At 41.8% G+C, this 144,179-nt stretch overlaps 1 protein-coding gene and 1 long non-coding RNA gene across 4 annotated transcripts; both read left to right on the forward strand.

Moving 5' to 3' along the window:
• Window positions 1–12,963: 12,963 nt before the first annotated feature.
• CDH11 (cadherin 11) lies at window positions 12,964–94,614 on the forward strand. 3 transcript variants are annotated; one of them, XM_066194989.1, is made up of 14 exons: window positions 12,964–13,014; window positions 13,338–13,489; window positions 52,855–52,976; window positions 75,036–75,431; window positions 77,266–77,560; window positions 78,320–78,439; window positions 78,857–79,024; window positions 81,304–81,491; window positions 82,967–83,220; window positions 84,334–84,470; window positions 84,665–84,786; window positions 85,221–85,338; window positions 91,780–92,031; window positions 93,323–94,614. In XM_066194989.1, the coding sequence occupies exons 4-14, from the start codon at window positions 75,204–75,206 to the stop codon at window positions 93,817–93,819; spliced, it is 2,379 nt and encodes a 792-aa protein (XP_066051086.1). In that variant the 5' UTR covers window positions 12,964–13,014; window positions 13,338–13,489; window positions 52,855–52,976; window positions 75,036–75,203; the 3' UTR covers window positions 93,820–94,614. The 3 variants fall into 3 exon arrangements, with proteins under 3 accessions (XP_066051086.1, XP_066051087.1, XP_066051088.1); XM_066194990.1 differs by lacking the exons at window positions 12,964–13,014; window positions 13,338–13,489 and adding an exon at window positions 25,396–25,696; XM_066194991.1 differs by lacking the exons at window positions 12,964–13,014; window positions 13,338–13,489; window positions 52,855–52,976 and having other exon boundaries at window positions 75,048–75,066.
• Window positions 94,615–136,395: 41,781 nt separating this feature from the next.
• Window positions 136,396–140,210, forward strand: LOC136295864 (uncharacterized). Its single transcript, XR_010722818.1, has 4 exons — window positions 136,396–136,467; window positions 137,502–137,589; window positions 137,864–137,981; window positions 138,555–140,210. It is a non-coding gene; the product is annotated as an uncharacterized lncRNA (long non-coding RNA).
• Window positions 140,211–144,179: the final 3,969 nt, after the last annotated feature.

Genomic DNA, 144,179 nt, shown 5'->3' on the forward strand with positions numbered 1-144,179 from the left:
AAGGACTTTAATTGCAATACAGCATTTTGACCCTCAATGAGTTTTTCTGTTAATTCCATCCCAAAAATGCACAATGGAGTGATGACCTTGTTATCCTGAATAAGGCACTGCTTTTGACAGACCCTCACTTCGCTGTCTCTATCAATCCTCAGGTGCCTTGTAATCCACAATATGAATAGGGTGACATTTGTACTCAGTCTTGATCATATCTTTATAAATGTTTGGTTTTACACATTTTAGCTGGTGCCTTTTCACATTTCATTGCCTTCTAGTTGTTTAATATGTATGGAAATAGGTAAAAATAGGCTGTTCTTTTTTTTTCTGGGAGTACGTAAATTACAAAAATATATTTATACTGGGTGTATTAACATCAGAATCTATTCATAAGATCCTGGAGAACAAAGGTCATGGAAATACCTTTTTATCAAACCAGTGAACTTCATAATTTACAAGTTCAGTGGAATATTTCTGTGCATGTCATTATCATTTTACTTGTTACCAACATTTATAGGTGTACCCATAAACCTTATTTGAACTGAGAACTGTGTTTTTCCACTTTGGTAACTCAATGAAACAATTTAAACTTTTTTTTTCTCTTTGAAATGAAACTCCCAAAAGGTATTTACTGTTGTACTAAATGTTCTAATCTGCTCAAAGACAGTTTTAAAGATTCAGGTTTGAGAAATTTAGTTACATTTAATTTTGATTTTTATTTATATATTATAAATAACATTTTCACACATTTTGTTTAAAAGATATGAAAACAATGTTTTGACTTGTCTAAAATATTTCCCTTCTCCATTTGTCTCAATCCCATTTGCCCATTTGCACACTGGATTTAATGTCAATTTACCAATAATCTGTTGCTAAAATTTCAATTTAATATTTTGACAAGCAACAACAACAACAACAACAAAAAATCAAGTATAAATATTATGGAAATGAACAATTTAAACAGAGGCTGAAAAAAGGACATGCAAATTCAGACCCAAATTGTACAAGGCACTGAATATTTTCTGTTGAAAAGAAACATCCCTGTTGTTAATTGGGGTTTTAATTGGAAAAGCTGAAGTGCCAAATGCTTTGAGAGGTGAGACACTGGGTGCCACAAGGGCTCTTTGATTTAGGACAGGAAGGTGAAATGCATGGAGGCCATGGACATAATTGCAAATAATGCAGAAATAGTGACATTTAATGGATTACTCAGGATTGTCATGTAGGACATGCTTCAGTACCTGCCATGCTCTTGTTGGGATTTTTATGATAATGAATGTAAAATTCCATTTTCTATTTCCTAGCGGCAGATTTGTTTCTAAAGAATGAAGTTAGACTGACATCTGAATACTTTCTTTGACCTTTTACAGCAGGCTCTGCCCCCTTTTTGTCTGATTTCATGCTGTAATTGCTCTGGGCAATTAAACTATTTTACTTGTATGTGTATTTCAGTTCCATTTTTTTCCTGAAAAAGTACTACATAATCGTTTAAAATTTGATCTAGGTCACTGTTGCTTCATAAAACACAAACAATAAGAAATTACTTGTGAATTAGAGAAGATGCTTTCTTGAAGGATTTTCCTCAGCCAAATTTAAGGCCAGTAGAATTCAGGGACTTCTTCAAATTAGCCCATTATATAATGTTTCATGTTAAATGTATCATTTCTGTATGTAGTTTAGGATATTCAAAATTATTCTCTTGGTATCATTAAAATCTGCATACTTTAGTTACTACATCACATCCCTGAAGAGGATGATTTGCAGTGCTTGATTTTCAGGATTAAAGGTACAAAAAAGTTTGTATGTCAGCTTTATGTGCATTTTATTCAATTCTTTGGTGTACAAAACTATTACAGTTACTATTACAGTTGGACTCAAAAAGCATCTGTAGATCTGCTCAACTTGATTTCTGGTCAACTTGTGCATGGGTGCATAAGGAAATTTAAAGGACACACAATGCTCAGAACTGCACACATAATTTGAGAGTGGAGGATTAATTTCTTCTTATATCTCTTACCCATAGACCAGCACCAAAACAGGATTTACTCTTTGTTTATTAGTTCTTTGGGGTTCTCATTTATCCAAAAAAATTTATCAACTGAGCCTATGACTTTAAAAGTATCAGAAGATGGATATGACATCCTGTTATGGCAGATGAGAAATTAATTTGAGTGAAATGAAACTCATCCTCTATTCAAAAATTACAGATTGGATTGTTGCGCTCCTCTCACTGATACTCTGAGAGCTCCTTGCAAGTTGCACCTGCAGACACCCAAGAGCACAGGCTTACAGACAAAAATTAGTTTTTCTCCATTAAATTCTGTAGAAATCCTGTTTAATGAATGAAGGAAAAGCTAGGTGAGGCATCAAGGTTGAAATCAACATTCAGACATGGAAATGATGAATTTTGCCTGGAAAAAAGCAAAACAACTCAGACCCAAGAATTTAAAAGTTTTCTCACTTCTTTCATCACAAGTCTGTCTTGAACAGGAGTCAGCTGAATGATATCAAAATGTGATATCTGTGCATTAAACCTAGGCTCAAAGTTTTACTGAAAAAGTGACCAGAGCATAAACCTATCCAATATCTGAGTAGAATTAATCCAGGATCACCTCTGTGCTCCCAGAAATGCTCTCAGATCTCCCTTTCCTCATGGCCTCCCTTGTTCTGTTACTCTCAGGATGTTCAGCTCCTCTGCCAACTTCCAGGTCCTTAAAACAGATTCTTCTGGCAGCTGCAAATGCTCTTATCAGCAACTGCATTTGAAATTTATCCAACTCTCAGACAGTTGTAAAATCTTGCAAATTGAAAATCCTTGGATCTCCTGGGAAATCGCTGTTTAAGATCATGTTTAATCTCCTTTTAATATCCTCTCAGCATTTTGATCCTGATCCTACAGTGATGTAAATTCAAAGTAACTATCCTGAAGTCAATGTAAAATCTAAGTAAGCCAATGGTGTTATTTTGGATTTATACAATGATAACAAAATCTGGCATGGCTTCCTTATGTTTTAGCTCGTGTAGGGAGCAAGTGGGGAAGTTTCTGAATCCTGTGCTCTTTTTTTTTCATCTTTACCTGCCAAAAGGTTTGTTTTCCTTTTTTTGAGCTTGACCTGAAGACTTCTGACATTAATAATTAATCGATCATGTTCTCTAACTTCTTTGTCTCATTTTTTTCCCTCTTTATTTTGCAATTCTCCTATACAGTCTTTTTCAGTTACCTTTTCAACAGAACACATGCTGAAATGGTATGGGGACAGTATGAATTTAATTGCATGAATCACTGCAATGGAAGAAAATTAATCCCTCTTTTCACTCCATGATTAGGAGCTTCAAACATTCAGGCGTATTTTTCTAACCTTGGTTTTCTTGGACTACTGTAACCATTCTTATTACTAATTTTAATATTACAATTAAAAGTCAAAAATGTCCCTAGATCCAGGCTTTAAATGTATTAACATGTGTAACTCCTAGGGGCATAGGGGTGATAGTTATCAATATTGTATTTAAATTCTCTGTTTCTGGTATTCTTAAGTCAAACTTTCAAATACTATGTTCTATCACAAGTACTGCAGTCCAGTTGCATCTTCAAAAGAATGCCAAGCTGCATTATCAAAGCAAAAAAGAAAACATGTAGGCCTATAATACAGTTCTGTGTACTTTATTATGACACCATAAAAGTCACAGAGTGGTAGAATGGTTTGGGCCAAAAGGACAAAAAGCTCATCCAGTGACACCCTTGCCATGGACAGGGACACCTTCCACTGTCTCAGGCTGCTCCAAGCCCCAGTGTCCAACCTGGCCTTGGACACTGCCAGGGATCCAGGGGCAGCCACAGCTTCTCTGGGCACCCTGTGCCAGGGTCTGCCCACCCTGCCAGAGAGCAATTCCTTCCCCATATACCATCGATCCCTGTCCTCTGGCACTGGGAGCCATGCCCTGTGTCCTGTCCCTCCAATCCTTGGCAATTGTCTCTCTCCATCTTTCCTGCAGCTCCCTCAGACCCTGCAAGGCCACACTGAGATCACCCCAAAGCTTCTCCTCTCCAGGTGAACAATCCACGCTCTCCCAGCCTTTCCTCCCAGCAGAGCTGCCCCATCCCTCTGCTCATGCTGGTGCCTCCTCTGGGCTCTCTCCAGCAGCTCCAGGTCCTTGCTGTGCTGGCTCAGGGCTGGGGCAGCTCTGCAGGTGAGGTCTCACCTGAGGGGGCAGAGGGGCAGAATCCCCCTCCCCTGCTGCCCACACTGGGGCTCAGCCCAGGGCACACTGCCCGATCCATGACTGCTGCAGAAGTCCAGATGGGAATACATTGAAATAACTGACTTTTAAAAGCTTAGGAAAGTAGCTGTTGGCTCATTTTAACATCCTGTGTGCATGTTCTTGAAATTGGGACAGTATCTTGGTCCCTTCAGGACAGGTCTCAGTGCCTGGTGTGGAACATTGAGCAGGCAACAATGGCAGAGAGCATCCACTCGATTCTGAGAAGCTGCAGGAGGCCACCCTTCTCCAAGAAGATGCTTGGGAAAGCTACAGAGAGTCAGAGTAATCAATACATCCCTAAAAGCAGAAGCAACTACAGAGAACCTTTTAGAGGTTTCTGCATGGGAGAGCATTGCAGGTGCTGCTTTCCATGGAAATGAGTTCATCTAGATGCTAAACAGTTTAGTGAGGGCTCCTTGCACATTCCTGCACAGCAGCGGTGGAAAATGGAGAAAGATGAGGCTTTCTCTGAGTAGGTCTTATGGAAATGAAAGCATTTTCCATGGATTAAGGGCTCTGCAGATCCAGAACATATGTAATTTTCTCCAATACTCCTAGGAAAGAGCCATTCAGCTGTATTAAATTGTATGAAATGCTTCTGTGAAGCATTGCTTTGTGTTGTATAACCTGAACAGAGGCTGCAGAGGCCTAGTCCATGTGGAAATTCCCATTCGTTTCTTTTGTAAATACGTAGTTTTGTTTCCTTTGTTGATAAAATTAGTAGGAAGGTTGCATTGGATTCTCAGATGGAACGTGTTTGTCTTCTGGTTGAATTTCACAGTATGGCAGCACAGTTTGGGCATGTTTTTCACGATTTCTTAGCACCAGCAATATTTCACTTGGAAAAACCCCTGACATTGTTTGATGCATTAAGCATCTGTGTTAATCTACCTCCCGATTTTGAAAAATGGAAGGCAAACAGCAACACATCTCTTCTGTGGAATCAACAGAAGATTTGTAGTTTTCTTTTTTTTTTTTTCCTTGAAAACTAAGAAACATCACCACATACACAGAACAAATAACCAAAATCAGCAAATGACCAAGCAACAGAAAGGTATTTTCATGATTTCTTATAGATGCCAGGACACCACGTTTTCCCACAGAAGCTTGTTGGATGATCTATCTAGGTGAGAATTAAAGGCAAATAGATGGCTGAGCTTCCAGCCCGTCATTTTCAGGCATCCCTTTCTCTGAGTGGGATTTATGACACCTGATTTGCTTGTACATGGAACTAAAAATGCTATTCAATATTTCATTTATATTATTGGGAAATAGAGAAAAAAATCAGCGGACTCTTCAAATAATTATCTGGGCTCAAGCAAAATGATACCATATTATACACAGGATTTTAAAAGTATTGCACTGTATGATCAATGAGATTTTAAACCCTGTGGCAGATTTATAGTTAAGAGGTACTGTTTCGTTTTTTTTAACAAGTTTAATAGCTGAGATTGTTTTCTTGTTTTGTGATTGATTCTTGTGTGAATCATCTGGTTTTTTCAGTTGTGACTCATCTGACAAACTCCAAAGTCTGTTATATTTTTATCTCCTGATAAAATCAATAATAAAGAATTATAATCTTGGAGACTTTAAATATCGAAGTGAACATATATTTTTTTTATAACTTTGTTACTCCATTAAAGCCACTGTGTTTTTTCCAGTAGCAGATAGATGTGAAAGCAGTGACAGCACGTGATTTAGGGATAAAACTTTATAATTTTGCCATTATTTTGCTAGTCTATGCACAATTTATAGCTGTTTACTGAACTAGAGAATGGTTGGTCTCTTGGATCATGGCTATTCATGTACAGATGTGAAAATACCTTTGATTATGGCCTTGTGTGGAGAGATAAGTAGCTCCTAGCTTCTGGTGCCTGGAATAGAGAGGGGACATGGACAGAAGTCACCAGGAACACGGAATAGTGAGGGGACAGGGACAGAAATCACCAGGAACATGGAATAGTGAGGGGACAGGGACAGAAATCACCAGGAACATGGAATAGTGAGGGGACAGGGACAGAAATCACCAGGAACATGGAATAGTGAGGGGACAGGGACAGAAATCACCAGGAACATGGAATAGTGAGGGGACAGGGACAGAAATCACCAGGAACATGGAATAGTGAGGGGACAGGGACAGAAATCACCAGGAACATGGAACAGTGAGGGGACAGGGACAGAAATCACCCGGAACATGGAACAGTGAGGGGACAGGGACAGAAATCACCAGGAACAATCTGAAATACTTGAGGCACACGATAGGCGAGATTGATTATCTCAAGCTGCAGGCATTAAATGAAGAAAGATCTTTGTGCTAGATAAGCATGACTGCCCAGTGTTCATCAGCACAGAAGGGTAAACAGAGAGATTCCAGGGACAGCACTCTCCTTTAAATCTTCCTGGGCACAGCCAGGGCTGTTTGCAAGCTGATGGTTGGTGTGCCCCATACACATGGAAAAAATATTCCCAGCAGAAGTACATGCTAACAAATCAAACTTGATTTCTCCAGACAAAACAGGAAAATGGATTAAAATGAAACACTGGGAAGATTACATATTTTTTCTTAGATTTTGGAAGAAATAGTCAATCATTAATTGTACAGCACATCCTGCACAAAATAACTGACATTCGGACCTGGAATGAAAAGACAAGATTATTAGCAGCTATTTAGCTGTGCTATATCTTACTGGCAGATGATGTGTGTAGAAGCTGTTCATGCTCTCTAGGAAGATGCAGTGATTTTTTTAAACTTGTTTTCTAACAAGATAAATTAATAAGCTATCAGTTGACTACATTAGAGGAATATATTTGGAGGTGTTATTCTGTTTGGCAGCCTGTGCAGACTGTGCCTTACACATGGTTGGAATCACAGAACCATGGAATTATGGAATATCCTGGGTTGGAAGGGCCCTACAAGGATCATTTGTCCCTCAACTGCTGACTCAGATCCACCTGGGTGTCCACCAGGACTCTCAGGTCCCTTCTCATGGCTTCTCCCCAGCCTCTCATTCCCACCCTGTCCCTTATTGTGTGTCCATACACATTAAAAAATGCATTTCTTTCTTTTAATGCACAGCATCAGAAATAAATGAGCCCCAAGTTCGTAACTAAATAATGCCTCGTGTAAATGAGAAATTTAATTTTATAATTTGCATTTCTAAAGAATTTACTAGCATAAAACATTGATACATTAAAAAGTTTATAAGGTGGATCTGACTCACCCATGCAGGTCTTTGTCCCCTTGGATTCTTTGTGCTGTAATATTTGGATACTGGGTTGCGGCTAGAAATAGTCCACAGTTGTGAATCTACTTTGGTCAGCAGACCCTTTGTAGAGAGTATTTTTTAATTACTGTTGTTACAAATAATGTTCTCTGCAGTAATCTACTTCAGTGTGGTCAAAATCCCCCAGGTGGGGCTTGATCCCTGTGTGGACCAGGTGCATAACTCAAGGCGCCCAAAAGTGTCCCAGTGCTTCTGGAGACTTCCCAGGCCTGAGAGAACCCCTCAGGACAGAAAAACTGACCAGGGCCAGTTCAGTCCTGCCTGGCCTTCACTGCCTCCCAGCAGAGTTGAGGAAATGGGATGATGCTGCATTCACAACAGTCACTTACCACATTATAAACAGACTGAATAAAATGGGCTCAAAAGATTCAGAGGATTGTATGAGGGTAAGATGATCTCAAAGCTCAGTGACAGCAATGTTTCAGTGTCCATACATTGCCAAACATCCTCAGATTTTATAAAACAACGTCATGAGGGAAGCTCTCCCACCAAAGCCTTAACACAAACAGACTCAGCTTTAAAAGGTCTCTGAACACTGAAGAAAAAAAGCTTTGTTCTAGTGCAGCCTAAATGAAACTGGACTCCATTCTGTTGTATTTTGTGGGCAGGAAGGTGCTGGTTCTGTGGCCTGAGCCTGGATGCCTGGGTTTTGCTGACAAGAGGGATTTTCATCTCCACGGAATAGCTGTTCCACTTGGCATCGGTGTTTTCAGATGATGGTTTATCAGTGAAGCCTGTGCCCTTGCAAGAAGCTCCATGTGCACATCTGGAATTTTAAACCACCCCCAAATCCTTTGCTTCTGACTGTACTATTTCCATAGCTCACTTTGTTTCTACTGTGATCCTCTTCCCACTTCAAAATTCTCTTTTCCCTCCAGATTTCAATGCTTCAAGTCTAACCCCCAGAAAATGTTTCCATTGCTAACTTTGTGGAAATTCTGTATCAGTTGTTTTGTGTATATTTGTTTTAACCTCAGTGGTTTTGCCTTTGTTTTAACCTTTTTAAGTAAACACGTGTTGTTGTATTCTTATATTTCTACAAGGAAGATATTTGTTATTAGAAGAAATGACTTTAGGTAGCAGCTGCTTTGAGCTGTTCATTATTTATGGTGTAAAAGCCTTGCTTCCTCACCACAAGAAAAACACTTTTGTTAGTTATACTCTTTTTACACACTTGTCTTCTCACTGGACTGGCATTGTGGCTTTAATTAATTTTCCTGGGTTTGGCATTATTAAGAACAAGGGGTTTTCTCTCCTTCAATCCTGGCCACTTTTCATGTTTCCACATAAGATTTAAGTTGTGCTTTGATTCATTAGCAAAATGACGCTGAAATTGAAGGGCATTTTGAAAAACTTTGTTTTGACTCTGTGGAATTTCTTGTCCTATAAACCTCTGCTTCTCCTGCTCCTTCCTGAGCTCCCAGCTCCTGCAGATAGCAATATGCTACTCATGTGCCTCTTGCATCTCTAATATTTTCCAGGTGAGAAGAAAAGTGAAGGAAATTGCAGGTCTGTTACAGGGAGCAGAGAGGGAGGAGCATGTGTTGGAAAAGCCAAACAGGGCTGGGGGGGGAACAGAAGAAAACAGGTTTAAAAGATGGAAAGAAGTTTCTCTTTTCCTACTCCTTGTGCAACTGTGCCCAAGCTGGTGAGCAAATGGGGTACTGATAAATTCTTTTGAATTGCTAAAGGCTTTTTGCAGTTCAGCTCCTGACATTCACGGTTCAAGCCTTTTTGTGCAACCCAATGCAAATGTCCAGCTTAAACTTGCAACTTTCTTACCCTTATTTTATAAACTCACAATTTCCTAGAACAATGATTCAATTAGCAGAAGTGCATGTATCCCTACAGATGCTTAGAAAACAAAGCAGCCAGCTTCTTTTCAAACAAAAAAATGGGTTAATTTACCCAGCAATAAGCATAATTTAAAAAAACTTCAGATTTTGTAAAGCCACAGTAGAAAAGAAACCATGGATTTTTTTGTTTCACAGATTTGTTATCACAGATGTTCTTAACCTAAATATATGGATATGCAAAAACAAATACTGTTTAAAATATGTATAAACTTCCTTTATTTATGTCTGACACTGATTTCATTCTGACTCCAGGTTTCAAGCAGCTGGAAATGCTAACTCCAGGGCTCAGTGTGCCCCCCTGCTGCTTCCCATGCCTTCCTTGGCAGAAGGAGAGGTTAGCCTGGGTTTTGGGGGTGCATCTAACATTTTGTGAAGAGACCTGACCATTGTATTTAGAAAGACTTCCCAGCAGTGAATATGACACTGAGTTTAGCTTGGTTCAATGTGCCATTCATAGAGTGACCACCAGCCCAGGGCTCTGGAGGTGAGGAGTCACCAAAGGCAGAAATGGGGAGAGGAAAATCCTCTTTTCCCTGTCTCCGTGTGTGCTGGGAATATCAACGTGTGGCCTGGGCAGGCTGTGAATACACAAGCACTGGCAGAAATCAGTGGGGCAGCTCTGCAGCCACTCCAAGCTGCCCTTCCTCCCTGCCCACGCCGCCTTTGTGTGACCTGCTGTCATTTTCTGTGCAATGCTCTCCTGGAAGGATGACAGGGCAGTTTGGAGCTGCCAGAATGGGAACTGCAGTGGCTGAAGGGAACATTCCAAATGTTGCCATTTATCGGCATCATGGGTTGATTTTGGTTTGAACACCTTTTCTGCATCCAACAGAGAAAGCAGGTTCTGCCTCATCTCCTCTGGCTGGCAGATGGTTGTAGGTAGGTTTTTAGTGAGGAAGTTGTCTTTGGGATACAAAGAGGAATCTCTAGCTAATGGCCTGTCCCAGTTAGAGGGACTGTTTATTGGCATTAACTGAACTTTTTCTAAAGACAGCCTGTTAGAGACTCAATTTGAAAATGGCTTAAGGTAGGTGAAATTAATTCCACAGTGGTTATTCAGGTAATCAGCCTTGGGATTTAGCCAGAGGTGCAAACACAGATTCCAGCAGGAGTTTTGCTTCAATTTTGTTTGCAGATAAGGACCATCTATCCATAGATCCTATGGGAAGATGAACAAATGAGAAAAATAATAGCAGAATCTGATTACTTTATGCTGAGATTTCAATACAGAAGGAAAGGAAGATACAAGGCTCTCTCCAGATCAGATGTTACTGCAATCATTTGTTAACGTGCGTCCTTGAATGGAATTAATGAAACCTTTCATTATAGATCAATATGCTCTTTGACTAGAGAATGTTATGGGTACCTATTGTATATGCTTAATTAGATTGAAATTGCTTTCACATTTCCTTTATATTCAAAAAAAATCTGATCTCAGCAGTTTTAAAAAAGCGAATTACAAAAGTCATCCTCTCTGCCACGGTGCTAGAGTCAGCAAGAGAAGGGAAAAAGGGAAAAGCTCCTCAGCCAGCTCTCAGGTCTCAGCTTGGTGGCAGTTATGGCAGAGTTCACTAGTACTGCAGCATACCCATGACAAAATCAAATGGTAGTCCCCAAGCACCATCACCAGGAGACTGACAGGTGTCCATTGAAGGCAACAGGTTTGGACTGGGTCTATATAATCAATTTTGAGACATTCTTGACTTTCCTATTTTCTGTTCAAAACCAATTCATTGACAAAATGGTTCCAAATTAATCTGCACTACCCTCCTTCCTCATCCACATCTCCCAAAAACATTCTCAAGGGATCCTTTTCCATGTTTCATTTCTTGATGGCCTTTATTGCTCCTTGAATTCTCTCTCAAAACCCACCCTTAAAACTCGCAGTCTTAATCCCAGAGCCCTATTCCTATCAAAACAAAGCTGTTAGAACTTCAGTACTAATTACTCTGCTGTGCTGTCACCTCATGCTTTCAGCTCAGTCCCTGGGATGTTTCTGGGTTTGTTCCTGGCTGTCCCAACCATGGCCACTGCCCTTGTTTCTCACCCTGCTAAGCCACACGGGTCCCCAAGAGTGGCCGTGGGGCTGTGTCTGTGCTCCAGTCCCATCCTCCCCCTTCATGGCACACCCAGGCCTGTCTGAACTGAAATGTCAACTCTCAACCACACTCTGAAGCAGTTTTTTACCTTAATTCTCCAAGCCCCAGCTCTGCAGCCAGAAGGCTCCTGCTGTTTGCCCGGGGCTGCCATCGGGCAGGGTTGCGGTTATTTAGCCTGGAGAAAAGGAGGCTCCCTCTCCTTGGAGCTCTCTACAATTTCCTGACAGGAGGTTGTAGCCAGGTGAGGTTCAGACTGCTCACAGGTACCAAGAAACAGGACAAGGAAAAATGGGCTCAGGCTGCACCAAGGGAGGTTTAGATTGCCTATTAGAGAAAATTTCTTCACTGAAAGGGTTGTCAAGGGGATATGGCACTTGGGAACAGGGTTTAGTGGTGAATTTGGCAGTGCTGGGAGAGTGGTTGGACTTGATGATCTTACAGGGCTTTTCCAACCTAAACAATTCTATGATTCTATAGACTCCACTGTGCTACGTTTAGTGTCCCTCGGACTTCTAAGGATGCATTGTATATCAGCTTTCCTTCCTCCAAATTCTTTGTTTGTACACTGGCAGTTTTGTGCCAATTTTTTTTCCTTTGCCTGGAGTTATTGGCAGAGCTAATTAACCACAGAATATAAAGCCTTGTTCTCCAGGGCCGGGTGGTGAGGTCCCACAGCAGCACCAGTGCTGCCCTGGGGCCTGGGGAATGAGCAGAGGGATGGGCTGCCTGAGGGTGGGTAAAATATCTTCACAAAGAGGTACCAGGTTTATTCCAGCAGTGAATGCAATTCTTATTCTGGAGGGGCCACGTGTTGCATCCTTCCTTGCCCTGCTCCACAGCCCCACGGATGGCACTGGCTGTGCTCACAGGCTCACACGGGTGGAGCTCGATAGATGCTGGTGGATCAGAGGGGATTTGCAGGCTCACCTGTGCCTGTGTAGGCATGGGGGGGCTGCGAGCTGCCTCTGGGTGTGGATGGGTGCACGGGCTCAGGGTGCTGCTCCCCGTGTTCGCGGAGCTCAGCCTCGCTTCAAGCGAGGAGAATGGGGAGTGGGAGAGGGGCAGCCGTGGGGCAGGCGTGGTTGAAGAGAGTCCCTCTCCACTTCCAGGCCTGGCCTCAGTCTCTGTGAGCTGTTAAGAGACCAAGATTTTTCCACAACCAGAAACGCTTGAGAAACTTTGTCTTTGCCCCCACCTCCCCCCAATCTTTTTTTTTTTTTTTTTTTTTTTTTTTTTTTTTTTTGGTCTTTTTTTATTCCTGGACAAATGTCTGCTCCTGACAGGAAACATGACTGGATTGAGTATAAAATGCTGGCGCTGTCCGTGCCGCCCAGCCGAGCCCCGTGTCTGTGTCTCCACGCTCGGAGCTCCGGCGGCCGCGGCGCCGTGGGGTGGCCCTGGGCAGCCTGCAGAGAGGCGACAGGGAGGGGACACACAGCGACAGGCCACCAGCGCCGCAGCATGGGGGTCCCGCCCGGCCCCCTCGCAGCCGTGCCTGTGGGTGCCTGCGTGACCGAGAGGGTGCGGAGCGACCCGCGGGGAGGGGACACCCGCCCCGGCACAGGGACAGGGACAGGCTGCCCCGGGCTTCTTCCCCCGCTCGTTTCGCCCCTCCAGCCCCAGGCTGTCCCCGAGGGCAGCAGCGGAGCGCCAGGAGCGGGGCCCTGCGGGAGGGCAGGGCCGGGGGCTGCGCTCCCCCTGGGCTGGGGGGAAGGGACAGGAAAACCGAGACGAAGCAACAGCCTCCAGCTTTTCCCTTCCTCTAATCTTGCTTCACTCCCCTTGCTCCCTCTCCCTCCCTCTCCCCTTTCCCCTCCCTCTCTCTTTCTAATTCCTGCCACTAGCTCGGAGCCTCATTCAGCAGCCGCTGCCGCTGGAGTGTAATAGGCTGAAGATGCTGCCGAGCCCGCTCCGCGGCCAATTGTGAATGGGACTTGCCTGGTGTCCCCGCTCCGCAGGCGGCCGAGGGACGCGGCCAGCCCCGCCGGACCCGCAGGTGAGCGGAGGGAGCCCGGGGAGCGGCGGGGGCAGCGCGGTGCCAGGGGAAGGGGACAGCGCGGCGAAGGGAAGCGGCAGGGGCTGAGCGTGTGGGCAGCTCGGAGAGGAAAGGGGGGATGCTCGCGGGCTCCCAGAAGTTGGCGGGGCCGGGCAGGTGTGCGGAGCGGGGCCGGGCGCGGTTCGGGCGCTGCGGCCGCCGCGGGGTCCCTGGGGCTCTCGGCTCTCCGGAGGGAGAAGGAAAACGCTCTGGCAGAGGCTGCTATTTTTTTTTCCCCCCCCCTCCCTTCAGTTCTTGCTCAGGGGCGGGGAGGAGGGGGGCGAGCGTTTGGCCGTTTTAAATTTCTCCTCCGGAGAAGCAGATGCCGAAAGCCCCGAACTGAAAATCTTTTACTTGCGCCGTAGCTCCTAGGCACGAAATGGATATGCAGGAATTAGGAGTGCATGAAATGCAGGATACTCTAGTCAGAATGAAAAAGGCAAAGACTTTGATTTATACCCTCCCCCCGCGCCCTTTATTTATTTATTTATTTATTTATTTTGCTGGCCTTCAAAGGCATTACTATTCACAAGGTACCAAAATGGTATCTGTCTCTAACACGGGCTAGTCCAAAAAGCATTAGACTACTGGGTGATGCATGCATAGGCACATCCCCAAGGAAGGCAAAATAGATCAGGCTGCGGGTCCCCATAAATACCATTAAGTTTAGAATAAAAGTGCTTCCTGTGCAGCCCTTCGGGAACACATATAGCAGTCTGACATCATGATAAAAATGCCTTCACCTCCTATAGAAGTCCCCCTTTATTGTCTACTCTTTTAAATATTCATTTGGTGAGGAGAGAACCAGGATATGCTGGGAGAGCTTCTTTGTACCGCTGCTACAAAGGACAGAGTGGCTGTGTAACACAGTATTTACCTACCCAGATATCTGTGACAAAGGAACCTCTTTAGCAAATGAGGTCACTAATTCAGAAATTGGCCCTTTATGAGGAGAATGCTCATTGCTTTTTCACGTTCCAATTACTAGCAACTCCCTGGGAAAGACTTTCTTCCTGTTGATTTGTGGTGATACGATAAGGTTTTCACAGACTCCGTGCCTCTCTATTAAGAAATTAAATGTTTTGAATTATTTAATGACGGAACTGTTGAATAAGAGGAGCACCGCCGGGCTCCAGAGCAGGAAAGCACGCACTCAGGCACTGCTGGATGTCCATCTCCTTTCCCCCTCCCTTGCTCTTCCGTCTGGCTCAGTGTTTCCAAAGTCTATGTGATTCTCCAGGTAAATACTTTGTTCTCTTTTCCCACACTGGCTGACGGATCCCAATGAATAAATTGCCTTTCAGTGTAGAAGTCCTGCAATAATTAACCTGACATCTGCCTCAGCCAGGTCTGTCTGCCGAGGTTTGGAACACAAATAGATGCTTGTGTTCAGTCCTCTGGCTGGTTTTATAAGCAGAGATATGCGCGAGTCCATGGCAGGGGAACTGCAGATGTTTGCTCAGGAGCAGCAGATCCCTGGCAGAGCTGCGCCGTTCCCGTGGCCGGGAGAGGGGCAGTGAGAGCAGAGGGAAATTAGGAGCAGGAGGTCTGGTCTGAGCTTCATGCCTTAACACACAAGGCATTCTTGGAGCACGTTTCTGAGTCTAGAAGAGTCTGTGCTCTAGAAAACTGAAGTTCCTGGCTGCAGTTCAAAAGCAGTTCTCCTGCCTCTTGCAGAAGAACAAAATAAAGTTACAGAACTAAGAACAAGATACTCAGTAAAAAAATTGGAAATCTTTTGAGAAAATTTTACCTAAAGGACATCTTTCTTTGACAGGCTCTTGTTCTTAGGCCCTGAAATAGGATTATTTTTTTTTTTCACCTCAACCTTACACATCAGAGAATGAGCAGGGACAGAGAATGCTATTTATAGGCTTCTCCACATCAGCTTTAACTTTGCTACAATTATAAGTGTTGCCTGTCCAAAGAAATCAGCCGGAACTAGATTACTTCATTAGCAGAAACGCTGCTACAATAGGACATGCCAGGGGATAAGTCATTGCAATTTATCAGCAGCAGTTTCAGAGGAAAATATGTATAGAAATGGTTGATTGAGAGATAGAGCAGCTAAGTTAATTTTTCTTCTCCATGAAAATATGGGGAAACTGCAAAGATTGGAGTGATTTCTGTAATTTATCTGATAAAATACTTTAAAGTGTATCATGTGGTTTCAGCTTCAATTAATAGGCTATTCTGACAACATCTGACATATTTAATTTAGTGTAAGGAACATATGTGAAGTTCATAGTTACAGTAGACTGAGACTAGAATTCCTATTTTCTGCAACTGCAGTAACATAACAGTGTAACTTGACAAACCTTTGAATGATAAGAATTCCACAGTAGAAGCTCAGACATCATAGAAATTTCAAGTCATCTCACACTTAAAACTGGCGTCTCTTCTTTTTGGTGAACCCCTAAACTGAATTTTGAATTCATTTTGTGAGCTGGATGTTTAGTGAAGTATCTTCAGTGTGTGAGAAGCAGAGGTCTCATCTGGAATCAATTAATTTGAAACAGTTTAGCAACATACTTCCTGGACTGTGTATGTGCGTGCGTCTGAGTTCTTCTGCCAGATTTTAAGCTAAAGTCTGTGTATAATTTCCTCTGCCATACCCATTTTTATGTTTTTAATGGCACTTCAGTTTTCATTGTTTCTTTGTTGGGGCCAACCCAAGGCTTGGGGACAGAAATGACGAGGCAGCCATTGATTTAAATGGAGAAGGGGTCGGGCGCTTTGTCTGGGTGAACTAAGAGGACTTTATGGTCATTTTATGCCATCTATATCTTCATACATCGGATACATTATCTCTTACGGGTTAAGGAGCACTGTGCCCATCTGCTTTGACACATGCTGGACGGGGAGTAAAACCCTTTTATAGTATTTTAGGAGGAAATGCAGCAGTCCTGTGTCGGGTTTCGACGCTGGGGACTCAGGCTGAGAGAAGCGGTCCGCGGAGTGCGTTATCTCGGGGGCCGCGCTGCGGCGGGCGGGCAGCAGGGGGCAGTGCTGCCCCGCGTGTTCCCGGAGCCGCTCCCGGCTCTTCCCGCACCGGGAGCGCCCGCGGGATGCGGGGCCGGACCCGTCGCGCTGTTCCCGGCTCTTCCCGCACCGGGAGCGCCCGCGGGATGCGGGGCCGGACCCGTCGCGCTGTTCCCGGCTCTTCCCGCACCGGGAGCGCCCGCGGGATGCGGGGCCGGACCCGTCGCGCTGTTCCCGGCTGTTCCCGCACCGGGGGCGCCCGCGGGATGCGGGGCCGGACCCGTCGCGCTGTTCCCGGCTGTTCCCGCACCGGGAGCGCCCGCGGGATGCGGGGCCGGACCCGTCGCGCTGTTCCCGGCTGTTCCCGCACCGGGAGCGCCCGCGGGATGCGGGGCCGGACCCGTCGCGCTGTTCCCGGCTGTTCCCGCACCGGGAGCATCCCGCGGGGTCGCGCCCCGCGCTCCCCGAGGTTTAGCAGCCCTCCAGCCGCTGCACCGCCTCACCCGCGGCCGCGCGGCACCGTCTTGGCTCTGGCGGAGGAGTTTTGGGATACTGGAAGTGCGGCTTGTCCGCAGACAAGCTGACTCCACAGCTGAAGGCTGGGTGTGGAATAACAGCGCGGGCCCCTCTCGGGAGGGTTTTTTTTGCTCACTCTTTCGTCCCTTTTCAAAGGCAGTGTCGGTTCATGCCATGCCAAGAGTTTAAAGGCAGAAAAAAATGATACAGCGAAACAAAATGTATTTCTTTCAGAGATGTTATCGGGTTTGAGAGATCTTGTAAAGATATGCTTGATAGGAGAGAATAAAGAAAAAAAAAGACATATTAAGCCAAATTGGACTGGTTTTATCTGTACACATCCAGGTCAGTGGAGCTTACAGCTGAAGGACTGAGAAAAGCAGGATGGTCCAAACCACTTCCATATATCCTGCAGCACGCTGGAATACAAAAGATGTTACCGCCACAGGAATGGTTTGGGTTGGGAAGGGACCTTTAAGCTCATTTCCTTCCACCCCCTGCCATGGGCAAGGACACCCTCCACTATCCCAGGCTGCTCCAAAGCCCATCCATGCTGGATGCTGACCAGCAAGGACATATATGATCATATAGATTTGAAATGGTTGTAGGCTTATAGAAAGAGGCCTATTCCAGCTGCCTTCTTCTGATGTTCTTCTAGACATCCCCTTTTCAGTGTTCCTACAGACTGGGTCTTTGATTTGACTCAGACTAACCACGTTCCTGTGTGTAAGAAGGATATACTATAAATAACAGTGCAAAACTCTACAATATTGCAGAACATCCACTGGATGTAGCCGGAGAAGTTCATTCAAGCACCTAATCCAAGTTCTTGTCTACAACTGATGCCAAACCCAGGCAGCACAGCTCCATGATGGCTGTACTGTTTTCTGTCCACGGCCTGAGGGGCTGTTAATTGGGAACTATCTTGGAGGAACAACCCTTGGTGAGAGCGTCAGTGGCTCCTGCACAGGGAAAAGGGCACAGGAGACCTGTCGGTGCCTATCCTCTGTGCTGTAGGGCAGGGAAGAGCCCTTCAGCTGCTCCCTGTGCTCAGGCTGGGAGGGAAACTTCGAGCTGCCAGTGCTGCCCAAGGCCCTCCCGAAAAGATCCCCGCACGGCAGGGACATCAGCAGGGACTTTAGCGGAGCCTCGTGAGCCAGCAGGAATTCAGAGACGAGTGTGAAGCCAGCAGCCATGCTGCTGAGCAGTGCCCGGGGGAAAGGTGACATTAAGGCTCTTTTTGCCCGACAAAGACATCGGGGCTCCTTCCATCACAGCTTGGGTGGTGCAGTGGCTCCCAGGTAGCCCCGTCCCACCGAGCTCTGCTGGCTCCATCAGCCATTAATTCAGCTCCATGGTTTTGAAGTGCTGTCTTAAGTGAATTCTAAGCGGGGGGGGGGGGGTTGTGTGCGTGGTTGGTTGTTTTTTTCCCTCCGAAGTTTGACAATGAGCGAGAGCCTTCTCCCTTCGGAATCAGCAAGAGTTCATCAGAATTCTTAGTTGGAATGCAATGGCAGGCAGAGTTGGAGTAGTAGGAATCAATGTGAATGGATTAAAATAAAAGAGCCAAGTAATCGAATGTAAAAAAAGAGCCAGGATTTTCCAGAGTGATTGGTAAACAGTGCAGCAAGACGTTTTCAAATATAATTCATTATTATAATTATGTTTAATTGTTCATCAACAGGTAGACTGTAGCCACATTAGAGATACACTAACAGAAATTGTGGATCATGGAGCAGGATAATGCAAACAAAATTGGACAGGACTTTGATATGTGAATGTCAGCTGTAGGAAATGCCTGTCTAGACAGTAATTAAAATTAAGGTTTAATTAAATGATGTTGGTCCAGACTGACACTGTTGCCATGAACTCCCAGTGATACTGAGAGGACACCAGCCTGTGCAGGGGAACTGGAGAGATGAGCAGGTGGAATTTTATTCAAAAATCCTTGAAAACAGAGTTGTGTTTCTGGGCTGTACAGCACCGAGCATTTAACTCTCCCATCCTTGTATGGTGCACCTGGTGCAGGTTTTCTTGCCCTGTGCGCAACCAGCTTGAGCTCAGCCTGGCTGGGTCAGGTTTGTCCCTGGATCCTGTCCTCCAAACTGGGACAGGTGGTGAATCAGTGCTGTGCCTTCTCACAGCCCCCACTCCCTTCCACGTGAGCCCCTAATCACACAGTCTGTGCTAGCCTGGGAAGCCGAAAACTTCCTTAACTTGCTGCCAATCCATTGAAGGGCTGCTTCTTCTGCCCCACATTTTAATGCTCTTCCTTTTACATCAAATATTCCAAGGGAGAGAGTCACGGTTAAGGTTAAACTGCTGCCATATAAACTCTGGTTCAACATAATTTTAATCCCAGTGAGGCTGCTGATATATACTTTTAAATAAAATCAAACTTCAGAAACACATTAATTGGTCTCGGTGGTTAAGTTAAATAGTTAAATACATGCATACACATCATTCTGCCAAGGCTAAGTCATTAGTTCGGTGGAAAGCAGAAATGATGGCTCTATTGGAATCAGGAGACTAAACCCTATTTCCATTAATGCTAACTGTTTTATTAATAAATGCATGTCTCGGCATTAAGTCATAAATTTAAATGGTCTGCCCCTTCTTGATTTAAAGTAATTATCTCACAGATCTTCACTGTTGAATGTTACTCCTTTCATCTTTTATCAACTAAGTTTTTTTGGGGGCTTGATTTTTTTTTTTATTATTATTATTTTTTTATTTGTTTTTTTGCTGCGTACAGACATTGAAAGGCAAACAAAAGAAATAGAGCTTGTGCAAAGTTGGCTGGCATTTGAACCAAAAATGATGCATTTTCATTGCCCAAGCAAAATACCTGTAACTATGCCAGCCCCCAAAGAAGGGTTCCCAGACCTTTTTAGTCACAGACCTGCCTGCATCTTATGTGCATTTTGTACACTCATTTATAGAGGTGACTGGAAAACTTCGATGGGAGCAACAGTGGAAATTGCAGCCTTTATATTGCTGAAGGAAAATGCCATTCAAAAAGTTTATCCCTAATTTTTGGACATAGTTTAATTTGATAAAGAGAGATCCAGAGGCAAATACAGGACTTCAAATTGCATTTAGAAATTATGAAAGGTCTCATTAGAATAGAAAACACAGTTGAAATGTTGGGATTCAATTCTAGGATTCAATCTCACCCTCCTCAGCACAGTGCTCCCTTCAGAGACCTGACCACACGCTGGTGTAGTTAAGGATTCCTCAGCATCATTCATCTCATGGTAGATCACCATTCAAGACAAGGTTTTAGTGCATTTCTTGCTTTCAGGACACTTCCTGGTCAGGCAGGAATGGCTGTGAACTGTTTTCCAGGAAGGAGCAATATTAGAGCAGCTGAATGCTGCCAGGTTAATTCAGCACATCCAGAGCACTGATCAAACCCTCCTGTTCCATATTGCATGAGCCACAGGGATCAGGGATCAGCAGCCTGGTGGAACTGAGAATCACTCCAGCATTTATCCAGGACATATAGAGAACAGGTATTTTTTATGATAATAGCTCCTTCCCATTCTCTTTCAGGATAGTTTTCTTACTATCGAAATTCCAGAGATCTTCAACATTCCACCTTAGTGAAAAGTCACTGTTCATTCACAGTTTCAAACCCAATTTCTCCAGACATAAGAGGTTCCAAAATTTTGAAAAGCAGCTGAATAATAATTTTACTTGGGGCTCTGATTCAAATAGAAAATTTTGTCCAGTGCTGATTGTTGCATTTTTATTTGTTACTGTTCCAATTATAGCTGGTATAGCTGGAAGAATATGGCTGATTAGTATGCATTTCAATTCTTTTTAGCATGGTGGCAATTTCCATAGCATTTCTTTTTCTAAAGCAAGAAGAAAACAGAGCAGGCAGCGGCATTTGCATGCAAACGATTTGTCATTTACATACAAAAGGGCTGATTAGATAGCAATACATGTGGCTGTAGGTCAGACAGGATGGTCAGAATTGTTTTTTCTGTTCTTAAAATTATGAATTTTATTATTTGAATAAAATCTATTGAATATTAAATATTGAATATTATGAATTTAGGTATTGAGTTACAAATCCTCTTAGAGATCTCTGGTTTTCTGTGGTGCTTTGGCTAGAGCCCTGTAAGTGAAACTGGTTTTAGCTGATCCCTTCCTCAGTGCTTCCCAACCCTGTGCTGCAGGTCACAGTCCATTGCCCTGGACAAACAAAGCTGATTTGGAGCATTCAGAGCTAATTGGGGTATCTGCATGACCTGGCTCACAACAAACCATGTACAACAGCTGAGGCCGATGTCTCTGTGCCCTTGGAGTCCTGCCTGCGCTCCTGGGCTTGGCTCTGGGTCTCAGGTTCCTGCACTTTCAGCTGGAGTTCACTCACCTTGCTGAGGTGTGGATAAGATTCCTTGCCCCTTAGTTTTTCAGATCCTGCTCTCCCTGTGCAGCTCCAAATCTAATATTCAATGAACGTTTCACCCCCAGACTTTCCCACTTTGCAAAGCTAACTTTGCTCTGCCCTCCCATAAGCTCACCTTTAGCAGGCAGAGTGGCCTCTTCTGATCTTTCTTTTTTTTATTTTCATTTATCTCCTTTACTCAGCCAGCTCCACTTTTGTTCAAAAGTGGAGACATTCTTCTCAGCTCCCTTGGCTCAGGCTTATCTAACATTTGCCTTCTCCTCCGAGTCTTCCTACTCAGTGAATTATGCAAAGTTTCCACGTCCAGCCTGCAGGTCAATCACACCCCTCACTACAAGCTTGGAGCTGATGTCCAGTGACCTTCTGCTGACATTATTTCACTTTTTGGTTCCAACAGCAAAAGCTCATTTGTGTGTGTGTTTGTCTCAGTGGATGTCAAAGTGCTGGGAGCAGCTAAAATTAATTCTCAGTACATTCAATAACTTCAATAATTATTTACTTTGTGACAAAGAAAACCCCACTTTTAGAGTGTGATCTGAGAAATACCTCAGCTCTCTCCTGAGAGAGAAGTGGGAACCAGCCCTGCTGTCTCACCAGAGAAGTGCAATATGCAGCTGTCACACGGAACTAGGACATGATGAACTCCATGGAAAAGGTAGCACGAGGATTCACTCCAGGCTGCAGTGATGTGCTGTCATTCTGGAGCATCACAAATTACCAAGTGGCTGCTGGCTTGGGCTTTAAAGGAGCAGTCAAAACACATGAGGAAAATCAAAAGTCAAAAGTAAAATTTGCTGATTTTTTTTTTCCTCATGGCATGAACTTGACATTCAGTTGCACCTTTTTGTGCCCTCCAGTGTGGATTTGTATTTTTGGAAGGCACAAAAAATGTCCACCTTGGTTAATGCATGCTCAGAACTTTGTTATTGTGGTTAACAGCCTTTTTAAATTATTATCATGAGCAGGTGAGTTAAGGTTGTTTATGTGATGTTTGTACTTTCCTGGCTAAATTCAGACTGGTTAACCTGATCTAAAGCAGAGAAGTGGTGCTGGACTCCATGGGGTTAGTCACTGACACTGGGATTATTGAGCAGCACCCTGATGTGGCATTTCATGTAGTTTTGGTGGTTACATTGAGACTGTGTTTGAGTTTAGATGGAGCTGTGCATCCCAGGGCTCAGCCAGGTTTTGGTCCTACCAGTGTCAGGAATGTTGACAATTCTCCATCAAATGGATGAAATTGCACTAATATGTATTTAATTATCCAATCAAGTTGAATGTGAAATGAGTTAGGCTGAAATAAGCAAGTCTGCAGAGGAAGTGCCAGCTCTCAGATTTACCAAGATTTGTAGTTGCTTGTTGTCGTGTCCTTGGCTTTTTCAGGATGAGCTGGAGGTCAAGGAGGGTGCCCCTGGAATTTCTGCCTTCCTGGCATCCTGAGGGCTCTGACCAGACTGTGCACATCTCCCATCACTGATGCACTTGGTGCAATTCTATATTTTGCCCACAGAGCTGTGAAATCCTGCTCATGACTATCCCCACAAAGAGTCTTGGGAACAGCCTCAGCCTTTATGGTATTTCCCTTCAGAAATGAAGTGATCAGCAAGTCATTTCTTGGAAGTTGTACATTATAGGAGAGCTATCAAAACTCGGGACTTTTAACTTCTATTTACTTTTGTCTTCCCCCAAAATTTACAGGTCATTGATATTTTATTAAGAAAAAAATTAAATTAAATTAATCATATCTACAAAAGACTTTTCCATTGGTATTTAGTCATTTTGCCTACTGGAGGAGAGAAGGAGAATGTTTTTGCCTAGAGGTATCTCCCATCTGGAAATCACATCCATTTTTACTAGAAATGAAATAATTCAAAATAAACTGGAGTAAAGCTTGTGTTTTAACTGTTTCCATGTTCTTTAAAGTATACTATATTTAACCTATAAGTGCCTTGGGCATTTTATTACTTTGAGTTAATGAATGCTAATTGCTTGTTGAATTTGAGATCAGCAGCTCCTCCTTTAACACTTCTCACTGGTGTTACCAGGAGTGTTTGCTCAAAGAGGAAGGTTTCCAATTTCTCATGTTAGTTATATGTGCAGCTTCTTTGGCTTTATGGAAAATGAATAAAATTGTGTGTACATTGACTTCTTTTCTCATTCTTACCAGTTCATTATGCACATTTCTCCTCTGGGCTTTACAGAAGGCCCCAGGTTTTATTTTCCAACAAATCAGAAACATCCCAACTTTTTAATAGCTTATCAAGCATTTTAATGTAAATACATGAATTTCCATCTACATCCTCATGCCCCAAAATAATTTGCCTGTTATCAAGGGGAAGGCAGGCATGCTCATTATGCTTTTTGCAGCCTGTGAATTGAGATGTCACTCTGCATGACAGCTGTGCTGTGAAGGACAGATGCCTTTCTGCTGTGGATGAGACCAGAAAAAGTCCCGTAGCAGAACTGTTTTTGCCACATCTCAGTAGTCTGGTGAGGTCATTTCCATAATCTATGGAACTGCTGCTAAAATTAGGGGCGTATCCATGGCTGTGTTGTTGGAGCTCTGTAGGGAACTGAGTGAGAGATCGCTATATATTAATTATGCCTTCTAATTATGTCCTTTTAGAACCCTCCTCATGTCCCGAAAGAATCTTAGAATGAATGAAGAGGAGCCTAATTCCTCATTTATGTGGAGGAATTCTCTCAGTAATCACATTCAGAATGGCAAATCAGCTGAGAGCACAGTGTCTGCGTTGACTTTTAGTTTCTGTTTTTCTGCAGGCAGCGCGACCAGGGCTTTGACTTAGTCTCCGCACAGATTAATTCATCCAGGTGCTTGCATTTGAGGAGAGGGAAAGCTTGTCTACTTGATTTTCCTATTTGAGGAGTGTTCTTTCACCTGACTAGAGGAGTCGGTTCCCACTCCCATTTCTTTTGGGGGAAATAGTTGGGAAGCATGGACAAAGTTGGGAAGCATGATAAAATCTCTTGTACTGCCAAGGCAAACCCCTTTGCTTCGCAGCAGTATTTTTATGTCTGTGTTGTGCCATCTAAAAAGCAGCTCCCAAAAAATGCTTTTAAGACAGGTTGACTTGACTAGGAAATAATTTCAGGTAGTTTAGAAGAAAGAAGTTCAGCCTTTCAATGAACATCCCATCCAGTAGTGGTACAGGGACCCTCCTGGACCTGCCATGCCTCCTGTGCTCTGTCTGGAGCAGCATTCTCAAATAATGCTGTGGGGCTCACTTGGGAATGCCAGAAAACTGCCTGCAGTCTGCTCTTGGTACCAAAAGGGTTAAACCCCATGTGGGCCAGTTATCTGTGTGGAGCTTCAAACAGCCGCAATCGACATCAAAAAGGGATTGCAGAGACTCCTTGATTAAAGCTCAGGTAATTTAATTATTTGCCTTCATGAATCAAGGGGTCCTTGAACAAGCTCGGGATGCCTGGATATTAGAATATGGGAAATTTATTGTTTCAGTCCTTCTAATGTTCCAACATCAAAGAGAGCTTGTTCCTATAAACAAAGCAGTGGGAAGTCAAAGAATTCAAGTAAAAGCTAATGTGGAGAGACTCTGTTTTCTAAGGTCTTTGTGAGCTGGAAATTAAGACGAGTCCTGTGGGGTGAGATATTTACCGCTGTGATCCTTTGTGTCTGTTTTATGTAAGAAAACATCTGTCCCACGCTGAAACGCTCAGCTCCTGCTCCTGTACAGCCACTTAGTTGCCGTTGTTTTCCCTGTTCCTCAGTTTTGGGCGACGTTTCCCATTTTGGGTTGCAAATCTGTCTGTGCCAAGCTCTGAGTGGCTCTCTGACCACGTCACGCTTTGAGATTGTAATTAGCACGGTGCAATTAGACTGGGCACCCTTGTGCGGGGGCGGCGGCTCCCGCAGCATCCCGGCCAAAAGCCGGGATAAATTCCGGGAGGGGAGGGATCGGAGCTCAGTCCGAGCGCTCCCTGTGCCTCTCACAGCGGCAGCGACAGTTCACAATTAATGAGGCGAAAACGGCATTTTAAAACCCCAGCCGTAGCAGAGGAGCGTGTGCTGCCACCAGAATGGATCCTATGCCCGGAAAACTAAATGTCGCTTTATTTCTAGGAGAGATCAATTCCTTTCTATCTTTCCCTTCTCTTTTCATTTTTACATTCTCTTTTCTCGGGCTGCCAAATTTTCTTTCGCAGCTGGGGCCTGACCCCTGTTGTTTCCTTGTTCATGGAGCAAACACAAAATATTAGAATTTCTTCTGGTAAGTGCCAGCCTCGGTGTGTGTGTGTTGTGTGTTTATATGCTACGTCATTTCTGCATAATAGCTGTCTCCTTGCCTGTGCTGCCCTGATTTAGGATGTGGTTTTGGATGCATTTTATTCTCAACCTCTGCCAGACCTGCGTGTGAAGTTGCTGCTGAAGGCACTGAGATGTCTCTGTGCTTCCTCATGTCTCAGCAGGAGCCGAAGTAAATTAGTGGGAGGCAAATCAGCAGAGAGAGGAAACAAATGCAGTCACTTCGTGCAGTGACAGATGTTTCTGAGAAAGATATAAAAATTATCTAAATAGCAAATAAAACAGTGGCTCATCCCACGTGCCTGTATTTACCTGTAAGATAAGAGCCACAAATTTCTAATGCTGCAGATCCTTTTGCAAATGAATTTTTTTTTCTTTAAAAATGTAATGGAAATATTTTAGAGGAAGGGCTGCAAAATATTATAAATAAATGACTTAATTATTTTATGCAACACAGCGATAAGTAAGATAGCAATGCAGTATTCTGCAGCTCACTGGTGAGGAGCTCCACAGAGAACTTTGTTTAAAATGGTGAGAGGATACTTGGAGAGATGTTCCTCTGCTTGGTGTAAAGAAGGTGTAACCTTCATCTATTGATTAGCTGTAGAACAGCTCTATCAGCTCTGTGCATATCAGTTCCCTACAGATCACAGAATTTAATCAGCTGAGCTCCATTTTAGAGACATTCTGAATGCCTACAACAAACCCAGGCAACAGTTGCTGGAAGAATGTTTCATTTGAAACTTTTAAAACCGTTCAGTCCCATTTTTCAGTTTCTTTAATTAGGACAGGGAACGTTTAAGCCCAAAAGACCTTGCTTTTAATTTCCATGAACTAAACGTGGTCAGTTTATTACCAGGTGAAAATCTTATTCCTTATTTTCTGAGAAGTCAGCCACAGAAAGGTGGTCATTTTGCTCAAGGGGAAGTTGCTTGGATAGGATTTCCAGTAGCATCCAGGATAGCCAGGCAGGATTGCCAAAAAGTTTTCCAGGCCAGTTGGTTGGAACAACCTGGTCTTGTGGAAGGTGTCCCTGAATGTGGCAGGGGATCATTTTTAGTATCCTTTCCACTCCAAACCACTCCATGATCCTGTATGAGAACACACACCCCTCCTGGGTGTCAGTCACAGAATTCCTGTGAGCTCCTGGTACGAACAGGAGTTTCTGGCAGCCTCAGTGTTTGCCCCAGAGCTCAGAGGCTCCGTGGGCAGTGGATGATGCAGTGGCAGAGCTCTTGGCCGTGCCATTATCAGAGGAGGAGGAACTGATTAGCAATAACACACTTCATTAACACTGCACTTTCTCAATCATTGTAATTGTGGCTCTTCCCCTAAAACATCAAGTGGAGCAGGTTTTGTTTCAACCAAATCAATCTAATATGTTAGAATTTACATAATTTCCTCTCATTTCGTTTATGCAGCAGCAGGAATTTTAATTTGCATTGTCTGTATAGACTATAATCAAAGTGTTAAGAGCACAAGGTTTATTCATTATGTATGGCATGCGATGACAAATTTGCATAATGGGCCATATCTTGCTGAAACGTTTCTTCTTTCCCCACACCCACCTTGGCAATTTCGTCTATAACTGATTATCTATAAACCTGGTAATTCAATTACACAAGATTTTGAGTCCCTTGGAATATTTAGTGGGGAGAATTATCCCTATAAAAATTAAAAAGTGGATTAAATATCATACTGAAAGATGAGAAGGGCTAAGGGAAATCCTTGAAACTGGGCTGTGTTTCCTGATTTAGGAAGAAAGCTGATACAAACCTATTGTTGCTGTTCCTGTAGAGTGAAGGTGAACATTCAGAGGATGAACGGAAAGGTGCCTTTTATGTTTGTTAATGGAAATTCCTACAGAGACTCTTTCCTATGAAAAATTTCAGGACTAAGTTAGGGACTAAAAAGCCATTAAGTAATTAAGGTGCTGTAAATGAAAACCTCCATCATAGACTGCTGTCTGCCAAGGCCAACATTTGTTTTATGAAAATGAAGTGCTTCCACAATTTTTTTAATAGAAGATTATTACATTTTAGCACATAGAGAAAAAAAATGTAGGAACTAAAAATATTATCTAAATGAGGGGTGTAATGCATCCTTTGGTTTGGACGGCCAGACCCTTCATGGAGCACTTCAGAGCATAAGATTTATCATTTAGATCTTCAGCTGGTGAGTTTTGGATGTGGCAGTTTCATTCTCCCTTTTGCTGCCCAAGGATAGTCAGACTAAAATGTAGGAATTTATACTTATTTTTATTTTATCCAGCTATCTTACAATCCAACAGTATAAACAAATATCTTCTATGCACTAACATGAACAGAAATTCATGTAGTACAAGATTTATCTTCCTTTGATTAAAGCAAAGCCCCTGACAGAAATTCAGAACATCTTTAGATGTTGACAGCCACATTCTTTGTAAGAGTACATGGATAGGTGTTTCAGTCCTTTTAGGAAACTTTCATACAGATAATTTTATTAACACATCCTTAAATCCCTCATCTGAGGTGAAGAGTTTAAAACTCCCAAAGTGCATTGTATTATTTCAGCTAAGAAAAGGGGCTGTGGGTGTAGTACATGCATGATGACTTGTGTTTGCAAGTTACGTAAGGAGGGGAGCAGACACAAATCTGACATTCGTGAATCTTTCAATCTCTGCTTGAAACTGGAGTAAAACTCTGACAAGGCTGTTGGCACCCAAAGTCTGCCAAAAGGCTTTTAAACAGGAGTTCTGCCACTGTGGATGCAACAACTGCACACAGGAAAAGGAGAAGGAGCACAGTTCACAATACCAAAGTTTTAAGATTAATTCTTAGAGAGAGGGTTGCTCAGTTGGTTTAGAGAGGTGGAGAAGACAAATGTAAAGCCACTTAGCCTTTGAAAGAAAGAAAATCGCAGGAAAGGGTAGGCTCATTTTGCATTGGGCTCACCACTAAAAGATCCTATTAAGGTGTTTAAGCTGTAACATCCTCAAGCCCTAACAGTGGTCACTTTTTTCCCAGCTTTTCACAGAAGGTGCTGTATGTACTGCACAGTCTTTGAAAATGCCATCTCCCTCTGCTGTCCAGCTCCTCTGGCAAGGCCTCTCTTGCCTACTTTCCATCTTTTTACTTCCTTACTTATTTTCCTACCATTTCTTCATGTCCATTAAATGCTGTTTAAAAATCTGAAAGGATCTACCATGGTTGACAGAAAGAGACACTCAGAAAGGCCAAGTCAGTCTTGGTTGTCTCTTTGCCCAGCCATATTCTCAGGGATAAACATTGTGTGTGCTCAGGATTCACATCCTTAGAGTGCTCCTAGATGAGCGTCAGAGGTGGAGGTGAGGGAATCTGTACAGCTTTTTAATTGTTTCCCCTCCATACCCACTGTGGACAGCTACAGGCACCCCAAACTGATCTCAGGAGCCTTCAGAATATTCGTGTCAAATTGAAATCTCTCTTGAACCACACCAGGCCCTGGAATCTGCTCAAGCAACAGCACGTCTTGCTGGTGATTAAGCACCAGCTGAAAAAACACACAGAAATGGAAGTGTCCCCAGAGCTCCTCCCAGCCACCTGCAGGGAGCCAGCCTGTCCGGGTGAGAATGGCGGTTCTCTAAAGGCCAAGGAAAAACCGGGAAAATTGAAATATGTGAAGATATATTAGGGGCAATACCAGTTCATCCCATCTGAGGACATGCCCTCTCTGGGGAGCTGCAGCTGGAGGCTGGGGGAGCCAGGAGCAGCTCTGTATTTGTATTAACACAGGGAATTGAACCAGCCAGGTCAGCTTGGGGAATCTCAGTCTGCAGCGGCACCTCTGAACTGGCTCTGTCCTGGTGCTTTCTAGAGGAATCAGAGCTGCTGAAGTCTGAGCAGTGCACTCAGCCTGCTACTGCCATGAGAACAAAATGCAATAGTCAGGGCAATATATCTCAACCCAGCTCAGCAGCTCCTGGCTGCTGCAGGTGCTATTGCTCCCAGCCCGCTCTCTGCAATTTCAGATATAGTTTTTCTTGTCCATGGCTTCAGCAGCTGTCATGTAGATCAGGCCCTAGCCCAAATCTCTGTCTGTGGCACTCTTAGTGAATAAGAAAAATGTGTTTTACAACTCAGTGTGAGAGATGAAAGTGAAATCAGATAAAGTTAAAATGCTTTACAAGTTTAGCAAGTTGTCTCTTGAAATGGCTACAGAACTTGGGCAGCCACTAAAATAAAATGTACATGAATCAGTTGAAATAGCAGCTATTTGTTGTAAATGCTGTTATTCACAACTAAGCAGGACCCCTTTTATTTTTGTAAAAGGCTATAGCTAATCCAGTTAGAGAAGTGCCTAGATTAGGGTAATTAAAAGACCTTTCTAACCCCGGGGTAGGGGGAGAGTTTGGCACTCAGGCAGGAGAACAAGGGGATGATTCATCTTTCACTTGGATGTTGTAGTTTGGACAAGACTTATGCAGGCCTGGGTCGCTCACTGGCGTTGCTTTTCAGATTGTGCTCTTCTTCTTTTGGAACATGAAATGGGATATTTTCTTTTTTCTTTTTTTTTTTTTTTAACAGTATCATCCAGGGCTTTTACGCTGCAAACTTGTTCCTCTTCCAGAAGCTGTTCCTGATTTCTCAAACTCTGTTCTTACGGCACTTTGGATTTTCCATCTTCTAGTGCATATCTGGAGTTTCCTACACTCAAACCTGTATGCTGCTTACATGTGATGGTGTTTTAGGAGCTACACCTTTTCAGTGTCCTTCTTTGCCTGCCTGAGTCGAAGTCTAGAAATTCTTGGTGTTCCTTTTTTATTCAATAGTGCATAGAGACACTTTCTTTGATAATTTACATGATAAGACAGAAGTGAAAGTAGAAATCCCTTGTTTTAAGTGCCATTATTTATAGGGGGCTTTGAAACTCTTAAAAAACATTGGTGTTGAGAGCTTTCAAAAGAAATAGATCTGCTACAAATAGACAAAATATTCCACTAATGGTTCTTTCTCTCCTTGATCCTGTTTCAATCCAGGAACTGTACAAAAAAAAAAAAAAAAATCCAGTACGTTTAGACCTATTGAAACCTATTTAATAGGTTTTTGGAAACTTAGTTTTTAATCAGGGAAAGATCAGCAATATGACACTGCTAGCTCGAGAGGAAAAATGAGATGTCTTGTACCTGAAATAAGTGCTACAAGTCTCTGTGAGGCAATGGCCGTATTTTTTCCCCTGCATGATTAGATTTTATAAATATCCTGCCGTGTTCAGGTGTGTTCTCATCTGCCCATCAGCAGTGCAGGGCTGCGCTCCGCAAGCAGCCAGCATCTGTTAATGACAGCGCTGGGATTTTTGGCACCTTTTTTACACCGCACTGACTCCGTGCTCACAGGGTAATTATCTCTCGGCTCTGCTCTGTGGCACTGAGCACAGCGTGTGCATCACTGCTCCTTCCAGAAATTTCCCAAGAATTTCTTATGATTTGTGGGGAAAAGGACTCTTCACTCCAAATACGATTCATGCAGGGGTATAACTAATACCTGTTCCTTGTTTCTCTTTTCTGAAATGCTTTCACTGAATTTTGGGCAGGTTACAGCGTTGGGATAGGGGATTATAAGCAACTTTGAATATTCTTGGATATCAAAGGAATCCCGGCACATACATGTGTTGAAGGCATCAGAACTTTTGAGGATAGTTAATAGGGTTAAATGCAGGCAAAGGCAGAGATCATGGAGGTGTTGGACCTAAAATCTTTGCTTCACGTAAAGTTTAACCCTGCAGGAAATATGAAATAGACTAAGCAGTGCCAGAGTCAAGAAGAACACATATCCTCTTTGCTCCATATGCACTCTGTCAGATATAAAATTAACTCTTATTTATAAATTTTCACCCCAATGTTGCTTCCTCTTTCACCTTTTCAGTGCCTGGATCTTTTAACCTATGTCTCTACTGCCTATATTTCAATATCCTCATATCATGCATTCCCTTTTCACATTCTTGATCTCCTTCAGCTCCCTAAGATTCTTCCTGCTGAGCTGGCTCAGGTCTGAGGGTTCCCAGTGCCACATGCAGTGGATTCCCAACCTCAGTTCAGGTTTTCCAGTGCACTTACTACAAGGATCCCACAGGGATCCCCCCTTTGCTCTCCTTTTGTTGTTCGGTGTGCATTTCTTTTCTTCCATTTTTTTTTTAAATGTGATTCTAATTATTTCAAGTATAATTACATATGTTAACATTTTGAGAGTACTAAATGTTGTGCAAGACACTAAACCAACCCGTTTAACTCCTCAGAACCAAATGGTGTCAGCAGGCTTTTAAAGAGGCTGTGGATTACCCAAGGCAGCTGAGTGAAGGGTGTTGGGTTTCTGCTGCCACAGCCCTCAGGTGGCACCGGCCCAAGTGCTCATCAGAGGAGTTACTCCAGTTTCACATGAGGAATGATCAAAATGAAGTTGCCACAGCTCTCCCAGCTCAGCTGCACAAGGTTTCATTACCTGAACCTGCACTGAGCCCTCCAAACCGGGCTGTACTGAGCCCCACCCCAAATAACATCCTGGGTGAGTTGTTCCTTCTAGAGTCACTTGGAGGAAACAGCACTGGAGTGGGGACCTTTGAGTGAAGGAATACCAAAATGTGTCTTAAAAGTTTTGATAAAATAAAATAAGGAGTGGAATTAATTTTTTATAATTACCTTTTTCAGATTTATTTGCCATCTTTTAGATCAGAGAAGGCAAATTTTATTTGCAGTGTTTTTTCTGTATAAAATGTCTGCTGTGCTCTTTCAAATTAAATATTGCATGGTTAAATTCTCACAGACCCTGGGAAAACCAAGGAGCGTACTTTGGATTTATGAACCTCTAGTGAAATCCATAGTCTTGTCCTTACCGTTTAAAAATAAACTGTGTAAAAATTCTTCAAAGTGTATCAGTTCACAAGATGTTCCCTGTTTTTCATTTGTTCTTTTCCAACTGCTTCAATATGACTATTTCAGTTCTGATTATTGGTTTCTTCATTTTAAATAGAGGAAATGTAAAGATTTTATTCCTGCAGTAAAATGTTCCTTGAGGAGCTGTGAGAGTAACAGAGAATGAGACAAAATTCAGATAAAACTGTAATAATATCTCAAGGAACTGTTGAGGTTTTCAAAAGAAAGAACATGAAATTAATACAGAGTAGAAATTTATTTCCAGTGTTTTCTTCAGATACTATGGTATAGAATTTCAATATTTATTTTTCCTATTTTTGAACTGTTATTATTTTCCCGAGCTTCTTTTAGGATAATGTTGTCAGGTATCTATTTCACTCATAAATCCAATAGTTGCAATCCTTTATGCAGAAAAGAAAGGACATTTACTTGTCCTTTGTGGATGGTTTCTCAGATGCTAATAGAGGCAAAAATCATAAAGTGACAGACTTACTGTAATTTTAGGTACTTATTTCCTGGAAGAAAAAAAAAACTTGAATTTTTAATTCAGAGGAAAATTAATTCCATCCCTTAGTATTCTTAGTAAATGACTCATGTAACAGTTTTCAGGCACCAGCAAATCTGTCTTTGGGTAAGACATAAGATTGAACTTCAGAGGAACTGCTGACGCCCACATGGTGTCAGTTGGACTCAGCTGACACCACTTGCAAATTTATTTCTTTGTCTGCCTCTTGTTTCTCTGTAGGAGAATATGTGGATATCGTGGAAGGCGTATGGAGCATGGAAATGTACGTGCAGTTGGTGGGAGAGCCTTGCTTGGTGTAACAGCAGTAGTAGCTCTGTTCAGAGGGGTGGGAACAGGGAAAATCCACTCTCACAGACTCAGGGAGTTATGGAATAGGGGAGGACTTCACAGACCATTATTTTTTATAATATTACTATTTGTAATTAATTTTAGGTCAGGACAGTGGCAGGAAACAATTCTGTTCAAATGGATATGTTATCTCTTAAAGAAATGTAATCTCACCAAACCATCTGCTCCAAGTTTGGAGTTTTTTTGTGGTTCAAACTTAAAAAAAAAAAAAAAAAATCTCGTGAAGATATGTTTTGGGTCCTGCTCTGCAGCAGAAAGTGTTTGCTGATAGAGTTCTGCCAGGATAGCTGTATCAACAACACTCCTTATTTTAAGCACTGCATGTGCTGGCAAAAAAATGCTTTTATCGGTTCATGGATAAAACTCATATGGCAGAACTGACTCGGGTTCTGCCAGCTGAAAAACTTCTCAGGTTTTTGTCTTACACTGTCAGGAGAGGCTGAGGCATCTCTGATGTAGGCTGGACCCAAATTTTCAGGGAGCCAGAGAAAGTGAGACATTGCAAATTTTGACATCTCTAAAGTTTCTGCTATTTTTTAGACATTATTTCTAGAGTCACAATTTTAAAGAAATACTGTTATCACCAACATGGAGAGGTGTCAGTGCAAAGGGATTTAAGGTCTTGTAAAAACTGACAGTAAAGATTGATAGACTATATGGTTAATGTCACATTTGCTAATCTAGAGACATCTAAGTAAAAAATGTGGGTTCTTTTCCTACCACTGTGGATTCTTTTAGTGGCTTGTTTTATGGCCTTTATCCAGGCCATTTGTCTCTTTACACCCCAGGTGGCTGTGCCCATCCCTTGGAATATGTTTGCACATGGTTTTAGAAATCGAGAGGTTTTAGGGAGGTAGGTCCTTCTGTCAAACCAGGAAGAGTTTTCAAACTAAGTAATCTAAAACAGATGAAGACTTTTCTTACATAAAAGCCATGTGCTAACCCAAAAACCTGTGGCTGTAACAGTGACCAGCAGGGCCCTTCAGTTCAGAACCTGCAGGAGCTGTGGCTCATATCACAATTAAATTAGCAAAATAAAGCACTTCTTAGCTTGGAAATGCCGCTAATCCATTGCTGGTGAACAATGTGTCATTTATGAACGGTGCAGTACAATCCTCAGTGCAAAGCACCATTTCCATTTTCCTCTGTATAAGCTTATAAGTGCAGAATGTATTTACTCCAGGCCTGTGGTGTTTTTCTGAAGACAGGAGTGTTTGTGGAGAGGTAGGACAAAAAATAAGGAAAGCAAGCTCTCAAACCTCTGTCCCAGGTATGTGTCTGGGTCTGCCCACAGCAGTTACACAGAGTGCTGCTACACCCTCTTGCTTCTTGCCCACCAAGAAATTTCCGAGCAGTACACATGGCTCTCGGGCCTCTCTCAGCTGTGCAGAAAGCCCTTCATTATTGCTGATAACTGAGGGATCTGCCAAGGCCAGGTGCTGTTCCTTTCAGACTCAGCTGCCTGGCTTGCCCTCAGGTCAGAGCTGTGACTGGTGCTGTAGGTTACGACAAGCTTGAGCTGCTGAGCAGAGACAAGACACCAAGGGAGACGTTCAAGGGGAGAAGAGGTGCAAGGGATGGGAGATACAAATGTCAGAGGCATGCCTGTCTATGGGAACCTTTGTGGGGGTTATTTCCCTTTCAGCATTTTTGGTTTGTATGCAATGAAACTGTGAGTTTATACTGTGGGGATGATGTACAAAAACAGGGTGAGGATCAGCTGGCACCAGATCATTTCTTTGCTGGTAGGTTGAGAAAAGTGCTTGATAAACACATCGTATATATCGTAATATATTGTATATATTATTGTGTAGCAAATATACTAATATATAGTCTTTTGGCAATATTGTCTTTTCCACAATTTTCTGTTCTGTTCTGCTTGTTTGTCCTTCTTTCTCCAAAAGTTACATTGAATGAAAATGGGTTGCAGTTTTGGTTTCTACTTTGTGCATATGGGAGGGAGTTCTGACTCAATGTTTTATGTCCCATTTTTTTTTCACTGTTCTGTATTTCATAGAGTGCTTTGGATTTTATGTTTTGTCACCTCTACATACAAAAGTCACATGCATTAAGCAGAACTTGTTCTTTGTTTTCAGGATTTAGAACTTTGAAAGCAAGTTAGGCCAAAACAAGAGAGTTACCAGTGTAGATGCACAGAAGATACTTAAGGCTGTGAAAATTAAAGGAGAATGAACATTTTAAGGCATTTAAAACTTGCTGAGTTTGGGATGAAAGGCAGGTGATCCCTTGGCATAGCAGCTGTACTGAGGAGATCCTGGCAATGGCATTTTTGCCATCCAGAGAAAGCTGTGTTCTTCCTAAAGACACTGTAAACCCCATCCTGCTTTCCCTCTAGCCAGAGCTGGTTCATCCTGAGCCCTGCTTAAACTGGGAGCAGTTACAGGATGTTTTACCTCCAGCTAAAAATCTGACCTGAAATTGGTACTGAAAACTGGTATTTAATGCAAGGAAGGAAAAAAGTTAACATCAGTTTATTGGAGTTCTTCCTTCCCAAGAAGAGGGAGATTTTACTCTTTAGCTGTGTGCTGTTTATTTGGAGAGGTACTAAATGATGATGAAGGAGGATGGAGGGTTTGCTAAATACTGCTGAGATCCTCCAATAGCAGCCTGAGCAGTTCTGCTCACATCTTACCAGGAGTGCAGAATAATACACCAGCATGGCTTCAGCTCTTAGGAATACTTCTAATGAGCTGAACTCGTGCTCAGCTTGTCTCCTTTTCCCTAATGCTGTGGGCCTAAAATCTGAGTATAAACCAGAAGTCACCTGATTGTCTCTCATGATGTTTGTTGTTCTAGTGCAGCAAAGCCATTTATATTGTTGGATAATAAAAAGAGTGCCTGAGCTGATATACCTTATTAGGCTTCATATCAATGGAAGTAATCTTGACCAAACCTGCATTTCAGCCCAAGTGGGGGGAATTACAAAACCTCACTGAGCTGTTTGTGATTGAGGCAGCCATCATGTTTGCTAATTGGAGCTAAAGATTGCTGTATATTGGGATACAATTAGTTTGGATTTGACTGCAGAAGTGTTGGGTGTTCAACTGGATGAAATTAACGAGAAATTCTAACTGTGATTATTATGGTTTTTCCAAACAGATGTGCCTACCTTGCCATAAAACCATGGTCACGTGTTCTCCTTTCCCCAGAATTTGTGTTAAAATTAAAGAGGTGGATGTGACAGGACACAGGGAATGGCTCCCAGTGCCAGAGGGCAGGGTTAGATGGGATATGGGGAAGGAATTGTTCCCTGGGAGGGTGGGCAGGCCCTGGCACAGGGTGCCCAGAGAAGCTGTGGCTGCCCCTGGATCCCTGGAAGTGTCCAAGGCCAGGTTGGACACTGAGGGTTGGAGCAGCCTGGGACAGTGGAAGGTGTCCCTGCCCATGGCAGGGGTGGCACTGGATGGGCTTTAAGGTCCCTGCCAACCCAAACCATTCTGTGATTCTATGACTCTTAAGAAAAATATGTTGATTTGGTGTAATTAAGAACATACAGTAATTTTTTAGATTATTTTAATAGCATTACTTAATTTTGTTACAAGAATTCATTTAATGAAGGTCATCCTGCTTTTCCATTTGCAGTATGTTCATGTAATAATTACATACTAACATAGTAATTGAAGATTAGTTAATCTCAGCAAAATGCTCAGAAAAGACTTGTGCATGTCATCAACTTTTCTCACCTCACTTGACTATTTATACAAGGTCACTGAAATGCGTTGTTGGTGGAATTGTGTTTGTTTGGGGGGTTTTGTGGCCTGTTTGGTGTATTTTGAGCTGGCTTGATGTGATGTACAAGTGATGTGTGATAACCTTCGTTTTCTTACATGGATGTGTAGTTTCTGGAGTTTGGATTGACATGAATATTAGCAATAACGACTTAAAAGGCTGCTGTGAATAGTTACACAAAATATGCTGTTTCAGCAAATGCATTTGATAATCTGGATTCAGGGAAGCATTTTCAGATACAGGATCTGAAAGTGTGTGATTTTGATCTAAGTGTTTTAATCTGAAATGAATATTTATAGTGCTTTGGCAATATTTGCATAGCTTTTATATTTTATATATTTTTTTTCATAGGTGTACCAGACTACTTTTATCTTCTTATTTGGTGAAAAAGAATGAATTAGTTTGGGTAAGCAGCTAAATACAGACAAACCCCTCTGCTTCCAGGGGGCTGGAGTGAGGTTTTCATCACAACTGATGGCTGAAATTGTATCCAGGAGTCCAAAGCACAGCTGCTCATCTCTGTAAGGCAGAGCAGTGAAATCCACAGTTCTGCTTTTAGTCATAAAATTACAAACCCAGTAAGTTTGGAGAAGTCCTTTAAAATCATCAAGCTCAACCAGTGCCACCACCATGTTCACTACTGTGAGAAAACCTTCAGCATCTCCCCAGAAACTGCCAATCCTACATGATCCCCCACTCAGCCTCACTGTTCCGTGCTCTCAGTTATTTTTATGTTTATGTTGTCTACAGATATAGAACTGAATCCATGTTTATTTTTCCCTGCTTAAAGAATGGCAGTGGACTCAAGAATCTAACATCACACTGGGGCACTTAAAATACTTCCATTGTTTCCCTCACTCAAAGATGAACACGGACTTGTGGGTGTTGCCTTCTCTCATGAAGCTGAGAAAATGGGGATATAACACCAAGTGCTTGTAGAAAAAAATCATTATAAAATTTTTTCAGAATTCCCAGCCTTTGATTAAAGCTGTCCACCCTTGCCATTGAAGGCACCAGATAACTCTTATTTTTAACTTTTTTTTATTGTTGCAAGTTGATGCTTTCAGGTCTCTGATGCCATTTGCTCCCTGACATCTCAATGAGTCATACAGTGCCTTTTATTCATTGTTTTGTTATTTTTCCTGTGCTGCTGATACGTCTTTTGATCTACCTGGCTCACAAATTCTTAAGCTTGGAATTCAGCTGCAAGGTTAAGCACTGCAATCTTAGACTGTTTTCACATTCTAATTTTTATTTACTTAATCACACAAGTGTTTAATTAATACTTTCCAGTTATTTCTGTCAAGGTCAGCAGATCCTTCATACCCTCTAATATCTTCTGTAGTAAGGACATTTCATCATTGTCCAATTCAGCTTTTAAGTACAAATTCTCCTAAGTTTTAATATTTATTATGTGGTGACTAAAAATCACAGGGTTTTTGGTTTTGTTTCCTCTGGAGTTATTGGAACTTTCTCAGAGTAACCTTCATTTTCCTGGTTGTGATCACTGCTGATAACTGGATTCTGAAATTCAGCTTTTACCTTCCCTTAATACCTCATGCATTTTATTATTGAAGAGTTTAGAATAAAAGGTAATTTTGGATAAAGGTTAAATGTAAGCGGGTAACTTTCAGGAAATGTCAACTTAATTTTAGCAAGATAATAAAACTTTTTTTTTTTTTTTTTTTTTTTGCAAAGCTTTAGAAGATGGGACGTGCTCTGTTTCTTAAGGGCTGCACAGTCTGCAGCATTTTGGACAGTGACCCCTCTAACCAAATTTGGGTGATAGTTTAGTTGAGACTATGGAAGTTGGATAAAAGTAACTTGACCTTGAAGTTTTATTCACTTCATTATTATGTCCACACAAATTTGTAATGACAGAAGTTTGTCCTCTGACTGATATTAAATTTCAGAGTCTTTGATGACTTTCCAGCCTATAATTGAATTAAAATAAGACCTATAAGGAACTTTCCTTCATCTGGCTGACAGTACAGGTGATGCACCTAAAGCCTACCTGCTGCCAGCTGATGAACCCCCAAGGAAGTGCTGCCTCCTTCTTTTGAACTTCCTCATCCAGAAGTTTAAACTATTTGTGCAATTTATTTGTCAAAATTAGACATTTTTGCTTTTCTCTCATAATTCCTATAAAATTTCTGTATCCATCTCAGTCATTTATATATTAATTTCTTACAAATGTTTTCAGCAAAGTAATCTTGGGTTCCTTCTGAGGCTCCAAACTGTTGTTCAGAACCAGAGAGATTTGTCCTCTCTGTTCATGTTAGTTCATGTGTTAGAGTACATGTTCATTAACAGGACGTTTTAGGAAGAGCATAATTTCTGGATCCGCTCTTCATTTTAAAAACCATGTCTGCTCTATAGTTTTTGCAGAAAAATATAAACAGAGAGTGACTCTTGCAACCTTGTTTTCTGTGTTACATCTTCCATTTCAGCTGCTTTAAGTGCTCATTTTAAATATTGTGCTATACAGTTCAGAGAGAATATTGTGGAAGGGAAGAGTGGCAGGAGCTCTTTTGGTTGTGAGCTGCAACCACAGAATTCCAGAATGGTTTGGAAATGGTTTTTGGACCCGAAAAATCACCCAGTGCCACCCCTGCCATGGGCAGGGACACCTTTCACTGTCCCAGGCTGCTCCAAGCCTCAGTGTCCAACCTGGCCTTGGACACTGCCAGGGATCCAGGGGCAGCCACAGCTTCTCTGGGCACCCTGTGCCAGGGCCTGCCCACCCTCCCAGGGAGGAAGGAAGAATTTTTCTCTCATATCTGTTCTAAACCTGCCCTTCTTCAGCTTCGTGTTGGAGGAAACAAGCACCGAAGGAAAAAGAGGCTGCACCTTGCCTTGGTCCTTCCCTGCTCTGCAGCTGGGTCAGGTGTGCTCCCAGTGTGGTTTTGAGGAAGTTTAATATTGTGCTGCCCTTTTTACATTATTTGAGCCAAACCTCAGCTCAGCTCCTGATGTGCAATGTATTTCTTTTACCAGCAAGACCTAAGGAGTGTCAGTCAGGGAGCAGGGAGTCACTGTGCCTTTGTTAGCAGCTGACAGAGCAAAGGGAACTGAAGAACAAGACAAAGCCTTGCAAATCCCATTTTTCTGCCTTGCAAATGCATATGTACTGCCACTGACACATGCTGAAAACCAAATTATTTTCATCATGGGGTTCAAAATGCAAAGGTTCCATGTCCTTTAAGTGTGGGCAATAACCTTCATTTCAGTGCTCAGATTATCTCTTCTTTTCTCCCTCTCTTTAAATCTAAACACATATCAAATGTGTTTGATCTGCAACCCCAGATCAAGGTATTATTTCTGTGGAGGGCAGTAGAAAACATTGTGAAGTATCTCAGTACTTCTCAATACTAGTTCAGCGGGTAAGCTGCTGTTGCTTTAAAAATATAATGTGAAAACTATAATGAGAAAAAGTTTGGATTTGGGCCAAAAAATTTGAAACCTTTATGGTGGATTACACTGTTTTGCAACTAAATACCGCTTTTCTCTGAAACAGCCCATTCCCTCACGCAGCTAAATACTGCCATATGTTTAAATTCTTGCAGGCCTCCTAAGGCTGACCCAGAAGAAATGTCAACAAATGTTTGTGAGTCCTTGTGGCCTTGTAACATTTCCTTTAAAAAGTGAAGAATGGAACAGCAGGAGCTGTAACACTCCCCCAGAACAGACATATGAAGGCATATGGCTGACATGGGAGCCTGCTGGCTCTTCCAAGATTGCTGGCTTCATTCTGAAGGATCCTTTTTTTTTTTAGTTCCTCAAGACAGCTAAACTTGTATTTCTGTTTGCCGAGTTGCTCTGTTCTGTTCAGAGCTGAGTCTGGGGTGCCCGGGGTCCTGTACAGGCCCCACTGCGCTATGGGAGAGCCCACAGGTTATTCCTAAAAGTGGCAGATGGGGAAATCCAGGGAGGGTGAGATGTGGTGGCTCCAAGCTGGGGATGTCCCAAAGGATCTTCAGGCAACTCTGTACATACAGGTGCTTGTGTAGCTGGTAGAGTTTTCTCTGCAGAGCATAAACCCAGTGCTGGCTCTGGTTTTAACAATTAAAATAAATGACATTTGCTGAAGGGTGCTGAATACTTGCACTTAAGTTTCATTGCAGATGTAGATTTATTACTGCTTAACTAAAGGGTTTGAGTTTGCTGATATGGCAGAAGGTCTTCATATGTACAGGATCTCTAGTGTTTTCCAAGTCGAAGTGATTTAATTGTACAAAACCATTAGACTTCCAATAGAATTTGTGCTCAAAAAATCTTTGATGCCTTGAATCAGTTTTCTTCTTCTCTGTAAATGTCCTTTTGTCCAATTATTACTTTTAATTAACTGAAATATTCCTGTGCTGTACTGAGGTAACTCCAGTCCCGGAAATCTCCAGGGCACAAAGCAACTAGAAAGATAAAAACCAGCTCAACTTCCAACTGCCTCTGCTTCATCTTCCTGATAATGTGCATTTTCCCTCCCTGTTCCTAAGGCACTTGGGGACATCTGTGTCTGTAAGTCCAGCTCTGCAGGTTTTTGTGTCTCAGAGGCTGCCCCAGACCAGCTGGGTGAAATTGTGGATTATCCCATAGAGAAGGAAGGGCAGCGTGTGACTGTGCGTTAGGTACTCATCCAGATATCTTTCTCTGGTGAAACACCAAATCTTGCTTTGCAAGTTGTGACTTCTGATCTTTTTTGTCTCCGTCCATTGTACTGTATCTGTTGATGTGCAGTGCTTTAAACCCTGAAATCTTGACCTTTTGAGTTATGGCAGTGGGTGTTTCTCAATACCACAAGATATTTCTTCACAGAGTATTTTGGAAGGTAATTTATGTAACTGTTCATAAAATTATACTGTCTTGATGTGGGGGACTGGTGAGGTTTGTTTTCTCCAGTGTGGTTGGGGCAGTTTCTGTGCCCTGAAAAATAAGATCATAAACCCAGGATCTGAATAAAATGCAAACTATAAAAGGAAAAATCCAACAGTTAGTGGAGTTTCTGTGGTTTATTTCTCATGCTCTCTTTTTTTCTCTGGGCACTGCAGTTACAGTAATAAGAAAACAATAATGTAAAAACAATGAACATCTTGCATGAGATTGACAGAATGAATAATTAGATTTCTTTTTTTGAAGGGGAATGGGGAAGCTTATTACTGCTGTTTGAAACCTCTCAAATGAACTTTAAGTGTTCAGCCATAATTTAGCATGCAGAATTCTGTCTGTTAGAAAGGGTTGCAGCGTAATCATCAATTCTGTGACTGGAGAACCAGCAAGGTGTTAAAGCTGAGTTGTCCACTCTCAGGTAAACTCCTTAGGGGGCCTGTTTCCCTATGACTCAGGCTGACACTATCTGAAAACTAAATAACAGGTTTGTTTAGCCATGTTGAGCTGTCTAGTACTCTTAAGTCTCACAAACTCAAAGCTGATAGCACAGACACGAATGTATGTTTATATTCTCCAAGTGGAGAGCTCACCAAATTGAACATTAAGTGTGCAGACAGCCTCAGTTTGGCTCCATTCCACAGCACACATATGGAAAAAGGTCGGCTCCCTGAAGAAATAATTATATGGCCATCACATTCTGGGTTCAGAGCGTCTCAGCGTTGGTTGTGAGAGCAAATTACCTCACCTTCCCAGGCTGTTCCCAGATCCAGGAGTTAATTGCTGTCTCCAGCTTCTGCAGCTGAGGAGCAGAGGCCGTGTTGACAAAGCCCGCTGTTGGCAGCTGGCACCTCAGCCCAGCCCAGGACACTACTGTGTTTATCCCCGTGCCAGGGCTGAACGAGCAGCTCCCATCACCAGCCCTCTGCCTCCGCTCACCTAGGGCCTGGTGGGCTGGGCACGCTGTGCTGTGCTAACCGCATTTATTCAGCTTCAGCTCAGCCTGCAGCTTGGGCAGGAGGAGCTCACATCTGCCAGCAATGCACCGTGTAGATACTCCCAGCAAAGCTGCCCAAGGCCACCCAGAAGGCTTCAGTTATGGCCTGGAACATTCTTCCACTCCTGTCCAATTCAGCTGAAAAGGAAAAATGTTACTGTTTTATGAGAATTATTTCACTTATGTTTTTTAGATAAGCTTTTGGCAAACAGGCTGTTCTGAGCTTTTGGGAAGAGCCAGATTTCTGCAGAGCTGGTGAAGTGACTCCTTTCATTATTATAAAGTTATCTTTGATTTTTTTATTAGTAATTAGAATAATGGAATCATAGAATCTTTAATGCTGGAAAAGCCCTCCAAGCCCATGGAGTCCCCGCTGTGCCCAATGCCCACCTTGTCCCCTGAGCACTGAGTGCCACCTCCAGGAATTCCTTGGTCACCTCCAGGCATGGGCACTCCAAACCACCCTGGGCAGCCCCTGCCAAGGCCTGACCACCCTTTCCATGCAGAAATTCCTCCTGATGTCCACCCTGAGCCTCCCCTGGCCCAGCCTGAGGCTGTTCCCTCTCCTCTGTCCCTGTTCCCTGGGAGCAGAGCCCGACCCCCCTGGGCTGTCCCCTCCTGTCAGAGAGTTGTGCAGAGCCCCAGGGTGCCCTCTAAGCCTCCTCTTCTCCGGACTGAGCCCCTTTCCCAGCTCCCAGTGAGGTTATTTCCATGCAGTCTTCCTTTTTCTGTGGGGATGTTAACACTGGGCACTTCTTGCTCAGTACCAGAAAAAGCCACTGAAACTCAGAGAGTATCTGTGCTTCTGAATTCTGGTGAAATAGTGGAGACAGGCTCTCAGCTTTTGACCGGTGAGCGTTTGTTGTTTTGTTAGTGTTGTTTTGTGGGGTGGGGTTTTGTGTTTGGTTGGTTGGTTGATTGATTTGGTTTTTTGGTTTTGTTTTTTTTTTAATATGATCCTTTTATTTTCCTAAGTACATCCTCTTGTTGATTGAATATGAGTTTACCACATGATTGCCAGTGGTATCTTGGAGCTCCTTTTATGATTATTTAAAGAACTGCCTACAGCACCTAGGACTATCTCCACCAAGCAATATCATTGACAGATACCAGCAGGAATTCTTCCCTAATTGTGCAGTTTCTCTGGAATATGCAGAGCACTTGCTCCGTTATTGTTTGGTTCTGTGTATTTCTACTTTGCAACCACTGTTTGCACGAAACCTCCTAATAATGCGCTTGCTTGTAGCTTGTAATAATTACAACACAGAAAATTAAAGCTGTGGTGTTAATTGGGCAGCATAATGAAGAGCAGACAAATGTTAAATATTAATATTTTCAACTGTTCTGGTTCATTTTGGCTGTGAACTTCAGTGTTATGAACATTTCATTACCTGCTGCAGCCGAAATACAGATATGTGCTCAAGTTACCGCTCCAACAATAGATAGGAAGGCAGATTAGCAAATAACAAAGTAACTCCATAAAAAAATAAGTGTATTGTAATTTCTGGAGTGATATCCTGAAATGATAGGTGATGGAAAATCATGTCATCCTTGCTATAAATATTGCTGAAATTCTGCGAAACTCTATTCGTTGTGAGTAGAAACTGCAGAGCAGGCATCAAGAAATGTTCCTAGTCCTTCTTCATCTCCCAAGTTCTCGCTGATATTTAGCTCTGTTTTTAATGGTCATTTCTTAAAAATGATAGACATATATACAACATACATAAATATATATGTGTGTGTATATATTATATATACACAAATATATTATATTTTGATTGTATCAAAATATCAGTAATGCTCAGTATTGTTCAGTCCTGAAAACTTAAATTACCAGTTAAAGAGGATTTGGGGTTGTTTTTTGCTTTGAATCAGTAATGTTTATCTTGTCTGTCTGCATTTCTTTAGGCTTTCTTTTGTCAACATTTAAAGACTGTTTCATGGACAAATTAATGTGCTTGACATTGCCTAATTCTTGATTGAGAAGCCAAGTGTGTAATGTTCTTTGAGGAAACACAAAAGGAAATGAGGAAAAGCCAGCAAGGAAGGACAGAGACAGAATGGCTTCTGGGTGACCTGAAGTGAATTTACAATCCATTTTCCCTTTCTGCCATCCTCCCTAGATCTAGACAAGCCGTGACCTCTGGGAGTCTGGGAGGAGAATGGAATAGGAATAGGCAAAGGGATATATTTGGTCCAGAAATAAGACTGAATGAAACTTTTTTAAAAGCCTTGCAAATGTTTGAAGAGTCATTGCACGGTTGCAATAGGCTCCCCAGAATGAATCATGAATCGTCCTGGGCTGACAGAGATATTCAGTGAGTTGAATGAGGCTCACAGAAATTCAGAAACATCAGATCTCTGTGGTGGCTTTGAACAACTCCTCTTTTCTTTATTTATTAATAAAACGAAGAAGGTAGAAAAAAAAAAACGTCCCTGAGACCAAAGAATTCTATCTCTCTTGAGTCTCTAGGACAGATTCTGAGCTATTCCCCTTTATGGTATCTCTGATGTCCCAGAATTATTCTTCCTTGGGTGTCTCCAGTGGACCTGGAACCAGCAGGATGATTTTGTAGAACATTTATATAAAGATTTTTCCAAAGGTTAGTTGAATTTATTTTCTGTGCTGAGTGTCCCCTACAGCTTGACTAATGGGGGCATTCAGCATATACTTCAGTAAGAGACTGATAAAAGAGAGCAGAAGAAAGCCAGAGGAAAGAAATAGAGAACAGCCTCCTGAAGGATAATATAAATAGAGCACCAAATGCTAGTGAAGACAGCCTCTGCTGTGGATTTGCTCTAGAGAAAGGATCTGGCCATTCATGTTTAGTGGAAGAAAAGCACCAAAGAATAGGAAAATGGCAAGGGGAGGAAGCAAACCAGAAAAAAAACCCCAAAACTGTAGGGCAAATTTGCCATAAAAATCTTTCAGTGCTGACAAGCTCCCAATCCGTGGTGTCTGACATCTGCTGCCGGTGGAAGCTGAGCTTCAGCATGACTCAGAAGGCTTCAGAGCAGCTCTGTTTGCCTCTTGCATTGGCAGGAACTGATTTAGTATGCTCTGCATGTAGAATTTGCTTTTCCAAGAGAATATATACGAGCCTTTTAGTGGTAGCAGCTCAAGAACAAAGGTTTAAGATAATCTGCTAGACAACAAAAATAAAATGTCAAGTTTTATAGTACAAATGAAGTGCTTTTCCCACATGTAGCAGTCTGAATTATATACAGTGTGGTACATATAAATATTTATTTAAGCATGAAAATTTGTATAATTTTTAATTCATATTTATTTACTTGCATATACATGTATATAAGTGTGTATGCACACAAAAAGTCTGTAGCTGCTTGCCGTGAATCCAAAATGCTTCCAAATTTAGATTTTAGAGAAAGCCCAGGGAAGTTGGAAACATTGAAACAGAGGGCTTGATTTATGATATTTAAAATGACAGAACACACCTGCCTGCAGGCCTCCCAATCCACTTGTATTCCTGGTACCTGGATAGGACAGGGCTGCAGCAGCATGAGGATAATTAATACAGACTTCATCCTGCAGGGCCCATCATCTGCCTCCAGGCCTTGTGACCCAAAAGCAAGAAATAGCTGATAGAGTCATATTGTACTGGGTGAGCACAGGACTGGGCACTCAAGTGACTTGCAGAGGGCTTTTGGAGAGAGGTTAATTTGTTCCTTGTGAGCCCACATGAACCTTTTCTGTCCTGCTGGGTAATTTGGCCTCAGACAGGTGAGGTTGGGCTTTATGCAGACTGTTAACATTCTGCAAAAGCACTGAGATGTGGTTTTGTCTCTCATGAGAGCACACAGCTATTCTGCTCCTGAGTTTCCTTTCTGCCCTGGTTTGTGCTCTCCCAGCTGGGTGTCGGGGTGGTGGATGGGGTTTGGCAGCTCTGCTCTCTCCGGCTCCCTGCCTGTGCCACTGCATTCAGCAGTGTCGATGGACAAGGGATGGGAACACCGGGGGAAATGTTTGAGAGGAGCATAAAGTCAGAATAGTTCATAAGAAAGTAAAACAGGCTGTTAACCTGCTTAGAAGAGAATCTTGTGTGAAACCTTCCTTCTCTGCAGCTCTTGCGTTTTGTCCTTCTCTCATGTGTCCTGCACAAGGCATTCCCCTTCAATCGAGAGGTCCTTTCCTCCTGGATAAAGGTACAGGACTGTACAGCTTTTCGAGTCAAATTCTGTTTTCTAGCCTCATTTTATGTCAGGTTTCTTGGGTTGAGAACTGCTCCTCCAGGACTGAATGCTGTCCGCGGACACAGGCATTAACACTTCCTGCCTCGCAAGCAGAAGGCAGCAGAGCTGATCTCAGGCGCTGCAGTGTTGTGGTGGTGCAGGGCAGTGATGAGACAGTGTGTGCTCTTGTCCCTGCTGCTCAGCATAAGCACACCAGCACGCCCCTGCATGCTGCAGGGCTCCAGGTGCTCAGGAGTGAACACGGCAGGGAAAACACCCCCCACTATGAAATCAGAGTTATTGATCCTGGCCTGCCAACAGACCCTGTCACTGGGTGTGTGGGAGGAAGGCAGATTATTCAAATTGCTCTTTCATCCTTTCTGATGCAGTTCTTGCCCTTTGTTTTGTTCCATCCCTTTGCACCTGACCATCTTTCAGCACAAGATGGGCAATCCTAACGTGTCCATGTCCACACAGAGACCTTGGTCGTGCTGCTGGTGTCAGCTGGGGACATTAATTAAGTGACAGCCTTGATAATCTAAATGAACTTTGAATTTGGAGCTGCCTTCAGTGGTGCAGTTGGATTAGGTGACCTCCAGAGCCCCTTCCCACCTGAATTATGGCTCAACTGTCCTGGGCTGCTTTGTTGCTTGCTAACTGTGGGATTCCCATGGCTTGGCTCAGCTCCCTGGAATAAGAGGGAAAAGACAGATTCTCCTGCAAGGTGATTGCAAGCATGAGCTTATTTTGTTGCTAAGATAATGGGTAGCAGGAGCAATTTTCACACAGCCAAGGATGCTCACCCTGGTCAAGGCCCCCAGATCCATATTCTCCAGAAGGGTTAAATAATCCCTTTTGTACACTGAGATTTAAACCCCATTGCAGATCCATTTTTTTAATACCTAAACAGAGATTACTCTACATAAAAATATGGTGGTGTGATGTGGCTTATAGTAGGGACTAGAATAAAACTCCAAAAGCTGGCAGGAAACAGACTTTGTTGAAGCTGTGTTCCTGAAATGATCAGAATAACTTAATGCAAATTATATTTATACAGATGATCCAGCTTCTGGAGAAAAGGAAGTTTGGGCAGTGCATAGCACAGAACAGCAAACACCAAAAATGGCATCGAGGAAGTCAAGTTTAAACTTTATTTTAAGAAAGAACTTATACCTACATCTTGGAACAGTTAATTATTCAGTGAGGAGAGAAGTGAGAGAAGAAATGGGGAAGCTCTGCACCCAAACAGCAGAGATCCTCAGCTGGCATGTGGGAGCTCTGAGTTCCAGCTTCTTTCCTCTGAGTTTTATATGGATTAGTGCATTTTCAGAGGTGAAATTTTTAAAGTCTGCCTTTGCTCACTTTCAGCAATGGCTCCAAGGTTAAATGATGTGTGGCAGGGCCAAACTGCAAATTCATGATAGAACCATGGAAAGCTCACGTATTCCTAAACCTTTGTGACTGTAAGCTCAAACCTGCGGCATTTCTATTTTAAATTACGTTAGCTTCCTTCCTTTTTTTTTTAATCTTAAAATTATTGGTGTTATTGCATGCATTCTGAATATTTAATAGGAGTAATCTGTTTAGTATGCAGGTTATGAATACCTGCATTTTTTGCAGGCTTGTAATAATTTGTCACATGGGGGAAAAAGCCATTCAGCCACTCAGTCCATTGGCCTGGGCTGTGTAAAAATCTTGTTCCTGTACTGGATTTGAATAAGTAGTTTATGATCAATAATTTAGTCAAGAAGTTTTGACTTCTCCAGGTTTTAATTCAGCTATACAGATGTCTCTGGCACTTTGAATATGATCAGCCCTCTTTGCTTGAGCAATAATTTAGATTATTAGGGTTTTTCTTTAATCATTGTGTGTGGTGTCAGTTGTGTTTCCACAGGCACTTCTCCAGTAAAGCGTAATCAAATAACCATTTATTTATGTGGACACCTGAGGCAATGGAGTCCTGACTGTGTTAGAAATGCTTTTTGAAGTGTCGTATATATGGAATATTTTAGTCTGTTGTAGTAATTTCTGTGATATTTACCAGAATTTTCATTGGGCTTGAAAAGAGTTGCAAAAATCTGGCACCGTTTTGTTTCAGAAACTCATCCCTGATGCTTTTGGATCTCTCAGTAAGTGGGACGTAAACATATGTAGGTAGAAATCTACGGTTTAAATCCATTTATGATTGTGAGCAATTTATTTCATTAAAATCTCAGATATGCTCCCAAGTTTATTTGTGGAACTGCTCTTCTGGAAATATTTAATTTTAGGGGCACAGTGGAAACAATTTTTCTCCAATTTGAGATCTTTGTGGATTTCTAATATTTTCCACCTCTTTTGATGAGAGTAATGTACCTGGGTGTTTTTTAGAGGGACAAATATGTGTTCAGTGCATCAGGAAAAGGGAAAAGGAAAATAAACAGAGGTTTGGAGTTGTTTTGGGTTTCCTCGGCGGCGTAAAACTCATATTTTGGGTGCGCCTCGATTATATTGGTTTATTCACTTTGCCAAACAGCCCACAAAGCTGTGAATATTTATTTAGTGCTGTTCCTAATCGTTTTTCTAATAGGGAATTATTTGGCTACAATGAAAGACATTTGTAAATGAAGCAGATAAGCCCCTTGGCAGACAAGGAGTGTTTTGTCCAACACAAGAATTCTATTGTCCACTGCTTTAGTTGTCAAGTGCCTGGGGAGCCCAGGATTTATGATGATGTTACAATGGCCCTTTCAGAGGGGACTCTAAGAAGCTGTGAGATTCCGTTCCTCTGCTTTTCAGGCTCCCAAATCTTTTTATCGTGCGAGGACAATGCCGGATTCAGCTGCTGCCTCGGCCCGTTTCACATCAGGCATTGTGCACTAATTACCATAGTGTGACAATGGGCCGGGGGCCCTTCCCCTCTCCCCAGCCACATTTCCAAACTGCTCCACTTGTCACTTTGTATAAACCAGCTCTGAAGCCACGGCTTCTTTTGCCCCAAAAAGTCTTGTTAGGCCGTGTAGTTTGAAGAGCCACTGTGGCAATTCTGTTTGGAGCATTGGAACTGTTTAGTGGATTTTTTTAGTTTTCTTGTAATTGTAATTGGACTTTGAAACAGCCTTCTGTAAATACAGCATTTGGGAGGGGTTTGGCTTTTCGCCCTTTTGTAAGCATTATAAAGTTATTGGAACTACTGATGGCATATTCAGCTGCAGATAAAACAGGAAAATAAAAATGTTATACTGTAAATAATAGGCATCTGATAAATGAAATGGTAATGGGAAGTAAATAGGTATCTGATACCTCACTATCGGTTACTCAGCAAAACTGTTCTGTCTACAGTCACAAGGATGGAAATAGTCGCAAATCCTGTTTTTAATGGAAATTGACCTCTGGAGGAGTTTCTCCTTGCTTGATGTTAATATGAAGATTTATTTACTTATAATAATGGTTAATGCTAAAAAAAAAATCAGTTTGTAACCCCTGATATTTGTTGAAATGCAGTGTGACTGAAGAAATGAGGCTGTAATTGGCAATGAAATGATTATTTATTATATATTATCTATTGTTCTTTAAGATGCTTCCAGCCCAGCCCACTCTCTGGTTCTATGATTGGTCCCTTTGCTGGTGGCCAGGTGGATGCACAGGGAGAAGTTAAGGGAGCTGCAGGTCAGGTGGGGACTGGCAGTGTCTGTTATCAAATCTCTGAGGCTTTTAAAAGCAAAAGAAGAGCTTAAAAATTTGGATGGTAGGGATATTTAAGAGGATATTTTGAGAAATCCTTATCCAAGCAAATTCAAATATATCAGGCAGAAAGGAATCTTGAGCTGCAAAGTCATTCATAAAAATGTTGTTTTCTGTAAAGATATGGAACAAATTATCAAAATGAGGGAGTTCAGTTTCAGTCATTCATATGAATTGTGAATTAGTTCAAAAGGATCCTTTATGAAAAAAATTACTTGCAAAATGAATATATTTCAAAGTGTTATAGGTACTTCATAGCAGGAATGTGGAGTGTTTTTACAAATCAAGTGCTTTTATATCAGTGGCTCAGTCATCACACAAATCATCACTCCACAGAGCTTAACCTTAGCAAAGTCCACTGTCTAGGAATCTGCTTTTATGGCACTGTATCCCAAATTTTTAAAAGGGACTCAATGTATTTGCAGTTGTGAGGGGCCACAGAAGCCACACCACTTTATTTCTTCCTTTGATGGAGCAAGAGTGTAATATGTTTGTGCAATACTGAATATAAAATAGTCAGTCAATGTCTGCTTCTTTTTCAACACTTGTGCTGAGAACTCTGAAATTCAGCCTCTGCTACTGAACTGGGTTTTTTGCAATTATAACTTAATTGGTTTAATGGGGGTGAAAAGTGGGTATAAAACGAAGGATTGATAAGATGAGGTATCTTTAACATTTAAACACTACAGAAAATTACTGACTTGGATCTATCAGCCCGAACTACAAAAGCTATTTTTTTAATAATTACGTCTAGAAATTTTCAGTTAATAAATTTGGAGGTACTGAGGAATCTAGCTTGATTTCCTTGTCCTAGAATTCAGTTAGGGCTGTTTAAGTGTCCATCAAGGTCTCAAACCGCAGAAATGCAGGGTCTGCACCAGTAGGTAACAACAGATCACATTGAGTATTTCCTCTGCATTCAGTCACATTAATTATATTTTATCTATATTTCATTTCTGTGGGGACATTGTCAGAAACACCTGGGATGATGAGGTGTGACATGATGAGGTGTGAGGATGACTGCTCTGTGAAATTGTGACCATCCTTAACTTACCAATTTAAATTCGAGACTTGTCATGAGAAATACTTCAGCAGGTTTCTTTTTGTTTCTGCTCCCTTTGTCCAGACTGACTCAACTTCCTGCCCCATTTATGAAAGAATTGTAACCACTGAAACAGCTGTAGATGACTTCTTCCAGGCAGAGGCACCTCTTCCTTGTTTGGGTTTTTTTTTTTGCTTCAGATGTTTTATCTTACGTATTTTTTCACTATTGTAATGACAGTTCTACTTCCTAAAATAATCTTCTCCTTTTTTCCGTCATAATGATGAATCCACTAATTTTCTAATATCACTTTAGAGCACTTAAAAATGTTCAAAGCACATCTTGCTGGTTGGTGGCATCTGCACCTGTTTCTTCTTTCACTACAGTGTGTCTTGTCTTGGATAACATTTCCAGAACAGATTTTTCCATAGATAATACAAAAGAGATGTGAAAGGATTTTGATATGGACTCCAGCATTTTAGTTAGGGGAGCACCATAGCAAAAATGAGTCTGTTAAATGTTCCAGGTTGGACAGGGCTGGGTGGCAGGTGTCCCTGCCCATGGCAGGGGTGGCACTGGGTTCTCTTTAAGGTAATTTCCAAACCTGGCCTACTGTGACTCTAGGTAAAGGCTATTTATTAATTATAAGTAGTATTTAATTGCTTGTCTTTAGACTCTCTTTAGGCTGCTGTGGTAGTTTATAGGCCAGACTTCAGTTTCCTTTTATTTTGGTCCCACCACTGGTTTGGATTTCAAATAGCCTTTTTCCTTCTTTGCAGCCAGAACCGAAGTAGTGGCTGAGTGGCAGCAGAGGGCTGACAGGTGTCACAGCTCCTGAAGTGGTATTTCAGATGTGTGGAATATGCTACATCAACTGGCAGCAGGTTTCCAGTGGGTGAAGGTAAGTCCTACATCCAACCCTGTGATCTCCTGAGGGATGTCAGGAATCCATGGCTGGGACCTTGTTTCTGGAGTGTCTAAAATGTGTGTGCAAAATAGGGAACATTTCTGCAGGCACTGATCCCTCAGAGAGTTTAACCAGAGCTCCTGAGAACTCTCAGCTGTAGGACACACACTATCCTTCTTCCTCTATACAGCACAGTTTGATAAGGGACACATTTTGAATCTCTTTTTGTTGAATTTCTTGTTTAAAACATCAGAGTATAACTTGAAAATTTGCAGCAGTGGAGCACTGAAGAACAGGAATGTAAGAATATTTCTGATATTTAGGTTTACAGTTGGAAGTGCTCAGTTAAACCGGTTAATACTTTCCTTATTCAAGTGAATAAGTGAATAATTCTATGTTTGGACTCTTTTTCTGATATTTTGTGCAATACCATTGAACTCAATCTAACTGCTCAGACTTGGGTTGGGAAAGGAACTTCGTGGTGACCCTTAGGCTTCAGAGAAGGTGGGAAGTGTGGAAGTAGAGAGTGTGGGAAACTAGACCTTTAAAATAGTTGCATCTGCTGCTCTGATGCCTTTAATTTTTCAAATCCTCTGTGACTTTCAGTAGTGCTGTTACTGCAATTCCACAGAGGTGAGAACACTTACATGAGTGTCCATTGTTTCTTTTAAAGTTAAACACAGAAACAGATTAGGTGTAATCGATAATAAATATATAAACAATGTCATTTTTACAGAATCAAAGGCACGAGCCCACCTGAATTGTGTGGGATTAAAAGTACAATGCCAGGATATTAAAGCTCTTTGTGTTGCTGACTCATTCACAGTTTCTACATTCAATTCACTCAGGTCCTGCTTGACAGACGCTTGGTTTCTGTGAAAATGTCCTTGAATGACAATTATCTTATTTCTGGCAGCCAAATGGACTAGCACTTCAACATCCTTGTGAGCAGCTCTACGGGCTGTATGTGTGTGGTGTCCTCAGATTTGGGGAGGGGACTGCAGCAGCCGGGCTGAGTGACACCAGCAGCACTGGGTTTAATTAACTCCTGAGCAAGGGCAGAGCTCAGCATGGCAGATTCTTGTCCTGTCTGAACACAAAAGCCACATTTTGCAAACAGTGCTCAGCTCTTGTTCAGATCCAGTTTCTCAATGGAACGATTCTAAAAAGGGTTTGGTTTGAAGACTACCTGACTAGGTTTCAGATTCATTCCTGGGTATCAAGAAGACGTAGAGAAAATATCTGAAATTAGTTCTACTTGTCTCTGTTCCATGCACAGTTACATGAGTTTTCTCACCACTGTTTGGCCTCTTCTGGCATTTTCTAACATCCCAGTTCATGGTTTAGTTCAGGCTCCTTTCTACTCTGCTTGTTCTTGACTTCAGTGCTACTTCCAAACAGACCTAATTTTCAGAAATTAAAGGACTGTGAGGAATAAACTTTAATGGAAACAGCACATCACTCTCACTAGTATATAAGATAAATGAATTTTAACTGAGTCCCTATCCCAGTTTTATCTGACTTTCTTTTCATTGACTTCTTTGCATCTCAGAGTTAAAGCAGATAATTTGTGAAAGAAAGCATCCTGCAGAGAGACTGTGGGATCTTCCCTCTGCTTGGAGCGTGAAGTGTCTCCCTGCAAAAGAGGAGGAACAAGAGCTGCTTTTGTTGATTATCATGTAAACCTGTGACTCCATATGCTTCCTAAATTCTCTTCCCCTCTTTTGAAGGATCTTTCTTAAATTACTTCCAGCTGTGCCTATTCAGGAATGCAAATTTCCTGTTACAGTATCTGGATAATGACAAGAGTTGAGAAGGTAAAATATTCATGTTTAACTATTGTTCATGGAACAAAGAGCAGTGGAGCTGACAGCAAGGCCCTGCTGAGCTGCTGGAGGCTGTGACACAGCCTTGGCTCGGTCACTACAGAAGATGACCAGGAGCTTCAGGAACTGGCAGTATCCTGACTGGACATTTCCTTCCTGTGCTGCTTGGATTTTCTATACTGAATTTCAAAAGAGACTGAGGGTAAGCACGTCTTGGTTTGGAAAGACAGGTGTCTGCTAAGGAGGGCAGGAACCTCCCTTGGAATGGAGAATGCAAACCCTCTCCCTCCGAATTATTATAATTTCGAAATTAAGGGAGTCTCAGGCAAAGACAGGAGGATAGGAATAGCAGTTCTTTACTAGTATGTATAACAAGGCAAACAAACAACAGTAACTATGGCATTAACAACAAAAGCAGACCTAGGAACCTCGTGGCAGCCTTCTCGTCCGAGACGGGAAGGGATGGAGGAGAGACTTTGCTCCACAAAACCCCGAGGCAGTCTCACCCCGGTGCCCCTGCAGGCCTCTGAGGAGCACTAAGCTGGAACGGCAGGAATGAGCAGAAATCACGAGCTGGTGGATGAGATGTACCAGAAGCTCTGTGGTGGTAGCTGGAACTGCAGGACGTCCCGGCAGGGCAGGGCGTGTGGGGCTACAGCGTAGAAAGATCCAGAGCAGTGCTGAAGAAAGCGGCGGGGGCAGGACAGCGGCGGCCCAGCTCGCAGCAGGGCAGCAAAACAAAGGCAAGCTCAGGACTCCTGAGCACACGAGCAGATGGTCCCCGGGACTGGACCCCAGTGGTGACAGTGTATTCTCCCTGCAGTAAGCAACAGCTTGACCATGCTCCTTCTGATGCCGAGAACGAGAGAGCAGCTGCCCTGAGCCCCGTCCTTTTTACCTGTCCCCCGCAAAACTCACGGTATCTTCCCCCTCCAAGAGAAACTCCCAGAGACAAAAGAAGTGTAGCCCAATGCCACACTCCTCTCCTGACTTTGGCCACTTCTTTTGTTTTTTCTTAAGTACCCATAAGTACCCAGCAGTTAAAATTTCCTAGCAATTTATGGGAAAAAAATCTGTCAGTATAAAAAGAAAGAAACCCAACCCCAACAGCACAACAGATACACTTCCCTACGATTATATTATTTTGTAAAGCGTCCCACATGAATGGTCCTCAGGACCCCAAAAATGAGTACTCTCATCGAATCATAAAACCGGAGAATCACAAAATGGTTTGGGTTGGGACCTTAAAGCCCATCCAGTGCCACTCCCTTCCAAGGCAATGTCCCAGGCTGCTCCAAGCCCCAATGCCAACCTAGCCTTAGACATTGTCAGGAATCCAGGGGCAGCCACAGCTTCTCTGGGCACCCTGTGCCAGGGCCTGCCCACCCTCCCAGGGAACAATTCCTTCCCAATATCTGACCTGAATTTCCCCTCTTTCAGTGAGAGCCCCTTGCCCTGGCACTGCAGCTCCCGATGCAGAACCCCTCCCAAGGTTCCCTGCAGCCCCCTCAGATGCTGGAAGGCTCTGATGAGTTCATCAGAGGATGAGGAACTGAAGTTCACTTCCTGAATATGTAAACTAGTGCTGTATATTGCATACTTTGCCTCTTTCATATATAACATTTAATTCTTATGTAGAAAGACCATAATGGGAAAACCGGGCTGTTCCTGATGTACAGAGCAGATCTTGGAAGGAAATTCCTCTATAGTTTTGTTTTTGCACAGATGCCATATGGAAAGAAAACTATCTGTTTACCTCAAGTTACGACCTGTTTTGGCTTTTTCTCCCAAATCCTGTCTCCTAGAAGTAAAAAAGAGTAAACACTCAAACCACTACACTAAATTAGGCAAAACAGAATTCAGCAAACATAAAACCACTACTCAACCCACAGAACAGACACTCAGTGTACCTGCAGGATTAGCTCATTCCATGTATTTTAGGATGAATATTAGTAATCTTAATGAAATAGGGTCACATGAGAGGGCAAAAGCTTTGATTTTTAGTACAATGACACTCCGAAGTACAGGAATCCCTCGGTGGCTCTTAAAGAAAGGCCTGAGAGTGAACTGTTAAGAAGAGTGTCATTTCACATAGTCTGTGCAATGAGATGGAGTCTGAATTTATTACTTCTACCTTTTTGGTTCTGTTCAAGGCCTTGCTTGAGCTGAAAAACATTTGGAAACATTGTTAGGATAATTATAAGACATATTCTAGTCAAACAGATACCAAAGAACAAATGATTATTTTGTTAAAATTACAAAGACTTCAAATTAGGGAAATAATTGACACTGTCCTGTCTCTTATGGTCTCAATACCTCCTAACATGCACATTTCAGGTTTTCCTATCTGCTTTTTAATAGAAAATTATTTCCATGTTGCCTTCAAAGAATCTTGAATGTAGAAGAATGTTGGAATGAGTGATTTGTTTTTGGAAACAACAGAATTGTACCTGAGCTGAAATTCAGCTTTTCATGGCAAAAAGTTTGTTCCAGATTGAATCCTGAAGCAACTAAGTCATTAGAGACTCGCCCCTGCATTTCCCACCTTTCTGGAAATCCCAGCCCTGTCTGGGCTACAGGGTGGAGCTCTGGAAAAGGATCTAGAGCAGCCTAGCTGGGCTAAGGAATGGGAAACTTACGAAATCCCCGCCAGGACGAGATTCCCTAAGGAATCTGCACTGCACAGGCTGCAGAGATTGGCCAGCAGAGGAGAAAGGGCATTCAAAGATTGATCCATTGACTGAAAAGCTCCCCAGAATTCCAATCACTTCTGGGTTGAATTAACCTCAAATAGCTGTGCTCCGATAAAATGAACTTCTGGCAAAAGTTCCACAGTTACTTCAAAGGTGAAAAGTGGGAATTAAAAGCTGAATCGCAGTATTTCTGAAACTATTTTAATGAGAATTTATGGAGAAAATTGTTGTCAGCTTTAACAATAAATGCATAAATATACAGTGTGTATATATATACACATATATACCTATATACATATACACGTGTGTGTATATATATATTACATAGTTGCTCACTTTGTGGTTTAATAATGATGATGATGGTGAGGAGGATAATAATAGCATATTTAAAATTTATACTATAATTTCTGCAAGAAAAATTACACACAGCCAAGGCTAGGAAAAAAAAACCCAAGAGAAAACTGAATAGTGTGCTTTTCACATATATATTACATACGAAAAGATGTCCGTAGCTATTTGAATTCTACTCAGATGTTAGTTTACTGTCTCAAAAATGGATGTATTCTGTATGCCATAAAATAAATCAAAATTTAATATATTTAATTCTTTTGAGATTTATTAACCCAGCCAATTACTACATTGTTAGTCACAGATGAAGAAAAACTATTTAAAAATGTATCTTGCAGGAACACTTGCTGATATAATCACACAGCAGATGCAATTTATGTGGCTTTCCTCATCTGTATAAACACTAATAAAGACACAAAAGTAGCGATTGGTAAAATCTAATGTCATGCATAAGTTTTTCCCTCTCCATTCTGGACAACCTGCATTTGCAACCACTCAGTTACTTTTATTTTAAAATGGCTTTTCAATTACATTCTGCTGCTGTAGGGGAAAGCTTTTTGACAAAAGCATGACATAAACCATTTCTATTGCAGCTCCATCATAGTTCCCACAGCTGAACTAGTCTGGACAGTTCATTAAAAAGAAAAATTAATAGTACAAGGTTGTAGGGAAACAATAACAGATTATGACTGGCCTGTGGCAGCCCACTGAATTCATGTAGTGGAATAAAAATGATTCCCTTGTCTCATAAATGAAGGTTTGTTCCAAGGTTTTAAGTGAAGTCTCTCCTTTACAGGAAAAAGCTGTCTAGTTTCTGGTCTACAAAAGCAATACTTGTATTTAGCGCAGAAGAGTAATGCGGATTTTGGGATAGAAATTATTCATTTGATAATCACTGAATGCATAATAATAATAAACATAACATCAAAGTGAATGGCATAGAACACAATACACTAAACAGATACATTAAAGCAAAAAAAACCCTCTCAGGGCTGGTCAGGGGCAGAAGGGACAAAATGAGGATGGAGTTAGGACTTGATCCTATCTTTTCTTACCTAAGGTAGAAACTACTCTAAACCAGGCTAAATTTGCTAAATTCAGTGTGCCAAAGCCAAAGTATTTGTGATTCCATGGCAGTTCTTTCAGCTCTGCTGCTCCTACCTGATGTGTAGCATCATGTTTGATTTATCTCTTGCTTGAGGCTGTTCTTAAAGTTGCAACCAAAGTCCTATAGCCTCCCTTTAGATGGGCATGCATATTTTCCCCAATTTCCTCAGGGTCCTGTGGCTCAAATTTTCTGTATAATTCTGGTATGTGTGGCAAGCAGACAGACTAAGACTTTAATGCTGCAATCTGAGTTTCATTATATCGATGCTATAAATTCCTGTCTCAGAAGATATTTCAAAGAATATGGGCTCTGGGATGCATTACCCGTTTCTTTTGGCCAGTAGCCACAACCTCCTAGTGAATTCAAGGGGATAACGGGAGAGGCCAGGAAAGGGGAAGTCTGAGCCAACATAACATTTGGAATCAAAAGCAGGACTGACCCTGAAGGGTATTTTCTGGTTCTGTTTATGAACACAATCCTCTTTTAGAAACAACAGCCTAAAATACTAAATGTTCATGGTCATGGGGTCTGACCCCCTGTATTTCTGCATTATCCCAAAGCTTTATCCAAAAGCTATATCTAAAGCTTTATCCCTACTTTTACCGGAGAACTTGGCCATTTGGCCTCCAATTCTCCCTTCTCTTCCCCCAGAATAGAAAAGCAGATTACGTAACCTGCACAGCCTGGCCACTGTGAGAGGCCTCCTGGCTGTCCTGGCTCGGGTTCGTGCCATCAGCTATATTTTGTGAACCCAGGCTGCACTGAAGCAAAAATAACCAACCAACCCAAAGGCTCTGTCTTGACCTCCTGATCTGTTCTCATACTTTCTTGCTGCAGGCAACATGTGTGAGTTGCAGCACTCTGGGGAGAAGATATTCCCTATTTATTCCAGAGAATGTGCTCACACAAACATTTAGCACTCACTAATGAGCTGTTCATCCCAAGGCTGGGAGCCAGCTGCAGCCTTCACTATTCTGCTGTCCTGTTCCTGAGCCCCAAGCTGCCACCTGTGTCTCCTGTCCCCCTCTGCCATGTGTGAGACCCAGGAGAGAACAGCCCCATCCCAGGAACAGGCTCACCCCAAGCACAGCTCAACAAAGAGCTGTGCTGTGTCCCAGTAAAGCCACTGACCCACTGCTTATCATCCCTCTGCTGCTCCCAGCATCAGCAGAATGACACCAAAGTTGTACGTTCAACAAACGGAATGACCACTTTTCTCCTTGTAGGTCTGTTGTCATTAGATTTGCTTTACATTTAGCAAACACAGAAATAATTAATTGTTTAAGTGGGAAAACTTCCCAGCAAAGACTAGAATGGTAATGGCTTTTTAATAACTGTCAAAACCACTCTCCCAAGCAGGGGCTGGTGCTCTGTTGGGTTAGGGTTATCCAGGCTGCCTCTGCTCCCCAAGTGCTGTTCCTTCTGTTTCCTCTGCACATCTCGCACAAGGCTGGCACATTGCACTTTGTCCAGCTGAGTGCTTTGCCTCTGAGCAGTTATGGAATTACATCCAGGTCTCAGTCCAGGTTCCTTGAAGTTTCCACCAGTTTAATCTGCTGCAGCCTGTTGAGCTCATCTAGCCCAAAAGAACCAAGAAATTAAAAGCCAAGAATGTCTGTTGGCCTGAATTCTAGAGTCTAACCAGAAATTTTTCAGTTCAGCCACACTGAGCTCTTATGCAAGTTATGTACAGTTAAGAGTGGTGCACACGAGCTTCCCAGTCCCTGCCTTTTCTTGATGGAAAGGACCCATCAGCTGCCTCAGGCAGAGGTCTTGAGGCATGGTGGTGTGGGACCTTATCCCAGAGAATGCAGGGATGGATCCTTCTCCCTGCACCCAAAGTCATTGTTATGTTTCTAATATGTTATTTTTCTAGAGCCACTGTTATGTTTGCAAACCTGCTCCTCAGGCTGCACTTTCCCCTCAGTTCTGTAGGGCACATGCCTGCCTGTGTTGCTGTGAAAGGTGATTTTCTGAGTGTTGAACAGCACCCTCTGCTCCCTGAGTTGTCTCTGAGCTCTGTGCAGCTCCCGGCCTGCAGTGGTTCCACAGCTGAGCCGTGGGCAGCAGTTTCCAGCCCCACCACCCTCCTTTCCCTGGCTTTCAGATCTCCTCTGTCCTCCTGCGCTGTCTCCTGGCTGCACAGGTAGTTCACTGTGTATGGACCAGTGCATTGTTATTTTTAGCCCTTCACTTCAAACATACACATAAACCCACCTGTGTTACAACACAGAGTCATCCTGTGCTAAGCAAAAAGCCCAAGAAAATCAAGCAATGGCCCCTTGGTCCTTAGATAACTTGTTACAGCCAAATAAATTAACCAAACCCAAGGCCTGGGCAGGCCAAAAGTGGTGCTGACGCTGCCTAAGAATCCAGCTGGGTCCTGCTGTGTGTGCTGGCAGTTCACTCCAGCTTGGGCATGTCACAGGCAATGGTGTCACTTGTCCTAAGGGCTTACAAGGCACTGAAATTTTAACAAGTTCACCTTTACTCGTGGAAAATTATTTTTTACACTATTTATTTAAGTCCCATTATTAAATAAACATTTAGTAAACATTCCTATTGGCAATCTCATTTTTACACCATCATTCGTATTACACACATGATCACATATTATAGCTGGGTTTAGTTAAAGCTGCGTTTGCAAACATAATACAAGTTCCTCTGTGTGACCTTTATAATTATTCTTCCTGCTTATAATATGGATTTGCCATTCCTTGGGTCTGATTCTAAGCTCACTGGCTGTAGCTTAAGCCAGAAGGGGTTCACAACATTTGTACAAAGAGTTTAAAAAAAAAAATCGTGTAAAGTTTTTATAGCAATGTTTACCCTGTCAGCCATCCATTGGAACAAGAAATATGTCTGTCTGCTCAGAAAGATGTTCCCTGTTCTTGGATGAATCCCCAGATCCAGTTTCTCCAGCTGGTGCCTGTCTGGTGCTTTATTCCCTTTGACCACTGGATTTCCAGGAAGCTATTTTTTATTGTCCTTTTGCTCACCCTTGTGAATTTTTGAGTCGAAAACACTGTCTTTGGGTCTTCAAAGTGGTGAGAAAACAGAGGGCTAGCTTTGCAGACAAGCATTGTGTCACTATCCTTGGGTGGGATTTGGCAAAGGGTCCATAAAGAAATTCAGATACTGATCCACGTGGGTTACTCTTATGCAACATTATCGCATATACCAGAGAGATTTAAAGGAAAAGGAGGATGGGAGTTTCAGCATCACACATAAAGAAAAACATAGACAAGGAATGAAAAGAAAATATTTAAATGGGAAGCTCCACACTCTTTGCAGTATGAACAATACCAGCAATCACCAGAACTTCTGTGAAGTCTGAGGTACCAGACTAAGCCAGAGAACAAGGTGAGAGTTAGCTAAGCTTGTTCTGAGGGTTAAATCAGTGCTGCTTATCAGGTGAATGGCAAATCTCCACAAATAAAGGGGAATTTCTAGCAAAGGTAAAAAAACCTTAGTCTGGGAAAAACCACCAAAAACTCATGGGATGCTCAACATGCTGCATCTAACAGTTTTAGCCTGAGTTGAAGCCAAAGCCAAAGTACAACTGGAACATAAAGTTACATATTTGGAAACTCCGTGGAGCGGTGAAAACCTCGTTTACCTCTATCAGGGCTGATCAAATTCCCAGAGCAAAGAAGGGAGGCATTGGAGCTGATGGATGGCCACACAGAGAACCTCCTTAACTGCAGCAGCCCAGTCTCCAAGGGCTCCGACACTATGGATTTATGGACTGTTCCATTTTGTGCCCTCCACTGGATCATCAGTCCTGGGCTCTCCATCCCCTTCATCTTGTTCGCCATCCACTTGCTTTAACACTGCAATTTGGCCTTCCGGTTCTCACCAGCCCTCTTGGGCTTAATACATAGAATTTAAAAGCTTTCTATTGACACAACTTCCATTTTCTTTCCTTCTGCACTCCCAGGACTGTCAGCAATCATTTGAGCTTGGTGCTTATTTCAGCTGGGAAGTCGACATTTCCTTTACAAAGGCTAAAAAGGTCCAAAGTTTTTAAGTATTCCATCCTTCTTCCAATAAATATAGCAAGCACCAATGTTTCTAGAAAGTTTATGTTTGGTGACAGACTCTCTCATCTCTCTTTAGCCTAATAGTTCCTTTTCCAGAAAAAAACCCATAATTACTCCAAGAGCAATTTATTTAATTACTGTTATGGGAGATTTCAAAGGAAATTGGTTGGACTGAAATAGTGATATCACCCTGGCAACATTTTGAAAAGAACGTTTTGGTAGAAAATATGCTGAATGTAAGGGCATGTTTTATGTGGAGAAAAAAAAAATGCTTAATTCTGTTCTGGTGAATGGAGCTTTCAGTATTTTTATGTGCATATTTGTACATATATGGCATTTTTTTAATTATTGGGTTTTGGATTTATTTCACTTCTAGAAATGCAAATTTTTCCCCTCTACCTGGCTCATATTAAGGTCATTTAATCAAAAAATTAAACTGTTCTCAATCTAGCAGTCCTATCAAATGTTTGGTTTTCCTCTTTGTTTTTCTAAAACTCATTTTTAAGGGCACTTCAGGGATTTTCGTTAATGAGAAGATTGTTGTTGATGTGGAAGGTGAAGTTTTACCTTACTGGACACAGGTTCTTTCACACTCCAGTACTTTTATATTGTTCTGCTAGTTAAAGGAGACGTTGGTGGTGCAACATGCAGAAATGAGGTTGGTGTTCCAGGACATGCAGATACACCCCACCAGACCTGATTATTGCACTCTTAAGGCCAAGACTTGCCCTTGGCACCAGAGTAAGGGTGGCAAAAGGTGTTTATAGCCTCAAAACTGCTAATGCACTTCCAAAATACATCTAATAAAGCTGATTCATAGATTTAGCTATGAATATCACTAATCTAAATTTTAAAATGCACATTTTTGGCCAATCTCACACAACAAACTCTCTGTGAAACATCAGTTCAAGGTATTTAAAATTTGTGTTTTCTGCATGGTAACAATGACACCAAAGATCATCCCAGCTGTTGCAAGGCACCACCTTAAATCTGTTGTCGTTACTGGCTCTCTCACAAGAACAGAAATGAAATGTTTTGTCACCATCATCTGTAACCACAGGTCAAAAATAGTGCCAAGCCAGGTCTGGGATGTGTTTGTGGTTCATGTGATCAGTTAGAAAGATGTGATGAACATGTTTAACTCAAAATGAGTTATGCTCATGAAAAATATACTGAATAATTTGCCCCTTTTTTAAAATAGATCAGTTGAATGAAAAACAAATTTTAATTGCAAGCTGACACCAGCCTGTCTTTTTTGTGCTATTTTTTGTGCCTGTCTTTTTTGTGCTATTATTGCATTTTTTCGTATGCTTAGCATCTCTTTGCATCATCCTAGCACCTGTTCCTGGATTTTTGGGCTTGCAATATAAAGTTGGGAAGTATGCCTTAGTCCTTACAGCCTATGAACACTAAAAATTCATATAATTCCTCTCATTTGTGCTCAGAGCAGATCAGGAAGCCAAAAGGAAGTTGTTTTAATGAAGGTGGTGTTTTCTTTGTGTTTGTGTACTTGGGGGGGGGGGGGGGACGGGACGATTTAGATTAAATGGAAATATTCTATGGTGACTAATTACAGCAAGATATCTCAGAAAAGACTCATGCAAATATTGTTTTTAATTATAATCTTGTGCTTTAATGGGTTGCAAATAATAATAGAAATGTGAAGATAATGTAGCCTGCCATTAGGTGTTTAAACAGTGATGGTCTCCTTTATTAGTGCCACTGATGCTGTTTTAGGAATGTGTTTGAATATTCTGAGGTTGTTATCTCATGCTTTTGAGCCAAAATTGGTCTCCTCACGGACAATCTTTGCCTAGGCAAAAATTAATTATTGATTCAATTTTTCATTCAGAAATCTCAAAGTGGCTTTTATGGTCTTTATGGAAGAAATTTGCACTAAACTGGAGTAGTTAAGCAAGCTATCAAAAAAAGAACCTTCAATGGGCACGGCTGAAGGATCTGAGCTCTTCCTTCTGCAGCTCCAAGAAGGCTGGGGAAAGGAGAAGGCTTTTGATTGGTTATTTAGCTCTCATCTTCTGTCTTTAGCAACTGTATTTGTAAAGGGGACTCTCAGTAATTCCCTAACTTGTCAAGTTCTATAAAGATAAATGTTCCAGGGGCTGCAGTGGGAACCTCTTTAAAAGAGTCGTGATGTGGAAGTCTTTCATCAGGAACTTTCCTGCTTGAGGGGGACATGGGGAATGAGGAGTCCAGTAGGATTAAATTCAAAGTGGAAGAATGTTTTGTAGAGGAACACTGTGGCCACACAAAGACCACCCAGGATGCTTTAGCAGTCTGGCATTTGGGCAGCACTGCTGAAGCTGCCTCTGGAAATAAAGCTGTTAGTGCAGAGCCACAGACTGAATTTAGATTTCTGCTCATGTGGAGGCTGCCAGCCCTTCAGCAAGAGGTTATGGATCTGAGCAGAAATGGATTGCTGGCTGGAATTCTGTCTTGCTGTGGTTTGGGAACTCAATAGACCTGCCTGCAATCATTAGTTTTTGATAAGTTTTCACTCTTTAATCTTGACCTTCTGTCTCATTTCTGGCACATTTCTGTCTCATTTCTCGCACAAACCACAAACAAAGAGACCATCAGTCGCTGCACAAGCATTATTCAGATACTCATATATATCAATTCTTAGGGGAAAAAGTATTCAGCATCTAAATACAACATTAGTAGCCGCAAGTGAGTTGACTTTAGTTGTCATTTGTGTCCCCCTTAGGGTGTCACTAATAGCCACTCACGTAATAACAAAATGACTGAGAGTAGCATGGGCTGGGCTGCAGCCTTGCTGGCCTTGGAGCATCCAGGGAATTATGAGAATTCCAGTTTGTCTGAGAAGCACAAGAACACAATTACTATTTAAAATAAACTCTACCAAAAGCTTATTCATTACTTGAAATGACTCTATCAATCACCATGTTCTTTAATAAGACTACCTTTCTTATTCTGGTTGTTTTCCTGTAGAGTTTATGCTTAAAACCAGACAGCCTCTGTCACATTTATCTTAAGTGGATCTCCCCAGGGCAGCAAGTAAATGTAAAACTCTGTTTACAGCCATTTTTCATTTCCCAGGCCTTTTAATACCACTCTCTCAGGCTTATTTCTTATATTCACTCCATAATGTACTAAGTTGTCTTCCTGCTTTCCCCTGCTTTATATGAGGTACAGCAAGCACCAATCTTACCCTTCCCCAGCAAGCACAAATTAAACCAAAGCTTGGGAAAAATGCCCTCCTTCTGTGATGAATTCAGAGGTGGATGCTGACAGCACATCACACTGTTCAGGGGGTTGTTTCTCTTCCTCTTCCCTGCACAATGACTTCTGTTTTCAAAGGGCCATCATTTTCGGGTGTTGTCTGTGGTTTCATAATACTGAGTCTCAAAGCTGCTACAGGAAAACGTGGCTACATTTCAAAAACTCTTTCTTTAGAGCAGCTGGGGATTATTGGCTTTAAACATCTCAGTAATCCAATACAGTGCTATAAAACATAATTTAAAAATGCAAAGGATTAAGATTTCCTTTCATAGGATTCTACAGAACTCAGAATAGGATTCTACGAAACTTGCTTAGCATTTTTGAAGCGACTTCTATTGTCAAAATCAAAATCACCAGCTCTGTAAAGATTTCACTTCTGTGTTTAGTACATACAAATCTTGCCATGACCTAGAATTGCTCTGTGGTAGGACACCTCTAGAATCTTGCCTGTTTGCTCAATAAATGTAAAGTTATATATAAAATCATATATATACTTATCTCTGCAGAACTGCAGCCTCAAATTCTAATCTTTTTCATTGCAGTGTAAAGTTCTCCCATGCAAAACACAGAACGTGAACTGGGGGAGTGTGAGGTTCGCATTATTCAGTGCAATAACTAAGAGAATTTTTTCCCCCAAGTATCTTTAAATATGAAAAATTTCCTTTTCTGGATTAAATACTTTTGTCTCAAAAGACTAATTATGTTTTGTGAATAGCACAGAAAACTTTATATCAATTTGCATTCAGATGAGGGTTGTTTGCTGTTCTCTCCAGTGGGGCCTGGAATGTGCTCCAGCAAGAGGGACCCCAAGCTGCAGAGGGGCTCTCAGGGAGTTACGGGCTGCTGGTCTGCTTTGGAATCACACACTGGGAAAAATGAGATTTACCAGTTACATATACTGCAGGAATGTATAGAGTTCAGAGCTCTTGTCATCTAAACAAAACATTTTACATGACACCAGTGCCCATTGGCCTTTATTAAAAAATTCCAAGATGGTTTGGGCTGGAAGGGTCCTTAAAGCTTATCTAGTCCCACCCCTGCCTTGGACAGGGACACCTCCCACTGTCCCAGGCTGCTCCAAGCCCCAGTGTCCAACCTGGCCTTGGACACTGCCAGGGATCCAGGGGCAGCCACAGCTTCTCTGGGCACCCTGTGCCAGGGCCTGCCCACCCTCCCAGGGAACAACCTTTTTTCCCCGAATATCTGCTCTAAACCTTCTCTCTATCAGTTGTCCTGTCATTCCATGTTCCTGGTGGCTGATTCCCATGGCCAGACTCTGGGGTTGCTCACAAGCATGGAGTCAGTTTGATGTGTCAGAGGGTGTCCGTCAGTTTTTAATTCTCCTATTTCACATGGGATGAGTGAGGCCTATGGTGCTGGCCCTGAGAGAGGGAGCTGTGCTGATGCTGTGTCCCAGTGCTGCCCTGGGAGAAGAGGTTCATTTGAGGAAGCAAAACTCCATCTCCCAGAGGGATGATTTCCTGGCTGGAAATACACAGGAAGCCCTAAACTGCTGGGGTCCAGCTGGAAGGTGATGTTGTCTCATCTCCCAGTCCAGCTGTTCTTTTAAAGGAGGCCTTGTAAATTTTGACACACCAGTGTTGCACCTCCCTTAATTCTGCTTAAAGGTTAATTCAGTGTAGTTTCTAGTTCCAGTGGAAAAATGTAATAACCCTAATTTGAGTCTTGCCCAAATTTAGCACACCTGGAATTTAAAATTTCAGCCGTTTTCTAAAGGATTTAAAGGGACTAAATTCTAAAGGATTTCTAAAGGACTAAATGGTTTATTTGAAGAACTGGCTTTGCCACACGTGTCACATAAGTGAATGTGCTGCAAAACAGATCTTGATATCATAATATTATTTTGTGTAAATAAAGTGAGAGGCCCTCTTTTGCACAAGTTTGTCATGAAGTCCAAGTCAAAAACTATTCAAAGATTGGTCTGATAATGCAGAACGGTTTAAAATCAAAAAGTAATCAAGAGAATTAACTTGAATGTGCAAGGTACTGATTCCTGGTGTTTTTTCTTGTTCCATAAACAATAAGAAACAGGCTATCCATTTACTTTTTAATGTAATTTTCTTGAAATGAGTCACGGAAGAGAACAACGTTTTGTTAGAGGAAAAAAAATTAAATATTATATGTGGGGGACTGATTGGTTAGGGCTAAATAGCCTTCTACAACAAGAACTTGTATCCTTCAAAAATCTTATTAATGTTCCCCAAATTTCTTGAAAATTGGTAGGCATCAGGGGTTTGCATGGAGAAATCTGCAGGAGGATAAAGATCCGTGGCAGACTGAACTCTCACACTCATCAATGCACAGGAGAAATGAAACCCTTGTGCACAGATCCCGTCCACATTCTTCACCTTGTGTGTTTTATTAAAAACTCCCAAAGCAGTTACATTTGTGATATGCCCTAAAGACTAACCAGTGGGACTCAACTGATTATGGGATCTGGAGATCTGTTCCCCCGCTACTTTCCATGGGAGCTGCTCATTTTCCTTGAGCCCACGGAACTTGCAGTGTCCAGGGAAGGGACACACTCTGTGCTGAGAACTGAGATTAAATTGTGCAGTGGGAGCCCTGGGGCTGCTCAGAACAGCCCCATCCCTAAAGCAGGAACCTGTCCAGGTTCTGGGGAGCTTTGCAGAGCCTGATCCCATGGGGAAAGGTCCCTGCCCAGCTGGGGACATCACTTGGCCACTGCAGGTCCCTCCCTGCCTCCCAGGGCTCCTCCAGCTGTGCCCCACCTCCACCCCTCTGCCCAAAACTGAGTCACTCTCAACTCCAGAACTAATATGATCCAATATTTATTCTGTCATTAAAAAGCAATTAATTTCCTTGTCTCATGATAAAATTATGGTAGAATAAATCCTTCATCTTTTCAGATAATTCTAATTACAACTAAAGTCTCATTTTGACTGGGAGTTTCCTATATTTACTTGATACTTTTGCAAAACATTTCAGAACATAATCATCCATTATTATATTGCAACACTGTGATCTTGGCTGCCTTCTGCCAAGTGTATTCCTGAGAACAATTGCTATTTTAATGCATCATCCAGAAGTTATGGCCTAGACAAATCAAAAAAAATTGTTTAGTCTATTATAATTTGGCATATGGTCATTTAATAGCACACAGGAAATCATCATGAATGCTGGGGATTATTGTTGCTATAAAAATAATGAAAGGAATTTAAAGTTGGCTAGACTTCACTTCCGCCACTCTTCTTGTCATTGAAATCATCTCTGCTGCCTCTTCATTTGTTGCTGTTGATATCTTGGAGCAGTCATTCAGACCTGTGTGAAGCTGTGTGGAGCACACTGACTATGCACAGTGGCTGCCTTCAGTATATGCTTTTTTTCAGGTTTTAAGATGAATTCTTAAATGAACAGCTTATTTCCATTAGGAATATCAATGGGTGTTATTTTCTAATGGTCAAAGAATGACTTTTCTTACGTTCAAATTGAAACTGGTCAGGTTTGCACTAACAACTACAAGCACACAGCACAGCCATGCTGTCCGTGCAGCTAGAAATGCCCAGCAGGCCTGTTCTCACAGTTATTTAGGGACATATTTTATTTCCATGCAGACATTTTGATATACACCTCCCCATGCAGATTGTTTTTCAGCATGTGGACTAGACTTTTAACGTATTCCTCTGTCCTGCATGCCTCAAATGATACTCAGGAATTTTACTGCGTTCATGTGCCTTGCTGATGAGATCAGATCTTGTGTGGTGGCTGATTAACTCTTGTTCACCATTTACCCCGATAATGCTGTTATTCAATACCAAACCTGTCATTTATATACAGTTAAAAGATATTAATGGAATTCATGCTTTTGAGTACAAGTCCATCTTGGTTCGGCCAGAGAAGTCTGAGATTTCCAGGGGCAGCTCCGAGCTCTGCTCTGGCCCAGGGACAGCACCCAGGGAGTGGCTGGAGCTGGGCCAGGGCAGGCTCAGGCTGCAGAGCAGGGAAAGGTTCTGCTCCCTGCAGAGGGTTCGGGCACTGCCCAGGCTCCCCAGGGAATGTGCACGGCCCCGAGGCTGCCAGAGCTCCAGGAGCGTTTGGACATTGCTGCCAGGGATGCACAGGAGGGATTGTTGGGTTGTCTGGGCAGGGACAGGAGCTGGATCCATGATCCCTGTGGGTCCCTTCCAGCTCAGGGTATTCTATGTTTCTATGAAACTTGGAATCCACTATGCTCAAGGAAGTGGAAAACAACTTTTCTTACAGATTTGTTAGGAAAATTTGGGATTTCAGAATGATACATTGCACAATTCTAAACAGTAATGTAAAAAAAAAAAAAAAAAAAATCAGGATGTTTGTGGTGGATTAACCCCAGTCAGCTGTTGAGCACCACACAGGCACTGCTCACTCACTGATCCTCCCCAGGGATGGGGCAGATACTTCAGAGAGTAAAAGTGAGAAAACTCATGGTTTGAGACAAAGACACTTTATAGGACAGAGAAGGAAGAAAATAGTGATAACAACTATGAAGAATTTGAATATACAAAACAATGATATGATGCACACTGCAGTTGCTCGCCGCTCTCAGACTTCTGCCCAGCCAGCTGAGAGACCCCTGACCAGTTCCCCCCAGGTTATGTGCTGGGCACAGTGGAATGATCTGGAATATTCCTCTGGCCAGGTTGGGTCAGTTATCCCAGCTGTGTCCACTCCCAGCCCTTAGTGCCTCCCCTGCAGCCTGCTGAAAGCTGAAAAGTCTTGACTCTGGAAAAACTGTTCAGCACCAACCCAAACTTCAGTGTTTTATCAGCATCATTCTCTTCTGAAATCCAAAACACGCCACTGGAGCAACTACCAGGAGGAAGATTAACTCCATCCCAGACAAAAGCAGCACAGTGCTTCAGTTTGGTCAACTGCCCACTGAGACTGGCTTTGTTGCAGTTGGAGATTATAATCAATGGGCAGAAATACCCAAATGCCTCAAAGATTGTGACTTTTTAAAAAAGGCTGCGACCATTCATGGCAAATCAATCTGACAGATCTGTGCAGTGCCTCGATCCAAGTGCTGCACACAGAATTTTCAGATGCTCACTGGAGCAGCAGCCCAGCAGCTGCAACAATTGCCATCCTCATATCCGTATTCCAGATCTGAGGTATTTTTCCCCAAGAGAAAAAGGAATATTTTTTTTTTAATTGTTTAGCTGTTTTTCCATGTTTTCTGCTTGAAGTGGAAGGAAACTCTAGGCTTTCAGCAGCTGAGTTGATGTTGAAATATTTGAAATGTTTCAAGTAGATTGGTTGGAAAATAAAGGGAGGGGAAAATAGAGATTTGGGTTTGGTTTTTTGGGTATTTTTTTTGCTAATGCTACTGCTTCATTATTTAATGAAGTTCATTTTAGCTTTAACTTAAGAGCATCTTGTGCACCTTGTCTTTTAGAATAAAAGTAGTTCATGAAAATCCAGACTGTAGCTGGTTTGAATTAAAGTAATTTCACAGCCTTCAGTGGAAGCCTGTTGATTTATGCCATTTTAGGTTTTCTGAGGATAAGAGTCAGAGGTTTTATTGCTGGAGTGAACACAATGTGAGTGAGCAGAGCATGAGCTCCAGGAGGGGAGAAGGGGCATGAGGAGGCCAGGGACACATTTTTGCAGCTTCAGCTTTCCTGGCAGCCTGTCTTACCTGGGGCTCCCTTCCTAAAGAGCCAGCTTGGAACTGCTGCTAGCATGGAGCCCTTTGCCTTTATAACCCAAACCAGAAGCAATTGCTACAAACAGCTTTAGGGACTTCTTTTAGCCCAATTGGACCTTGCTCAGCCAGAACCCCCTGCCCTGGGCTGAGCCCCAGCGTGGGCAGCAGGGGAGGGGGATTCTGCCTCTCTGCCCCCTCAGGTGAGACCTCACCTGCAGAGCTGCCCCAGCCCTGAGCCAGCACAGCAAGGACCTGGAGCTGCTGGGGAGAGCCCAGAGGAGGCACCAGCATGAGCAGAGGGATGGAGCAGCTCTGCTGGAAGGAAAGGCTGGGAGAGCGTGGATTGTTCACCTGGAGAGAAGCTTTGGGGTGATCTCAGTGTGGCCTTGCAGGGTCTGAGGGAGCTGCAGGAAAGATGGAGAGAGACAATTGCCAAGGGCTGGAGGGACAGGACACAGGGCATGGCTCCCAGTGCCAGAGGGCAGGGATATGGGGAAGGAATTGTTCCCTGGGAGGGTGGGCAGGCCCTGGCACAGGGTGCCCAGAGAAGCTGTGGCTGCCCCTGGATCCCTGGCAGTGTCCAAGGCCAGGTTGGACATCGGGGCTTGGAGCAGCCTGGGACAGTGGAGGGTGTCCCTGCCCATGGCAGGGGTGGAATGAGGTCAGCTTTAAGGTCCCTTCCAGCCCAAACCATGAGGAGATTCTGGTATTCTCTGAAGTGGTGGATGAGAGAGAATAGTTTTCTTGAGCTTGAAGACATGGAGCCTTATTGCTTCATTTCTGTACATGGACATGTAGAGGATAAAACAAAAGATAACAAATAATTTTTGCTTTAAATCCTTGTTAGTAAATAAGCATGGATCTGCGATTAACATTTTGTTTCCAGCACTTGACACTTGAGTAGCTGATAATAAGCAGTGTGTGTATCAGCTTGGCTCTGCCACTCTGGTTAAGCAGCTTTATAAAGTGTTTACTGGTTCACATAATAGTATTGAGGACTTGGGGAAGAGTGGGGGGATTTGTTTACTTATCTCTGTAGCTAAAATCATTCTGTGATGCTAATAATGAATAACTGTCAGTGAGTTTAATTTTCAAATGCACCCCAAATCTATTAACATAAGCAGTTTATTTACAGTTTGTTGGGTTTCTGGGGGGTTGTTTTTTTTGTTTGTTTTTTTTTTTTTTTCACAGCAGGTTTAGAAATGCACAACTGTCCAGGAATATCTTCTTATTCCATGTTTGGAGTATGTGGGTTCTTTATAACATTCCAGGAGCCCAGTTCCCTCTAACTGCTGCAAATGACTGATCCCTACACACAAGTTCCATAGCTTTTTTTTTTTTTTTTTTTTTTTTTTTTCCCTATGCAAAGCCAGGTGCAAAACAAGTATTCAAAATTGGTGAAATCTCAGTTTTCACACCCTCAAGTCTTATATTGTTTTTACCCCTCAGTAAGATGGAGACATGAAATAGAAACCACAGATCTAATGCTCCACGTTTCACACACATACATTGTGTCAAAATAAAAAGCATTTTCCTGAGCAAAATCATAGGGATTGTTTTCCTTTTCATGTCTTCCATGCTGGTGTGAGTAATCTGTAATGTGTCATCATGTAACAATTGGAAAAAGTTATATGGATACAACAAAGCTATTTAATAATTATGCTTAGGAAAGCCAGACTATATTTGCATCTATGTGTGAGAATGTCATTTCACTCGTTATGCTGGAGCTACTTTGGTGCTGTGGTTTAGGTGATTTCAGTTTTCAGTAAAATAAAATTGGAAGCTGATCTTCTTTGAGGAAATAAACCCAAATATTTCATTTCTTATTCATGAACCCCTGTCAGCCAATGTATTTTTATGTAACTGTAAAAGGGATGTGGAAGGAAGACATGACTGCTTAGGACGTGAGGAAGACAAACCCAAATGAGTGGGTTTGGAACTAGTGAGATGTTTGTAGAGATACAGAATGTGCTGTAGCTTCAAGCTTTTTTGCCTATATTCATATTTTCTCTGCTGAAAATACCATTAAGATCTCCTTATTTCTCATTTATAAATCATTCTGGTTTACAGCTGATGGTAGCGCATATTTATGCATTTGCCTGTGTAAATATAACATCAAAATTTTTATCAGTATCTTGCACAAGAGGAAAGTGAATCACACCCAAAGCTAAACCAAACACTGTAGGCACCTTGTAAAAATTATTGTTGTGTAAGGTTTCACGGGCAATATGTTTGAAACCCCAGGGATAAGTGAAAGTGGCCTTTGTGATGGATTGAGGGCTGCTTAGTTTTGCGTTTCACTTTATTATGCAATTTCTCCCTCAAACATGAAATCTGACCTAGTGTTTTATGAAATATTAGAAAGTAGGAGATCAGTGTAATCATGGTAATTTGACACCCAGGGAAAGTAGAAATAAATAATCAATTTTTATACTATCAGAAATATCTGAATGGATTTTTTTTTTTTTTTTTTGGTTTGTGACATTTACTGTGCCCAGCCCAGAGCAGCACACTGGCAATCAGTGCTGATGCTGCCTTGATCCTCAGAGTTGTTTTCAGGGTCTAAATCCAGACTGGAGCTCCTTGGAGCTCTGCCAGCCCCTGCTCCTGCCCAGAAAAAACAGAGGTGGTTACATTCAGCACAAGGACCTGTTGATCATGAAAGGGCTGGTGGAGAAATATTGCATTCCTGATAAATCTTGGGATCTCCCTTATATCTGGACCTCTGCCTTTGCAGCTTATATCTAAGGTTTATATCTAAGCTCCAAAGAGGGATTAGGTCTAAATTAGGTATTTCTACAGTTACCTTGTATCTTGGGCTAAATCTATTTGAAAGAATCATGAGAAAATATGATTCCCTACCTATCTTTCAACTCCAGCCTCTGAGTGGTCAAACCAGCCAGCCAGGAGATTCTGCAAGGTGGCAGCTCCATGTGGCAAAACACCAAATCTGCTCATTACGCAGGATTTCATCAGTATTGATGTATTTATTTTAATCTTCTTATCTTGATATTTAACAAGAAAGTCCCAGTTTTGTTTTGCTAAATAAAAAGCCCTACTTCGTCCTCAAAGAACTGACGATTTTTTCCATTTTCCCTTCTTCCAGGAACTGAGTTGGGAAGCTGCAGAGCATTAAGGTGATGTATTTAATGCATGGTGGCATCCTATGAGCACAACAGTTGGTCTGAAACTCCTCAGTGGCCCCAGACGTTCTGACTTCCAAGGTGGAAGGGGTAGATTCTCAGATACTCCTGTGCCTACACAATAACCAAAAATGAAGGAGGACCATTGTTTACACGCAGCTCTCCTCTGCCTGGGGGTCCTGTGCTGCAGCCAGGCCCTGAGCACGGAGAGGCTCAACCACTCCCGGCCCTCGCTGCACGGGCACCACGAGAAGGGCAAGGAGGGACAAGTCCTGCACCGTTCCAAAAGAGGCTGGGTGTGGAACCAGTTCTTTGTTATAGAGGAGTACACAGGACCAGATCCTGTGCTGGTAGGAAGGGTAAGAAAGAGTTCCTTTTTCTGCCATTGATTAATATTCTTAATTTTTATTTTTTGAGGGTTTTTTTGGTGAGTTTTTTTGCTGTTGCCTTTGTGCTGTATAAACTGCTTCTTCATTTTCTGGTAGCTCAGTTTAGGTGCTAAGCAAAATACTACCTAAGTCAATACAAATATTTCCATTGACCTCAGCAGTCCTTGAATGAAAGTTTGCAGGCTGTTACTCAGCAAAACAGCAAGAACCACACCAACAACTTGAGCAAAAATATGTCTCAAGAATATAATTCTCAGGTCCTTAGAAACAGCAATTAAAAATTGAATGTCTAACCCAGTACTCAGTAAAACAGGTATCTTTTTATCCGCTCATTTTCAAATTATCAGTAAAATTAAATACATTGAGGGCTATGTATAGAGGGAGGTAAATATCTGTGTGCACGTGTGTATGTACACACATGCTGGACTGATTTTTTTTTCTGCTACTGTCTAAGACTAATAAAATACAAACAGATAGATAAACCAGTATATTTACCAGTTTCTAAATGGGCAGCAGAATGGTGTTGACTTAACCTCAGCATAAAAAGAGTGAAGAAACAGGATCAATGCCAGCAAATGCCATGTTGGGTATTCTGGTTTAAAATTATGTAATTTGTAGCTGTCAATATAAAATCAATAAATCTGTAATTTGGCTGAATGTTTCCCTCATTCATCAAACTGAAGTGTGTACTGGTTGTGGGATTAAGAATGTTTAGTAAGCATTTTTTGCTTCTTTTATATTTAAGAGGGTGTAATTAAAAACGAGTTGGCAGTCACAGAATCACACAGAATCCCAGAATCACTGAGGTTGGAGAAGCCCTCCCAGCCCATCCAGTCCCAGCTGTGCCCCATCCCCACTGTGTCCCCAGCCCAGCGCACTGAGTGCCACCTCCAGGAATTCCTTGGACACCTCCAGGCATGGGCACTCCAAACCTCCCTGAGCAGTTCCAGTGCCTGACCACCCTTTCCATGCAGAAATACCATCTGATTCCAACCTGAGCTTCCCCTGGCCCAGCCTGAGGCTGTTCCCTTCTCCTCCTGTCCCTGTTCCCTGGGAGCAGAGCCCGACCCCTCCGGCTGTCCCCTCCTGTCAGGGGACAGCCACAAGGTGTGCAGAGCCACAAGGTCCCCCCTGAGCCTCCTTTTCTCCAGACTGAGCTCCTTTCCCAGCCCACTCAGCCCCTTCTGGGGCTCCAGGCTCTTCCCAGCTCCATTCCCTGCCCTGGACATGCTCCAGCCCCTCAGTGTCCTTCCTGAATGGAGAGGCCCAGAACTGGACACAGCCCTCAAGGTGTGGCCTCAGCAGTGCCCCAGTACAGTGGACAGTCACTGCCCTGGTCCTTTTGGCCACATTGTACTTGCTACAAGCCAGGGTGCCCTTGGCCTTCTTGCACACTCGGGCACAGCTGGGCTCACTAATTTATCACTTAACTCATTCCGTTTGTCATTTAACAGCTTTTTACATGCAACCCAGCAAAACATAGTTCATTGAAGTCTACGAAATCTTTGTAAAAATTACTCCTCCTTCTAACTTCGTGCGAATGCTGAACCCGCTATAAGTGTCTTCTCGTGTGTTCTCTTCCTTAAATCTGAAATGTAGCAGGAGGCATGTCTGGGCTGGCACTGTCCTGGATGCAGGGTACATGTGGTCACAGCATGTCCCTGAGTGTAGATTATTGCCTGGTGAAAGCCACCGTTGTTGGAAACTGTGAAATCATAGCAATTTCCTGCATTTGTTTGTTTCATAAGCACATCCAAGAAATGTGTGCCCCTTGGTTAAGGTGTGTCTGTTTCTCTTTTTGTAGCTTCATTCAGATATTGATTCTGGAGATGGAAACATTAAATACATTCTCTCAGGTGAAGGAGCAGGAATTATTTTTGTTATTGATGACAAATCAGGGAACATCCATGCAACCAAGACACTGGATCGGGAGGAGAGAGCTCAGTACACCCTGACAGCTCAGGCTGTGGACCGGAACACAAACAGACCTTTGGAACCCCCTTCTGAATTCATTGTCAAAGTTCAAGACATAAATGACAACCCACCTGAGTTTCTCCATGAAAACTACCATGCCAATGTGCCCGAGAGATCAAATGTAGGTGAGTACTCAGAAAGGCACTGCCCTTGTGGAAGATGCTGCACTGTCGGGAGATCTTGGCTTTATTTCATTCTTATTGTCAAGGATTTGGGGAAGTAAAATTTACTTAGTGTTCAGCCAGTTATTCACTTGATGCATTTAATCTGCTGCCCAAATCAAACCCTGCACAGCTCCTAACTGTGAGACATTCCTAGAATAGAACTATTTTTCCTCCTAGAAAGGAACATAGGAGTCCTCTGGAATTTATGGAGTGTGAATCCTCTGGGGTAAACATGAAGATCATTCCTTTGGCAGAGCTGTGTAATAAAGCTGGGAAGTTACTGCCTCACCATCTATTCCATTTTCATCTCCTGTTTGAGCTTGTGTCTGTTTCAGAAATTTCTACAGGAATGATTTGTCTGAAACTTACTGAGAAAAATGTAAAGGAAAACTCTATTGTTTGGCTGTCCAACGACAAAAGCAATATAAGGCTTAAACTACTGAGGAGGAAAAACCATAATGGTGCAGAGTGACTGCTGACTTTTAAATCTTCGCTGGTTAGAACATTAATCCACATCACAGATGGTGACAAATCTTTTTAGCTAGTTCAAGTATATTTTGTCATCTAGAAAGTGTCAAGTAATTTTGATTTTCATTTACAAAACGTGGAAATAAAACAATTTAGGAATAGCTCTGCTGTGTGACTGAAAGCATCTCTGCATAGTCCTTCCAGACAGGTTTGCCTCTGACTCTCCCTCCTGTGTTTGTTCTCCTTTTTTAGGTACATCAGTTATTCAGGTAACAGCTTCAGATGCTGATGACCCTACCTATGGGAACAGTGCCAAATTGGTTTACAGTATCCTTGAAGGTCAGCCCTACTTCTCAGTGGAGGCTCAAACAGGTATTATTAAACTGTAACTTTGAGTGGACCCTCATGACCAGAGTGCATCAAGTGAACTAAATGTACTGGCTGGGTGCAGCTGCTGATGTCTCAGCAAAGCTTCCTGCTTTGGTTGGTCTCCTGGCATTTGCTGCAGGTTGGTCTCCTGGCATTTGCTGGAGCTTCTACACCAGAAAGTTGCTGCTATTTCTGTGTGTTCTGTATGCTGTGATGGTTGAAAGGCTGTTTCTGTGCACAGCTCTAGTTCTCCAGGCCTGTCCTCTGTGTGGAATATTAGGGCTGCTTTCCTCACAGCAATGCACAGGGAAAGGCAGAACCTCCACCATCACTGCAAATATTGATGTGTTTAATGCACTTCAAGTGCACCAGCCAGGTTTTCATTAAGTCTGTGTGTGCCACCTTCCTTTGTGCCCGCAGGAATCATCCGAACTGCTCTTCCCAACATGGACAGAGAAGCCAAGGAGGAGTACCACGTGGTGATACAGGCCAAGGACATGGGAGGACACATGGGAGGCCTCTCAGGGACAACCAAAGTGACAATTACACTTACAGATGTCAATGACAACCCACCAAAGTTCCCACAGAGTGAGTACCAACAAAATCCTTCTCACATCTCCTACCAGGACCCATGTTTGTGAAGTATCAGACACACCCACATTTTGAGGAGGCAATAACTGATGGGTTATTGCAGCACACATGAATAAAGATGTATTAATTGCAAATTTTTTGCTGGTAATGTATGGAACTTTAATGTCTGGATTATTTACTTTGAGTTGCAAAGTGAAACATTTTTAGGGCCAGGATTAAATTGCAAAGATTCCTGACCCTCCACTACATTTTTGAAGCTACTGGGCCATGCTGTATAACTTATATAGTTATATAGACAGACATATATATATATATATATATATATATATATATATATTCTTCAAGACTCACATTTACCATGTCAAAGCAAACCAAATTTAGCACAATCACATTTTTTAATTGTTAAAGTGTATTAATGGAGGTCAAATACAGCAATTTTTTTATATCTGAGTAATTTACTTTTCACATATAAAATGATTCAGTGCTGACATTACCAGACTCAGCCTTCACAGCTGGATGGAAGTACATTAACAGGTCCACACATCTGGTCTGCATTTTATCTCTGTGTGGGTCTGGGGTTTTTTGAGTGCCATGCAGACACCATCTCAGCCCACTGTGTTTCTCCTCTGAGCAGCACTTCTGACCTTGACACATCCTGGCCGTGGCCATCCCTCTAACAGCTCTAACAGCTCTTTTTCCAATTGGCCCCTCATGCAAGAGCTGAATGTAAAAACCTGTGTCAGCATTATCTACCCTTCAAAAAGAAAAGGAATAAATTCTAAAAGATCAGGTTTTATGTACCTCACAAACAAGCCTTTTCACTCCAGATCATAACCTGGGACACCAGCATACAATATTTTGTTAACTCTGTGAAATGATGGATTTTTCTCTGTGAATTCAAACCGCTTGACTGAGTGTTTTGCAAGAACATTTTAAACTATCAGAAATGCCCAAAAGCAGTCCCGCTGCTTAATCATTCACTCCCAGGTTAAATAGGAATTGGGAATGCCTTGTAACTCAAAACCAGGGTTTAACTGTCTGTATGAACAGCCAAATGATTGATATTTTTATTTTCTTTTTTGTTGTTGTTGGGTTGGAGTTTTTTGTTTGTTTGTTTGTTTGTTTTTAATGTTCATTGCTCAAGCTATTAATGAGTTATGTGCTTAAATTTTGGGTGCTTTGTGACTGGAGTTAATGACTTATTTCAATGACATGTGGCAATTGTTTTTATGGGTAATGAGCCAAGTCTCTGCCTGGTGTAAGTCTCCTGATGTTCCTAGGGTGCCCATGGAGAAAAAAAGAGCAATTACAAAGGGGAATAAATTAGATTATTTTATTTTACCATCCCTTTTTTTTTTTTCCTCCCCAATTTTTTACTGCTGATGATGTGTCAGAAAATGCTGACATAGATTTATATATTTAGGATCAGGTTATGTTATGTGAACTTTGGAGGGGGTTGGGAAAGTTCTGGAATCAACACTGCCTAAAAGACAACTGTTGGAGAGAGATTTATCCAGGAACAGTGTTGCTCTCCTCTGGTGTCACTGAATACCCAGGGAAACACCTGTGGGATGTTTTGGGATGGTTTTCCTACTGGAGCTTGCCGTGGGAAAGCCATTTTTTGTTTGGGGTGAAATCCCATACAAATTGGTACATACTCTCTACATACATACATCTCTGTGGTGTAAAATTTTAATAATCATTTTTGTTCTACATTCACACTCCAAATTCAAGCCATAGAAAGCAGCAGATTTATACTTTAGCCAGCATGGCAGACAGGATTTATCCAGTTCACTGTATATAATTTATGGCTCTTGAATGAATGGGCAGAAATGAGAAACAGAGGTGAAGGTTTTACCATGAGCCATGTGAGAGAGAGTTTTCCTTCCATTCTTGTAATAACATCCCTGCAATCAATAGTAACCTTGATGTCACACCAGTTTCTGCATTCTGAGTGATTGGTTGTCCTTTTCAGCCCCTCCCTGAGCAGAAGGGTAACAGGGAGGGAGTCATGTTCCATACATTATCCATGTGGGTTAAGGTTTCACAGCTGACTTGCTGCTCAAAGCTCTTTAGAACAGAACAGAACAGAACAGAACAGAACAGAACAGAACAGAACAGAATACAATGTTCCTTCAGGGGGGTTGAAAATGCCAAAAATCACTCTGTTTGTTTGGAACTCCCAAGTTCAAAGAGTAAACACACAAGTGGGGAGCAGCCTGCTCACTTGGGGGACATGCCTGTTCTCCCTGTTCTCCCTGTTCTCCCTGCTCCAGGTGTGTACCAGATGTCGGTGTCGGAAGCAGCTGTCCCAGGGGAGGAAGTGGGGAGAGTGAAGGCCAAAGATCCTGACATTGGGGAGAATGGTTTGGTGGCTTACAGCATCATTGATGGAGATGGCATGGACTCGTTTGAAATCACCACAGATTATGAGACTCAGGAAGGGGTTGTGAAGCTTAAGAAGGTGAGTGATGCCTACTATGTAGTGTTCTTTGTTGATGACAGAATATTTGGTAATAATCGATTACCACCTAAGCTGAAATATAAGTAAATGCAAATTTCACTTAATTCATTTCTCAAGGTGTGATTAACTCTTGATATTCCATTTCCCCATTAGCTGAATTGGAATGGAAGAAAATAACCAAGAAGAGTTACATAAATACTGTACAGTGGATTAATTGCACAAACTAAATGAATTCATAATAAAAAGTCACGGTAAAATACGATGCCATCAGCTTCATTGTTAATGAAGTTTTGCCTAGTGCTGATAAGTAGCAGACATTCACTGTTGCTTTATGTTCAGTCTGAAAAGCCTCATGCCCTATAGTTTGAATTCTTCAGCTGTGCATTGTCCACAGTAGTGTTCTGAAGGAGTCACAGGCTATGGGAAAAGCAGCAGAGGGGATTTCACACACAGCCCATCAGCAGGAGATTTGAAAGCATTATCAAATGAATTTTAATTTGCAAATTGCAGAATATAGATATTATTATTATATGGAAGCATTATCATTTTGTTCTTTGTATCTTTAGAGCTATTTATCTCTCTTGGAGAAATCAGAACTCAAAGGAGAAGGCCTGGGTAACTTCTGGTCGGCCCTGCCCTGTCCTTTGGTGCAGTCCCTCAGGAAGGGACCCAGAGGTCTCCTCTGCTCAAAATTGCCCTGATTCTATTTCTGTCTCTGTTCTAGAGGTTGAAGTGGATTTTTGTGTGTTTTGAAACATGGCTGAGCTGTCACTCCACTCAGTCTCTGGTGTTAACATACTTTGTGAATTGTGATTGGCACCTGTGTGATCATTCTGAGGTGCAGCCCCACAGCCACTACATGCCAATGCAGGTGCAGAGGTGCTGTGGCTTTGATCAGGCTCCCAAAAGGGCTTGTCCCATGGGGCATTATTCCACCACCCCTTTGGAAACTGTTACGAGTTCTGTGGCTAGAGGGAACTGCAGGAATGAAAGCACTGCAAACCATCTTCGTATTTTCCCCACTACCTAAATAATTTAACTTATCTGTGTGCTACCTCATGGTGCACCAGGAGCACTTCAGACCACATCCACGTGGAATGCCTGCCAGCCTGGATAAAGCCAGGCCTCTTGTGGAAACCCCTTTCCCATCCCTTGCACTTTTGTGCTGCTTGGAAGACTGCATGGAGACAAGGTTAATTTTCCCAGTACAGATGGGAATTTCCTCAGTGATACAGCAAGCAAAGACCAAGACCAGAACTGTGGTGATATTTTGAGTGCCTTCCTATGCTGCTTCATACATGGAATGTAGCTCCTTCCATTTGAGTCTTTATGTTTTTAAATACACACATTTCAGTCCAAGCTTGTTGACAGATGCTCACATTTGTTTGATGTCGTTGAATACTAGGGTGCTGCCTGCTGCTCTTACAGCCTGGTTTCTCTGACTCTGGAATGCACTGTCTTCTTGTTTCTCACAGACCTTAGATTATGAAACCAAAAAGTCCTACAGCCTGAAGGTGGAGGCAGCCAATGTCCACATTGACCCCAAGTTCATTAGCAACGGGCCCTTCAAGGACACAGTGACAGTGAAAATAGCAGTAGAAGATGCTGATGAGCCACCGGTATTCTTGAAGCCAAGTTACATTTTTGAAGTACAGGAAAATGCAGCGTCTGGTACTGTGGTTGGAAAAGTACATGCCAAAGACCCGGATGCTGCCAACAGTGCTATAAGGTTTGCTGCATCTCCTGTTTCCTTCTGAGCACTAGCTATCAGAATTGTTAGGCAAGTTCTGAAGACAGTGTGACAGATCTACAGACACCCAGAATATTGAAACTTTAACCATCCAGCATTGGTTTTGTGCTTTCATTACATAAACTGCCAGTTTTTCAAAGCCTGTATCATACTATAGCTATGTCTAATTAAAATATACTTTTGGACATCTTTGGTAGACTCTGTTCTAAATTAAAATTTCCACAAAAATCTTGTGCTTTTTTTCACAGCATGGATTTTTTTTTTCAAAATATCAAAGTCTAAGATGTAGATTGGAGTTTGGGCTCCAATCATGGAATTGTTTAGGCTGGAAGGACCTTAAGGTTCATCCATTCCCACCCCCTGCCATGGGCAGGGACACCCTCCACTGTCCCAGGCTGCTCCAAGCCCCAGTGCCCAACCTGGCCTTGGACACTTTCAGGGGCAGCCACAGCTTCTCCGGGCACCCTGTGCCAGGGCCTCACCACCCTCATAGTGAAGAATTTTATATTGTAATAGCCTTCTATTAGTTTAATTTTATTTGTCATGTTCTCAGTATAACTTAAGTTCTGAAGACCTCTTTTGTGGGTACACTTAACATTTCAAAGAATTTCAACATGAAGTTATAAAAGTCAGAGCTGTATAAAGCTGTATAGATGTGCAGAGAGTGGATAATATTTCATAAATTGGTATGATCAATTAATATTCAGAGTAAACCAAAGATTGGAAGACTTAAAAGATCACCATGATTAATATGAAACAGAAAAGAAAAAATATCTCAGTAGATATTTTTATCATGTTTTTTAAGAGAAGAAAATAAAAGAGTGTATAAGGGCTTTGATATAGAGACTTCAAAGACCAGCAATTTTCACTTATTGCAAACATTCTGATGTACTGTTTTTCTAAATGTAGAAACCAAACAGGTGATTCTCCTTTTAAAAGAATACATATCATCCTTTTGAAAATGATGTTGAGGGCAACAATAGGTGTATTACTTACAATTATTTAGAAATAATTATTATATAGAACAAACCTGGATGCATGAAACTCCTTAGACCTTCTTTTCTCTAATTACTGACTTTCAATCTTCTTTAGATATTCAATTGATCGACACACCGACCTTGAAAGATATTTTGTTATTAATGCAGAAGATGGCAATATCAAGACAATAAAGGCTTTGGATAGGGAAGAAATGGCTTGGCATAATATCTCTGTCTTTGCAGTTGAAGTCCGTGAGTATTTCACTGAGGTGTTTTAGAATCAGTGATACGAATCCTGTAATCCTCCAATTGTCTCAGTTTGATAAACTGCAAGAAATCTCAGCAGAAATACCTCAGCATATTTGATCTTTCCTTGGATGCAGCAGGGAATTTGTTTTGAGGGGTTTTCTTACTTCTGCCTCATCTCAGTGTTGCCTCTCCCACAGACAAACAGCACCAGGAAGCCAAAGTTCCCATTGCAATCAAGGTCGTTGACGTCAATGACAACGCTCCCAAGTTTGCGGCGGCCTACGAAGCCTTTGTGTGTGAGAATGCCCGAAGCAACCAGGTATGGCCTGCCCACCCCCTCCTGTGCCCACCCCTTCCTGTGCCCACCCTCTCCTGTGCCCACCCCTTCCTGTGCCCACCCCCTCCTGTGCCCACCCCCTCCTGTGCCCACCCCTTCCTGTGCCCACCCTCTCCTGTGCCCACACCTTCCTGTGCCTGCCACCTTCCTGTGCCTACCACCTTCCTTGTTCTCACCACCTCCCTTTAAAGGTGCGTGTTTTTACAGCTGTAACTCTGGGGTGGTTAATGCAATAGTAATTAAAGATTGCCTGTTGTAGTTTGGAGTAGGCTCTGTGTTTGTAATTGCATATATTTGTATTTGAGGGGAGTTCTGCTATTTTACAATTCTTATTCAAGTGCTGTCTCAGAATGCTCCTTGTATGTGATGTACTCAGAGAAGGAGCTGTTTGTTTACAGAGTGCTTTTCTTTTACAGCAATTTATTACAATTAGTGCTGATGACAAGGATGACTCAGCCAATGGACCAAGATTTATCTTCAGTTTACCACCTGAAATTATTCATAATCCAAATTTTACACTCAGAGACAACAGAGGTTTGTGTGAAGATTCCCACTCTACCAGAATCCAAAGAAATTACAAAGTAGAACTAATGGCCAGTGTAATGTCATGCAACATCATTGTCATTAGCTTTGGCAGAGTGTTTTTCTCCAAGATTTAGGGGAGGAAGGCAAAAGCATACAGCTGAGATGCAAGGATGTTCTTGGGAAAGTGGGATGTTTGTTAAGTCACTTGAATTTTCTTGAATGTATATTTTAAATTGCATGATAATGGACAATGGATTCCTTCCAACAGGAAGAATCCACTGCCATTTTATCTCCCAGAAAAAGGAAAAAACCACTGCCAAACACTCAGTAAATGAAACTGGCAGATCTTCTTGATTTAGAGAAACCTAAAATTAGCTGAGACAGCATAAATTATTAGGCTGCTTGTATTTGTTCACCACTGTGCCTGCCAGGTTTTGTAAATTATGGATCACAAGAGAGATGGGCTAGATTCCCAATGGAATCAAATCACTGCCTGGTGCAGGAAATGAAACAGGGATTTGTGCTGTGGAACATACCTGTGTTGGCTGTCTCAGGGGTCTGGATATCCTGATCCCTTTGCCAGTTTGGTGTTCATTAAATAAAGTAGAGCTTTGCATTCAGATTGATAGCAAGATGTAAGAAATTTGTAAGCAAAAAAACCTCAGGCCTGGGTGAGTGTCAAAATTCAATTGATCACAGCATAATAACATCAGTGACCTGAGCTTGCCAGAGGCTGAGGGAGCCAGAGGAGGTGGGTAAACTGGAAAAAAAAAAGATAGGTTTGGCCATTATACATATTTACTCAATTTATTTCATTGTATTCTGATTCAGTCTTTATTTTTTATTTCCCTTCACATGGCAAAAATTGTTTTATTTTCTAAGGAATTGGTTTTGATTAACATGCTTTAATGTTTGAAGGAAACTTGACTGTTTTCTGAAAAGTAAAACTCGGTTGAACTGGTTTAAATAATGAATCCAAGAGTACCAGAAGTACAAAAGGCAACACAATCCAGATACATGATTTCAGTAAAAAGTGTTCTGTTGAGGCAGACTTTATATCTCTCTCCACATCTGAAGTGAGGGTAATTATCATCAGAGTTCCCAAACAAAATCTCTGTTATTCCTGACTGATCAAAGTAATGCTGTTGCCTAGTGCTTGACACTTGTACATACATAAGTAATTCATAAAGGAGCCAGTGCAGGGCATATATTTATTCTCTTTAAAGTAGTAAAACACAAGTTTTGAAAAATTCATGGGTGTATTTTTAGAGAGGAGTAAATAAGCTTGTATTCTTTGCTTGAGACCCAGAGGCCAAATTTTGCTATAAAATACATTTTATGGTCACCACATCAAACTGAAAATAGATTAGATTTTATAATCTATCAGAAGAAGTGTAGGTCAGAGTGGAGATCCTCTGAGTCATATTATGGTTACTGACTCCCACCAATCCCACTCATTCTCCATTTCTGTATGCAGCAAATACTTTACTGACAAAATTAACCCAGATAAAAATGTGTTGTAGTTAAATTATGATGTCAGTTGAATGTAATGTTTCTACCTGACAATACTGCAAAAGGTTATTTCTAGAAGACAGAATTAAGGGATTGAATTTTCCCATATAATTTTCTTCTTGGGAAATGAATAGTCTGAGGAAATTCATCCATTTCCATCCTTTCTTTCCCTCATTTTCCTCAGTCCTCAGTGCAATGATGTTGTTCATTTACACATTTCTTGTAGGGTTTTTTAAGTAAGTTATTCTAGAGCAAAGTAAAAAAGTTAAAATTCTGTGTATTCCCATATAAAAAAAACTCTTAGAGAGAGTGTGATACCATTTGCAAGTCAAATTATGTTCATGGTCATTGAAAGTTGTTTTTTTTGAGTTTTAAGTCTGAGCATTCTATAAGCCATGCCATAGCTTTCAGAGGGAATTGCTACTTTCAGAGAAAAATGGCTTTATTAACCGTGGAAAACAGTTAATGAAAACTCCAGTGTTTTGGCCTATTACAGAACTTTAAAGTGAATACAGTCCCATAATTATCATTTAATACAGTTTCTTTTTATCAGCTCCTGAAAGTAATCACATATTGCAGTAATCCAAAAAAGCATAATCACATTCTACATCCTACTAATAGCCCACTGTGTTACCAAGTCTTCAGCTGAGCCCATCTCCCATAGAAAACATGAGATAATGGCTTAGCCCACACTGGGATAAAACACAGAATTACTTTTGCACTGTTTCCTTATATTATAGCTCATAAACAATATTATAGCTCATAAATAAATGGCACTATCTGCCCGGGCTCTTCTCAGTTCTGCTCCCACTGAAGTCAGGTCTTCAAAAGAGCAGCAGAGGCTCGTGGCACTTCACAGCAGCGAGGCAGATTTTGAGTAAATGTAATTCTTACTTTTAACCCTGCTGGGTCCTGTGCTGAGATGCCCTTTTCTTGGGCTGTAGGAATGCATTTCCCACACCCAGCAAGTGTTTTCCATATAGGGAAAAGTTCAAGACTCACCCCTTGCATTTCTTATAAGGAAAAGAGCCCAGAAACTTCGATATCCTTCCAACAGTGATTGGCTCAGTGTCAAGAGAAAAGCATCTATTGAACCTTTTCACTGTTCTTCAAATCCTGTAGCTCTCCTTATTGACAGCAAGCCAAATTGTCCCTCCTAAAACATTCAGTATTTAGGAAGGAGCCCAAAGGAAGTAAGAGGCTTTTTGGAGTGTTTCTAGCAGGGTGCCAGAGGTTTTCTCGGACACCTGTGCGCAGCTTATCTTTTGTTCTCTGTAACATTTTTTATTTTGTTATTTTTCATTTATTAAACCTTTTACTTTGCAAAACACCTCTGAAGAGCCGTCTTGCTGAAATTATTTTAAGCCAATCTGCAAGGGCTGGACCCTCAGAGATTGATACATTTACATGAGGCTTATAAGACTCTGACCCGGTGTTAAACTGTATCATTGGGCTCCTTCAGCCTGGCATTGCTGGAGGGGCTGCAGTCCCAAATTCACAAGAGAGAGCTTTCCAGAGCTTGAAATTAAACTTGTGAGCCCCAAAACATCAGTGACCAAAGTCTGCTTTTTAAACTCAAATACGTGCTTCACACTTTTTCAACATGAAAATTTTGAAATACACAAGGTATCAAGTTACCGGATTTTGCCATGGATTATCCACAACAATTGCCACTCCTTGTAAGGTGAGGATTTTAGACAGCTGGACCCCTGAAAATGTTCCATTTTCTGGCTGAATCAGCACTCACACCTGATGTAGGTGATAAAGTTCACACTGAAGTCAGTTGCTGTAATCTAGAATTGTCCTTACACAATCAATGTGTTAACAAGCCCCCAAAAACTAAGCTCCATTTGCCTATGCACACAGGAAATATTGGAAATCACCAATAAAATCACCGGAGAAAAAGATGAAAATCAAAGATCAGTGAGATCAGTATAAGGATCACTAAGAAATAATGCAATTTTAGCTTCTAATTGTGAAGATTTTGTGAAGAATGTTGGGAAACTTCATTTGCAACACCTTTGGATACTGGATAGCCAAGGCAATAATAGCTGGGAAAATGTGAAATTTTGGGAATGGCCTTGACATTACTGTTCTTTTCCTTCTTGTATTAACCCCCATTGTGTTCGTTAGGACTGACAGTCAAGTAGTTCCCATATGTGTTAAGTAATAGTTTTAAGCTGGCATTGACATTTAACTTTGGTTGGCTTAAAAAATGCCATTTTGCCAGGATTACAGTTCTACTCCTGGGCCTTGAAAACAATAAAAAAGCAAGGATGAGAATATTAGCTAGGATTATATGTTATCTTTTATTTAGGTAAGAGAGGGGTTTTTTCCTCTTATGGATATTATGTTTCTTCTAAATGGGAGAAGTGAACATAAACAGTAAAAGGAAAAGATTAAAAAATGACCTTTTAGGCTTGATGTATTGTAGTCCTTTTTAAACTTTAGCCAGGCATATTGATTGGACTTTTCATTAAAAAAAAATTATGTTAAACTAAAAATCACTTCCCATTGAAACAGATAAATCAGTCATTAGATCAAAATCAGCTATGTGTAGTGCAAGTGACTGCAGTGAACCAGGCCAGTCTGTATAACAGCTAAATAATTTGCCATCCTTTTCTTATTTCTAAATAGGAATACCATTTCAGCTGACAAAAGGCAAGAAAAATAAAATCTGTGATAAAAAAATGCGTAGCCAAAGACTAAATATACTAATGTATGGTATTATCATTCCTTACCTAGTGCATTTGCAGCCTCAAGGCAGCTGTAGCTCAGCCCCCTGTTAATGTTCGTATTTTTTTGCCACAAAAATAATCTGCCCTGTTGTGATTTTTCATTTAATGGAACAAATCTTTGTTCTTCCATTGAGGAAATGAATTATTAAGTGCATTTTAGAGGACTCTGTGGAATAGTTTAATTTTGGATCAATATATTATTTCAAGTTAGCTGATAGGTTAATAGATAATAGATGTTGTATTCCTATTTGTACCAAATTGTTACGAGCCAATTAATTTAAAGTCCTAAAATAAGGCTCCTGTCACACAGACATTGATATCACTAAGGTCCTGTAAAAAATTGTGCCTCAAAATTTAGATGGTGCGTGCAAACATTCAGCAGATTAGGAGGACTCTGAGAGAGACAAAGGGCACCTCCAAGAGCAACAAGTGATAAACAATCAGATCTTTATCAGCCTCTCTGTCCTTAACAAATGTGACATTGTGCAAAGAAGTTAATAAGTTGTTTTCTACCCTGTTGTTGTTTTTGTGACTCAACACCAAGAAGCAACAGTTGTGTCATGCCAAGGTGACCACTCAGGGTTATGGGCTGCCAGGACAGGGGTAGATATGGGGGTTGGACTCATTTGGTGTGTAACAAACAGCTCCTACCTAAAATATTCACTTTCTGGTGAAGTTCCTGGGAGAGTCAAGCAGTGCAGACATCCTTTTCATCCCATAGATTCACCAAATATGGGGGCAGTTTCACATCTTGTCCTACTTCAGGGGCACTGCTTGCAAGGGCAGTTAATGCAAGGCAAGAACACTTCTCTTTGGGTATATTTTATTCACAGACTTCCATGGAAATCACAGTGATTAGATCATTAGGAGAGATTTTATGGTTTGCATTATTAAATTCTGGGATTTATGCTGACTCTTCAACAGGAAAACAATTAATCTGTAGAAGCCTGAGGCAGCAGTAAATTGGGTACCTTCGGAGGTGAACAGGCCTCCCTCAGCAGATAAAAGAACCACTCTTTTTTTTCCTCTTTTCTGTTATATAGTGAAAAATAAAGAACATGGCAAGCCAGGAAAGGTTGTGAGGAATATATCTTCAATATAAACTGGCTTTTGAAGGTCTGAAAATCACAGATATGATTGCTTCACTTTATTTACTTTGAGATGTTTAACAACTGTTATAAACTTCGGTTCAGGCTGAGCTGAGAGAGAGAGGAAAGGCACAACAAGGGAGCCCTGTTGGTGTTCCCCTGGGAGGGGGAAGCACAGGCTGCCTCAGCCCAGTGACGGGACAGTGGCATTTCACACCGTCCCCTTTCCAAGGCTTTAGGCAGAGGAAGTGTGCAGGACCATCCAAAATGTCCTGTGCTGAGATAGCAGCTCATTTTCTGTCCCCTGCACCATGGCAGGTCAGCTCTTATGAAGACAATGGGAATAGAGTTACAGAAATACTGCCAGGAGTTGGACTCCTGGATCCGTGTGGGTCCCTTCCAACTCAGGCTGTTTTTTGATTCTTTGATTTAACTCTTCCTCGCATCTATGTAATTCAAAATGTGCCCAGACATACTGTGCATGTATGATCAAGCTCTCTGAATTCTGGCTTTGGAAGTTTGGGTGAAAACCGTATTCTGATGAAACAGTTGCCTTCAGCATGTCTTACTGAAACAACAAGGCTCAAATTTGCTCACACACAGTAAATATTGCCTTTTGTTTTGGTGGGGCTCTCATTATCAGAGCCCATTTGGGGACAGATCACTGTCTACTATGCTTTTAGATGTGACTTCAAGAAGACACAAGGGAGATACGGGTTTTACCTGTCCACTGAAAGCTTTAATTCTGGAGAGACACTAAAACCAGCTCAGACAGCAATAAGAAGGTCCAGCCGTTTGGGTAATTGAAAAAATATTGTGACTTTCTCAGAAAGTTACAGGTACTAAAAGGTGCTATCAGACAGAGATTATCTGTATTGCTTGTGTTAGTTAAAGAATTAAAACTGAGTGTGGTGCTGTATGAATTAAATAAAATCCTGTAATTGCTCTTGGGTCATTAGAAAGGCAACACTTTCTACTGGTTTATTGTGGAAATAGTGCTAAAGAAACTGAAAATTGAGAGCCATTGCAGCAAGATAATTCCCTTTTCAATAGTGGCTAAGAGGACGACTCCGTGGAAGAATTAACAATGGTTCTCTCTCTTCTTCACCCAGATAACACAGCGAGCGTGCTGGTCAGACGGGAAGGGTTCAGTCGCCAGAAGCAGGATTTGTACCTCCTTCCCATCGTGATCAGTGACGGCGGCATGCCCCCGCTGAGCAGCACCAACACACTGACCATCCGTGTGTGCGGCTGCGACAGCGGCGGCTCCCTGCTGTCCTGCAACGCCGAGGCCTACGTCCTCAACGCGGGCCTCAGCACCGGTGCCCTCATCGCCATCCTGGCCTGCATTGTCATCCTCTTAGGTAAAAAATGTTCTTTCCTTGCTGCTTGTCTGGACTTATGTTAAAAAAGCAATCCTGCCCTCAACTCCAAGATGGAGGAAATAATTTTTTAGCTTTTGTTTTTAAAGGGGGTACTGATCTCCCCAGCTGTGAGAGGCTTTGGGGTGACCTCAGTGTGGCCTTGCAGGGTCTGAAGGAGCTGCAGGAAAGATGGAGACACTTGCCAAGGGCTGGAGGGACAGGAAACAGGGAATGGCTCCCAGTGCCAGGGGGCAGGGATAGATGGGATATTGGGAAGGAATTGTTCCCTGGGAGGGTGGGCAGGCCCTGGCACAGGGTGCCCAGAGAAGCTGTGGCTGCCCCTGGATCCCTGGCAGTGTCCAAGGCCAGGTTGGACACTGGGGCTTGGAGCAGCCCGGGACAGTGGGAGGTGTCCCTGTCCATGGCAGGAGTGGAATGAGGTCAGCTTTATGGTCTCTTCCATCTAAACCATTCTGGGCTTCTGTGATATCTTCAATAGCAAACACCTGTGAATTCGTGTAGATGCGCTTTGACAATGTCCTCCTGTGGCCTAATGCCAGTTAATCAGGGACACCGCTTAATGGTCATGATGTACTAAGTTTTGTGATCTTCCCTCGATGACAAGTTCCTTATTGAGGTCAGCCAGGATTAATGGCCCCTGCCAGCTATTTTCCCTCAAACCCATCTTGTGTTGAAGACAGATGAGTGGCTTAGAAGACCTGCTTTTAAGAAAGTGATGCAAAGTGTTTCCTGATGATTTGGAAAAAAAAAAAAATTTCTTATTTCCCTGTAGTATTTTATAGTGTTTCTTTTCTCATATACTTATAGAAATTTGAAGTGAGAACGCAAAAACAAATGTCTTTGGAGGTGTTACTTTAAAAAATTCCACTTTAATGAAAATGACACTTGGAATTCAAGTTAAGCTTTGTGCATACAGGGGAGGATAAATATTCATCTTTGTTTTGTTGCAGATATTCATGTGTTTGGGCAGCTCAAAGGCAGTGTAACAGTGTTCTGCAGCACTGGGGGCCCTACAAACACTTCCATTGAATTAGTGTTGCCGTAATGAGCAGTTAGTAAGAACAGTGGCATGCAGCCCAGACAGAAAGCCTCAGATCAGTGTGTTCAGTTCTGTGTACAAACATTGCTGCTTTTACCTAGCAAGGAGCATTAAAAACGCAGAAGTTTGCAACAATCCAGCAGAAAAGCTGAGGGCTCGGGGATGCAATAGTTACTTACAACGGGGCTGCTGATTGACAGTGCACTCTAACCCATGTTTTGTTTTCCCCAGTCATTGTGGTGCTGTTTGTAACCCTGAAGAGGCAGAAGAAGGAACCCCTGATCGTGTTTGAGGAGGAAGACGTGCGGGAAAACATCATCACGTACGATGACGAGGGCGGAGGTGAGGAGGACACGGAGGCATTTGACATCGCCACGCTGCAGAACCCCGATGGCATCAACGGCTTTATCCCCCGCAAGGACATCAAGCCCGAGTACCAGTACCTGCCCAGGCCGGGGCTGCGGCCCGCACCCAACAGCGTGGACGTAGATGATTTCATCAACACCAGGATACAGGAGGCTGACAATGACCCCACTGCCCCTCCCTATGACTCCATCCAGATCTATGGCTACGAGGGCAGGGGCTCTGTGGCTGGGTCCCTCAGCTCCTTGGAGTCAGCAACAACAGATTCTGACTTGGACTATGACTATCTACAAAATTGGGGACCTCGATTTAAGAAACTTGCAGACTTGTATGGCTCCAAAGACACTTTCGATGATGATTCTTAACAATAAAGTTTAAGATTTGGCCTTAAGAACTGTGTCCGAAGTCCTGAAGAATCCAGAGGAAATGTAAGCAGGTATTTTTTTAAAAATCAAGAAAAATCCCATTTAAACATTTGTTTGAGAGGATTCCTTTGATAAAAAAGGACATGAAAGTGGTAAATACTGTGAAGTACCTTTTACTACAAAAGGCAAATCTGGAAGTTGGCTGCCAGCTTCACTAAAGGAAAAAACCCACTTAAGAAATGCAAAATATTTAAATGAAGGAAAATGCTAAAAGCGAACAAATAAGGGAAATCTTTTATGTGTTATGAACATCTAAATCTTTTATGTCAAAGAAGCTTCCACAAATTAGAAAAGATAACAGTTCTGAGCTGTAATTTCGCCTTAAACTATGGACACTCTATATGGTAGTGCATTTTTAAACTTGAAATATATAATATTCAGCCAGCTTAAACCCATATGATGTATGTACAGTACAATGTACAATTATTATGTCTCTTGACTTGTTACTGCTGATTCTTGTAAATCTTTTTGCTTATTCTTTCATCTTGAACTAATATGTGCCAGATATAAAAACTGTCTTGTTGAGGTGGGAGGCGCCCTATTTCTATGTCATTTTTAATGTATCTATTTGTACAATTTTAAAATTCTTATTTTAGTATACATACAAATATCAGTATTCTGACATGTAAGAAATGTTACAGCATCACACTTATATTTTATGAACATTGTACTGTTGCTTTAATATGTGCTTCAATATAAGAAGCAGACTTTGAAATAAACTGATTCTTTTTTTAATTCTTGTTCTGGTTATTAAGCATATAGGGAAAAACATAGTGTTTCTAATGTCCCATTTATAGTTCTGACTAATTTACTACAATTGTGACCTTTTAATAGCCTTATTTATTATGTGTTTGTAGTTGGTTTGTTGCCTTGTTAAGTGATTATTTAAAAATCAAATACATTTTACAAATGTTTTTTAGATTAAGACAAATGTAATGTCTGGTGAACATTTTGTACCCTCTCTATCTACAGCTTGTGGCTGCTCCCAGAACACAGTAAGGATCATCATATAGTCCTACTGTGTTTCCTGGATTAAATTAAGTGTAATCCTTTTTAATATTTCCCATGTAATATGCATTTATCTTATATCTTAGAGATTCCCAAGGTTTCAGGAGTGACTTTGTGAGTGGACGGGAGTACTCTGTACTTACACTTTACACCAGCCTTGTGAGTTTCCGTATCTGTGCTGAGCCTTCTGTAGGTTCTAGGGACTGAAATCTCACCCAGTTTAGCTGTGACTTCCCTAAGGCTGTTCGACCTGACAATTACCTTACCTAAGTAGTAATTAAGATTCCGGCACTTAATTCCTTTTTTTTTTTTTTTTTTTTTTTAGTTTCCAGTAGAATAGCATCATCTTCGGGTAGGGAGATTTTTTAATTGGTGACAACAGAAATACAGAGTGCTTTCAGAGTTGTTCTTTGTAATGCATGTTTTTAATCCAAAAAGGGATCTATTACTTTTTTTTTTTTTATTGATTCAGAAGGAGCAAGGGATTGAGATATATTCTGCACATCAACATTTTCTGCATCTGTGTACAGCTGCACCTCTGCTGAAGTTAACATAGCTGGCTGTTTAGGGTCAGAGATCAGCAGCTGCAATATGGGAAGAGGCAATAAATAGAAATTATCTACATTTTCCTACATTCATTTAAAGGACCCTGTCCTTCATTTGCAGTCAGGTACCAAACTGCTTGATCTGACAGAAGATCTGATTTGTTGGTGTGTTGCTTTTCTGAAGACCCCCATATATGTAGTTAGGTTAAAATTTAACTCCTTCAAATGATAACTGATGTTTCAGCTCTATATCCGTAACATATTTACTTGTCCCATTCTATATCCATGTTTTATAAGGCAGACCTTGCTAAATCAGCAGATTTGCTCTACAATGTTTATTGTAATATTTCACTTTATTACAGCTGTATCCATTCTATATAATTCTATAGTTTATTATTAACTTGGTTCAAATTTCTTTGGTTGTTGATTTTTCTCTGTTTATAATCCAAAGAATATTTTGCTAGATTTGCACATTTCTCCATAATAAATTTAAATAAACATTAAAAAAAAGAAAATAAATGAGTATCACTTTACAGATTAACAAATTGAAATAAAGTTAAAAAAAGGTAATTTGTAGGACTCCATCCTCATTGATGCTATCTGGATTTATTTCACTTTTGAGCAAGTTTTAGAATTAATAATTGCATTTTCTACATTTTTATGTTTCATTTTTAAGAAGGACATTGTCATTTTTTAATAGTTTCAAATGCTTTGAGTTTTAGTCTCTGTTGTTTGTAGCACTCTCGTAGATGCTTGGAAATAAATTTTCTTTCCCTGCTGGTTTTGTCCTTTTTCATTTGATTATTTTTCCTCTTCCCAGTGAACATGCACTTATGGTAGTGCTTTTTTGAGTTAGGCTTGCTAATCTCAGCCAAGGCCAGCCCTGAAATGCTGGAATTATCCTCACTCCAGACTGCTGGCAGCACCTTGGACGAGCAGCGCATTTTGGAACTGCAACAGGACATTGCTTTGCATTGAACTTCACCGCAGGACTCGTGGAAGCCTCAGGTCCTTATTCTGAGCTTAGTAAAACCCAGCCCAGCACGGCGGCTCCAGGTTAGTCCTGAGAAGCACATCCGAGAAGGCTGTGGGCCATAGGTTGTTGCAGCATCCCTGAAGATTCGAGTCACCTGAGAAGGGATTCACCCACTCCAGCTGCTTTAGCGCAGTGGGTCTGCCCTCCCCAAGGGCAGACCCTCACATCTATGGAAGACAACTGAAAGGTTAATTGCAACCTCAGTGGGTCTGGAGAAAACCCTAATCACAAGGAGAATCACCATGGCTGAGCCAGGTAAGGCAGGGAACAGTGGCAAGTGCAGGTGGTGCTTTGGCCAGTTTTCCCTATTGCAAGTCCTGCCTGAGGATCATTTGAGGGGCTACAACAATGCCCTTCCAAACTCCATCAGTAACAGACAACCTGACCTTACCAGAGGGATTCTTTTGTGAGCTGAGAGAATTCTGGCATCGTGAATCACTGAGCTCCAGCTGGCAGAGCTGCTCAGCTCCTGGTCTAGCTGGGTGTCACCAGGAGAGCAGGAGGCTGAGGTGCCGCTCCCTCCCGTGTCTCTGCAGTGCCTCGGAACACCGTTCCTCCTCCTGGCAAGAAGCAATTAGGGAAGCAAGTGCAGGGCTGGTTGCTAAGAGAGCTCTTCCAACTTGCACTGATAGGGAAGGGGAAGGTTGGTTTGGAAATTCTCAGATCACCTCTGCCGTGTTCCTGTCATGATGTCAAGCAGTCTTTGATACCATGTTAAGGGGTACAAGTTTGCAAGCTCACCACCAGCATTTCTGTGATCTCAGGCAAGATCCTGCGCCAGAGACTGCTACAACTCAGATGAGAAGAGCTTTTTAAAGAGTTTGCAGGTTCTGTTGGCTCCATGTTGTTGAGTGACTGGCAAAATAAAATGCTGAAGTTTAACATGTTGCTGCTGGTAACTAAGAGAGAAAGAAAAGAGTAGGAATTTAAATAAGGCTCACAAAGGGACAGTCTTAGGGACCCAAAAGTGTGGAATTTTTGTATGTCTTCCCTGTCTAGCTTCACTGTCAGAATTACTTTTTTAATGAAAGAGTAAGCAAAACTCCAGGTAGGACTTGTGCAAGTTTTCCCTTTGACCTTTGATCTAAGTACTGAGCTACTGTAACCAAAACTGATTAACTGGCATCGGAATCACATTCTGTATCAAGGGGGAAAAAAGGAAAAGGAAAAGGAAAAGAGAGAAAGAGAAAGAGAAAGAGAAAGAGAAAGAGAAAGAGAAAGAGAAAGAGAAAGAGAAAGAGAAAGAGAAAGAAAGAGAAAAAAGAGAAAGAGAAAGAGAAAAGAAAAAGGAAGGGAAAAAAAAAAGAAAAAGAAAAAGAAAAAGAAAAAGAAAAAGAAAAAGAAAAAGAAAAAGAAAAAGAAAAAGAAAAAGAGAAAAAGGAATGGCTTGTGAAAGGGACTGAGTGCTCTTTTCAGGGAGTGAGCTGCAGGTCTCTCGAGCTCTACTATTGTTTTCACTCTTTTAGGTTGAGACTGGGGATCAACCATCTTGACCCAGTTCCATTCCCTGCGTGCAAGTGCACGAGTTTTCCATTATTTATTATCACTGATCTCTCTGTTTGATAAGAAAGGCTCTTTAGAACCTGACTGAGCTGAGCTTACTACAATTACCCAAGTCATAAAACAATTTTAGGCCATTCCAATTCATGGATTCATAGTCATTTGAAAAACTTTTTTATTGTATTTCTGCATGAAATCTTGGGCCTTGCCTGCTCATCAGCTCTAGATCTCTGTTACTCCTTACCTTAATGAGTTGCAAATCCCATGTCCACAGTGGGTGTCCTGCCTTGTCCTGCAGGTTACTCCATGTGTGTACACACAGAGGGGGCTCTGCTGATGCCCCAGACCTGCTTCTCCTGCTGGGGGAATGTACATGTCAGGGACAGCTCCTGATCCATGTCTGGGGTCTGCAGAGGGTATGGAACATTTCATGTTTCCTCATGCAAATGAAACACCCAACACAAACAAGGAGAGACTTGCTTGGACTGTGGGTGACTCTCATAATACCTTCCAGGTCAGGCAAAGGTCTTTCTCAAGAGTCTTTCAGACTTTCCAGTGAAGCCAGTTTGTGTTTTATAAATAAATATTATCCAGGGCAGGGAATTGAACCTCAGATTTTCAAAGTCCTTGTGACTTCTCTAACTGCCAAACTCAAAACCTGATATCTTCTCCCCCCCCCCCCCCCCCCCGCCTTTTGTTTTCTGTACTTGTTAGTCCATTTGCAGCCGTTCATAACTGCATCAAGAACAGGAACAGCTGAAACACCAACCAGGCTTACGGGCTCCACAAGCCATTCCATGGCTGGGGGAAAACTGCTCTGGAGTGGCAAATTAATAGCTAGTGGTGATGGGAATCAGTCATTGTCTTCTACCCCACACTGCCAGGAGATGGAATAGCTGCATCTCTTATTTTCCGTATGTGTTCTTCCTTTCGTGTTTGTAAAATCAGGACCAATACCTGATTGCTCAGCTATCTAAGCTAGGAGAAGATTTTGTCTCGAGTCCTCTTTGCTATGGCTGTTTGGCAGACTCTTGTTTAAAGGGGTGCTCTTTAAAAATAAAACAAAATAAAAGTTTAAAAGTTTGACCTTTAGCAACTTTAAACTAGGAAGTGGGAAAAAAAAAACCACCAAAAACCCTACACTGTAGTTTTTTTAAGAATTCAATTTTGATTGAATTTTAGGACATGCCTTGCATTTTTGGTGGTTAGTGAAAAATCTTGGACCTTGTGACTGCTTTGGACTGAGGTTGCTGATTGCTTTCCCTTTTTGTTCTACTTCCAAACAAGGGAAAACATGTTGATTTTAAGTGAACAAATCCATATGCTGTTGTCCAGACCTAGCTCCAATGAAGGCTTTTTTTTATTGTTGTAGTCTTCTTTTCCAACCTAAATCATTCCATGAGTCCGTGACTCACTGCATTGGCTGCCAAGGCAAATCTCCTGCAGCTCTGTCTCCAGCAGGACTTACAGATACACCACTCCTCTCTCTTGCTGAATATGAAGCTCTTCTGTATTGTTCTCTGTGATATGTGGAGGACTTAAGGGGTTGAGGGTGGGTTTTTGGTTGCTCTTTGTGATACATGAGTGCTTTAGGGGGCTGGGAGGTGGATTTTTCCACCAGTGTTTTGGAGCTCTGATGTTTTTACTTCCACAATTACAAAACTGGCTTTCATGCTGTGCTCAGTGCCCTGTCTCTGGGTGGTAAGTTGCAGTTTTTCAGGGAGTAATAAGCTCCCTCCTGCTTGGCAGGGCATCTCTAGAAAGCCCCATTTTTCTCCTGCTGCCAACACTGCCCTTCCTTCCTGGAGCCCATTCTCCCTGCTGCAGCCCCAGCTTACATTTTCCTTCTTCTTATTAGCACACTGGAGAAAGTCATCATTAATCAAATGCAAGCACATTTAGCAAAGTTCAATGTGTATGAAAAATTTATGTCAACCTTTAGGGTCTATGACAGTCCCAAGGCTTCACTTAATAAGTTCCATAATGACTTACTGTTAATGGCCAATCCACATTATCCTCTGAGGTCTGCTGGGCCTTTCAGGAACATTTTCTGTCATTGATTCTGGACCTGCTGTATGTTGACCAGACATAGAAACAAAACTCTTGTTTACATTCTTTGCTTTCTAAAATGGAAAGTGTAATGCCTAAAGTATAAAACCTCAGAGAACGCAATTTTCTCTCCTGTTATGTGACTGTAGCACAGAATGAATGAAAGAGTACCTGTTTGTGGGGGCTGGTAGAAGCTCTGGGAAATGACTGGAAATTTGATAAATCTTGTCCATTGATTTAACAGAAATCTACACTTCAAAAGCTGTCCTCATCCAGCCATCCATCACCCTTGCTAAGAGTCTTAGAGGAGCTCAAGTACAGAATGGCTCACTGCCCCAGGTTCTGCAGTTTTGTTCACTAATGAATCATAGTTAATCTCAGACATTTAATTTCTATCAGAACTTTATCTGGATAAAAAGCCTCAGAAAGGCTCCTGACATGCAAGAACTGCCCATTTCTGTGGCTTTACACAATGCTCCAGCAAATGCTTTTCACAAAGCACAGTCTCCTAGGATTATTCAGTTCTCATAATTGTACCATTTTGTAAAGGCTGGATCCTGTGTACACACTCTAGCATGGTGTTTACTACTGTGAGTAAATGGTAGCACTCAGAACAGTCAGTGTAATGAGGTTGCACTGCTGGAATCCAAGTGCTCCCACACTCCTGGAGGCTGCTGTGTCACACTGTGTTTAAACATCCTTAAATGAAGCAGTATGGACAGTCTGTGTGCCCACCGCACTGCAGACTACTCTGGAGTGCCTGGTGTCACAAACCATTCTTCTCATGGGGAAAATTCCTCCAATAACACCTAAGTCCCCCACTAAGAACAGCTAGAAAAGCAGATTTTTTGTCATGACCACCCGAAGAGAAGTGACTATTTCACTCACCTAAGTAAAAATACACAACTGCAGTAAGGGTAAAAACAAACAAACAATTAAACAAACAAACAAACAAGACTTACGAGCTACTTTACAATATTTTGAAAAAGAAAGAAAAAATCAGCAGAAACAAGACACTGTAAATCTCCAGCAGGGTCAGCATCCACTGTCCAGCCACTGTATCAAAGTATCACAGAATGACTGGGGTTGGAAGGGGCCTTGAGGATCATGCAGTTCCCACCCCGTGCTGTGGTCAGGGACACATTTCACCACACCAGGTTGCTCCCATGCCCAGCCTGGCTCTTCACACTTCCAGCACACAGATCAGAACTGAAGCTCTTTTTCTTTCTTGCTGCCCTCTTCTCCCCTTTACTATGCCACTTCCAAGTGAGAGCAGCAAGGCCAGCACCCTCCTACAGGACACAGAGCCATCCTACAGAGCACAGAGATGTCCTACAGAGCCCAGAGCCATCCTACGGACATGGCTTGTGCTGTGCCCAATGGTTCATTGTAAAATTCCCTAAATTAAATCCATGATGTGCCTTTTGCATCAGCAGCTTCAGGTTCCTGGTACTGGACCAGTGACTGGGTGCTGGGAGAAGTGGACAGGCATGTTCAGAAGTCTGCTGGCTGCTTTTCAAGTGAGATCACAGTGTACACAAGCTATTTACCGCCAAACTCTTTAAAGAATTAAAAGCTGTGCATAACCCTGAATATTCCAAGGAGACTATCGCTGGCAAAGTGCTCTCAGCCACAGCAGATAATCAGAAACTTTAGCAAAAAAGCTTTGCTATTAACTCTGCCTCAAAATAAAAAGGGCATCTGTACTTGACTGTAATAAAAACTAGTGCAAAATGTCTGCATAGTAATAACAGAGACCACAGTTTTAATGAGAGTTCTGGAAAAGAAAGAGTAGAATTTCTGACTGTTTATTTGCCCTTGGTGGATTATGAGATGAAATGGAAGTCCCTGCTCTTTTTAGCATAGAGGTCAGCATGGAGTCGTGCTAATAAAAGAGCATTAGACTCCCAGTGCACCTATAAAACTCAGAGCCTAAACCAACCCTTCCCATGCAGTGTAGGAAGCCACTTGCCAGTGATTCACTGCAGACATGGCTCCTTCCCTCCACATGTTCCAGAGGTGAGCCAGGCCCAGGAGCAGTCTGCTGCTCTGTTTGTTGGTGCTGTAGACGTTGCTGGAATTGTCTGTCTCCACCAGCCTGGGCTGGGTCCTTTCCTGTGACCTCCCTGACACCCTGCAGGTGTTAGCATCCTCTGCTCCCACTTTGTGCTGGCTGCACACTCGGGGCCCAAAATTTATGAAATATTCCTGGGAGGCATAAGCTGGAATAGTCACTGATGGATGAGAGATTCAGGGTTCTCTGCCCCCTGGATGGGATACCTGGGCTGTCCTGGCAAGCAGTGGAGGTGAGCCAAAGCAGAGCTGCATCTGCTAAGAGAATGATGTGCTGTGACCACACCACCAAAACTACCACCTTGCAGCCAGAAAAAAGATCTTTTAGTTTGGGGAGTCAGGAAACAGGGACATAGAAGCATCTCTAAGGAAGGGAGCCTGCCTGGAAATGCCCGATAGCAGGGGAGCGAGGAGGAGCTCACCTTAAACCATCCTGGTCTCCCTGACCTTTACTCTTTGTCTTAAAAATTCTTTCAGAGAAGAGTCGGAAGAGAAAAGATTCAGGCAAAGTGCTTTTGGTCTGATTGGCTCAATGTCCTATGGGGCAAGAAATCAAAGCCAACAAGGCAAGCAAGATAATCTGAGTGTGTGAGAGGGAGTGAGAGGGTCTCAGGCCTCGATGCTCACCTCAGCCACCACTTTGATTGTATGGCCATGACAGAGACCCAGCTCCAGAGCACAGCCCAGGGGACACACAGCTATGGGGAGTGGAGTAGTTTCTGTCCCACAGGAAAGAGTCCCTCTACACCCTGGTAAGTGAAACCAGCGCCACTGAAAGGCCCTGCAGGTCTGTTGAGGGTGCAACATTTGAAAGAATCCAGATCCCTGCTGACTTCAAATGTTACCTTGCAGCTCTTAAAATCCCTTTCCCTTCATGAGCCCATTGATCTTTAAGAAGAGTGACAGACCCCTGAAAACTTTCATCCCCTCTCTGCTGGGTTCCTTCCCAACCCTCTTGTGCTCTGGAGCTCCCTGTGGGCTCAGCACATTGCTGCTGTTTGAGCAGGGAGTCAGGCAGGTTAGAAAACAGAAAGCAGGATAAATCCCTGCAGTCCTTCTTTCAGGGAAGCGAAGCTTCCATGCTCACAGGAATGACTTGGAAGCAGCATCCAGCTGGAAGAAGACTCTTGTTCCTAATGGGCCAAATTCAGAGTTATTTATCTGGCAAAGTGTTTCCACCTGTCTCAGAAAGTTCAAAATGAGTCTGTCAGGTTGAATCCCATCATCACTTAGAGCTAAGAAAACAACACAAATCTTGCAGCCTTCTGAGTTCTGACACATGAGCTCTTCCTTTCCTCCAGGTTCTCCAAGCAGAACCCAATGTACATTTTTTGCTCTACTCATGCTACTCATAGCAAAGGTTGCATGCACAACTTGTCCGGGTTTCCTTGTTGTTGTTTTCCCTGAAAGATGGTGTTTTCTTTCTTGATCTCTTTTAGATTCCACTTAAAATCTGTTCCGTTTGCCACCCTGAGCACTCTATTTATATCCCCGCCACAAACATCCACAACTCAGTGTATTCTCTCCCTTAAGAAAGTTTAATTTGTTTCAGTTAAAGATCAGTGTTGTCATGGAGGAGCAAAATATCACCCTCACCAGTTTAATGAAGATACAGGGTAAATACTAAATCATTGCTCACTTCTGCAGATCCCTCTGGTTCACTTGCAGGAGCTGCAAGAAGCATGCGGATTGTCTGTGAGGGCAAAGTTCCTGAAGTTTAGGGCCCTTATCCACCAGAAATATGGTTAGATGAATCACTGGAGTTACTCTAGGGAGAAAAATGTCCATAAGAAATTTAATACAGAATGGCCTCGCCCTGCCAAGGAAAAGAGAAAGAAAGCTATGACAGCTTCAGCTGGTCTGTAAGCTGCACAGATAATTTGGCCATAAGAGGCACCAACTTGACCAGCCTAGCTCCTAAGGGAACAGAAGTAAACAAGTCCCTGGGTATATTAATGATAGGTTGGATTCAAACTCAAACAGGGGACCCCAGCCAAGCCCTTTGAACCATGAATGCACCCATATCACTAGCCAGTGAGCTGGTGGAGTGAAGACTATTAACCAATCACTATGTAAATGTGGGAAATTTGAAACCCTTATAAAAAGGGGGTGCCCAACAATAAAATTTTGCTGTTGCTGCATGATCTCGATGTGTTCTGTCACATGCCTATCTCCAACATCAGCAACAGAAAAAAACACAGAGGGTTTTAGGGGCTGCCAATGCATATTATTCAACTTCCATTAACTCTCTTAAGAACAAGCCAGAGAATTGAATTTGGATTCTTGCTGCAAAGCTAAACTGCAGCCCGCCTGTTTTCCATCCCAATCGATAGGCCAAAATTTATGCAGCAAAATATTGCTTAGGATTCGAAGGTTTGAATAACAGTTACCTCAAAACCTGGTGCAACTTCACTGCTTCAGGGCTGTATTTTAGGGGAGATCTTTGTGTTCAGGCTTTTCCTGGCTGTATTTAAACACTGCCTGAGATGATTCAGGAGTTTTGCTTGACAAACGGGTGCTGTGTTCCAAGGCCCATCTGGCTTGTTTTGGAGTGTGTAAAGGTCAGTGCTTCTGTTAATACAACTCGTACAAATACTTCCCTGCCATCTGATGATGTTCCTCCTCATTCAGATTGGCAGCCATCCCCCCCCCCCTCCCCCAACAATCTGGAATCTCCTCCCAACGTGAGCTGTTGAAGTGGGGATGATCACAGTTTTAAAATCAAAGGTTGAGTGCTTCTGTTGAGTTATACTTGGAAGCGACCATGTTCTGTACAGTGAGAACATCCCATATGGAAAGGACATATGTGTTGGAGACAATAATACATAAACAGTGGACACAATTATATAAAACCCTTACATTCTTATGGCTCTTAAATATAATTCTCTAATGAGACAGGTGAAATAGATGACTTCAATACTGATATTTAGGCCCGTATGTTGAAAGCTTACACAATAAATAGGAAGTTTCAAAGACAAATTTAGCTGTACACAATTTTTTAAACAATTGCACTGACAATAACTTGAAAAACTGTTGGCCTGTCCTAACACAGTAACTGGGGACAGTGCTGGAACCTCACACTGAAGATCTGCCTTAGACAGACACACACAGAGGCATTCACAAATTGTCAAATATGAACTATTTAGACTATTTTTTTTCCTGGTTTAGTTCAAAAACCATCAAGTTTTGTAGGAATAAATCAGGTGAAAAGTTTCAGTGAAAAGGTAGAGCTAAGATGAAGAGAATCCTAGCAGTAGTTTTGTTGTGGAATGTCAGCATTGCTCAGGGGCTGGGCTGTGGGGGCTGGCAGGATCCTGGATAACCACGTCCATTCATCACTGATCCTGCCCTAAGAAAACCCATCCCACTGTAGAAGATGCCTAAGCCTGCGTGGGGAGGAGGGAAATAAAACGCAGTTTACAGATGGTCAGTGAAGACCTGTTAGCACTTGGCAGCCAAATTCTCTCAAGAGTCTGGGCAGACAATTTTCCCATCCTGTCCCTGTCCTCCCCAGGCTCAGCATCAGCCCCCACAGAGGAGCCTGAGCACTGAGCTGTCTGTTTAAAGCAGGAAAGAGGCAACATAATGACATTTCTGCTTATTTGAGAGGAGATTAAATAGGGTATTTTCCTAAGAATTTATAGTAATTTTATGAACTTATATTACCCAATTTCAGGTCAGGGAACAGTGAGGATGCAATTCATGCTCACATTAAGTTAGTTGCAATATTTTTTTTTCCCCGTCACCACCATATTATTTCACAGGACTTCCCAGAAATTGGGGAAATATTTGTTTTCCCTCTAATTACCTAAACTAGTTTTGCTGAAAAAATTATTCTTCTGATTTTTCATCTCTGTCTTTTTTCATTTTTGTGTCAGTAAATACAAAACACTGACATTGCTTGGTGGGAACCTTTTGGGGATCAAGTCTGGCCACATATGTTATTCTCTTAACATATGTTCCCTGGAAATTAATCACCTATGAGATGAAGAACCTAATGGTTTGTAGTCATGCAATATTAAGGCACATTAAGCACTGAAATGGAGCTGCCTTTTTTTTCCAGCACTACTCTGACAGCCAACAAGCCTCAGAAAAGAAATCCACATTCTTATTCTATGCTTTTTCATATATCTGATTAAAAATTAGCTGAGTGCTTTAACTGAGCTTGGTGCCAATGGCTTATAAAAGAACCATTTAAAAGACTTCAAACTTCTTTGGTGCCTAGTGAAGGCTTCAAAAGATCCTGAATCTGGTGTCCTTTTTATCCAAAGTATTTCCCGAGATCCTCCTCACAAAAGAATCTGTGCTCTATGAACCTTCCTGAAAGTTTCCATCTTCTTATGAAATGGAGCAATTTTGTGTTTGCTTGGTTGTTTGGTTTTGTCTAAATAATCCAAAATGCTGTGAAATAAACTGGGTGAAAAAAAATCCTACAGTGAATTCCAATGGCCAAAGGCCAGGCTACTAAATAGTAGTTTAACACTACAGGATGGGAATATTTTAATCAGGATGACCAAACTGAACTGCACTTAGGAATGAGGGTACTTCTCACCCACGAAGTGATTCCTTAACCAACAACTGCAGCTTTACAGCCCTGAGAAACAAACAAACAAACAAACAAACAAACAAAAAATCTGACTTCTTCCTTAGCTTACAGACTGACTAACCTTGAAAACCCTTCACTGATTTTTTTTTATAGCAATCTTATTACAGTCATTATTGACACAATCAGGGCTTTACATGAGTTTTGTGGGGATTTTCACACTGTCCAAAAATCAAAGAGCAAATTTCCAAAGGTTCCCTCTATGAACCATTAGAAAAGCTATGGGGGAGGGCTGCAAACAGCCTTCTTGCACCCTCCTCGTTAGCTCTCAGTGTGCCAGCTCTTATCCAGCCTTCTTCTGCATCACTGAACATTTATCTATTTATTTATTTGTAAATTGAGCTTCACTCTGGCTGGTTTAATGAGCAGAAATGGTAAAGCAATAAGCAAAAGAACTAAATAGGAGAATTTTCTGGAAGCCAACAAAGTTCGATGCAACATTTTACTCACTGTGACGATGACCCCTCATTCTTACCACATCTTCTGAGCCCTGCAGGGAGGAACTGCCACTCAGTGACGCACAAAATTCCTGCAGTCCTCAGAGCAGGCATGGCTGAATCTGCAAGTCATCCTGTGTGTTATCTGTTACGTCTTTCCCTTTAAAAATATTCAGAGATTCTGTGAGAATCCTTCCACAAGTCATTTCCAAGTAAAAAATTTCCTTTTTAAAAAAAAATTTATTTAATGTACATTGACTCACTCTGACACGTGCACAGAACTGTAACTCTTTCCCACAGATTACTGTATCTTTTGGCAGCCTTCAGATATTAAACTGCTTGTGTTTTTATAGGATAGAGTAATGGTATTAAGAGCCCTTAAACATTGCTCCTATAGCAACTGCTGAATTTTTGGGGTACTCCAAGGAAGGAGGAATTTAAACAGCAAAGGTGAGAATTGTTATTGAAAAAGTTTGAATTTGTGTGGAGAGAAAGAGAAGAGGGAAGGAGGAAAGGAGGAAGGGAGGAAGGAAGTGAGGGAAAGAAGGGAGGGAGGGAGGGAGGGAGGGAGGAAGGAAGGAAGGAAGGAAGGAAGGAAGGAAGGAAGGAAGGAAGGAAGGAAGGAAGGAAGGAAGGAAGGAAGGAAGGAAGGAAGGAAGGAAGGAAGGAAGGAAGGAAGGAAGGAAGGAAGGAAGGAAGGAAGGAAGGAAGGAAGGAAGGAAGGAAGGAAGGAAGGAAGGAAGGACTCCATCTCTAAATCTCTGTTTTTCATGACTGCCATGACAGTCCCCAAATACCAACTTCTCTTCCCAGCCCTCACATTCTGTATCACCTGCATGACTGGTGTGGCCTCTCTTGAACACCACCAGACTGAAGAACTTTGTGGTTGTGTTTTCAACTTTCTCGTTTTCTTTCTTTCTTTCTTTCTTTCTTTCTTTCTTTCTTTCTTTCTTTCTTTCTTTCTTTCTTTCTTTCTTTCTCTTGAGGCCACAGAGAAAAGGAAAACTTACTCTAAAGGCTCTTCAAAAAAGACCCTACATTTAATATTTTTTAAATCTCAGGGTTTTCAGCTCAGCAGTTTAGTAGGTCTGACTCACTGCTTTTATCTCTTGGGGATGGCAGTTTGGGAAGCAGATTTCATTGCAATAAAAGAACAGGTGCCAGTCATATTCTTAATTTTTTTTTTTTAATATCACTGCATAACATACATCTGTCTCACTGCTACTGCACAAAACAGAAGCCCTAAGGACTATTTACTGATTACTCCACACCATTTTTCATAAGAGAAGGACTGTTCCCCTGTTCTGGTCAAACTAATTAACAGAGTGATAGCATCACTGTAACATTGTGCAATTCCTATTTTAAATAATGTTCAGTGTGTACCACTGCCCTTTTCTGTCAAAGTCTTACTGTGTGCTTTGGCACACAGATATCTGCATTTCTAAATCTTCTACCAGTTTTTCAAAGGTTTTATAAGGCTTAATGAATGGAAAATGCTTTGAAAAGCTGTAGATAAAAGGTAATTTTGAAGGCAGTCATTAGTAGTAAACACCCTCATCAAAATTTCTCTTGCTAATCCTTTCTGCTCTGGCTGTGCAGGCAGTGCTGACAGACCATTCCTCCAAGGTTATTCTGATGTCACCTCACACACAAGCACCCTGAAAGTCACTTACATTCACAACCCTGCTAGCTCCAATGTCACCCAGCTCAGATTAAATTGTGCCACCTTAACACCACAGAGCAATAGCAACTAAAACAAATAAACAAACAAAAAACCCCATGGACTTTCTATGAGTCCCACCATTAAAACTAATATTGTGTAACTGGAAATCAACTGCTTCAATTAATGGGAATATATGTTTTCATTTTGTAGGCACTTTTCCATTTGAAAGCTCGCTGACATATGGCTTCCCACCGGTGCTGTAATTACACGGTGCCTAAAAGTCGTCATTAGTTTAAAATGTGGAGGTGCTGTTTTTTATATATACATATGTAATGAACAGTCTTGGTTACAAGTGCTTTTCTTTCAGCACCAGTTCCAATGGCACTCATTCATTGCGGTCACAGTTCCCCGGGTGGGTGCTCCAAGGGGGAATTCCTGGCTGACATCACCTGGGGGGTGCAGGGTACAATGTTCCTCTTTAAAGCATTCTGTGGCTGTAATACAGTGCAGCGTTATTGTTCCTGGGGTCCCCGGTCATGCAGTTAAAGCTCTGCACCCCACAGTCCTGCAGGAATGGGAATGTTTAACACATTGGCTAATTGGGGTTTTGACAAATGAGGCGCTGATCGCAGCCGGGAGGGGGGGTGGGGAGAGGGCGATCATCAGAGAAGCAATAGGGAAAACTGCCCTCCGAGCACCTAACTGAGCTGAATTAACCGAAATTTGCATTTCCAAGGTCATTTTTAACAGTCATTCTAGTGAGAGATGCTCATACAGTGCTGTGGCACTGGGAGCTTCTGGCTGAGTTTGATCAGGAGGTTGCCCATGTCGCCTCCAGATTAAGTTTTTGCCTTGCTTTTCTTTAATCAGAAAAAAAAAAAAAAAAAGTTAGGTTTGTAAGAACAATATTTTTAAAGTTTGGGGAGTGGACAAGTATGTATTTGAAGCCGTTGCTTTGATCTGCACTGAACATTTCATTTTGGATTTCAGTATTTCAACACTTTTGTATAGTTCAAAGGGAAAGTTTACATGAATTTGAAATAAACTTCTGAATGAAATCTTATGCAAATAGGAGCAGGGAGATATGATTAAAATCTGTCAAAATTAAATGTTTTGATTTTTGTAAAGCATTGTGTTTGGCTTTTTTGGGGGCCATGAATATTTCAATGAAAACAATATGTGATTGGAAAATGCCCATCAATGTCAAGAGTCTGTATTTGTCACAGGGCTCCAGTAATCTGTGTTTTTGTTGTGCATTTGACAGCTGTGGGTCTTGCAGATCCTCTAAGCATTTTTTTTCCTCAGACAGCCACTTTAACACCAAGCACAGACCCCCACATCCAACCACATTTCCAAAGGGGTACCAGAGAGACACCAACATTACTCAGATCAGAGCAATGAAGTTGGGACTAGTTATTTTCCCTCACCATCCCACCAAAACCTATGAAAGATCTGGAGATCTTAAAACATTTGGGCCTGAGGTCAGTAGAGATAGAAAAGAATCTTTTTATTGAGCTACACAAGGTCTCATGAAGCAGCCGTCTTGTCACCTACTATGTATGAAATTATTTGTACTAGTCATTTTTATGTCTTCTCTCCTCAGGCAACTTCTATTTTGTGAGCAAAGCACCTGAGCAAGTGTTTTCCTGTGCTACAGTGAGGCCTGATGGTGTCTCCAAAACTGCAGGAAAAACAAAAACTCTCCAACAACACTTTTAGAGTTAGAAAACTTTTTTAGTGTTAGGCATTACTTTATTCTGGCCAGGATGTTGTTCCAGCCAGGATGTGCAACAGAAATAATTTCATCCACACATACCCTGGGTTGTGCAGAGAAAATCATTCTGTGATACATGATTTTTACCAGATTTTCCACATATTTTATACAGTCAAAACCCATAGAAATTCATGGTTCAATGTTCATTGGTCCCAAGTTGCACAGTTCTTTGTATTTGGTTCACTATTGGATATGGTTCCTGACATACAAATTTGGTCCTCTTTCTTCTCTCTGTTCCCCAGACCATTCTTCTCTCTCTCTTCTGACCATGCCAGAGGTCATGTTTGGAGTTGATGGTCATTGATGGTCGTTATCTTTTGGGTACCTTCTGTGCTACTTGAGATGTTCAGCTCATCAGACTTCACTTGGTGGAACAGTCCCCTGAAAAGAAACTTCAATTGCCTTCCCACAGTGCAAAGGTGAGCAAAACTGACTAATATTACATTAAAAGCTTTTAAACTTTGCATCAATTCCAACGGTGATGTGACACTGGTTGTGAAGGCCTGGATTCAGCCTGGAGTTCTGAGTCAGTTTTGGATTTGGAAAAGCTACACAGGGCCACGTCAGGATTTTTGCTCACGCTCTCTATCTTCCAAGGTGTGTATGACGCTCTCTTGAAGTGGTCTCAAAGCTGCTCAGTCTCTGATTGTTTTCTATTCTCTTTGCTGTATTAACAATTATTTCTGGAAGGCACTTGGCTGTTGTTCAGGCTCATTTTCTGTGTTGTGGAGAGGATTGAAGCAGCCAGGCAAGAGGAAGGGAATGCTCCTGCAGCAGGGAGGGCTGTGCTGGAGGATGTCACACACAGCTGGGCACAGCCACCAGCATGGCTCACTGTGCATCCCCTGGAGCTCTCTGAGCCTCCACTGCAAGTGGCTGTAGAACAGGGAATGTTCCTGACCTGTCCTCTGTGTGTAATATTTTCATGCAGAGTCTGTGCATCCCAGGTTAGCCCCGTCCAGGACGCGCTTCTCAGACAGCAGAAACACTCCTCAAGCTTCTAGAGATCTCTTTCCAATCAAGTGCCGCTATTTGCTTTGATGCACAGCTCCCTAAACCTTCACCCAGCCCCTTGCTGCTCGCTCAGAGCATTTCCCCAGCCCACACAACCCTCCAGGAGCACCCTGTGATCCCAACTCAGCCCTCTAGCACAGTTACCCATATTTAGTTCCCTGACCCACACAACTCCCTGCTCCCAGTCTGCCTGGGCTGGGGATGCTCTCACACCAGCACAGCAGAACCGAGATCCGTTTGACCATATTTCACCTGGTACAGCTGAGTAAAATCTAAGTTAAATCCCCCCGGCCAGTCGTTAGTCTGTGTTAATTATGGCAATCAGCCTACCCAGTTTGACCTAATTATAAATAATTAGCTTATCCCTTTATTTCCAAACCTCTTCCCTAGTGAAATGGTACTTTTAAGATTTTTAAACTAGCAAAAGTCTCCTCACAGAGTTGCTTTTCAGGTGTAATAACCTTGAAATAAAAGGCCCAAGTCCATGAGAAAGGCATAGCCAGATCTCACAGACCTGGGGGAGAAAAAAGTGCCTTCTCTTCTGTGAGGAATGACAAACCTTCATTCTTAATCTGCTTCACTGTTGTAGGGCATTTAGTGGGATTTTTAAAAATACCCATAGGCACCAAAATGCCCATTTACCTAATAAAAGTACCTCTTTAATGCCTTTTTCAAAATCTTGTGCTTTTGGACTAGAATGCTGCCTCCCAGAAACATTGTAACAAGGCAGTGAGCATGGTACAAATTATAGTGCCCAGTTATGCCCAGCAGCAAATAAGATTATTGTACCCTCTGGACATAATTTGACACCAAAATATTAAAAATTATTTTCTTACAGTGAAAAAATACAATTTTTTTTTTGCTGTTTGCCTCTTGTCTCCAATTAGAGACAATAACTAATCCTCACCAGAAAGACCAACTCTATATGAAGCTGTGTTGCTTCCCAAGTTTATGTTTTTCTGCTATCATTTAGGAAATGAGTACTGCACATGTGGGTGGTGTGGGATCTCTCAGAAATAACACACTTGTAGGAAGTGGATGGTGTGTCCTTGTAGCCTCAAAATGTCACTCCAAATGACTCTTACAGTAAAAGCTCCCTGAGAACCTTTCTACATCCTTTTTCCTGACCCAAAGAAATCATTTTTCCTTGCATTCCTGTAGGGGATATTCACTTGTGGCCATTCCTCCATGCCAAGCAGGCTATCCCTCCATGGCCACCAGTTAATAGAGGTTCCTGTGGAAGAGAGCACCCCTGGGTTTTTAGGTGTTGCCCACCCACATTTGGGAGATGTAGGTATTTCCCCTCTCCAGACTCCATGCCGAGCACAACTTTATACTGTAACGCCCTGAAAGATCTCTCCCCCTTACCTTTCCCACTAAAAGGATGCAGTTAAACCCAGTCAGTGATGTCAGCCTATGATTATTATGAAATTATTCCCATTCCAAGGACTTGTGCTCCTGGCTCATTCACACTAATGCAAAGTACTCCCAAATGTGTCAAAATTTCCTACTTTGAATACTAAGTCAAAGCTCATTAAAACAAGTTTATTTTTCCCCTCCAACGACTCTCAGGTTCGGTGAATCAACCCCTGTTAACAGAATTCTCCCAACGCTGCCTCATGCCTTGCCTTGAAAAAGACATTTGCAAAGTTTAAAGCCACCTTTATTTCTATGCAGGGCATTTACAGATAGTTAGATCTGTAAATAACAAAGCTTCCTGCCTGGTCCGGAAGGCAATCTGTGGGATGGCATTTTAGTCCAGAAAAGTATTTCAATATCTTCAAGTGGAAACTGACTGAAAAAAAACCCAAAACAAAACCTACTTGCTCTGTACCAGGTATTCTAACAACAGACGGAAGAAAAGATAAAGTTAACATAAAATGCAATTTTTCAGTTTTGTAGAGCATATGTTTCCTTACTCTTCACATGGCATGGCACTGGGATAAATGGATGAGTGAGAAATGCAAATTCCTGCACTCTGTTCTGCTTTACACGGAAGAAATGTCCCTGGGTCACAGAAACTGCCTGGTTACAGTAGGTGTTTTCATGTTTAGATGTTACAGTAGTAGTCCAATTATCACAAATTTGCACATTTGCTACTCTAAACAATCTATCTGAATTTTCCTGTACCCCTGTAGTGTGAGGATTATCTTAACTAAATACTGGACTGTTAGATGAATGTATTGGTGACACTGCTGGGATAGAGAAGTGAGCTTCTTTCAGGATGGCAAATTAAAGAATCATAGAATTGCTTGGGTTGGAAGGGACTCAAAGCTCATCTCATCCTACCTCCTGCCATGGGCAGGAATACCTTCCACTGTACCAGGCTGCTCCAAGCCCCAATGTCCAACCTGGTCTTGGACATTGCCAAGGATCCAGGAGCAGCCATAGCTTCTCTGGGCACCCTGTGCCAGGGCCTGCCCCACCCTCCCAGGGAACAATTCCTTCCAATATCCCATCTATCCCTGCCCTCTGGCAGTGGGAGCCATTCCCCTTTGTCCTGCCACTGCAGTTCCTCAGGAATTCAGTTCCTCTCGGGTTTCCCTGCAGCCCCTCAGACCTGGAAGGAGCTCTGGGGTCACCCCAAAGCTTCTCCTCTCCAGGCTGAGCAGCCCCAGCTCTCCCAGCCTGGCCCCACAGGGGAGCTGCTCCAGTCCCCTCAGCACCTCCGTGGCCTCCTCTGGACTCGCTCCAACAGTTCCATGTCTGTCTTATGTTGGGGTACCAGAATTGTTCATAGGTAATTGTTCACAGGTAATTGTTCACCACACCCCAGCCCAGGTGGGGTCTCAGGATAGCAGAGTAAAGGGGGAGAATCCCCTCCCTCACCTGCCATCCAAAGTATGGTGTATTTTGGTAGAAAAAAAGAATAAATAAACAAAACCCTCCTGACCCCTCTGTTATGGATGATAAATTAAACTATACTTTAAAAAAAACCCCAAACCTTGACACACTTTAAGCTTCATTTCTCCGTGGGTTCTTATTCTTGCTTTTTTTCTAACCCTCTCACATCATCTGTCTTGTCTCTTGTTTTTGCCTGAGTACTGCAAAATGCTCCTTCACTCTCTGGCTCCCCTTTGCAGCCCATTATCCCACCCCAGAGGGAGCTGCTGCCTATCTCCTGCTCCATGCAGGAATTCCTGCATGCTGCTGACCTTTGCCTGTCTTGTACAAAGCGCTGCGCTTGGGCTGTCTCTTATCTCTCTGATCTAGGCAGAGGTGTCAGAGGGTCCCAGGGAACCATTAATCAGCACCCTGCCGTGTTCTGCCAGCAGCTCCTCAGAAGCTCTTCAAGAAACTGGAGTGCTTTTGGGGGTCTGCAGCAAACAGCACAAGAAGCTTTTACCACCAATATCTTTCACAGATCCTCTAACCTGATTGATGGTAATACTGAGAATTAATTATTTATGGCTTAAGGGCATGGGGAAATTTTGAAATACATATTTTAAATCTATATGAGAGGAGCAATGTCAAGACACATTAGAAACTTCTGTTTCCTTCTTTCTTCATTCCTTCCCCATTCTTTCATTATTTTAAATAAAGAACACACTCAGGAAGTTGAAAACAATGGTAGATAAAAATCCCAAAAAGGAGAAATAGAAGACAGAAGCTGTCTCAGGCATTTTGTCTATTTAATCATTAGAAATAAACAAGCTGTCATGTTTCATGTTGCTGAAGGTAACCCAGGGCAGGTACTATATACACATCACAATAATGAATAATTTACTATGGCCATATTATCCAGGGCTATGATCTCATGGTCTCCTCCTCTTCCCACAACAAATGGAAGTTCCCACCATGTCTGCTACCTTGTGGCTGGAAGATAATAGATGTAAATAGACAAACATTTATTAGCAAATCAATCCTCCTCCCTTTCATCAGCAGGCATCCTCTACTCTGCAAGTGACAAATATGCTGGAAGAAATTTTAGCCTCTGTCTTGGTTTGGGAGGACAGGTATCTGCCAGGTAATAAAAAAAAAAAAAACAACAACTGCAGTTTCCTTTGGGATGGAGAGTGTAACACCCCCCCCCCCCTTTTTTTTTTCTTTTTCAATTACAAATTACAATCAGAGGCTCTTAGGCAAAGATTTGGAAAATAGGAATAGCAGTTCTTTACTAGTATGTAATACAAAGCAAACAAACACAAAAAAACCCCACCAAACAACTACAGCATTAATAACAAACGAAAACAGTACCAAGAACCTTGAGGGCTTCGTTTCACAAGACCCAGGGCAGTTTGGTTTCGGTGTCCCTGCAGGATCCTCAGAGCACCAAGCTGGAACAGTGGAAAAGTCCCGGGCTGGTAGCTGGGATGGCAGGGTGTCCCGGCAGGCAGGGGCAGGATGTCCCGGCAGCGCAGGGAGTGCAGGGTCACACTGTAGCAAGACGAGCAGCGCCGAAGAAGCCGAAGGAGAGGCAGGGCTGGCCCAGCTCCCCGCGGGTGGCCGGGAAAACTCAGGATTCAGGCCGACCCAGTGATAGTATATTTCCCAGGACTGGATCCCTTTGGCCACAGTGAAACTCTTCCAGCCAGCAACAGCCGTTCTCTCTCCCCGAACGCCGGAAAAAGAAGAGCCCCAAGCTGCCTCAAGCTCTGTCTTTTACCTGCGTTATCTCCCCCTTCCACCTTTGTCCACCTTTTTTGTTTTGGTTAAGTACTCTCAAGTAATCCAACACTTGGTCTTCTTGGTAACTTATGGGGAAAAAATTCTTTAGAGAAAGAAGGAACAAACCTAAACCCCAACAGCCTCATACCTTTAAAAACTCCCATGAACTCCTTATGGCATTTGGGATGTTAATGCATTTTAAGATTTTCAGCTAAGTAGGCCAATTTCAGTGTTGTGAACTGCTTTTTGGGACAGATACTGCCTTCCATCCTAAACAGGCCAAATTCTCCTATTAATATTCATTTTGTTTACCTTAATGACAGCAAAGAAGTACTTGGGCAAGGTTAAAGTGTGTTTCATTCACTCAGAAGATTAGTGACATTTCTATAATGTAAAATGTGAAGTCCTTCATATCCCAGATATGAAACATGACAGCATAATCTTTTATTCTCATTCTAAGCAACAATTTGCATGGGTGAGCATTCTCAGGATTACTTGCATAGTTCAAAAATGTCCAGGGCTTGTTTAGGATTAACAGACTGAAGAAACAAGACATTTTAAAATTAAACTGCTGGGGTTTAAGGAATGTTTCCTTAATGGGTCATCACAACCTTTTTTCCTGACTGTATGATTTTTCTAAACCACATTATATTGAGAAAGTCTTTTCGTGTCAGCTAAAAACACAAAGCATTTGGCTGCATGATCTACATAAATCAAACAAGAAAACACTATTGAAAATAAGAATTTTCTTCTGTGCAGGCCAACATAAAGTCTGTGCCCTACATAAATGCTCCTGGCAGCTCTTCAGAAAGGCTAATTTCACCTACAATTATGAATTTAGGCTCAAAATACCGAGCATATGAATTGATTGCTTCCATAGGTACCGTTAATTTTCTTGCCCACCCCTTTCTTGATCTGAGATTAAACTTTAAAAAGTGAACTTAGGAAACAAAAAAAGCAGTGTCTGAACTGAGGTCTGGTGGCACCTGGGACCTCTGAAAAAACAATGTACAACTGAACCATTAATTATTAATTATTATATTAATTATTAATTTTAATTACTAATTACTAATTAAGCCTCCCCCCCCCCAGTCCAGAACATGGTTGCTTTGAAAGCAGCACACTCCCTTCTATTGGGCTTCAAATTGCATTTTCCTCCACAGCTTTTTGTCTTCCCATAAAAGAAATCTGAACAGGCTTTCTGCATAACCAAGAAATCATTTTGCAGTTCTGAGTTCTCCATCCCCATGTCCCTGCAAGGCCTGCTGTGTCTAATTCCCAGTCAGTGGAGCTCTCCTTTTCCAGCAGTCCAGACATTGTTTTGGAAGAAGGCTTCCAGCACCTCTTATCTACAGAATGATCTACCCATCTGGCACCAGCAGCAGCTCTTTGGGAGATCCCCATCTTTTCAGGATGTGTAAATTGTAGGATCACCTTAACCATGCAAGTAAAGAGAGCATTATCTGAGCTTTTCCCGGTTTTGGTGAGCTCTTTTTTTTAACATCAACACTCCACCAGGGAGGTCTGGTTTTAATATAGGCAGATAGACAATGTGTTATGAAACATAACAGCAGTGAGGAGAACAGCCCCAGATTTATCTTCATGTGAACACAGTCAGGTTCCATGGTTAGTCAGTCAGCAGGGCATTTAAAACTGGAATTTAAGCATCACATTTTATGGACCCAGGCCTGGGACTAGAGAATTGTGACCCATCTCCCTGTGAGCCCAATATCAGAAGTCAAACCCTTCTCTTTGTGTCTGGTTGAGATCAGCAATGGAGCTGATTTCCAGAGCTGGCAGAACAAGGGGAAAATGGAGACAAGGGGGAATGCAGGACTTTGGCTGGTTTTAGGAATTCTGAGGTGCAAAGGGGCATGCACAGTATCACACAACAGTAGGTGACAAGGAGAGGGCTCCTACATCCTTCTCTTCTAGCTCTGCAAATAAGTTCTATTAAAATATTAATTCAGATTGCATATATTGACAATGCTCCTACCTATCAAGTCATGCTGAGGTCTACGGTTCTCAGCACTTTCAAATCAATGTTTTAAGGTGGTCAGCATGTGCCCTCTTTTTTCTTTTTTTATTTATTTTCTTTTATTTTCTTTTTTTTTTTCTTTTTTTCTTTTTTTTTTCTTTTTTTTTTCCCTATTTCCTACTATAATCAGTTTTTCAAAACCGTGGCCAAAACTATAGCATGAACACAAATCAGAGACTTTCTGATTTGTACTTGATCCCACATCAATAGTGAAATCTAATTAAGTCTTACAATAAAAGAATAGATGGCTAAATAGGCAAATTCTTGAATCAGAAATGGTAAGGAATATGCTTATCTACTAAAATTTGATGGTTGAATAGGGTATCTGATGTCACATTACTTTAGAAAAAAAATCCAGCTAAAATTTCCCATCAGATTCAAATATTCTCACACAATATTATCATTCTCAAAATATTTTGCTATTTACTACAGGATTCATAAATTCACGTTTGTGCCTGAATTATGTCTGTTAGAAAATTTTGGGATTCTGTGTGGTTACTATTTCCTATAGAACTTAATCAGAGATGAGATTAAGGTGAGTCCAATAACCTCTGCAGCTGATTTTCAAGTCCTGCTTTGAGGCAGCCAGGGTTAGGTTTTAAGTCACAAACATCAGGTTTGTCACTGATGAGTGACTTGAATCAAGTCAAATCTTAAACCCATGAGAATTAAGATGGTCTCGGTTTAGGGCCACATGTTTACTGAGAACATCAAGCTGCGTAAGATTTTAGCTGAGAGTTTTGGTATTCCCTCTGCATCCTAAATCAGGAACTGGATTCTTCTGTCCAGAGGAGTTCTGTGGGGGAGCTCAGACCAGTGGATGACCACACTCCTGGGCACTTTCAGTCTGCAACAAGACAGGGGGGTTAAATGCAGCCTTAACTCTCTGCCGCAAGTTCTGCCTTCCAATCCAATTACAGACAACGTGGGGTTAATGCTCAGATCCATTTCTAACTGGGTTCTCCTCAGCTCTTGTTTGTCTTCCAGCTCTGCAGCCTCTCTTCCATGAAGTCTGGGGAGTTATGGCTGAATGCAGGGTAATGCAGTCAAGAATGGGACAAGTTCTCTTCCATCCTATATCCCTCTATAACAAAAACCAGACTGTGCATGCACACAAAACTTCCTGAATTCTGCAAAGTTTGGAAGAGAACCCTGTGATTTTGGCCGATATAGTCAGAAAATGTCATGGTTTTGTGGTTGTTGGATATGAAGACAAATATTATGAATATTAAGCCAAATTATTATTACTTTTTTTTAGGTTCAGAGAACATGAGGATATTTTCTTGAATAAGAACAACATGCACTTTCCCCCTGTAAATATAGAATCTGCCTCTTCTATTTACTGAAAAATCCAGGAGGAAAAGTCCTGTAACACCAAGGTTGTGATGGTTTCTATGACTTAATGTTAAATTTAGTGAGATCTGCTTTGAAAATCACTGCATGTAGTGGACCATTACTTGTGTTTTTGGTGATTGAAGAGGAGTGCCTACAGAATCCTCATAGATGTTCCAAGTTGATAAACATTTTCAACCAACTATATTTCCTCAGCAATTCCCTGTCTTTTAATTGCACTATTTCTTTTTATTGCACTGACATTTTCCATTAGTTTCTAAATGGAGCAGATTTTTTTTCCATCAGTTTGGGATTTTTCCTACCAAAATATTCACTTCTCTTTTCAATTTTGTATCTCATTCTTAGGGCTGGGAAGCATTTATGAAGTAGCTATTCCTCATGGCACCAGTGTTCTTCCAGCCTGATGCTGTTTCATTCCCAGAAAAATCTGTCACTTGGGAATTGCAGATGTATTTAATAATTAAAGTATAAACTGTTTTTCTTTACAAAAATGTATGATTTCAGTGGTTTAGGCCTTAAGTGTAAATCAACATGATTGATTTCGAGAAAGAGATGTTAACCCTTACTAAGGCTTCACCTTCTTCAGGTTTTTTTTAATGCTTTTTTGGTAAGCAGCAGGAAATTAATATTAATTATGATGATATTTAAATTGGTTTAAAAAACCTTATGCAAAGCTTTTTTCATGGGTAAATATCAGAGATTCATACCAATAATATTTTTTTAACCTCTCCTAAATCCAATCTCAACCCAAACTTCCATTTTTTTTAATCACAGTTTTTCTTTCAAGGGAACTATACTATGCCTATTTTTCCATCAGCTATTGACAGAAAAAAAGAAACAAAATCCTGATAAATAACTCCTTAATGAATTATTATTTTGCTTGCACCAGACAGAGTTAAACCTTAAACTTGCTATAGAAATGGAGAAACTGCAGTGTACTTAAGACACTCAGACTCATTTAAAACTGAGCATATATTCTCTTTTTAAAGAATTTCTCTCAAAAGGTCCCTTCTGAATCTACTAGCAGTAGTTTTTCCTTTTCAGTGGACAAGCAATTTAAAAATAAAATACGAAAAATACACCATTTAAAAACTACATATCTGCATAAGAAAAGAAAGATGTTAGAACAGAGCAAGACTAAATCAAAATGAAATTATCAGTGTTCTCAGTGAAAGATAACAAGATGATTTCATGTGTTCTCAGCATTCTCACAAATCATTGTGTTATTGACAGCTTATATTTGGATAAAGACACTTAAAACTTCAGAGGCTTGAGAGACTTTATTTTTTTTTCTCTGTCTTTGCCATTTCTATTACCTGTCTCCATGTTATGTTAATCACAACGGCTTTTACACATTATAATTTTCAATTATGCTTCAATCTTCTAAATGCATAAATTGTTCCGGTCAAATGTAAGGCTCCAAAGGTGTGCAAAAATGCTGGATCAGAAAACTGGATCATAATGAATTGTTTCATAAAATATCTTCTCTTTCATTAGAGACATTATGTGTCTGAATGCTCGAGGTGAACAGGAGGTCAGGCCGTGAAAAACTGCTGAAAGCAGCTTTTATAAAAGTCAGTGCATTCTAATAAGTGATGATAAGAATGTGAGAAGATTCCAAGCTGCTCCTCACAATTGTTAAACACAGGAGGTAAAATCCCTGCGTTTCATGTAATGTTGCCAATGATTCATTAGCCACAGGAAAAAAATCAAACACTAGTAAGAGATGAGAAGAGGGACAAAGTTTACTTTGGATTTGTATTGTTTGTAAGATGATATCTACAGGTACAAAGACGAACATTTCCTACAAACATGAACTTAATTCCTCCCACATGCATAAAGACTTCTGCAGTGAATATTTGGTGGCCTGCAGTCTCATGTTATCAGCTGTTTACCTGGTTTCCTTTAAATTTTATGTACAAAATTTATGCCTCTGACATGTCTTCAGAGTTCAATATTTTATGCATGCCGAGAAAAGTTAATGAGAGTTTTAATTTTAAATATTTGTCTTCAATAAATGCATACAGACATATGGTGGTTTTTTAGTGAAAGGTTCACAAAAAGGTTTTATTTATTAAGGCAAAAGTTATGAATGTGAACTTTATGGAGTTGTTCATTAAAAATATTTTGTGTACGTACATTCAGGAAATTCTAATAATTGCAGTAGACTAGATGGGTACATTGAGCTCACATCAATAAATCTGGATGGAAATTGGGGCCTGGAGAGCACCTTATGGTTCACATTGAGGGGGAAGGAAACAAAGGAGGAACTTGGCAAGGAAAGCAGAAAAGAAGTGTTTAACAGCCAATCTCTGGATGGTTTATCAGCCAAGATAATCTCCTTAGTATTCAGATGAGAGAAAGCAGCCAGATGTTTGGGCAGAAAAAGGAGCTGAAGGCTGTGGATGCACACAGAGATTTACAGGTTTTTCCCTCCCGGTGCCGGAGGGAAAATATATATATTTGATATACATATATATATGTATATCAAATATACAGTATTTGATATTCTCTTGCATTCAGAGTGGTGCAGCCTCAGCCTGAGCTGTATTATGGCAGGAGGGAGTGGAGTTTGATCCTTCCCAAAAATACAGTTTCTTCAAAGAGCATCCAAATAATGGATTAGGTTGCAAACCCACACTTGTATGAGCAGTGATTTCTAAGCACTTCAGGGATATTCAGTCCCAACAAAGCTTAACAGAGGAATAACAAGTGATGGATTTGATTTGATTTCCAAGCTGATTGATTCTTTAAATTTCACAAGGTAATAATTAGACAAATAGATCTAATTCCTGTAATGTAGGGATGCTTGCAAAGGAATCCTTATCTTGGCAAAAGAGTTCGGGTACGTATTTGTCTTAATTTAGGGCAAATTTGGGAGGAAACTTCTGAATGGGATTTTTCTAGAAAACAAACTCAAGTGACTCCTCTGCTAACTGGTCCGGAAAAAATTTCCTTAGAGAAAAGTGGAAAAAAATGTTTATTCAATAAGCAAAATATTCACAAGCACAAAAAAGGAATAATATTGAACAACAAAACTTCTCACCATTCTGAAGTGAGATGGTAAAATTGAGAAAGACTTTGCTCTGGGTTGTAGCTCAGCTCACCCAGTCTCTTATCAGTCTTTCTGGCACTGAAAAATGCTGTCCTGGACCCTGGTGGGCCACAAGCCTGAGCTTTGGGTGTTTTTCTGGGTTTTCAGTCTAAAACAGGTTTAAACATTTCAAGGAAAAGAAAAAAAAAACTGTCTAGGGAACTTCTCTGTCTCAGCTAGCTAAAAATGAACTAAAAGCAAATGAGATCTCTGTCCCACTGTCTGTCCGTCCTGCAGATGACACAGTCCAGGAGAAGAATGTGGAGGCGTGAGTGCAGTTTCTGTGAACAAACTCAGCACTTGTCTTTCCCCCTCTTTGATCTCAGAAGCAGTCTTAAAGGTACAGAACATATTACCCAACTGTAGTGGTTTGAAAGCAAAACCAGTGAGACACTCCAAGTCAGAAATACAATTTAATAGGAAGAGAGGAAAAAAAAAGAAGTAAAATAAAATAAATGCAATAATACAAAAGACCACTGACAGAGTCAGAATACAACCTGGCACCCTGTTGGTCAGGGTGTTGGAAAGAGTCCAAAAGTAAGCCCTCCTGGAGTGGCAGATGTGGTCCTGTTGGAAGTAGAGATGGTCCTGTAGAGAAAAGGGTCCAGAGATGGGTCCAGTCTTCCTTCGGGAATCCTATGGGAACACTGGATGTCTGGTGACACTTGTGGGTCCTTTTTGTCTAGGTGGAAATGGTTTGGCTCCTCCTCCCTGGCTAGAGCATCTCACAATGGGATGATGTAATGTGTCATGTCATTGGTGAGTTTTAATGGCCCATTAACTGAAGATATCCCCATGGAGCTAATGGGAGGGTGAACAGAGATAAGAAACAATGACCCACCTGGTTTTAACAGCTGGATTATTATCAGAAAGGCAGTCACCCCCTCCCTCCTGGAGTTACGACAGATAAAGAAAAAACACCTCCACAAACAGGTTTCAACAGATGGAATAAACTTTTTTTTTTTGGTTACATAACTCAAGACACCAACATAAACAGAACAAACAATGGGGGATGCAAGCACTACACAGTGACCCTAGGACAGAGTACCTTTCTTTGATGCCTTCTACTTAAAACCTCTGCTTCAGATATCCATAGCCAATTCCTTGGATTGCAGTCCCTCTGTTCTGCATGCAAACTCCTGTAACAGAGCTGTCCCCAATGCTCCTCAGGCTGTGTCCTAATGCTTTCCACACTCATATTTCTTTAAAGATGAGTGTCTCAAAATGAACAAAGCCTTGGAATGATGTGAGCAGCTCAACTGGGAGAGAGATAAAAATATGAGTAGCATCCTGAGCAGGAAGTATTTTTATTTTAATTCCAAATTTCACTCTACACTTCATATAGATATATACTGTTTATCATGGTTGCACTACCAATACATAAATCTTTATTTTCTCTTGCCAATATTAGGCTTCTATATTGATTTAAACAAATGCTACATCTCGTTGATTAGTCTGTGCACGAAGATAAATCAATAAACCTCCGAAACTTAATAAGATGGTGGAAAGAATTAATGTAAGCTGAGGCCTTTTGAATAATAAGATTTCATCACTGTACATTGCCATAAAAATTCCCATTTTTAAGAAAACAATCTCGATTCCAGGGGGGGCAAGGCTTCCTACCAACTATAATTATATGTAGGCCAACCAATTTGATGTATGTAGGACATCCAAAAGGAAGGTGGGTTGCAGACACTTAATTTGAAGGGTATTATTTTTAGTCCCACTGAGGACTAGTGGTATGAAAACAATTAGGATCTTTTGTCAAGTTAATTAAATTTTAGTAAGTCTAGTAGTCTCAGTGGGTTTGGTACACCAGAGGAAATGCTAATTAAAACTTAAATTCATCCTGGTATAATAGGGAGCTTTAATTCTGGTAGCAAATGAGTGTTTTGCATACTGATAGATATTCAAACACTGATTTTTAACTAGATGAGGGTGAACCTTTAAATGATTCAGATATGCTGAAGACTCAGTTGAGAACACCAATGAGTGTGTTACATCCTGGAGAAATCCACCTCAGGAACATTTAACAGTCTGGGAAGGTTGTCCCATTCTTAAGGAAATGGTGTCAGCTTAACTGGATCCAAACTAACATAGAGCAATTCAAAAGCAATACAAATGTAAATGTTTAAAACTATGGGGCAAGGGAGAGAAAATAATTCTACCAACTCCCCTTCTCTACTTGCTTTTTCTACTCTCTTGGTGGGCAACAGAGTTTTGTTGACATAATTGCTTTGTGGCAGATACAAGAAGACTGACTGTGCAGTTTTTTGTTCCTACCACTTGAATTTCAATGGTCAGCCACCATATGACATAATTTTCAGACCACTTTCTTCATCACTATCTGCTTGAAAGACTCTCCAATAGCCTAAAAAGACACACAAGGAAGATGGAGATGGGGCTTCTTACAAGAGTCATACAAGAGTGACAGGATAAAGGGGAATGACTTACCACTGCCAGGGGGCAGGGTTAGGTGGGATATTGGAAAGGAATTGTTCCCTGGGAGGGTGGTGAGACCCTGGCACAGGGTGTCCAGAGAAGCTGTGGCTGCCCCTGGATCCCTGGCAGGGTCCAAGGCCAGGTTGGACACTGGGGCTTGGAGCAGCCTGGGACAATGGAAGATTCCCCTGCCCATGGCAGGGGTAGCACTGGATGAGCTTTAAGATCCCTCTAAGCCATGTCATTCTGTGATTCTGTGATTGAATAGTCAATTCATCTTAGGTTTATGCTTCTTTTTTACCTTTCAATGTACTGATCAAATTCAGACATGCAAAAGATTTTCCTTTAAAATGACAACTACCAACCTGGATTGGAAATTCCCTTTGGTTTTATCTGCATTCTAAAAGGCAAGAAAAGAGCATTATGGTGTTTTCCCCCTTCCATGGAGAAGGAAATGTGACAACTGTCTGCACCCTCCTTGAGGCTGGGCTGTGTCTGCCTGTGCATCCCAGTGCTGGGACAGAACTCCTGGCTGGAGTGCAGAGTCCTCTCCGGAGATGTGTGCCCATCTCTGCTAGCGTGAGCTCAGAATCACATTGCAGATCTGCTCTGTTGCGCTCCAAGGACTGGGAATATTGATGGAAATCTCTTTGTCAGATGGCTGGCCACTTAAATTCAGCTGATATTCTGAGTTTGGAGCTATTTGGGTAAATAATGTTCATCAGCTACCACTTGAAGACAGGGTCAAAACTTGGGCAGAGGGATCTGTAAATGAGAGGAGATCTGCTTGGCTGGGACACGGTCTGCTCCCTGGAAAAAGGAGTTTGTACCTTGTTCTGCCCTCAGCACAACACTGCCTCTTTCACACCTTGTTTCTCTTACCGGTTGGACGCTGGGATGCTGGAACAATGGCTGGGTTCTTCTCAGTAAGGAACCACTGATCATGCCAGTCCTGGATTACCTGGGAGCCATGTCAGGGACAAGAAGGATACTCAGCCAAGGGGAAAAAAAAAAAAAAAAAAAAAAAAAAAGGAAAAAAAAAAAAAAAAAAAGGAGAGAACTTGTGGTCTGTGATGTTTGCCTGTTTGATGATAAACCAGAATGGTTTCTACAGACTGATAATACACAGAGCACACTTCAAGGGACAGAGACGGAGAGAAGCTGAGATTGCCTTTGTAGGTAATGCTCGGGGCTCTCTCAGGGCTCCCTCTGCTAAACCATTACTGGCTCAAGTGCATGAGACAAAGGACGGCCTAATTATCCACCTACTTTTTCCTTCCTTACATAATTAACAGAGAATCATAAATCACACACAATCTCAGAATGGTTTGGGTTGGAAGGGATCTTAAATTCCATCTAGTGCCACCCCTACCATGGCAGGGACACCTCCCACTGTCACAGGCTGCTCCAAGCCCCAGTGTCCAGCCTGGCCTTGGACACTGCCAGGGATCCAGGGGCAGCCACAGCTTCTCTGGACACCCTGTGCCAGGGCCTTCCCACCCTCCTAGGGAGGGAATGCTGCCTCAGGCGTGAATAGGGAGAAGATGCACCAGGAATGTGCCATGTCTTCACTAGTGATGGTGGTAACATCTACTGAGCTTGTTGTGGGAAGGATTTCTCTTTCATGTAACAATAGAAGGGAAAAATAAGAGTTGAAATCCATTCTTATTGACTGTAAAGTGAAAAGAGATCTGCGGGGGATAGCATTGGGCATTGCAGAAACGAGCTATGGTAGTTTCCAGCTGTGCAGTCCCCTTGGATCAGACATCAATACACATCAGGGAGCAGAAATTTCATTTGCAGATTTCTTGAAAATAATTCCTAAAATCACACCTTCTAAAATGTCCTACTCATTCCTACATGGCCATGCGGGCTGCAGAGCTGACTGAGCAGCAGCCTGTGCTGTTCCTGTGGCTCTGACAGACACATCACCCCTGACTCCTAACTGGTGCGTACAGAGCAACTATCACACCTCCCTTGAAGTTTCCTTAACAAAGTGACTTCGTTGGGATCTGCTCAAAAAAGATGCAGAGCTCAAAAGCAGCCTGCAGAGAACTTTCTCTGGGAGCATTCTCCAGCGTCAGAAAGATTAAAAAGTACAGGGAGAGTTCTTGCCGCCACAGATTCACTTTTCTCTGCTCCCAGGTGCTTCCAGGCAACAGGAAAACAACATAGCCTATTGCAGCCATCGAGAAACAATGAACACTCCAAGCCCCCTATCAGTGTGCTATTCAGCAGAAGTTAACACCGACACAAAAGATCTTTGGACCTTGAAAGTTGGAGGCAACTTTCGTTCAGAAATGGAAATAACTTATAAATCTGTTTGGCAGACTGGAAGTGGATTAGTAAATACTTAAGTAAAATGCACAGCAGCTTATATATATCCATCTTCTGTTCTGACAAGTGAGGCTTAAATTATTGATAACAGACTTGTAAACATACTCCTGTGTCTTGCAAACCTGGCTTACTTTTTGAGGATTTCTGATGGGTCTGTTATTCATGCTTTTCTCCTCAGAAGCTGAAGGAAGGCAATGTCTATTTTTGCAATATCAAAGTGCATTATCAGCTAGATTTATCTGTGATGAATTAGCAGTAGGGAAGGAAAAGTTTTTATAAAAGTGAAATTCTGTACCTGACAGTTCACGGTATTTCTACTTCACTGCCAAAAGGCCTGCCTTGTTCTAAAATAAGAATTAATTCAACAAAAGGAACATAATTTCTATCAAACCTCATTTTAATAAGCAAAACCAACAGCAAACCCAAAAACTAAATTACTCAGAAGTAAATCACAATGGAAACAACTAATTCCAAAATATGTTGTAGCTTTCAGAAAGCCACATACCACAAATATCCATCCCAGGACATAAACATTATTCAAATACTTTGAGACAGAAAGAGAGGGGGAGAATATTTTTTTCCTGCATGTCAAGCTTTGGCAGGAGACCACTTTAATTCCTAAGATAAGGAAACTCCATCCCAGATGAAGGAGGGCAGATGTTGGATTAGATACTATGAAGAAATTTATCCCTAGGACAGTGGGCAGGCCCTGGCACAGGGTGCCCAGAGAAGCTGTGGCTGCCCCTGGATCCCTGGGCAGGGTCCAAGGCCAGGTTGGACACTGGGGCTTGGAGCAGCCTAGGATAGTGGAAGGTGTCCCTGCCCATGGCAAGGGTGGCACTGGATGGTATTTGAGATCCATTCAAACCCAAAACACTCCATGATTCCATGATCTCTGGCAAGGCAGAGCGAAGATCAAAGCTTAGTGCTCATTTGTGGAGAACAGTTTCGTTTTGGTTGTGCTCTGAGATGTTTATGTGTTTTATGGATAGGGAAGGTGCTGCCTGTGTGATCAATGCTGAAAACACCTGCAGGTGCTTGGGCAGCCTGGGCTGTCAGGGACACCGTGTGCTCTGGGAACTGTGCTGTTCCAGCCCAGCCAGTTTTACTGATACTCTTCAAAAATGTGCTGTGCAAGAACAGAAAACATTTTTCTTCCCATGCCCCAGCCTGTCTTTAAGCCCTGAGAAAACGTAAGAGGTGACAAAGACCTGAACAGAGAAAACATTGATCCCAACCAGCCCTGTGCTGTGTCCTGATGAGCCACGACCTGAACCCAGCCCCGAGTTCACAGCAAGCACAGAGGGACCTGTCATTGCGGGGTGTGGCACTGCAGGGTGTGGCACTGCGGGGTGTGGCACTGAGGGGTGTGGCACTGAGGGACCTGTCACGGAGGGGGGTGTGTCATTGCAGGGTGTGTCACTGAGGGGTGAGTCACTGAGGGGTGTGTCACTGATGGATGTGTCGCTGAGGGGTGTGTCACTGAAACAGCCCATCACAGCCTGCATACCACATGGCTTCCAAAGCCATTCCATGGCTGTGCATTAATACAAATAAAATTGCACTGGATGGAGCAAACCCAACTCTGCCTCCTTGGCAGGCCCCTGTCTGTCCTGTGTCTGTTGAACCTCACATGTTTTCTGAGACGTGTGGCCTTCTTTGTTTCCTGGAATTGCCATTCCAGGATATAAATCTAAAAGGGATTTTTATATGCTGAATGACAATTTCTTTGTTCCTCTGTAGCTCCCAAGGTATTCACAATACAATACTTTATATTATGTTTTTATATATATGTATACACGTGACTACATTTATTGTAGACTATATTTACATAATGGTAAGTGTTCATGTTAGACCCCGAGTTTGAATTTATACCTTCCAGATCTCTACCCCCCCATTCTATATTTTCCAGTTCATAGCATTATTTTAAACACTGATGATGGCTGTGCTGTTCCTCACATTTAGTGACCAGACCAGGAGAAAAGTCTGCCCTTCAGCTGCTAGAAATGAAGCCAAGGAGTAGAGAAAGCAACTCTGATGGCTCAATCTTTTTTATATTCCAGCATCTACCATTTTATTACAAAGAATGGTGTGAACCTTGAAACTTCAGCAACAAACTACAAGTTCCCAGTTAGCTCTCCTGTCTTTTGAAAAATTCATTGAATACGAAACCTATTGGAGTGGCACCAGGTCCCTTCAAACCACAGCTGTTGAAGTTTCTAGAGGTGTGTGTTGTTATTGTAACAGTCATGTTATTTTGCCTTTGCTGAGATTTATATATTCGGAAACCAGAATAGCAGCAGTGTTGGAAGGGACAGGGACTGGTGTGTTCCTGGGAAGTTCCTCTGCTGTCTTTTCCAGATGCTCATTTGGAATGGAGTTCTAATGCCCAGGGACATGAGCATGTGATTTTACTCTTTTAGGATAGGAGACACACTGCTGTCTCATCATTTGATTGAGAACAAGATTCTCATTCTTCCTGACAGGTACAAAAAGCTATTTTTGTATGTGTTCAGCTGGCAGTTATGCAATTTTCAAGCTGGACACTCCCTCTTGCCGTGCTATTTCTTCCAATGTCTGTGTCACACCCTCAGATTCACCAAGGTCACTTTTACACCTCATTATTCCCCATTAGTGGAGCCCCCAACCAATTCAGAGGGGAAATCCAGCATTACTGCTCTGACAAACCGTTTTTTCTTCTTCCCTTTGAGTCTCCCTACCTAGATGGGAATCAAGAGCTCATTTTCTTATAAAAATGATTCATAACAGCAGCAAGATGAAGAGAGCTGTGCTGATGACTGATCATCTTAATACATTGAGTGTTTGCAAGGATCCTGAGCTGTCTAATGTGCTTAGTTATAATCAGGAGATAACTGCTGTGCTTAAGTACTTTAATTTACCTTGGACTACATTTCATGTGTCATTCTAGCTCTCTCATATTTTTTTACCAAAAGAAATTTCAATAACAAATCAACACGAGCACATCTATAAATTCAGCTGAAGAGGGAGATTAGCGAACCTTGGTATCAGTTCAATTTTCCAGTCATATTCAGCTCCATATTTTCTACCACGATCGGAGAGGGATATGGAGAATGGATTCATTAAGAATCTGTGATGATGTGTTTAAATAGTGCTGTTTTTCTGAAGGCACCATCCAAAAGTGGAATCCAGCCAGTGATCATTTGTTAAAACTGCTCAAGGGTTTGAGAGCAGCAATCATTTATCTGAGTGAGAATTGCAAACTGCATTTTTTATCCTTCTGCAGGCTCCTAATGGCGTGGAAATTGAAAGTTTCATTTTTGCTCCAGCAAATGTATGTAATAGCATTAATGATCACCTTCATTGCCTTGTTACATCTGCTTCTGCCAGTGTTCAGCCAACACCTCCTGGCCAAGAACCAGCAATTCCAGGGAAAAGTCTATTTGCTGAGATGTTTTCACTCTCAGAATCACATGGAAAGAGTATTGTGGCTATATTTAGAAAATACTCAATAAATGAAACCTGCATCTGCATCTGCTAGAGTCTCAGCAAGATGGTGCATGAAAATATTTGCATGCTAACACCAAGAAAATGTTCATGGCTGAGAGGCTGTCTGCAGGGATGGATGCTGCCAGATGCAAGGGTACTGGATGTTAAAGGAATTTCATTCCCCAGTTAATGAAAGCAGTTATATTTTGTAAAGTCTCAGAGCACAGCAGAAATCACCAAACCAAAAGTCTCTTAAACTAATATGTTTGGAAAACAAAAATTTAAAAAAAAAAATCTAATAAGGGCTTTAAGGTAAATTTTTGTATTCTTGAAGTTAAAACCATACACATTCTCTTTTTATATACACAGGGATAATTCTCTTTTTATGTAATGGATAAAACCTTCATCTATATTTATCTGCGAGTGATTTCTTGTAAATTAGGCAGTCAAGAAATCATGTCATTAGGTAATACATGCATTTTGAAAAGCTAACTGAATACATATTTTTAGTGATTTGAATGAAAAAAAGTTGTGTGACATTTCCACGAGGAGGGGGAGATGGAGTTGTGGGAGAGATGTGGCATTTGGGCCAGAAATGGAAAACTCTACTCCTTCCATGGCTGAATTTTTATAACACATTCCTGCAGGAGCTAAAATTCAGCTTTATCAGACATCATAAACCCTGCTCTCATAATTCCTGCGTCAGTGGTATCCCAGCTATTTTTGTGGAGATTTAACTGGGTTCACTGAAAGGCCAAGGAATTTTCACCTCTGTGTGAGACAGGGATCCTTGTGTGGTGAAAGGGAAAAGCAGCCCAATGAGAAAAAAACCTGGCCGAGGAAGGTGAAATAAAAACCTCATTCTCTTAGGAATAAGATGAATTGAGATTGTATTTGCAAAAGTATATACTGGGGCTAGGTCCTGCTCTTTATTCTTTCAGAAGAATGTGATGAGTGGGTGTTAATTACCATTCTACAGGTTCTCTTCTGCTTGTACGAGTTTGATAAGTAGAATGTTAACATTTGCTTCCCAATTACCATTTTATTGTTGGCCCAGTTTCTCTGTTATTCAGTCTTCTCTGATATTTTTGTACTGCTATATTTTTTAAAAAAAAGATATATATGGTTTTCCTGTTGCTGGACAGCAGCTTAGATCCTGTGGAAATATTTATTTCCACATAATTTTATCTTATGGAATGAAATGGAGCTGTACTGATAAATTTTTCTGATGTAAATATTTCAATTTTCAAAATGAAAATGTCTTCTTTAGTTAGCTGAATTTGAGGTCCAGCTGGCTTTTTGATAGTCAATTTTTGCCACAAAATAATTGACCCAGTAAAGTATTATATAGGTAATATGGTTTACATCTCAACAAGGGCCAAACTTCAGCTTCATGGATTGAACCTGTTGCCAATTATCAGGGAAGAAATAGGAAAAAACCTGTTTTCGCCAGAAATTATACTTTCGCCAGAAATGGTACTTTACCAATGTAAGAATAAACACACTTACATGTACAGCATTAGCGACCATTTTTAATGGCTCAAATGAAGGTAAAAGATTTAACAGCAAAGTTTACTACGGATTTTTCTACATCTTTGGTACATCTTTTAACCAACTTAATTTCCAAACATTTGTATGTAGTGAAATGCAGGGACAAAATGATAAAATAGAATCAAATGTAAAATAGATTTAAGGTCCAGCTGGCTTTTTGATGCACAAAATTATTTTACCTTATAAATTCTTTGATTTTTCTATTGCCTAGAAGGAGCAAAGAAAGCCAGAATTCAGAGTGAAAATTATTTTCATTCAAGGACAGAATGATTTCAAGAGATTTGGAAGCAGAATATATTCCAGACAATATAATTAGCTTCCCTGCCCATGGCAGAAGGATTGGAGGCAGATGATCTTTCATGTCCCTTCCAACCCAAGTAATTCTATAATCCTGTGCTACAAATATTTCAATAGCATAGTTTTAAAGGTAAATAGACACCTAATGACATTTGCTTGAATTTTTTGAATCATCCACTTGCTGATTTAAATCAAAAGGAAGCATTTAAAGGAGCATCAGATGTACAGAATTTGATTCACAAAATGATTTGTAGATGACCAAAGCAGAGCAGGATCCAGTCACAATTTAGGTGTAGCTGGCAGTAAAGGTATGCCCGTTGGGATATTCTGCTCCTCCCTGCCTTGTCTCCATCTTGCAGCCAAGAGTCCTCTCCAACACCCATCTGTGGGAATAAAATCATGTGGTTGATACAAAGGAAAATTAACGCACCCCACACACAAAGCCAAAAAAAACCAAGCAAGGGGGTTGTAGCTGAAGGGGTGGAGTGCACAGGGGAAGGGGAGGGACACAGAGCTGAGATAAATGAAACAGGAATGAGGGGAATAAACCTTCTCCTGGATTGTCTCCTGCTTTTCCCTTCAGGCACCCAGGAGTGTGAGTGTGCCCCTCACCCCCACGCTGGCACAGAGCCCTGGCCACGGTCAGCATCACAGGCAGGTGACAGTGCCCAGAGTCATCTGAGCTGGCTCCAGTGGCCCTGCCAGTGTGGCTGCCCTGTCCCAGGGCCAAACACCTGCAAAGCCACCCCGCAGTGAGCATCTGGGCCAAGGGGTGGCTGGAATTCAGCTCCCGGCTAACGGTTCTTGTGGGATGTGACCCCACTCCACAAGGGCAGCTGCAGCGCAGTGACATGGCCAGGGCAGGTAGGAGCTGAATTTGGGACTGTGCCATTCCCACAACTTTCTTTGATGGTGGGTGCCCTGAGGCAGCTCCCAGTTTTAGGGAGCTCTAGGAGAGGCTTTTCTGCAAAAGAGTTGGAGTGGAGTCAAAAAGAATAATAGCCTGTGCAGCCTCTGAGCACTGCTGGAGCCACTAAGTATTAACAAACAGAATTAACATTTACAGGTTAAAGATCTGTTTGCTTGGTAGTTATTTTTCAGCATTAAACATAATTTATGGCTGGCTGATTTATGGGCATGGAGTCATTTAAGATATTAAACAGCACCAAGTAGCTGTTTCATCGTCGCTGAGCAGCTCCAAGTCCTGGGCTCAGCTCCCTGTGCCATCGCTCTGAAACAAAGGCACCATTAATAAACTGCTCTGCACAGAACCAGAAAGGACTGAGCATTGCAGCCTCATTACAGAGGTAATAGACTTAATAATGAACAAACGACATTGGAATAGTTTGAGGCTATTATTTTTAGTAATGTACGTGTCTTGCTGGAGCTCTGTATGTGGAAAGCCTGGCTCAAGGAAAACATTCCATGGTTATTCACATCACAGTCTGTTCTGTGCTATTTTTTTGTAAAGAGACCCAGACAAAAGCTTCCAAAGGACGAGGTGTCAAGGTCAGAGGCAGCTATTACTTAAGAAAATATTGTTGGAATCAATGAGAAGTGGTGTAGGAGTGGAAGGACGAACTGTGGCTGCAGTCTCTCAGGGTTTCACTCCACATCTGTCTCTACAAGAAAGACACAACTCACACTCTCTCTTAGCCCTTTAGGGGTTACTTGAGTGGAATGATTTGGAGGGGGCAGGGGGAGAGAGAAAGGCTTGTATCAGGTTTTCTTATAGACCTAAAATTTTGGCAGGCAGTATAGAAAACTGAAATTGCCAAATATTTCAGGGGAACTTGGGGTAAGTACTGAGCAATCTTTAAAACACCTCCTGGGATCTGCACAAGGACTTAGTGTAGCTATTTGAAACCAAACTAAATATAGAGATTTTGCATAGTTCCAACCCCAAGTCAGACTGTGCTGGCAGTTCAAGCTGGGTTCTCCTTTGGGCTCTCAGTTTTGTTTGAATCTGAAACTCTGAGCAAAACTCAGGAGATGCAAACATATGCAGACGGTTTCCCCCTGAAGTGCTAACTGACTTGTGAACCAAAACCCAGTTGAACTCCACTCTATTTAAAATCTGGCAGGAAAACACTTGACTAAGGAAAACTTTTTGTTCTCTTACTCACATAAAAGGGAGATAAAATGGCAGCACAGCACCAATCACACAAAAACATTTTTTGAGAACAGTGAGGGAGTCTCCATCCTCCATACAATGCATTTTGATAGAGTGTGTCACATCATCTCCTTGAACATCTCTACTGCTCTGGAAGAGTTTGGAAATCAATAGCAATGGGTCTTCCACAATCCAAATGAGATAACTTACACCTACCAGAGTACTGTAGAATGGTTAGAGACAAACTAAATTTAATTAATTCATATCATCTAAGATGTGATTTCACCTGTGGACCCAGGACATTTCCAGAACCTGTTCACTGTCCACCTCCCTTCCTCGTCCTTCTCCAATATAACACATTTTTAAAGAAATTTGGGGTGAGGGGCCTGTTGACCACCTTCCTTCTGCTCTGGGCTGCCAGACCTGTGACATCCATGGTGATACTTCAGTGATAAACGCAGACAAAAATGCTGTAATGCTGCCAAAGTTCTCCTTAGAAAACAAAAATAATGCTTATAGTGAAGGCCATTCATAGGAAACTGGAAAGAAAATACTTGAAATTAGGATGGTTTCACTGCATGGCAGTTACACACCCCCTAGTGAGTCAGGATGCACTGGCCAGTGCATGCAGGACATGATGAGGGTGAACATTTGGGCAGCATAGCACTAATCTGTGCAAGGCAGGTTCCCTCTGGGATGAGGGGAAAGACAGAAGAGCCAGGCTCTCACTAAAGAGAACAATCTGGCCAGTGACTGTTCAGTTCAGGCATGTTAACAGCTGGGTGTGCAGGGTGATTAACAATTACAGGTGTGTTTGCTCTGTGTGTATGGAGCATTCACGTGTCAGCTCTGAGCCCTGGCTCCTTTGCTCTGTCCCTGTTGTCTTTCTGGTTCCCATGAGGCAGCAGCTCGTCTAATAAAGGCTGCACACCCCCAAAGTACTCAGATGCACTAAACAGCTAAAAAAGTTCATTTTGTGATGTAAAGAGCTGCAGCTATAGAAATAGGCAATTTTCAGAGTCACTCAGAAGCAAAGAAAGGCCAGAGGAAAACATGGTGATATAATAGCTGGAATGAGCTTCCTGGAGAAAACTTATGCTGTGTCTCCAGGGGAAGCAGCAGTACAATGGTCATGTCAAGAGATGGGACAGGGATGGCCAGTGTGGGACTTCTGAAAAATAAAAATAAATTAACAGAATGGTTTGAGCCCAGCTGTAAGGTTCCTGCCACTCTTTAGCAGTTCAGCAATCACACCACAGAAAGCACCTTGTCCTCTACCACCCTGTGAGATTCTATTCTCAGATGGAATCTGTCTCCAGGGCCACAGCTTGAACCACACTTCTGATGAAGGGTCTTCAACCTTTAGAACTGTTACATAGTGAAATTCGTTCCCATCATAATTACCACGCCTGTGTTAACAGATGGGCAGCTGAGGTTGTGGGAGTGTTATTTGTTCAAGGTCATACAAGAAATCTAAGGCAAAACCCTGGTAGGAACACAACTCTCCAGAGCCCAGACCTAATGCTTGAAGCACAAGGCTTCCCTCAAACAGCCCAGCTGGCAGCTCACCTGTGGAGTGCAGCAGGTAAGGGCTGACATTCTAAGTCCTTTCAGTTGATGTTATTAACATAGAGCAGCAAAGATGTGTGCAGTGGAGTATTGGCAGCCAAAGGGATAAATGATGATTTTAAGGGAAAGTGTTTGTGTTTCTGGCTATCTGTTTGCAAATAATTCAAATTACTACTTTTAGGAGTGCTAGTTCTGCCTTAGCTGTGTTTCTGGGGTAGGGCAGCTCTCCTCCAGCAGTGGGTGGCTGAGAAAAACCAATTCCTTCTGGGAAAAAAAACCAAACCAAACCAAACCAAACAAACAAAAAACCAAACAAAAAACAACAACAACAAAACAACAACAACAACAAAAAAACCACCAGAAAAACTTTAATATATTTCTAATTAATCCTACTGATAGAACACCAGGCCTTTACATCCACAAGTTTCCTATTAAACAGAACCATAAAATCCAGATAACAAAAAAATCACAGTGCATTAACAGAGCAAAGGTGCAGATGGCACATACAGACCTGAGCAGGTGAAGATTTTGCTTTCTAGAGGTTTAAATCTCTTCTGCTGTAATTACTGAAGAAGGAAAACAGCTTTCATAAGCAGCATCACTTTCCCTCCACGTGCAAGGTATTTGCTCTGCTTTCCTCCCTCTGATGCTCACACAAGCAATTTAATTCCTACCAACCCAAAGTGCTTGAGTGTCCAGGCAGTGACGGGAATGAGCCTTGTCTCCTCATGTGCTCTGGGAGAACTACAAGAGCTGCAGGAGAACACAGACCAGAGCAAGCAAAGATTGCTGCTTGGGAGAGTTGAGCCATGAAATCTCTATTTCCAGGCACACTGGAAAGTGGAGGAAGGAGCATCCTTCCCACTTGCAGCAGAAAACGGAAAAGAGAAGGCAGCTCCTCTCCACCCACAAGAGCAGGTCATGGCTGAGGACAGCCTGAGGCTCAGCACCAAAGCTGAGGAAGAAGGGATGTGCCTTTGCCACTGAGTTTTGGTAGGAACTTGCTGTAAAACAAAACTCAAAGTCTAACTTTTGCTTTGGTTCTCACAGGTGTCCTCCATGGAATAATCCCTCCCCAAACTGCAAGTATTTCCCTGTACTGCACTAAGATACCCTCCTCATATAAAAAACCTATGAAGTGAGTGACAAAACAAGTTATATATTCTGATTTATTGTCTGTTTGGCTCAAACCAACAGCACTATACATTAAGTGGGGGAAAAACTCCCATGCTGTCTCTGTATTTATAACCTTGTCATTTAAACACTTGGCAGCCTTTCAGCTGCTCCATGTGGTCACTCTATTAAGCTTTACCATAAAAGGAACTAAGCAGCAAAGTTGAAAGAAAGCTGATATTGTATGGCTTAAAAGTCCAGCAGGAAAAATAATAATCAAGGCAAATTCTCAATAACAGCCATTTGTGGTACCTCAGGAACTTCAAAGGCCTTGTAATGAAACACCGTCATCCTTAAACTCTGCTGGCAGACTGTCTTCAGACAAGAGGACTTGGAATACACACATCAAAGCTACTGGTAACCTTGTGCCTCACAGAAACAGAAATTTTTTTTCAGGAGGTGACATCAGAAGGAGACAAAATTAGAATTTACAAATTGGGAAAATTCTGCACTGTTGAAAGGGTAGAATTAAATAGCAAAAAAATAAAGTTGTCTGGAAGAAAGTTTGGAAATGGGTGGTAATGGATCTTCCACAATCCTAATGAGAGAATTTATACTTATCAGAGTATTATAATATGAAGACAAACTAAATGTAACAAATTCCCATTACAAATGCACTGTTAAGTGTATTTCTGTACACATTTGCAGTTGATGTGTCAGCACCTGTCTACAGATGAGATATCTCTTACCCCATTCTCTTCCTCTGCTATTTTTGGCAGAATTCAGAGTAAATGCCCTGCTAAAGTAAATAACGAGAAAACCAAACTACTCAGACTGAAGCACAATCTCCCATCCTTAAAGTTATATCAGCTTTGCAGGTTTAGAAGTTTATAGCTGTTATTAAGAAGTTGAATGTTTGTGTTTGTTCTTTGAGATAAAAAATATTTATCATCAGCTAATTCTTTTTTTTTTTTTTTTTTTTAATTACAGGATTTTCCTCTTAAATACACCCGAGCTATGGACAAGAGACAGCTGAAACAACTCTCACAGCAGCATCTCCTCACAGCCCCGTAGCACCTCTCAGGAACTGGGGCCCTCATCTGTGGAGGACAAATCAGAATTGTTCCCCAGGTGAACCTTCCCACTTTCAGAATGGAATCAAAAATGCCTCACACCACATTTGCTATTTTTTAACATCTATGACTATTTACAATGTAAATAATTTTTAGTAGGAAAAAAATTGCTTATCCTGTGCAATAATCCCTTGCTTCCTCTGGAGAAACTGGGTCTGGATATGACCCTGACACTGCACATGTGGAAAATAAATAAATTTTTGTGCAGTATCTTCATCTGGAGGTGGAGAGAGAGGAGGCATAATTAAATTAATAAATTTATTTTTAATTAAATTATTTATTAATTTATAATTCTTTTAATACACAATTCTTTTGAACTCAGTATTTTTCCTTGTTGTGAACTCCCCAGAATGTTTCCCATTATTTTCTGTTGTTAGCCACAGTGCAAATGAGGAGCTAAAATATCGAATTGTTCTGCTATGTTGGACCAGAGCTACCCAAATAACTGATATTTAATATTCCCAAAGTCTATATATATACAAGTTCCAGTCATATTTGGACAATCTCAGCAGGAAACAAGGGCCATCCACCACCCACTGTCAGAGGAGAATTCATATTTTACATTAATAACAATACAATTCTGAAGATTACTATCTATAACAATAAAACTTCTAGCTTTTTGCATATAAGACATCCATATAACAGCTCTTCCATGACTCCAACAAATTCCAGTTGCTTTGCTAACTACTGCCCTCATCTATGCTTTGGAATGTTAATTTTATCATTTAAAATGTCTAATTATCCTTCAGGATAATCTCTGCTACTCTTTCGGATCACTCCAGGACTTGTTAAGTGGAGTAGTCTTTCCTGAATAATTTCTGAATTATTCAATGACTTACATGCACAAAAAGAAATTCCCAATGGAATTCTTCTGGTCTCCATTAATCAAAGAATCCATAATTCTGGTTACATTTGCACTTTTGTGTGTGTGTGTGTGTGATTATGAGATACTATTGAATGAGGAAACTGGTTTGGATTAGAAAATCATCACCATTATCTCCTGCTCATGAAATGGCCCTGGAAATCCAATCTGTGTCATTGCCTAGTAAGGAATCCTTAGGTAAATATCACTCAAAGACTTTATTGTGGAATGGGTTACAGAATCCTGGAGTGACCTGAGTTCGAAAGGAGTTCCAAAATTCCTCTTGTCCCAAGTCCTGCCTGGTCAGGGGTAGCTCCCACCAGCCCAAGTTGTTCAGTGCATCCCCCTGAGCATAGCCTGTGAACAGATATTGGTACCTGTGCCTGTGATTCATCACATCAAAGGAAATACCTAAAAATTAAAAATGAATCAAATCAATCCAAACTTTAGTCATGGGAGAAGCAGAGAAAGCAGAACTGACAGACTGGAAACCTTATTAGTACTTATGCATGATTCATTTTTCTTTGGCATGCCAAAACACTTAGGAGTTAATTGTTGTTTTAAATACTTGTATATTCTGAAATTCAAAGTAACTTGTCAATGAAACATTAAATTTGTCAGTGCTCTCATTACCTTTGTGCTCAAAAAATTCATAAATAAATAAATACACCTCCTTGATGATAAATGTTTTTCAGTCTTGCTTTTTTTTGAAAATGACTTGATAGTGCATTAGTAATGAAAGGTGGAAAATAATCAGAATCTAGGCAAAAAATGCTTAATTCATGAGATGAACACACAAAACAATTGCAGTAATTAATAGAAATTCAATGTCTGATCAGATTATCACTGCGAGTCGCTCTCTTTCTCATCTGGATCCAAGAAATATTTAGAAAACATAATACACAAAAAAATTCATGAACTTGTACTTTTTCTGAAGGCATGAGGATGTGGCTGCACTTTCAAACTTGTGCCATTTTTTTGGTGTAATTAATCTGCTTTCCAAAAGTTGTTGGTTTTCAGACCAATGCCCTGTTGTTGATTTAAATAAATAATCCTGGGCTGCACTGGGACAAAGGGATGGTGTGCAACCCTTTGCTTAGCTTGGGTGTGGACATGCTTGCATTCCATTTATAACACCCCAAAATGCATCCAGATTCTACCTCACTTTTATTGGAGGGCTTTTTGCTTGTGGGCAAACCCTGGTTGATGTATTTGACAAAACTGAGTAGGAGTTCAGCTGTTGGTCTGGTAAAGTAAAGCACTGGAAAGTTTTCATTGTGATCTTAGCACCAAACTTACTGCTATGAAATCAGTTTACAGGCCACAATTTTGTCCACGTGCAGAACTCTAAATGAGCTATGACATTTATTACTGAGGCAGGATGCAAAGTGTGATTTCTTTTCCCAGATATTATCTTAAAACAGCAAGGAAATGACATCTCCATACAGGCATTTATATCTTCCAAACATCAGTAGTAAACTTTAAAATAACCTCTTAAATTGAATCAGCCAGGCTGAGAAAACACTGTGAAGATCTTACTACATCTACTTGTGAATGTTTTTGGAGGATCGTTGTACCCAAACCAATTAAACAAGCTGATTCTGACCATGAATATGAAATTACTGGCATTTAAGATGAATTTTAATGTACTTATTACTTTAAAACCACTGCTGTCACATAATGACATGCAGATCCAGAAGTGACACATGCATGTGCCATGTCTGGGGAGTTTCCCTGTTCACATTTGCTCTTTCCATTCAGAAAACCCCCAATTTTCTCCCCAAGAACCGTGGTTTATCTTGAAAACACCTTCTAAACAGTAATGCCCAATACACCTGTACTGTAGCAGTGAAATATCAAGACATTATAAACCAGAAACAGTGTGAGAGTTTTTCTTTCAAAAATTGTAGTGACCATGTTTGATTCTTCATGGAAATAAATTCTGGAAAATGCATATCTTCACTAAAAGACAATTATTAGCTTATAACTCTGTATTCACCCCTTAACACATAGCAGATCTCTCCATATTGACCGAATAGCAGATTTTAGATTATTATCTGCAAAGAAAAGTGAGTGGTGAAAGTGCCTGACTTTTGCACAACGTGGACAAAAATAGATTTCCCCTTGAGCAACGCACTTCCCAGCATGGAATTGCAAAGAGAGGTGGTTAAAATGGGGAGAAAATCCTTCACCACTGTTTTCTCAGGACAGCTTTGCCTTCTGGAAGCAAAAATCTGGGGCGTCCCTACTTGATTATGTGACACAAGATCTCCCAAAGTCTTCAAGCTTTGTACTAAGGAAATCCTAAATTTGAAGCTGTTACAGTTTAATGAATAAGACAAAATCTGATGAGGGCAGATCATTCTCATTCATCAGCTCCAGAATGGTAAATTGTAATTACCATAAATATAACATAAATGAGTGGAATATTTCCCAGGAGACTTTGAAAAAGTGTTTGATAACGTGGTGTATGTTGGTTATTTTGTCCTACAACTCTTGAAGAAAATATTGTACCTTGAGATGCCAAAAGCTGAAGACCACACTTTGTTTGGAAATTGAGTGGCAAAAAGGAAAAATGCTGGACAGTCCCAGTGCTGGAATCGATACCAGAGGCTGGGCAGAGCAGATGGGAGGCAACTGATGCCTGTACCAGTTCGGTTTGTATAAAATGGGTAAATGTCTTCTGCTATCTCCCCTTGCTCAGACTGGATCCACAATAACAGCCTCTGTTGGGATCTGCTTTCACAGGAGCCTTATTTCTTGTGAAGATGTTGAAGATAACTTAAATTGCCTCTTACTCACAGGCCCTTAAATGCAATCAATATCTACTAACACCACGAGCTATTAATCAAAGAGGGGTGACATATTCTTATTTGACCTTTATAAGCAAACCCTCTTAGTGATGATACTATATGGCTTAACACCACCATTTTGTTCCAACATTATTCATCTTTGGAGAAACTACAAGCCCACAGAAATCAATGGCATAAAGGACAGAATTTCACCCTTGAGTTATGGATTCAGGATTATGCAATGCAAGCTTGCAACACCTGCAGGTTTATAAGCAGGGAAGCTGCATTTATGTCTTAACCCAGTATATCGACACTGAGCAGCTATTTCTCTGATCTTTCATTGTTCCCTAGGAGGGTGGGCAGGCCCTGGCACAGGGTGTCCAGAGAAGCTGTGGCTGCCCCTGGATCCCTGGCAGTGTCCAAGGCCAGGTTGGACATGGGGGCTTGGAGCAGCCTGGGACAGTGGAAGGTGTCCCTGCCCATGGCAAGGGTGAGACTGAATGAGCTTTGAGGTCCCTTTCCCACCCAGGCCATTCTGTGACCCCATGAAGTGATAACCTGATGCTCAGATTTCATTCCTGCACCTCAAATTAAAAGACTTGCCAGCCTGTGTGGGCATATCCCTGTGTGCTGAGGGGTAGCCAAGAGCAGGAGCATTGCAGCTCTGAAGCCAATACCTTGTAACACATGAAAATTAAAGCACGGATTTTACTGGAATATAAACATTGTCCATAAGAGATGGGAAGATATCATGTATTGTTTTATACCAAGCTGTTAAATATAATTCAAGGTAATATTTCTTCAGCTGTAGAGGATGCTTACACTTTTTATATCATTGCAAATAAAATGAATGAGCTCACATCAACCAGTGTTTAGTGGCTTAACACCTTAAGTAAATTTTACTTAAGTCATCCAGTAAGGGAGAAGACCAGCTATTATGTCTTATACATGGGGAACAAAGCATATCTCTGCAGAGCAGTGTGCCCCAACTGCTCAGATGATTACTTATTCTGAAATAACTGTGCCTTTACATGTTGAAATTGTATCATTTTTAAGTTAGGAAAATGCTAAAGAAATTCTTATACATCAGTTTTAGAATCAGACACTGTCATTTTGCCCCTGTGTTTATACAGGGCACAATTATTTAATATGTAAATACCGTGTAAAACATGGTCAAATTCCATTCTTGGATGTGTATGAAGTTTTATTTTCTATGGGTGAAAATGGTGTGGAAAGTGTATAGATGTCAGAGAAGTCTCTGGAAAATACACTACAATATCAGACATAGGGGTCAGTCAAAAACCTTAGAGTTATGGAATGGTGTGGGTTGGAAGGGTCACAATCAGAGAATCACAGAATATTCCAAGTTGGGAAGGATCAGATCTGAACCCTGGACTTGACACAGTCACTCTGCCAATCCCACCCTGTGCCTGAGATCTGAACTGAACTGAAAAAAAAAAAAAGAAAAAAAAAAAAAAAAGGAAAGGAAAAAAAAAAAAGAAAAAAAAAAAAAGGAGGAAATTAGTTAATTCAAGAAAGAATAATACCTGCTGTTTGCAATGAATATGGCAATGAATCATGTAAATCCAGAACCACCTTATCACCAATTTTACAGTGGTTCCTACACTGCAAACTTCCTGTCTTTTACCTGCTGAGCACAACTGGAACCACTCATTCTGTGCATCCACTTGATTCAAATCTCTCTCATAACTTCCTAGCTCTTTAAGAAATTTGGACCCCATTGGTTTTCTGCTTACAACAGATAATTCCACATCTTTATTGGGAGAACAAAACACTCCACAGTGCTGTAGGTGTCCCTGCCAATACA

This window comes from Chamaea fasciata, unplaced genomic scaffold (genome assembly GCF_029207755.1).
Source record: "Chamaea fasciata isolate MVZ Bird 193981 ecotype frontalis unplaced genomic scaffold, bChaFas1.0.hap1 SCAF_12, whole genome shotgun sequence".
Lineage (NCBI taxonomy): Eukaryota > Metazoa > Chordata > Aves > Passeriformes > Sylviidae > Chamaea > Chamaea fasciata.

Coding starts and splice junctions, on each gene's coding strand:
- CDH11 (XM_066194989.1), top strand. CDS start 75,204: ATGAAGGAGGACCATTGTTTACACGCAGCTCTCCTCTGCCTGGGGGTC. Junction 77,561..78,319: donor GCCCGAGAGATCAAATGTAG/GTGAGTACTCAG, acceptor CTCCTTTTTTAG/GTACATCAGTTATTCAGGTA. Junction 81,492..82,966: donor GGGTTGTGAAGCTTAAGAAG/GTGAGTGATGCC, acceptor TGTTTCTCACAG/ACCTTAGATTATGAAACCAA.